General features: G+C 45.1%; 1 protein-coding gene and 1 pseudogene across 1 annotated transcript; both read left to right on the forward strand.

Moving 5' to 3' along the window:
- Window positions 1-9619: 9619 nt before the first annotated feature.
- Window positions 9620-74008, forward strand: LOC115324992 (annotated as a pseudogene).
- A 56250-nt stretch (window positions 74009-130258) lies between these two features.
- On the forward strand, window positions 130259-131196 carry LOC120840673 (piggyBac transposable element-derived protein 3-like). Its single transcript, XM_040211282.1, has 2 exons — window positions 130259-130980; window positions 131121-131196. Exons 1-2 carry the CDS (start codon window positions 130259-130261, stop codon window positions 131194-131196), a joined length of 798 nt encoding a protein of 265 aa, XP_040067216.1.
- The last annotated feature ends 12983 nt before the right edge of the window (window positions 131197-144179 follow it).

Genomic DNA, 144179 nt, shown 5'->3' on the forward strand with positions numbered 1-144179 from the left:
TTTTGCCTTGTTTTCTCGTCCATCGAGCTTTGGCTCTGCTTTTTTTAAATTCTATCAAGTTAAGAGGCGTCGGATATCGGCGGAAGATTCCCAAAGCCCTATTTTGTTTCTTTCGAGTGGCTGTACACTCATCGTTCCACCAGGGTTTGCATTTCCTGGGGAGCTTACCAGAGGTTTTTGGGATAGACGATGCAGCAGCATTAATTAAACATTCAGTGACATAAGTTGTCGCCTCCTCTGCAGACATACTAGTAAATAAAGAGGGGTCATACACAGCTTCTGAACCAAACAGAGCCCAGTCGGCCTTCTCCAACTTCCACCTCGGAAGGCGGGTCCAAAGCGAAGGAAGAGGTATAACTGTTTCTAAAATTATGGGGAAGTGATCGCTTCCAAAAGGATTATTTAAAACCTTCCACGAAAAACATGGAAGTAAAGATGGTGATGATATGAAAAGATCTATTGATGTGAATGTGTTATGAACAGAGCTAAAAAAGGTTGGTTCTCTCTTATTCAAACGCCAGAGTCCAGATAGCGATAGGGGCCGTTCAATAACTCCACCGCGGGAATCTTGACGAGAGCTTCCCCACAAAGGATGGTGGGAATTAAAATCACCTAAGATTAAAAAAGGTTTGGGCAGTTGATCTACCAGGCCTTGGAGTTCATGAAGATGCAATGGACTGTTAGGTGGAAGGTAGAGCAACAAAATGGTGATGAGGCGATCAACACGAACTGCCACTGCCTCAAGTGGTGTTTGAAGAGGTACTTGAGCACACACCACTTCATTCTGCACTACTACTGCAACACCACCGGAAGGAGTGGGGCAAAGGCGATCCTTCCTAAAAACTTGGTGACGACGTAAGATCTGTGTATGATTGTCATTGAGATGAGTTTCTTGTAAACAGAGCGCCACGGGACGGAGCTCATCAAGAAACATGTTCACGTCATCAATATTACGAAGAAGGCCGCGACAGTTCCATTGCATGACGCCCATATGTTTACTCATAGCAATAAAAAGGTAAAAATAAAAAATAGACTGAAAAACAGGACGAAACATAAGATGACATCACTATGGTTTAAAATCAATTTTTACACGTGGAGCGTTTTTCTTTTTCGACGTATCTGCCTGCCACCCAGTGGGGCCACTGGGGGCAGAGAAAGAAAACACCGATCCTGAGGAGGGAACCTCCTCGTCGGATCTGGGCCCACTCTCGTCCATGGGCTCCTCATGCGTCGCCGACAGCCGCCCCTGGGGGGTCGACTGCCGTGACGGCTCACCAGGTCTATTCAGACCAGAGGTGCGGGGTGGCCGGCCCCGACCAGGGGTGTTCTTCCCCTGCTCCGAAGTGGATGCTAGTGAGCCAGCATCCACCCTGGGCTTGGGACCCGGTGCCACTGGCACCGCCCCTGTGGGTTTAGGACGGGACTTCAACGAGAGCCGCAGATCATCCGGAGACGTCTGGGTTCCCGTCGATGCCGTTACTGGTCGTGCCGGTCCCCTGCGCACGACCTCGGCATATTCACCCTTTGATAAGAAAGAAAATCGTTTCTTTGCTTCTACGTATGATATGTTTTCTTTGGCTTTCAGCGTCAGTATTTCTTTTTCTTGTTTCCAAAGAGGGCAGGAAGGCGAGTATGAAGGGTGGTTACCTTCGCAGTTCGCACATTTTGGCTCATTGTCACAGTTGTCAGCAACATGTTCTTTGCTTGAGCACTTAGCACATGTGTCGGCCCCCCGACAGCTACGTGACCCACGGCCGAACCGCTGGCACTTGAAGCACCGTTGGGGGTTTGGCACGTAGGGTCGGACTCTGCACTGTAGGTAGCCTGCCTTTACAGTCGCAGGGAGAGTGGTGCTGTCAAAGGTTAGGATGATGCGCTTTGTTTTCCGTTCGCTGCCATCACGACGAATATTGATTCGTCGCGCAGCAACAACTCCTTGGCTAGTGAGCCCCTCCACTAACTCTGCGTCTGATGTGTCTAGCAGGTCGTCCTCGGAAATAACTCCTTGGACAGCGTTCAGTTTGCGGTGCGGAGAAACAGTGACTTTGTAGTCCGAAACCGAGTTGAGAGCTAGGAGGGCATGCTCGTTGGGCCAGCGACACCATTGCCACCTGATCTCGCTACCTCGCGCATACCCATTCGCAGAGAATGAGATCAGGTGAGGAAAGGGATGCGGCTGATTGGTCCCGCAAGCGCATAGCTGCCACCACACTGTCGTCTTAGGGAGAAGGGAATAAGTGAGGTCCGGTGTCGTGTGACGCGCGTCTGGGCCGGGCGACGCGCTTTGGGTACCGCGGATGTATCACAGCAAAAAGGAAGAGAGCTGTGGAAGAGAAGGAGGCACAAAATAGTCCACTGTGTTTTCAACTTTTCGTGCCAAAAATCAGGCTTTTGACTTTCTAGCTTCTGTCTTTTGACCCACTAAACGATATGCTATTAGAAAAATCCCAATCTAGATTCATTAATTCCAGCCCAAAATTCGTTTCGTGGACCCTTTAATTCAGCCGTTAGACTGAACTGGTGTTTAGATTACGTGACATCAATTGATGTCCCATGACCGGATGTCACCTGATATATTGATCAATTAAGTTTCCCCGTCAAACTCGGCGGGCAAATCGGTGTCCCCGGATATCTGGCATCAAGTGTCCTACATGCGAATTTTGTTTTCCACCTATATTTGGCGGGAAAATTTACTTCACGTAGCCTTACGTCATATGACCTATGCGCCAATTCCCTTTCCCCTCTAAACTTGAAGGGGAAACGGATGTAACGTGACCTGACGTCACAAGATCTATAGACCAATATAGTTTCGCTGCTAAATTTAGCGGAAAAAAAAGGCGCCATATGACTTGGAACTCAGGTCAACACTGTCGCACTAAGCGGGACCGGGAGTCCGGGAGATTGCCGTCTGCTGGGATTGGTCAACGCGGCGCCGCCGACCGATGACCTGTTAATTACCTCTTTTCTTGTGTTTCTTGCCACATTCATTTGTCTGCAAATGACTGTTTAGTATTCCGGAAACTTTTATGTGATAACGATATAACCACTCTTCATTATGCTCTTATGCACAATATTTGGAATCTGCATGATGCCAAATATTGTGCATAAGACTAAACATTAGGAAATTTATTTATTTATTTATTCATATATTTATTTATTTATTGATACTGCAATCCCAGAAATGAATTTTTGCAGGTGGGCATATTTGGTGGATAAGACAGGCAAGCATACAAAATAGCAAACAAGTCGGAGAAACAAAAACACAATTATTTTATAAAGGGACAAAACTAGTTTAGGAGAAAATCAAGTTAAGACAATGATGGTTGGATAACAACACTTTCAGAAATGCCATTCCAATCAGTCACCGCGCGCGGAAAAAAAAAGAGTACATGAAGCAATTATTATGCGAGCGAAAAGGAATTATTATTGGGACATGCTTCTGTCGAATAGCGTAGACTAATGAGAAGTTTATTAGGTGAGACAGATCCATCCTATATAGCCCATTTATTAATTTATACAAAAATTTTAATCGAGAATGCCGATTTCTGTGAGATACTGACTTTAAGCTAGCTCTGGTTAAAAGTCCGGTTATAGAGGTACGTCCAAATCCATTATAAATGTAGATGGGTATGCACTTTGCCTAGTTGGTGATCCATACTTCCGAGAGTAGAAGCGCTAAAAACAACAGACATTAAAAGAAACGAATGACACCGAGCGCTACTTGCAACCGAAGTTTATTCTCGGAAAACATACATATATATACACCGTGAAATCCCGACATGAACGACAGAAATGCGACATCATCCAATCAGTGCTTGTCTATCTGCTATCTAAATACCGAACAGACCCAGCAGATAGAAAAGCACCAATTGGATGATGTCGCATTCCTGTCGTACACGTCGGGATTTCACGGTGTATATAGCTGTATTTTTTTCGAGGAGAAACTTCAGTTGCAAGTAGCGCTCTGTGCTGTTCGTTTTTTTTACTTGTACCGTTGTTATTAGCGCTCTTACTCTGCGGGCTCCTCACTCCGATTCCCTCAGACCCTGTCCCGGGATGAACATGACACAGCAATATTTCGACCTCGGCAAGCGGGTTTATTCACACACTTATTTCCTGGGGGGTTTCGGGATCGGGGAACGGTCATCAGCGAGGCCGGGGGAAATCCGCTGCCACTCCAGCTGCTCCAAGTCCCAGCGGTAGTCGTCCGCACCACGTCATGGGGACGTCGTCGTCCAGGGTCTCTGTTCGGTTCGTTAATGGAGTCCGTCGCTCGACCATGCATGCGCCTGCACTTCCTCACTCCAGCGTCGGTCTCCAGCCGAATCCCGCGCCAGCGTCCTCGTCCCCTGTCACCGCTGCACGCTCGTTGCTCTCCGCCGTTCGAGAGCGTCGCCGTCCAATAGAGTCCTCCGTTGTTTGGCTTCCCCTTTTAAGGTTTTCCTGGCTTTGTCCCTCGAACCGTCCAATCGGGCACCTTGCCGCAAGCCGGCCTTCCGGTTGGCTCCGAACATTCCCCAACTGGGCGGTGGCGGGAAGCAGTCACGGGAAAGGGGGGGACGCCCGGACAGGACGGTGGCAGAAAGCGGGAAGGTCACGGGGAACGGGGTACGGGGAGAGGGTCTCCACAATACTCGGAGTATAAATGTAACGAGCTCCTTGTTCCGTTAATGTTTATTTTGTGAAGGGTTCCCAAATGATAGCGGGATAATCTAATGTTGGCAACATTATAGCTTTATATTTTAGAAGACGCAAGGAAGCGGTAGAAAGTCTTAGCGTCCCTCTAAGAAGGAATATCGTTAGAAGAGCATTAAATGTCACGTAATCAATCTGTTTTATCCAAGTAAGATTATGAGTTATGCATAGTCTCAGGTATTTATATTTTGTTACTTCTGATAAAAGAATAATTTTGATTTCGTAAACAAGCTTCAAAGAAGTTTTTTGTGAGCAATTCTCATAAAAACCGTTTTTATGAAAGTTAATGATCATTTTCCTCTTCGTACACCATTCCGCGATATTTTTAAGAGCTCTATTTAACAAAACTTGATCAGAAGCACCAGCTATTTCTGAGTAAAGTATACAATCATCAGTGTATAACTTGATTTTTAGCGCAAATCTTGGACTGTATCATTTATAAACCATAATAAAACGAGAGGTCCGAGCTCCTTTACTCGGCGGGAAGTCCTGGGAACGCCAGAGTCAACAGAAAGTCTATCGGGGCGATGTTTACTATAAACTACGAATTGTCGACGATTTGATAGGTATGATGAAATCAATTTGACTAACTGTGTGTTCTTACATATTTTTTTTCCAAATTTGCATAGTAACTTTTTGCGAGAGACCTTATCAAACGCATTCGAAAAATCAATCAAATTAGCATCAATTAAAATAGAAAAATCCATTAAAATATAATAAAATAGCCCAGTTGACTTTGTGAACAAACTCCGTTAATTGAGTACATGTTGAGGAACCTTTTCTAAATCCATGCTGACCTTTATTCGAGATGTTGTGTTCGTCTCGGAATTTTAATAAACTATTATGTATTATATCTTCACGACGTTTACAGTCAGTTGAAGCACATAAAATTGGACGTTAATTTTGAATACACTGCTTGTTTTCATTCTTATGAAGAGGTTTGACTCTGGCCGTTCTCCAGTCGTCTGCAAGCTGACCTTCGGACAGCGATCTTGAAACCAGTACAAACAAATATCTTGACACCCATTCAGCATACCTAAATGAAAATGCATAGAGGATACAATCTGGCCCAGGGATTTTCGTTCATCCAGTTTGAAAAGCATTTTTCAATATACCACATTCACTAATTACGTTATCAGGAATAGGCGGATAGTCAACATCAAAATTTGGTGACACATCACTGTCTTGAGTAAACACCGATTTAAAATGTTTATTAAATGTATTGAAAATATTTTTTCTTTCTCAATGGGTTAGGTTACCACCAATTTCGAAAAGATCACAATCCCTGGAATGTGGAAATATTAATCGCCGAAATTTCTCCGGTGGAGTAAATATGAACTTTGCCAAAGATTCACCAAAATAATGACTTTTATCAACTGTAACTTGGGTTTTAAGTTGCAAAAAAATAGCAAGAAATTTTTCAGTCAGATCTAACGAGAATGCGCTTTTTTCATTTTGTTTTTAAACTTGTTCAGTTGTCTTTTTAACTTTAATGCATTTGTAGAAATTGAGGTGTTTTTTTTATTAATTTTTAATTCATTCACTTATAATATTTTTTAACAAGTTCCTAAGGCCATTTACATCAACAGTACTGTTTGCAAAATCGTATAAATTAAATGAAAGCATGTTAATCATAGAGACATCATCTTCGCGAAGAAAATTTGGACAACACTTTGACTTTTTTTTCTATTTACATCAATGTAAACTTATGCGCGTCTTTAGAAAATATAATAACTTACCCGTTCATATACTCTCGTAATAATGTGCCTTTAGACGCCGTATCTTCTTATAAATACCTTGGTGTTTATATTTTATCTAACCTTACTTGGAGCGTTTCACACTTCGTACGTTATTAATAACTATAACCGGATGTTGGCTTATCTTCGACGTAACTTTGCAAAAGCACCTTTATCTCTAATGCTTCTGATATACAAGGTTTTAATTCGCTGTAAACTCAAATATGCTGTTTCAGTTTGGGATTCCAGCCATGCAAACTTGATACGCTCACCTTAAATGGTTCAAAATGTTATGTTAATTTCGAATTGTCTGACTATAATGAAACAGCTGGCATCAGTACCATGAACCTTTATACCTTTATCTCCCATCCCTAGCACGCCGTCGCAAAACATCTTGTCTCTGCGTCTTTCACAAACAGTTTCTTCAGATCCTTAATTGCGCGCCAAGCATATTTTACCCCCTCCCCCCAATACATCTGATCTCGATTAGATCATGTTCATGAAGTCGGGATTCCATCGTATAGAACTAATGCTTTTAATGCGAAAGCATTAACTGTTCCCATGGAGCGAGCCGACGTCATCAGACGCGCCAAACGGCAGACAAATTCGGTGGAGCGAATTGAAGCCGCGATCTGAGACATCCCAACTTTGAAACCGCGCGAAAAGCCGAGCCAAACGAAAAAAATAAATTAACCTCTCTAAGTGAAGCCCAAATCTCATGGATAGAGCTCCCATTGCCTGGCGCGCGGCATAGTTTCAAGGAACGAGGCTCCCATTGGCTGAGGCGCGTCAGCTTCAAGGAGAGCCACCCCATGGCGCTACGTGCCCGCGCCAGATGAAGCCGCGCTAGAACGCGCCGGGAAAAAGAAGCGTTTGGCTGGCGGGGCCTTCCAGTGAGAGCCTGCTCGGGCATACTCCGGAGCGCGACGCGGCCACTTCACGAGAACGCGCGCAAGAATGACATTCGTGCTTTCGCATTCACAACTCATAAGAAGCGCTTAGGTGTACCTCGTGTTTTTTTTTCAGTCATTCTTTCCACGCACATCAGTGGAGTACACTGATCTCTAGTATAGGGAATTAGATGGCGGTTAGCTGCTCTCCGAGCCTGGCGCAAGTGAAACCACCGGAAGTTCGATGCTTGTCCCAGGAGTCGGGCGTGCGCTGGGCTTCCAAGCGCATTCAGTCAATATATTGGTCCATGCTTTGTTCTGTCTTTGATTGGGTTTTAATGCTCCCGTTCTGATCAAATCCCGATAATAAGGGATTTGAATGTGGTACATACCCAAACCTGATGAACTAGAATCTCGACATTTTCATATAGAACTGCTCCCCAAGAGGCTTCTCGGGTCCCCATGCACTGTTACTCCGCAACAAGCAGGCTCTCTTCGGATGACAAGAAAGAACCCAGCTCCCTGAACGCTGCTTGAACCAGACCTCGGAAGAGTCGAAAGGCTTGTCAAGCACTCACTTCCGGACAAGCCGCTTACTTCCGGAGGCTTAAAACCTGTCTGTTCAATGCGCCATCGAGCCCCCTATAGTAGAGATCAATGATGGAGTGCAATGGCCTTCCGGCCATAACAACAACAATCGAGGATCACCAGTAGTTCAAGAACGCCATAGCTATAATATTGTATAACTAGGAGTTAATTGACTGTAAGAATAATCACTGCATTTTTTTACCTACACTAAATACATTACACCGACTCCCCTCTCTAATGCCTCTGTACCTGAAGGTATTTGATATAAATAAATAAAAAATGTACCGTAAAACTTCCTTCTTACTTTAGCGGGGAAAGTTGTCTCATTTTATCTAAACACGTTCAGTTTTCCCGCTGAATATAGGGGGAATTAATGCCACATTACTTGACGAAACGCTCCACATAAATCCCTAGAACTTCCCCTCTAAATGTGGCAGGAAAAGTGACGTCATGTGACCGATACGTAAATTTAGTCTCACCAATAAATTTAGAGGAAAATTGACGCCATCATACCTATGCACCCAGCTTCTCCGCTCAATGTAGTGGAATAATTAATAAAAATAAAGCTTCTTCTTTACTCCCGCAACATATAAAATGTTGTAGCCCTTACACCCTTTGTGACATATACGACACCCCAGAACTTCAGCTCGCCGTAGAGCACACAGAAATCGAACGGACGACCCCAACTTTTACGAGGGGCTGGATGACGGTGCGATATAAGATAATATATTAAACAGCTAAAGTACGGATCAAACAGTACAGAAAAAAAAAACACAGTGAGGTTTCGCGGTAGGGCCCAGAAAACCACGTTTGCATTTTTACACTCAGTTACACTTACATAAGCTATTTTAATAAGCTGCACAACTCGGCTATCAAGTCGCTCGTAAAACTTTGTAGCGTCGGTTGACCGTCAGTGCGCTGTACGTCCACCTAAAGTTAAGGGGTGTCATATATGCGACAAGGGTGTAAGGGCTGCACCCTTTTTTAGTGTGCGAAAGGACAGTTGAATGCTGCTAAATGATTTCAAAGGAAGGCACCATAAATACTGCATCTCCTGAATTATAGGGTTTTAGAATGAAAGGTAGCCGTCTTTATTAGAGCAGATGTACACTCTTCTCTTACGAAGTGACAAAAGCTCTAACTAAGGGTGGGTTCCGGAAGGGTCGTTGCGCTTCTTCGCCTGCCTTGTCCGCGACTCAGAGAAGTCCTGGAGGAGGTAGGAAACTTAACGCAACTTCGGTTCCGGACTTCAAACGAAGTTCGGGCTTTCGCCGTTTGGTGCTGTCCATGTCTGAAAAAGGTCCATTATGCTATAAAACACGCTTCGAAGAGAACCGGTCTGAGAACCTGGCATTACAGTTTATAAAGATACCGTGTCCCCAAACTGCCAGCATGTGTGCCCCATTAGTGGTACACTGGTCGTCAGCTAAGGCAATGGCGCAAACAAAAGATAATCGTACTCAGGTACACAAAAGCAAATGAAAAAAACCCTAAACCTCAATAAAGAAAAAAGCATAATGTACATAAAAAACCAAAACCCCTAACGAAGGTAAGGAAAGGTGCGTACAATAGACCAGGAAAGGTTGATTGAGACCGATTTATCGAAGATGCACGAAGTATTGTACTACTGCATGCTCATAAAAGGATAAAGTTGAAGATTGTTATACTTCTTAAAACAATGGGTGTTAAATGCAGATTGACACACACACTATGCTGTACAGGTTAAGGGCATGTTATAAGTGTATCGATGGTATAGTCCCACAACTCCTGCTTGTTTTGCTGAGCGCCGGTCGGTAAATCATTAGATATTAAGTGCTGGATGAAAGTGGAGACCCGATCTCAAACTTTTTTTGTAATATGTATGTCATTGGTGCATTTTTCCCGCAGATCTACGCTGTATAATTATTTGTGCTGGACTCAAATTCGAACTTATGGTGATCTGGCATCCAAAAAGCTTGAGAAGCTCTTCTTTGAGTTTAAGAAGGAGGCATTTGGCGTAAAGAAAGACGTACCACTGTGGAAGAGGTGTACCACCAAAATAGCAGACTTCATGACACACGCAATAGGTCGTCTTTATGTGAAAAAAATGTTTAATACTAAAGCCAAGGAGACTGTAAGTGATCTTTTCAAGCTCCCATAGAAAGCATTTCGTTGACTGTAGCTTTTAAATAGTATCATTAGTTAATTTTTAAACAAAATTAATTCGCAATGAGAATTACCAAGTTTTTAAATCAACTTAACGACTTTGTCCGATTTGTTCTTGAGTGTATCACGGATTTTATCCAAAATATAATAAGTAGTTTCCATAATAACCAAAATCAATTTGAATATGTTTTAAGACGCAACTTCATATGTACTTATTGGTATTCGTAAAAATCGAAAATTGGCGAAACAAAATTCTCACATAAATGGAGTGGGCACTATCCAACATATTATATAAAAAGGTGGCAGCGCCACGCAAACAAATGCTAAAAACAAGCATCCTACTGGTGTATTTGGATGGCATATATGAAATAAAGTATAGTTCAGGATTGATTCAGCCTGTAGACTAACTTGCGTGTTCTGACCAGGCTCATAATTTATTCTCAACAAACCATTAGAACGCAGGCTCTAACAGGTATGGACTATTAAAAAAATATTCAAAATTATTGCGAACTGCCGGCGATGTAATCATGCAGTAGGCATGCTAGTCATTTCATTTCAGTTGACTTCTTAGCAATTCCTGCGACAAGTGTAATACAAACGTGTATGTAGTAGAGCTTGTTGGACGACCAATGGTCTGATCTTGAAAATTACGTGCGCACTGAATGAGGGTCGTCGCATGTTCACGCGCTCCCTTGCTATCGAAATCGAAGTAATATGGAGTTCTCGAATAACGGATACGGTTTGTGCTCCGAACCTTTCATCGGCCGGATGCAATTCCTGCGATGCTCTGGGCATTGTGGTTTTCGCTTTCACTGCAAGTGCATAAACGTCATAGGCGACGAATATGAATACTTCATGAAGGCATGGTTCCAGTACATACGACTGCAAATCTTTCACAAAACGCAATGGCGGGGACGAAGTGAGTGTTATCGGTGGAAACCGCCCCTCGACACGTGACGACGCAGCAACGGCGAGCGCCTCAAGTAGCTGCAGCGCGTGCGGCTGTGTGAACAATCTCCTTGGGGCACTGCACGGCAAGTCTGATTCACTAATCAAGGAACCCGAAGGAAAAATCCATCAATGTAACGCTGTTTGGCAGTCAATGTTTTCTAGTGGACCGCTGACTGTGCCTGACTGTACGTCAAGCATGTCTGATTGGACAACAAGTTACTCTGACCGACAATCAAATTCCAGTCAGACCCCGCTTGTCGGCTTTCTGATGGTTTCCTGGTGGCAGTCGGCCGCCGCGAAATGCCATCACGATGTCCTGGTGGTGACTCTGACTGTACATCGATTGTCTCTGACTGTACGTCAGAAAGCTTTGACGTGCAGACAGAAGTACGGTCAAAGGACGTAAAGTTCGTTCGGATACCACTATTTCGTCAAATCTATGAATACGAAAAGTAATCTATGCACGAGAAAACGATTTCGGGACGTGAGCCCATAAAACCGCTGACGTTAGAGATGTGACACGCAACCGACCGACAACCTTGATCAGAAGCCCGCCGAAGCCGCCGAAGCGTCGAACGCGACACTTCGCACTTCGCTTCGCCCATGGAGGCTTCGCCGAGCTTTCATGAACGATCGCTCTCGACTTGTTTTGTTTGCCCGCTTGCTCCAACCTGTCGATCCTGCCCGGGCTCTACAATGTCTTATGTTTTAGTAGAATTTCTACTCGACAAGACCCAGCCTGTTGTGAGTTCCGACGATGTAAGGGGCTTTAGCGGTGTAGTTAAAGACGACAAGGTGTACCAGGTCTACTGGGCCGATGACGCGCGAACAAAAGGATCATTCTACGACGCGAAAGTACTCTACATGGCAGGTGAGTAGAACTGAAGTACGGCGAGTGATGTACGAGTGCTTTCATAACATGCTGACGGCTTAACTGCAATTGCAGCCGAAGCATCTCGTATAAAACGAATAGTCAAATCGAGTTTCTGTAGCGGTGGCGTAGCTAGCGGTTAGTGTTTCCGATTTGTACGTAAGCGGTCGCGGGTTCGATCTGCGGTGGTCCTGCTTTTTTTTTTTTTTCTTTTTCTCGAACATTTTGTTTTATCGAGGCATTTGGCGATATTTATGAGTGCGTATAGCTTTACTCTTATATAAATGCTGCCCTTGATGACGAAATTCCCTTGGCAGTGTGGCAGTCAGACGTCATCTGATGGACCATCAGATGACGTCTGCTGGTCCACCACGTTCCACCAAGGCTGCTGACTGGCAGTCAGTGTCCCAAATTACGTAGCTTGATGGAATTTTCAATAGGGAAGTGACATCTGTCAGGGCTGATAACGCGTCCCTGCACTTGCATCTGGCTCCGAATGCGGAGCTACTACATCGCTTCACCGCCCAAGCCGTACTGCCGCCCCCGATTACAACATCGCTTGAAGTGCCCAGCCCTGAACCAGCCAGCTTCGCGTCGACCTTTCGCAGAGACTCTCGGACTGACGCCGGTAAGGCGACGCCTGGAAGGAGTCGTTCTACCATCCATAAGTCTTCGTCGAAACCTGCCGTGACTGTGGTTTCCTCCGCACTGCCAGTCCAGGTGACGGGCGAGGTAGCACCGAAGGACGTTGATGGATTTACGCTCGTCCAAAGGAAAGAACACGTGAAGCCTTCATCTGGAACCTGTGCAAGCAGTAAGCTGTCGTCAGTCCCTCGAGCACCAAGTCTTATGGCACTTTTTGTTTCCCGCCTAAGTCCGGACACCTCGTGCGATGATGTGGGAGCAGCTCTTACTGCCTTTCTGGAAGAGAAACCTTTTACCTGCATCAAGTTGAAAACAAAACACGATAGTTACTCTTTTTTCCACATAACTGCGAATGAGGAAGACTTCAACAAAATTAATGTGGCGGACGTCTCGCCAATGGGCTCTCTTTTCAGACCATTTTTTAAAGCGGTACGAGGTAATGATGATCGTGACACAATTACTACAAATTAGATCACAGCATGAATTGTTGAATATTTTAAGAAAATGTACGTGGGTTCGGCACAAAAGCTAATATATATTTTTTAACAACGTGGTTTTAAGTGATTTCGATAATAATTCACTAACCGAAACTTGGTTCAACGGCGCCTTCGCAACAAATGGTCACTTTTCCCCCGAATACACAGTCTTCCACGGGGACAGAGAATATGAGAATTTGACTGTAAAATCGGTGGCGGAGTCCTCATTGCAGTTAAAAATCACTTGTATGCGGTTCGCAGGTTTGATCTTGAGTCAGACTGCGAATCCATTTGGATTAAACAACGCTCCATGATAACACTACCCTTCTAATTGGCACGTATTATTGTCCTCCTAACTTTAATGCATCTCTGCTTTCTGATCAGTTAGATATAGTGGGAGATAAGTTAGATGTTGACCGACACTGTATACTCATACTTGGCGACTTCAACATTCCTGATATAAATTGGAGTCCAGAACACTCAGCTCTGCCCACTCGTAATGCCTCACCAAAGGCAAATATTCTTTTGTCTTTTGTTTACTTGCAGGGACTTAACCAATCGAATACTCTTCAAAACCACGCGGAAAATGTCCTAGATCTTGCTCTATCTAACTTTCTCACCGACAGCCTAGTGTGTGTTTTTAACTCATTGGTACGACCCGATGTTGGCAACGTCCCATTTCTTGTCTACTTTAAGCTTTTCGTGGGGAACGTGATCAAAAAACAAATCCTGACTCGTTCTCCTTCCCAAGAGGCGATTACTTTTGTCTATTTTAATATTTAGATAACGTAAACTGTACACACGTATACAGCATGACTGATGTAAACTGTGCGGTAGCAGCGTTTACTGAACATATCGTATCTGCACTTGAGCCCTTCGTTCCTTAGAAACGTCCCCAAACAACTCGGTATCCTCACTGGTATTCTCTCGAGCTGAGATCAGCTTTAAGATTCAAATTGCATTATCATAGGAAATATAAGGCTTCTGACTCAGCGTTCTGGTACGCCAAATTTTCCGAATCACTTGCGCAGGCAAAGTCGTTGTTGCAGCGCGATAAGAGAGTGCATCACGAGTCAGCAGATCGCAGTTTATATCGTGACCCATTGCAGTTCTGGAGGTACGTCAAGAACAGTACAGCTATAACTTCATCGACAACAAAACATCGCTGACTCGTCTGGAATTCCGATTAGTGAACCCGAAGATGTAGCGAACGTTTTTGCGAGCTATTTTGCCTCTGTGTATTCTTGCAGCCGGAAGAGTTTATCTGCACCTGACGCTGACGTTGTTGACAGTGGTAGCAATTGCCTATCAATTTCATTATTTGAAAACGCTGACATTACCCAGGCAGCACACCATTGTTGGACCCCCGTTGCCCAATGTTGGCAAAAAATGGTTCAAATATTGGTTTGACGTTGGCATTTCCAAAAACGACACCCCATCGAATGGTGGTCCAACATTAAAGTCAATGTAGGACCACTGGTTTGCCGACGTTCTAGGCTACGTTGAACCAACGTGGTTTGCGCTTTTTTATCCACTATCGCCATAGAGGTTTCACCGTTGGCTGAACCAACATTGGCATCCAACGTCTTACACACTGGCTCTTTCAGCATTGGCTTAAATATTGGCTATTCTAATATTGGCATGCAGTCTAATACACTGGCTATTCTTTGCATCCATTGTCTATGCCATTATTGGATGCCATTATTCAGCCAGTGTTCTAACCAGCGTCATAATAACAGTGCGGAGAACCAAGCAAGTCCCTTCCCCTTTTTCCTCACGCTCTGTTTTCTTTCTGATACTAAAATCTAATAAATGCAGCAATTTTATCATATTCGAGCACTTTAGAAATCATTAAAGCATGCAAATGAATTGTTCATAACGTGTGACAGTTCATAATTTATTTTAATCAAATAAAGGTTAAAAAAAATTTGCAACCAAGGGTGCCTAGGCAGACACGGCGGCAGGGTCGGCGGCAGGCTCGGTAGTGGACAGGGCAGAGGGTGGGCAAAGGGATTCCACGCAGGGTCCTCGCCACAGGATCCTGAAAGAGACAGAAGCGGGGGTTTGGATTCAGGTGCGGGGTTTCAGAGGCTGTCCGTTCTCTCTTAGGCTTGTCGATAATGAATATCAAAATAAAACATAGCTTCATTATTAATCACCGCGCTTTAATTAACTATTCGATTAATCGTTTCAGTTGCTCTTCAAGTATAAAATCTCAGAAAGACCCACTGAATTTTTTTATGTTTATTTTCCCATATTGTAATATTTTTTTCCAGTGATTTTTTTTTGTATGTAAAAAACTTAGTACTGCCTTTTGATATAAATAGATGCGCAGGTAGGACACCGGGGCCTGGCTTGCTAGAATCAGCGTCTCAGCTGAGACTGGGTGAACGAAAGCTCTGTAAAGGCTGGGACGTGCGAGCGTCTTGGGTAGAGGTTTCAGTCCCGTGCACCTTGTTCGTTGACTTTGAGAGTGCTTTCTTTCCCCTCGTCTCAGCTGAAAGTTGTTTCTAGCGAGACAGCCCAGTCGTTTACTATTCTTTTGTTCGTCCGACTTGTCCGTACTCAAAGCTCTATTGATCTAGATTAAAATATTTATAGTGATATAAAAAGCTATTCAAATAGTACGAAGGTTATATAATAAATTGCTTAGCTTTACCATTGCAACACCATGGCGTCCCTCAACCTTTCATCTAGCTTTAAGAAGTCTTAAAAATTAGTCTCGCCATTTATTCCTACGTTGATTTGAAAGAAAAAAGTTTTTTACGATTAACGGTATTTCCGGCACGAAATATGTAGTTATAAATGTACCCATATAGCCTCCATAATATTTACAATTTATAAATCCAACCGCTGGCCTCCCTCTTCAGCTCACCAGTGTCAAACGCACCACTAAATTAACAGTTCAATAAATACCCCGTTATACGTAAGAACATCACAGTTGAACAGAACGTGATGCTTGAAATAATCAAGAATATAAAACAAATCACGCACATACAATAGCTTGTCTCAAGACAATTACTGGCAATTACACTCGCAGAGCGCGGTGACATAACTGACACTTCACTCGCACCCAACAAGCCGAACCTTGGCAAATAAGGACTACTCAACGCTCTGTGGTGTTCGGCTTTGGACATACCGGGAGGGCTTTTTACTACAGTACACATCTACTGCCAAGAAGACAGGAATATTTTAACAAGAAAAAAATATTAAAAATGACTTCGGACACAGAAATAACCAATCAGAACGTCTCTCACGGCCTATTAGAATAAAAAGCACTTACAAATAGCGCTGTACGGGGCCTTTCGGGCCGATCGCTGTGGATTACACTTTGAACTCGTCGTAGATTCCTGGCACAAAGTTCGACACGGTTCAAGCTCATCGGATAATGACAAAATGGGCATTGCGTAGCAAGAATCCCTATCCCCAATGGTCAGAAGGACCTCTCCTTGACACTCACATAGAGAGAAGGCGGTCCATCGTCTCTTCTGTCCGTCGAAGCCAATGGTCACATGTATGCCCAAAAAAAAGGAAGATCACCGGTGTGTAGGCGCTGCCGAAAGAATATCCATGATCTTGGACATCCGCATGTTGAAGATCGCACTTGGCACTAAGACAAAGTGCGCTGCTGGTGATCGGAACTCTAGAACAACCGTTCTTGCCGGTTCCAGTATAGGGTAGCGTGGATGACGGAGATGCCGAGCCGCGTCGCCCGATAAAAACAGTCTGCTAAGCAATCGAATGCACTCAGACAACCTAGAAACGGACACAACGGCGTCCTGATATCCGCATGATTATCTTGCCATTCTTGTTCCTTCGACAAAAGAGCTATTTCTGCCACAAAAAAACAAACGAAAAACATGCATAAATTGCGAAGAGCGTCTGCTTCTTGCAGTTCGCGGATACGTGTGTTGGAAACTAGGGAGACCGTCCGCACCGTCTTCCACTCATTACCTTATCGTGTGGCCTTGGTGCACGCGATACCACTTTCAGTGTGCGTGTGTTCCGTGGGCTGGACTCCATCCCCCCTAAGCTGAGAGTGTAGAGGAAGCTAAGAAGCTCGGTGTCCCAATCCTAGGTCTATATTTAATCACGTCATCACGCTCTGTCATGTAACCACGCGCAGAGAGCGGTGCAGGTGATGACTGGTCCGGCCGGCGCGTAGCTCCCCCGGCACTGTCAGCTTAGGAATGCTCAGTGTCCTCCTCCCTCAAGGACGCCGATTCCTCTTCGCTCACAAAGGAGAGATTTGGAGAGATTAGTGACGGTGTGGGGAAAACAAGGGGGGGGGGGGGGGGGAACTGTTCTCTTAATGCCCCCTCTCGTCCTTTCCAACGCCATTCCGAGGCCTCCCCTGCACACTTCTCTCTCTCGAATTCTTTCGTTTTTCTCTGCTGGTATTTGCTATCCGGTTTCCAAAAAAACAATGTAGTACAGATTACTCAGATATGATAACTCTACAGCAAGAGGACAAAAAGGGACTTACAGACACAAAGCTCTGAAATCGGCTCGGAGCCTATTCTCAAAATTAAAATGAGACAAAGATAAATCAAATGCGGAAAAAAAGGGCTAGACTCTAAATCAGGACAAACATCCGGCTAGACTCTATATCAAGACTAACATTGTCGTCTGCTTTCAGTACCCTGGCGCCATGTAGGAGGCACTAGGGCTCTTATTGTGGTGCCATAAAGTCATAGAGCGGTCATGGTATAACCACACTTCGGAATAGTGCCTTGTTCGAGTCAATCGCAAAGAAGTTCTTCACCTGACACGAGGTCCAGTTCACAAGCCCGTAGTTAGGATACGAAGTTTTTCTGCCGAGACCGTAGAGTCAACATAATAATCTATTATGTTGAATCTATAACGCGGACATTGTTTTTATTTTCTTTTCCGTTGGCGGTCCTGATGAGCCCATATCGCTGGCGACTCCTTAATATGCACAGTGAAGGAGCAAAACATCGCCATTAAGTTCTGTACCTTGATATTGTCTTGTTTACTTTGCAGAAAAGCATCTGAATCGTGCGTTAACAAAATAACTTAAAATTGACAAGAGCTCGAGCAATTTCAGCTTTCTGAGCTAAACCAAAAACACTCCGAAACCAGCCTATTCCAACATGCTTCCACTAGTAAGCCAATGGCATTGTCAGACTAACACGCACTGACCATTGTATGCCACTGTGTTCTTGAAATGACGATGAGCCAATGGTATGAACAGGACAACATTAACCATTATAAGCGTGTGTTTATCCAGCATTGGCAATCCGATGCTACAGACAAGCCAACAGTGTCTATTTTATGCCAGTGCCAATTAAATATTGGAATTCCAACGGCACGGAGAGGCCAACGTTTACCATTTTATTCCAGTGTTCATCCAATGTTAGAGAGCCAAGTGTACTCAAAGGCCAACATTGTCCGGTTTACGCCAGTATTCATTCAATATCCACAAGCCATTGGAACTGACAGGCCAAGATTGCCCATTGTATACCTGTGTTCATCCAATATTCGCAAGGCAATGGAATTGACAGGCCAAGATTGCCCACTTTATACCAGTGTTTATTCAATATTCGCAAGTCAAAGGAGCTGACAGGCCAATGTTGCCCATATTATGTTGGTGTTCATTCAATATTCGCAAGTCAATGGAACTGCCAGGCCAACATTGCTCATGTTTTGCCAGTGTTCATCCAATATTCGCAAGCGAATGGAACTGACAGGCCAGGATTGCTCATTTTATGCCAATGTGCGTCCAATATTGGTTGGTCATTGGAGAAGCTGGCCCATCATTGAAAATTTTATATAATGGCATAGACAATATTGGGAGCAGATTGGCTAAAGTGGACCATAATTGGACCTTTTTGCCAATACTCTTCCAATATTGGCCCAACACCTTGTGCTGCCTGGGTAAACTTCCAATCCAAAAACTAAAAACCATATGTATTGGTCGCATTTGACGCTATCCCAAGTTTTATTGTCAAAAGATGCTCTTCCATTTTCACACCCATTCTAACGCATATTTTTAAGCTTTCATTGTCCACTTGCAGTTTTCCAGTGATTTTGAAAAAATGCGATAACCGTGCTGATACATAGGAAAGAAAGAGCAGATGATTAAAAAAACTATAGACCCATTTCATTATCATGTCTATTTGCAAAGGTTTACGATATGGTACTTTGAAACATATTTCGAGCTTTATTAAACATAACATCCTCCCCTCACGGTTTTGTGAGCGGAAGATGAGTGGAATCAAACTTGGTGTCTTTTCTTAATTTCGTTTCGGCTATTGTGTGTCAGTGGCGTCAGCTTTACACTGTATACTTTGATATGTCTAAGGCATTTGATTTGATTGACCACTCGCTACTTTTGCAAAAACTGAAATCAAACGATACAAAATGAGTACTACACTATGCACATTGCTTCAGAATTACTTGTCCGATAAACATACTTTGTACGCATCCTTGGTCATCTCTCCCGGCCTTTTGTCACCCTATCGGGTGTTCTTCTGGGGTCCATTGTTGGGCCGATTCTTTTTAATGTCTTCATAAACGACCTTCGCTCATCTTTTCTACATTCGGAAATTCTGCAATACGCCAACGACATCAAGTTATTTAGGCAGATAGTATATGTAGAGTACTCTGTGAAGCTAATAGATGATGTAAAATCAGTAAGTAATCGGTGTAATCTCAACAGACTGATACTTAATCCCCATTAAAACTGATGTTATTTCATTCGCTAAGAAGCTAAGGCTTTTTCATTTCTGTTACCAACTCGGCAATGCCCCATTGCAGAAGGTGGATTGCACTCATGATCTTGGAGTTTATATAGACTCTTCTCTGTCATTTAATACACATGTCGATAACATTGTCAACGCGTCTTTTCGTACGTTAGGTGTAATATCCAAAATTGTATATGATTTTTCCATTTCGGCCTGTATTATGCAGTTATACTTTTTATTAATTAGGTCTAGACTAGAGTTTTCCTCAGTTGTGTGGAATTCTATTGGGCGTACACACCAAGAGCCGATTGAAAATGTCCAGGACCATTTGTTTTCAATTTTTTACGACCGCTATGTTGGTCGCACTGTTTACTTTGAATATAGAAGACTTTTAGAGCGATACTATTGTTTTACTTTGAGTGCCAGACGGCGCGATAGTGATCTCATATTTTGTCCAAATGCCTTCACGGAGTCCTTGATTGCCCTGACCTAACTTCAGCGATAAATATTCATGTTCAGAAAAGACTTTTCGAATTTCTCTTCCTCTTTATGTTAATCAATTCTTCCAAACCTGCCCCATGACACGTATTCAGACCTTGTACAATAGTTTCAATGATTCCCGCATTGACATTTTTAACCCATGTTTTGCAGCGCTCAAGTTTTCTCTTAAAAATCTATAAATTTTAAACATTTTTGTAGCGTTCAAGTTTTCTATTGTCAATTTGTAGAATTCTTCTTCTTTTTGCTGTATGTTAGCTGTGCATCATTATCAAGGCGTCAAGTGTTCACGAGCACAAAAAATAAACAAATGAATGAATGAATCAATGAAGCTTGGTAACAAACGTTAAACCTAGTAAAAGCAAAAAGAACTCCTCAATTTTAGCCTCTGCGAAACGGTGACCCTACATTTGAAATGGGTACTTCGTTTAGCTAACAGCACAGCCCAAGAATACAAGCTGCACCCTATTTAAACAAAGACCGAAATTTTCCGGACTACTATTTTCCCCCCTAAAACCCGCTGTAGTTGTGCTTGAAACTTTTTCTGCTACTAAGTTTCGATCTTTTACCACAATCTCAGGCAATTTTCAACATAATCAGCATCCACCCGCTCGCCTGCAGAATCAATGATTTTTGTGTGTTTTTAGTTATGATCACAAATTTATATATGTATCTTAATCAATAAAATATTCTTAAGCGTTTTAATGCTGCTGTATATGTAACGATGACACGAAAATTCAATTTTCGAAACGAATAATTTGCATTTCAAGTTTGGTTTTCCCACTGGTTTATCTGTAGAGACGACTCTGGTATAATTTTTAAACTTAGTGCCACCGATTGTCAGTTGGCGCGGGCAGAAAGGTATCGTGTACTGTGATCTGTCGAAGTCTTTTGATTTGGATACTTATATAAATATTTTACATACATTGAAATCACATAGGGTGTATAACAAGTTTCGCTTAATATTTATTATATGTCAGAAAGAAACAGTTTGTTCAGATATTGGGATATCATTCTATACCTTATCTAGCATACTCGGGTGTTCCACGGGGGATCATACTGAGACCAATGGTATTCAATAATTCATAAAGTATTCGAGATTTTGTATCAGCCATACGAATATCTTGCCATATTGCAATGGCATCATTCTGTTTTGGCAGGTTTCATCTAGTCATCATTATGTACTACTTCGTTAATGATGCGAGCGCATTATGATAACACTAAATCCTGATAAAACGCTACTTATGTTTCCGTGCGTAGAATTGAGTGCAAGAGAGATTTAGGAGTGCATGTTGACTCAACTTTCTTTTTCAACGAAGATGTTTGTAACATTATAAATGCTGCATTTCAAATGTCAGGTATCACTTATAGTGTTTCGCGAGAATATTCATGGTTAGTTTGTACATTCTGTTTATATCGTTCTTTGATTCGTACGAAACTTTAGTCTAATTATGTCGTTTGGAATTGCATTGTTCTAGTAGCCAAGCAATGATGGAAAAAGCGTAGACGTTTTCTTTCTCATTATTTACGCCGCTACATTCGTCGCACTGTTTATTTTGATCGTGCGAGACTCGTGCGACGATACGGTTGTCTGGTACTAAAAACAAGTATATTAGAAAATGATCTTATTTTTTACCTAAATTCTTGCAACATTTATTTGGCTATTCGAGCCTGACGTCAGTTATTGACCTTGATTTACCCAGTGTAATGTTAAGCACTATTCCCACTTTCTATTTGGAAATATCATTATAACCAGTCGCATGAAGCTCATACAACATTTTTATAACAGTTCCTGTACAACCAACATCGGCATCTTCAGCTCGTACATGCAAACGTTCAAGCGTTCTTTGACAATTATTTTACTATTCGTGTGCGTCTGCGGGACAGCCGAGATGCGGGACACGCGAAATGCGGGACACGCGAGGCACGGGGAGGGGGCTGGGGCGATAAAGGAAATTTCTTAACACGCACACTGCGACCCGAGGCTCTGTTCACACATTTATTATCCTGTACTGTTTATACACCTGCTAATTTTATTGAAGCATTTAAGCTAAAAAAATTTCCATTCCCAATAATATATATTTGAATGCCAAACATGTTTTTAAATTTGTCAAAGTTGAAAACATAAAAATCGACAGTAGCAGAACTCAATGCATCAAATGGAAATAAGAAACAGGAAAACTCTTTTCGGGTTATTGTTTTCTTTCAACACTTCCTTTTATCAACATTGTCCTACACAAAATTTTAACATTTTGTTCTTTTTGCACCATTGCAAATAATGCTGTCTTCAATAAAAAAAAGTCCAACGAAACCTTTTCGCATTGACACACCAATTTGAAAATAATTACAATATTTTATATTTAAACTATTGGCGACCAATTTGTGTTAAAATATTTTGCGCACACACACGCACAAAACGGCGCATGCGCGTCTTCTCTCCTGCAAGAACGACGGTCGCTTCCAGCAATGCTTGGATAGAAAATGGCGTACCATTTCGATTCAAACGATTACCAGTGACCTCCGCGATTCCCCGTGCCCCGTACTTCGGCAGCACCACGAGTTGCGGAATGAGCATAACGACAGTGTGAAATGCAGGACATTTTGAAGATTTTAGAATTTTTCTCGGGACCCGGGAGACGAGACCTCAATGCGGGACAGTCCCGCGAGTCGCGGGACGGGTGGTCACCCTATTAGTGGTTGGTGTTGCGGACATCGGAAAAATTGACCCATGCTCGTCTTTCTCGAGCAGCAACACAGCGCGGTCTCGTCGGTCTAGGCCTAATGACTCCCCTTCGGATTTGGGGTAGGAGCCGGTCAAGCGACATGCGACGTCGAGAGTGAGGTCTTTCTTGGCACTCTAGTACCAGGCGCGCACAGAAGGGTGTCTAAAAAAGACCAACGATGAATACTGTCAAAAGCGTGCAACTTTGGGCATCAGCTTCACGTGCATACGTGCCGTCGGTGATGAGTCTTGAAAGCATTTTTATAAAGTACTTGACCGATTCGTTTTTTTATTTTTTTTTTATTTTTCATTCCTTATTTGTTTATCCGGATCCTTGTTTTTCAGAAGGGCCTAATTCAAAAGGCGCAAGTGCATGACAAGGCCTAGCTGCCCCTCCCCCCTTCCCCCCTTTGTATGCGGTGGGCTGCGTAAAGATGTTAAAAAAAGAAACAACAACAACATTGTATTAAACTTTTAGATGTGTTCAATAATCGAACGTGATCAAATTGAAAACAGCCAAATAATCAATAACAATAGCACATAATCACTAAAACAAGAATTATAAACATTTTCACGGCATAGTCCTCTACTCTCAACAGAGAAGTTACACACGAGTTTGCACCAGCGCCATAGGACAAAATATGTCGAATACATGTTGGCAGAGAAAAAAAAAATATCCTGAATGCAAATCAAAATTTCCCAAGTGAAAAACACATGCAGTACCTTTTAAGCTCATTTAAGATTATATAAGAAATTATAGGCAACAATACGAAGTTTCTTCTAGCATCTTATATAATCTTAAATTTTCTTATTTGTTCTAATAAGGTTCTTGAGTGCTCTTATATGGTTTTATGAATATATATGCGCTTATTGTACAAACACATTTTTTACACCTATAAGGTTCTTTATTGCGGTTTTCTACAATAACAGTGTAACAATATCAAAAAGGCACATTCAAGGTAGTTTAAGGTGAATTGAAAGGTCATAAATATCAAGGAAGGTGAACTGGTGCTGACAAAATAAGAAAGCTCTGAAAAGAAGATTTGTTTTTGTAACCAGAAGAAAACAGTTTCGCTTGTATAATGTCTTTAGACTTCTTAGGTGTGATGTGTTCTTCGAGTATCTTTACTAGCTCCTGAGACGGTGTCTCAGACAAGCATTGCGGTTGGCCTAGAGAGCACAGCAGCTTGAATTTCTCGAGACCAACTGAAGCGATCAATAATTTCTTCTTTTCCGCGTCCACCATTACTTTAGCGACATGAAGAGAATCGTGTAACCTCACCTGACACAGATTCCATTCCTTCTTGTCGAGGTTGAGTGTCTCGCAACCATGCAAGCTTTGGGTACAATTCTCCGCCGTCCTCGTTGTATAAGCCTGGAATGCGCCCGTTTAGTCCGCTGTTGTCTTGACCCTCGTCGGCGGTGTAGCAATTCGGTGAAGCGGTTAATATTTACCGTTTTTTGCAATACGTCTGGCCGAGTAGACATGGCCTGCTTCTAGCTAACCAGCTTGCAGAATGAATGTGCTCGAGCTTAGTTCATCACGTGGAAGTGCGCCTACGACGACGACGATCGTCTTAACTGTCACCACAACTTGTGCAATCTGATCAAATTTACAATGTCTGGTTTTGTCAACTGTTGACAAATGTTTCAGAATCTTGCGGCGATGTTCATGTTGCTACACGTTGAACTGTATTGGGGCAGGGGCCCCGGCAGGAAGAAGTTAGCTTTGTCCCTACCTCCTATCCGGCTATGCCAGAAAGAATACAAATTAAAAAAGAGCAAACAATACAGTAGTTGTATTTTGTACCTTTGAATATTACAAAAAAGTAGGTTGCAGATATAAAATATACTGTTTAAAATTCATGCGATAAAATAATAAGGTCGATTATTAAGATTATTACTTTTTTCTGATTTTACCAGATGGACAAATTAGTGGGCGTGCTTAACAGTACATTTGGAGAGACGCTTAATAATAATACATGGATGGATGAACCTACACGAAACGAGTCATTGGAAAAGGTACTGACTCTTTGCCATATAGTGGTCATCGAGTAAAAACGTCATTCATTTCAGCTTCAGAAAATGGCAGGAAAAATTGGTTACCCCTATTAGATATTTAACGACGCCTATCTTAATGGCCTTTACGAATACGTAAGTGATATTACGTCGATTAAAAAATTACTGTTCTTTTGTACTTTGGGTAACAATTCACTGCGTGTTCTTGGTGTGTTCAACCCATCTCGTCTTTGTATATACAGATGTTGCAGAAACATAGCAATACAACCAATATGTTTTAATTTTTCCTATATTGTATATACAGGACGTTTAATCTAAATTCCAACTGTTTTTAAAAGGGAAGAGAGTTGAATTATTGTCGCCTTCAGAATGTATTTATCAAGCTCGCGAGACATTAGAGGAGGGAATACTCTCCATGGTAAGTAGGATAATTAAACTAAAATGTGGTAATTCACATTTTAGTTATTGGTTTTTAAGGTCATTTTGCAGCTACAGTGTTGACGGCAATTACTATTAAAGGCAAGTCCAATAAAACAATTTCGCTATAGTAATAGTTCTAATTAAAAAAATGAATTGTTACATTTTTGCGATTGTAGCTCTACTTCAGTATTTGAGCGCCAATTGAGCGTCGCATTCCTTGACTACATTGACCCTTAGTCGAGTTACCTAGTCATTTCAGTCACGTCGACATTTGTGCAGTCGCCTCCCCCACCAACAACACACTTCCGAGATGGTGAAGTCATAATTGGAACGACTTCGTCACTCTTCCATGCAAGAGTGTGGGCAGGGCTTGCGGCAGTGTTTTTGCTCGCAATTTTTTAATTGGGCTAGAAACGTAAATATAGATAAATTAATATCTAAAAAAAATTACACCATTTTGAATAAAAAAACAATTGTTTTGGCCTTTAATACTTATTGCACTCAATACTGCAATTTAAACATAACACTAACACCAATTATTGAGCGTGAACAAATTTTAGTTGAGTAGCCAATTCATCATGACGATTATCCACTCATCTAATTTCTGTTCAGCTTGATAAATACATGGCGAAGACAACACTTCTCTAACACTAACACCTTTTTTAAACGAATATATGTTTGAGAAAAAGAGAAAGATATGGTCCCTGTATATACGGCTGGCCGAACATACAGGGTGTTCATCGACCACTGAGACTACCTAGAAATAGAATTTGAAATAAAAAAAAAATATTGGTTGGTGGGCGAAGTGAATTCCACGTAATTATATTTAGATACACTATATGTGTGCACCGTATATTTAGAACTATAGTCCGCTCTCTGTGTAAAGTCCGCTAGAGGCCAATTTTTGGTAAAAACACAAAAAAAAGTTTTTTCTTAGATTGTTCGCACCTGCTGCGTAGCTCACCCCGGTGGGTAGTCCGCACTTGATGTCTAGAAAACCGGTAAAAAAAATATCATACACAGTGGAGTTTCTCGATTGTCTCATTTATAAGCTCACGAATTTTCTTGCATTATACATAAATTATAAGAACCTATATTTCTATTCACAAAATCAGTCACGTATCGCCATAAATAACGATCTACGTTAAACAAATGCTTGCATAATCCGCCCCCTTAGATGGTCCGCACAATATCTACATATAGGTGGTCGAGTATAGTTAAAAAATAGGGCTTATGCATGCAATGAAAATAACCCGAAACATGTAAATTATAGAACTGTGATGGTTTTCTCACAGGCGCCTGCTGTTTTCTTGAACTATTCGTTTCTGAATGTTTTGCTCGGCCTGGAGCAAAATCGCAAGATTCAAGAACTTCTGACATTACGAAAAACATGTAAAAAAGAAGATGAGTGAGTACTGTCAAAGCTTGTTTTCGTTGGTTTATTTGTTTCACAAAAATGTCTCTTGTAAAGAGTTACAATTCTTTTATGAAACTGTCTGTCCAGGTGGTACAGAGGTGCTGCAGTGGTGAATGCGTTTTACAGTCCATGGGCTAACGATATTAGTAAGCATCCCTTTTTTATGTAGTTGTACATGCGTTCTCAGCGTTTACCACAGTGATAAATATGTTTACGAACATTGAACAATTTAGAACAGCACTTAGGTTGATCCCACTTTTAATTCTGCACATTGGCGTATAAATTGTGGGAACTGTTACCCTGCTACCACAAGTTGCACTGTAGTAGCATTGTGTTCTATCATATGCATTTTTATTCCTTCATAAGTGCTGAATTTTTCTCGGAGGTAATTTAAGTGTATTAATTTGTGGACTTTATATTGTATCGATTTTGAAAGCTAGTCTACAAAGTAGAGTCTTTTTTGTATTCACCCAATGGAACACAATAATTTTCTATTGTACTTCTAGGTATGTTACTCCATTCATCAGAAACATTAAGTTTGAAATTTTCTTCAAAATATATATTTTGAGGGGAAGCAATAAATTATGTCGGGTACAGCAGTCAACTTAGTAAAAAAATTATGTAGTTCTTTATGTTTACTTACCTAAAATCTTAGATCGAAAGCTTATCACTTGTGCAGCCCAACATCGGCATCCTATCAAAAGCTTAAGGAACATTTACGCTGATGACATCGACTTTTTTTTTATTTAGTGCAGGTGTAATTCAAGGAGTGGTTTTATCTTGTTGACGAATCGTAGCCAAGCTTGACTGGAACCTACGCTATCTATGGCAAAGCGACTTATTGGTTTCTAGGTGATTGACCTTCGGAGTTTTCGGGTGTATCTTGAGTTGATGCACTTCGCGGGACTAGCAGTAAATGTATCAAAGACCAACGCGTTCTCGATGCTCTAGTGGTCATAGAGTTACAATTAATTGGTTCTATAGAGCTTAATATTAAAATATTTGTAGTAATAAAAGGGGTCTGAAGTCATTGTTTATCCAATTCATCGATTGCTTTATATGATCACTTGTGATTGGGAAGAGATAGTGAGGGAAGCCCCGAGTGGCCGGTTTTTCACCGGAAATCTTTTGCAAAGAACGAGTAATGTTTCGTACATTTAAAACCTAATGACCAATTTCGTCGGCATATTTGGAGCGGTTTAATGCCACTCTATACTCGCGCGTTTAGAGCAGCGAAAGCTAGTTCGAGCGTGCACGTTCATAAAGATACCAAAAAAAGGGGGTTCTGCAACCACTCGAAATCTACCAGCGTAATTTGTCATTAGACATTTCAGTTCCATTAAACCCTATCCATTCATCAATGCCCTTAACATTGACTCTATAAGGAATGCAGTATATCTGTCCTTTTTCATTTAGCAGACTGAACAAAAAGTGTACTTCAGTTAAGAAAAGGTCTACTTTCTCTGTAAACTCCCAGCAGAGAGGACAACCGGTTCGTTTGCAAATATTGAATGCAATTTTTGTGCTGAACAATGATTTGTAAGTTGTTTACTTTTATCTTTATAATGTTCATTTCATTTCTGCGGCGACCCTTTTGAAATTAGAATTTTGCTACGAATGACGATATGACGAACAAGAAGTAACCAAAGAAACTGAAACGTTTAATGGGTGAACTTGTGCCCAAAATAAAGGGAAATAGAAGATAAAGCCGTTTACAACTCCCTGTAACGCCGAATTAGAGCGCAGCTCTTGACGAGGAGGAGGGGAAGGTGCGGAGTGGAGGCTATGCACAAATACTTTACTAGGGGGAATACATTCCACTCCTCTCAAATACAATAGCTTCGGCGCGGACAGGTTTTCTGGGCTTGGCGAGAGCCATCTATCGTCGTGGAGGTCTCGGCTACTGGGCGGTAAATATACTTCGTTTCACCTTATGTGCAAGCGAAGGCAAAGCTGGAAGCGCGAGCACGAAAGCTCCGCGCGTTCAGGCTTTGCTCGAGCGCGCGAGCTGGGCAGAAACGCAAAAAGCGCTGCTCTCGCGCTTTCAGCTTTGCCTTCGCTCAGAGATAAGGTGAACCGAAGTATAGCTCAGTGCTGCGCCAAATACTTTGCTGCGCTGTGCCGCCCTAATCTTCCCTAGGGTTGCACGTTGCACGTGCCTCGTGCATCGACGCACCTCGCGGAGACGACACCGCCACGGCCGCCGCGAACATCCACGTGCACATGCGCGTGGACTGACGCGGACCTCCACACCGTCAGCGGCGCTGTAGGTGTTCTGTCTAATGCAAATGAGCAGAGTGGAATGTATTCCCCCTAGTAAAGTATTTGCTATGCACCTGCTTCTCTCCAGCTCGCATCCCATTTAGGGGAAAATGTTCAGCTAATTTTAGCGGAGAAATTTTTCCACTTGATTTAGCGGGGAAACTTTTTCCGCTAGATTTAGTGGAAAAATATTTCCGATAAATTTAGCGCGGAAAATTACCCATAATGCACCACGCGGTTACGTCGACGCCAACGCCGACGGCGACGCCGACGCCGCTCAAGCCGGGAACGGGCGCTTAAGAGCTGCGATCTAAAAGGAAACAGAAGACAACAGAAGAGCCTCGCGAGCGACGAAGTCAACGTAACAGCAGAGTCAAACGCTGGGGCGAGACTGACCGCAGATCGCCACGCGGAGCCCCTCATGTACGCACGTTGGCTTCTGGAACAATCGGCCAAGAGCGTTCCGCGACTATACTCTGTTTCACCTTGTGTTGTACTGCAGGAAAGGCTACAAGCGCGAGCTCCATGCTCTATGGCACACCTCGGCGGCACAAGCTCTCGTGCACCAAGGGCAGCTGCCAACTCTATAAGCTCGCGCTTCTAGCCTCCGCAGCGGTACAACATAAGGTGTAACGGAATATAGAACATTCGGAACTCGGTCACTGAAGAATGTTCTCGAACTCACGAGAACGCAATATTGAAAGACCAAATAAATGAACACTCCACCGACTCGAATTGTACCTAGATTTTTCGCGCGATAGTCAAGCACGGTAACCATTCGACCACACACGCGGCTCGCTCGACGACGCGCGTGGCATTAGTCCCCCCTTTAAAAAGAGCATCGTCTGGATGCAACTTGTCGCGAACTGAATCAACAAAACAAACCAAAATAATGGCAAAATAAACAGGCTTGCAAAACACAGTACTATCGAGCGTAGTACAAAAACGAATTTCACAGTCCTATCGATTGTAGTACGGCTTGAGGCGCACGACGCGGACGAAATCAGGTCGTGGAGGGCGGCGTGATGAAGTCCGTGTTCCGACGGGCATCACCTCGTAGTTAAAATCCCCGAGTCGACGATGCACTTTGTAGGGTTCGAAGTAACGCTTCAGAATGTTCTCGCTTAGACAGCGTCGTCGTATCGGGGTCCAGGCCCACACACAGTCTCCGGGCTTGAAGCGAACGTCTAACCGGCGAAGGTAGTACAGGGCAACATCGATACGTTGTTGATCTTGAATTCGGAGTCGAGCGAGCTGCGAACTTCTTCGGCACGTTGAGCAACCACCTGGGCGTCGGGGATTATATTATCAACTGGTTCGTGGGGTAGCATCGCGTCGAGCATGGTCGTTACTCTTCTGCCATGCACCAGTTTAAACAGGGTTACTCGTTTAGTCTCATGCACCACCGTGTTGTAAGCAAACGTGACGTAGGGTAACACTTCGTCCTAAATCTTGTGCTCTACGTTGACATACATGGAGGTGACGCTAGCGATAGTTCTATTTAGACGTTCTGTTAATTCATTTGTCTGCGGATGGTACGCAGTGGCTCGACGGTGGGTGGTGCCACTGAGACGAAGGATATCTTGCGTCAGCTGTGCCATGAATGATGATCCACGGTCGGTAATGGGGAATTCGGGGGCGCCGTGCCGGAGGACAATGGACTGGAATAAAACTTGGCGACTTCAACAGCCACACCTGGTGGAAGGGCTTTTGTCTCGGCGTACTGTGTGAGATAATCTGTGGCGACGATTATCCAGTGGTTTCCCAACGTTGACGGTCGAAAAGGGCCAAGAAAATCCATCGCGATCTGCTGGAACGGTGTGGATCGGGCCGAAATCGGATGCAAAAGTCCTGAGGCTTGGTCGGCGGTTTCCTGCGTCGCTGACACTCGTGGAATGATCGAGTGTAGAGGTGAACGGTCCTCGGTAGCCTCGGCCAGTAGTACTTTTCTCGAATCCTGGCGAGCATCCTTCTGTAGCCAAGTTGTCCAGCCGTTGGGTCCTCGTGGCATACTTGGAAAATTTATTCTGGAAGACTGGAAGGAATAACCAACAATCATGCTGTGTTGTTGTTGACGAAGTTCTCTTTGTACAGCACCCTTGCCGCATGAAGAAGTTGGGCAGGATTCGTAAGAAAGCACGGGGAACCGCAGTCGCTTGACCCTCTAGGTGCTCGATGAGCGCTCGCTGTTCAGGGTCGTCTCGTTGGAGTGCTGCTATGTTGCTGACATCCAGAGCGCCGAGGAAATACTCATCATCGTCGTCTTCAATGCAGGCAGGACCGGCATCGACTGGGGCCCTTGACAGGCAGTCGGCGTCATTGTGCTTCCTGCCGGACTTGTACACCAAGGCCATGTCAAACTCCTGCAGTCGTAGGCTCCACCGCGCGAGGCGTCCGGAAGGGTCCTTCAGGTTAGCGAGCCAGCAGAGCGAGTGGTGGACCGTGACCACTCGAAAAGGACTTCCATACAAATATCAAGGGAAGTTTGTTATTGCCCAGACGACAGCAGGGTACTCCTTTTCAGTCGTTGTGTAGTTCCTCTGCGCCTTAGACAGCGTCCGACTTGTGTAGGCGATGATTCGCTCTGTCCCGCCTAGCATTTGGACTACCGCACAAAGTCCGGTGTTACTGGCGTCCATGTGGATTTCTGTTTCAGCGAACTGGTCGAAATGGCCAAGAATCGGGGGCGTCTGGAGTCTTCGTTTGAGCTCATCGAATGACCGCCGGCGTTCTTCTGTCCATTCAAACTTTACGGCGTCCTCCGTGAGGTGCGTCAGCTGTGCAGACAGGTTGGCGAAGTCCCGAACAAGCCGTCTGTAGTAGGCACAAAGCCCGAGGATTCTTCTCTTGGCCTTCTTGTCAGACGGCAGCGTAAATGCAGCTACGGCGCAGGTCTTCTAGGGGTCAGGGAGAACACGTTTGTTTTTCATGACGTGGCCAAGGAACTTTAGTTCACCATAGGCGAAACGACACTTGTTGGTTTGCGTCACAGGCCGGCGTTTTTGAGCCTTGAAGACCAGCTCGGAAGTCCTCTCAGGTGTTCGTCAAAATACTGTGAAAATACCACATCATCCAGGTAGACGAGGCAGCTCAGCCTTTTGAGATATACCAGCACAGTGTCCATGACATGCTGGAAGGCGGCTGTTGCTGTACAAAGTGCGAAAGGCATCACTTTGAATTCGTACAGTCCGTCGAGAGCGACGAAGGCAGTTTTCTCCCGGTCGCGTTCGTCAACTTCAATCTGCCAGTAACCACTGTTCAGATCCATCGACGAAAGATATAGGGAGTGGCGAATTCGCTATAACGAGTCGATGATGCGGTTGAGCGGATAGACGTCCTTCTTCGTCACAGCATTCAGTCAACGATACTCCAGGCTGAACCTCATGGTTCCGTCCTCCTTCTTTAGAAAGACGACTGGCGACGCCCACGGACTTCTTCATGGTTGAGTGATACGTCGTCGTCGAGCATTTCCTAGGCTTGATCTTGAATCACCTTCCTCTCGTTTAAGGAGACTCGATACGGCGACTGGTGGACAGGGAGCGTGTCGTCGTCGGTAATAATGCGATGTTTCACCTTTGGTGTTTAGCAAACTTTCGATGACGTGGCAAAACAGTCACTGTATTCGGCGAGGAGATTAACCAGTTGCGGGCGCTTGGGAGCTGAGACCTCGGGGTCCATGTCAAGCTGCGGCAGTGGCAACTTGCTGTTCCTGCTGTGACGACGAGTTTTCTTCGGAGATTTCGGCGACCACGGCTTGCGCCTGAAGCTCCTCGCGTGGCCCATGGTGGTACCCTTCGTTAGGTGCTGAGGCTCGTCTCGAAAGTTTGTCAAGAGGACAGTTGCACGTCCTTCTTGGAGAGCCGTTACACTTCGTGCGATGCCAATCCCTTTTTCAAGGAGCAGTTGGACGCTGCCTTCCAGAAGAGGTTCACTGTGCATGGCTACGTCGGTTATGACAGTGACGAGAACACTGGACGGTGGCCGGAGGTTAGCATGGTCGGCGATAACTCGGATCGCCTTGACGTCGTGTTAGTCTCTACTGGCGGCAGAACAGGCTTTCGCAATGTCAGCTGGTTTGCCCCAAGGTCGATGACTGCGCCATACTCGCAGAGAAAGTCCATTTCGAAGGTAACGTCCCTGGCACAGTCTTCCAGAACGACGAACTCCGCAGGGCACGTATCACCGTGGATCTCGACGCGAGCAGTGCACCTCCCGACTTGTGCGATGAGCTGCCCGCCGGCGTTTCGCATTTCAGGGCCTTCCCACGGAGTTGTCACTTTTTCAAGGCGGCGAGAGAGCCTCCCACTCAAGACTGAGTAGTCTGCTTCGGTGTTCACGAGTGCCGATGCGTCGAGGCCATCGATAACAACGTTTAGGTGGTTGAACACCGTTGCAGGGTTGTTGTTGAGGTGCGGGGCGTCGGGCGAGTAGATTTCCGGCGTTCGAGGAGGCTCTTTTCTTCAGTCGTTTTCGGCAACGCCGCCTCCAAGCGTTGCCGCACTTAGTTTTCCCGGCGACGCAGGAAAGAGAGGCTCTCTCGGCGAAGTCGGGGAGCTGAAGACGCTGAACGTCGTGGCGACGGTGAACTGGGTTCACGGCGGAGAGACGACGCGGGGGGGGGGGGGGGGGGGGGGGAAGGGGGCGAGCGTCCGAGGTACTCCTAGATGTCATGAGGGCGGTCGCCGTACCTCGGGCGTGAATCGTGCCGGTGGAACCCACAAGGCCCCATTTGCCGGTAGGGACAACGGCGGCATATATGGTCGGTCTCCCCGGAGTGGTAGCACAACGGGCATCGATCGGCCGTTCTCCACACGTCCGCTTTCCTCGGCGAGGGTCGTTCCGGGCGGACGTCCTGGACTTGTACTTCCTGGCGTAGAGAATACTGCGGCCTTGGAGGGTCGCGTCAGGGTGGCGTCGTGGCCTGACGGTTGGCTTGCGGTGGACGTCGGCCATTGCGGCGTAGTTAAAAGTTGGTTCCTCTGGCGTCGTCGTGTTAATCGGAACTTCAGGTTGGAAGGCTCGGTGAATCTCCTCTCGGACTACCTTCGGCGAATGAAATTGATGACGGGCGATCCGCAGCGGGGAGCATCTTAAGCATTTCTTCCCGGACAACTTCACGGATGATGCCACGGATGCCGGGGAAGTCGGTACCATGGTCGGATCCGCATTTCGCCAGAGTAGTTACGCCAGGATGTCTCTCGTAGTGTCTGGCGCGTCCTAGTAGGTCCCGTTCCATATTCGTCGCCTCCGTGACGGACCCGTCGACAGTTGTCGGGGGATTGCGAATGAGACTGCCGAATATCTCGCTTTTAACACCCCTCATCAGGCGTCACAGCTTCTTCTCCTCGGTAGCCTGAAGATCGGTGCGGGCGCTCAGGTGACGAACATCCTCGAAGAAGCTGGTGATGCTTTCATTCGGGCCTTGGGTCTTTGTTCGAAGGATGTCTTCGGCCCTCTTGCGTCGGTGTTGGCTGGTAAACGTCTCCTTTAGTTATTGCTTGCACACCTCCCACGAAGTTAAAGAAGCCTCGTGGTTCTTCAGCCAGTACCTCGCAGTCCCTTCCAACGAGAGGTAGATGTTCTGCAAGCACTGCTCAACTTTCGACCCGTTATTACGTGCCACAAGTTCATAGTGTTGCAGACAGTCCTCGATGCCCTCGTGGGCGTCCCCGTGCAAAGGTGTCGGAGTCCGGGGAGCGACGGGCAGGTAGATGACGGCAGAAGCGTCCGGGGTCTGCGACTGGTTGGCCACCGTCGTCCTCTTCGGCCTGGGCTTGTTCGGTAGCAGACCCAATTCAGGGGACTGACCTCTGGTACGACGGCTTATTCGGGCTTCAGCGTCTTGGGCGAAGGGTAGCCTTCCGGGGCTGAGCACGTCGCTTGGCCAGGATGTCTTCAGAGGGGTACGCTCAACGGGCATAGAATACACTACCGTGCACCTCCACCAAAATGTCGCGAATGCCGATGTGACGAACAAGAAATAACTGAAGAAACTGAAACGTTTAATGGGGCCAACTTGTGCCCAAAACAAAAGAAAAAGAAAAAAGGAAACAGATGGTAACAGCAGAGCGCCCCGGGCGACGAAGTCGGCGTAACTGCAGAGTCGAGCGCTGGGGCGACACTGACTGCAAAACGCTACGCGGAGCCCCTTATGTACGCATGTTGGCTTCTGGAACAATCGGCCTAGAACGTCCGGCGACTAGAACATTCGGAACTCGATCAGTCGAGAATGTTCTCGAAATCACGAGAACGCGGTGTTAAAAGAATAAATAAAAGAGCATTCCACCGACTGGAATCGAACCTAGACTTTCCGCGCGACAGTCAAGCGCATTAACCATTCGGCCACACACGCGCTCACTCGAGGACGCGCTTGGCAACATAAGGTAGGTATGTTCTGAATTTCAGAATTCTTTGTTCTATACTCTCAACAAATTGTCAAAACGAAAAAAAAAAACTTTTGCACGGAGCTAAAACGTAGTTAAAACGTTATTTTTTATTTTTGTTCTGAATTGAAACCGAAACATTTTCCTAGAGTTTTCTGATTGAAAAAACAAGTTCAGATAATTCAGTATTTGCTCCGCGGAGAGAGTTTGATGGCAGCCATCGGTCGGTGATAGCCGCCAAAAAAAAAAAAAAAGAATATTCTTTCGAAGCGTTTCTCAAGATAAAAGAAACTGAGGGAGGCGCTCAGCCTCATTTGACAAGTGAGGTAGTCCCACTGGGCATTGCGCGATTGCTGGAAGTGCTGGGTAAGGAGCCACGCCCTCGAAGAACTGCGAATGTGTTGTCATTTTGTGAACAACGAAAGGAACGCTAACCGGAACTGTAAACGTGAGTGCACTTAGTCCTAGAGTACCCGCCACACAAGTCAGGATGGAGCAGGCACTCTCGGCGCTCATGTTTATTTTATTGGAACAGAGGTCTCCCATTTCTCCGAGAACACTTGATGAGGTGCTGCTTTTGAGATTAAGCTCAGTTGTATATTGTTGCAATAAGTGCGCACTTGCTAGAACTTTCTACTTTTTATCCAAAATAAAAGTTTCCTTACTATAAATTTTAATTCTGATTCTTTTTTGCACGTGGGAACGAAGAGTTACGTTCTCTAAATGATCATTATGTTTTTGTTACAAAGCAGATTTCGAACGGCCTTTTTTTATGGAACGAAATTTAAACCAGAACATGGAACACTTCGTTCCGATAACGTTATTAATACCGCATTTGTTCCATCTTGTTTATTAAGAAAGAATTATACCTATCAATTTTATTTATAGCAGTGAGTTTTTGACAGCTCGTCAAAAATGTACTGATTGCGTCCCCCCCCCCCCCCCCTACTTTCTGAAGACCTTTATTCACTATCTCCTAATTTTAATACAGAGCAGATTTGCATTCATCCTCTTCGATAATGTTCTTACATTAGTATTTGTGCGAATTTTGACGGAAAGTACTTTTTGCATCATTGGTTGGTCTCCCTCTATTTTGAGGTCAAGCATACCCCCTATATTTCAGCCTTCCCTGCTGGAATACTTCAGCCGCCATTTTTTCAAGGCGGTGTGCCTTCGTAAGTGGCTTTACGAATTCTATTGAGTGTGTTCTCAAAATTGCTTCCTATAATACGAAAACGTATTAATCACTGCACCTTCGATGTTGTAAATCTAATTTATAACAAAAATGTCAGCTGTTCGGGATTGACCAAACAAATATCGAAGTTGCATGTTTGGGGGAGTCGGCTTTTTTTCTTCTTTGTTTTCTTCACGATTCGATTTCATCACGCGCATTACAGATGAATGAGCAACTAATACCCTAAAAACCGCGCACAATAACAAAAATTTAAAGTAACCAAAACTACACACATATAAGCAATACGAGGGTATACTGTAAAGTTTCTGGCATTAATATGAAGACGAAATTAATCTGATTTATTTTATATTTCATTTTCCATCATATTTTCCTCGAAACTCAACACCCTTGGTCCAATGTTTCTCGAGCTCCTGTATTCTTTCTCAAATGGGACTTCCTTCGAGGGCCCATAATTAACCACTGACAGCCATGATGAACTCTTCATTGGTCCGGAATTTCCTCTCAGCCAAGAACGTTATGAGTCCCGCAAAGAGGGGAAAACACGACGAAACCAAGTCGAACGGATATGGTGTATGAGGAAGAATTTCCCATTACAGTTTTCTCAATCCTTGCTGATCCTGAGAAATGATGAATCCAACTAATCTGCTTCGAATTCAGGAGATGTGACACACACATTACATAAAGCATATCTTTATCCAACTATGTAAAGTATGACCCACTTGTTATACATGTTCCCCCACGGCTTCCATACATTTACGCATTTCTATTCGGCGACTTTCTAAACCATGTTATGTATTTTATTTACAACTTGTGGCGTACTATCAGTTTTGGACGTCATAAACAAGTCAAACACATTTTTTTCTCATTGGGCCAAACTGGCTATTTTACACAGATTAATCAGCTAACTTTATAAACATTAATTTGCCCACAAACCTTTCATTACAAAAGCTGCAAAGGGTGCTGAGAGTCATATCATTTTATTGTTTCCATCAAGTTAAAGCCTTGCAAAATCTATGTATTCAACTTTAAGGAAAGTGCGCGAGATATAAAAGAAATGTCTGTGATTAAGGGCACCAACATCGCAGTTCTGTACTGGGTAGTCGCGTGAGATGATATTAAAACTTGCGCGAGATTTGTTGTTACCTTTTTTAAAGGCAACACATATTGGATACACAGAATACCTTTGTGGAAATAACACGCCATACAAAACTTCCTTTTGAAAGGGTTAAAATAAATACAATATTTAGAAATATAGCTAATTAATTAGCATTAAGTAGGAGGATTGGAAGGTAACAAAACATATATTGACTTGCTCAAGGGAACTGTGAAGAAGCCTACATTTGTTTAATATATGTCATAGCTTTGTTAAAGTATTCGGAAAAGTTATCTCAAACACAGTGTTGTACACCTGCAGAAGTAAAACAAAAATATTTTAAGAACAATTCACATAAATGATGTGTCCCGCATAGTCCCCTCATAAAAGGCAAATTTGTTTTATACATCATTTTTCATGACAGATTAACAATACAACGGCGACCTTACGGCGTCAATACCCATATAAATATACCTGATGCCTTTGCAGCGTACGGTATATTTTTATTTCGTGACAATAACGTTAAATTGGCAAAACCAAAATTACATGAAGCGGTACCTTCTCAAATGCCCCTTTGCGGCAACGGAAGCTGGGTCTTCGAAAGCACTCAAGTGAAAAGTCTTCCCCGCACGCTTCGTTACAGCATCAGCATACACATCTTACTATGAGAGACCTATGCCGGTCAAGGCTCTTTGGAAAGTTCTTAAAGCAATACGGTTTAAAGAAACGAAAACATTTACTTCACAAGTCACATCTTATAACTCTTCATAGATTCGACTTCAAAACAAAGCTTACGCGTGCCTCAAGATTTGGATCTAATGTTTTCTATTCTTCAGGTCACTCAACATGGGAGCTATTGGAGTGGTGATAGGACATGAAATTACTCACGGTTTTGACGACCGCGGTAAGTATTCAGTATACGTTTATATAACGTTTTACATGGTATAGTTCAGTTTATATTTTTTTTACCTAGCTCAGACTTTCCTGGTGCGAATTCTGAAGATCTTGATTTGAAAAGCGTGTCTTTAGGTACCTCAGACAGGCATCCACGTTGCTCAAGTAGCATTTACGTCAACCAAGAAGCCCCCCTCACGAGCCTCGCTAAAAAAAGAAAGCGAAGGAGACGAACACCAGATGTTACAACTATTCCTATTATTTTAAAATTTCGAACATAATTCTGGCCGGCATACCAGACATGATGAATATTGTCACGAATGACAACGGATGAGGCGATAATAACTGAAGAAACTAAACTTTTAATGGGACGAACTTGTGCCCAAAAATAAATACGAAACAGAGGATAACAGAACAGCGTTGCGGGTGTCGAAGTCGGCGTAACAGCAGGGTCGAGCGCTGGGGTGAGACTGACTGCAAAGCGCCACACGGAGCCCCTTATATACTCGCGTTGGCCTCTGGAACAGATCGGCCTAGAACGTTCGGCGGCTAGAACATTCGGAACTCGATCTGTCAAGAATGTTCTCGAACTCACGAGAACGCAATGTTTAACATTCCACGGACCGGAATCGAACCTAGACTTTCCGCGCGACAGTCAAGCGCGGTAACCGCTCAGCCACGCACGCGGTCGCTCGCCGATGCGCGTGGTATTACTCCCCCCTTTAAAAAGGCGTCGTCTCGATGCTACGTGAAAGGCAACTAAACACAGCAAGACAAACAAAAAAAATGGAAAAATACGGAGGCTGGCAAAACACAATCCTCTCAAGCCTTGCACAAGATCACAGTTCGCAGTCTTATCTCGCGTAGTACGGCCTGAGGCGCACGACGTGGACGACTTCCGATCATGGAGGGCGGCGTGATGAGGTCCGTGTTCCGTCGGGCATCACCTCGTAGTTTAGAGCTCCAGTCGACGAAGTACTTTGTAGGGTCCGAAGTAGCGCTTCAGGAGTTCCTCGATTAGACCGTCGTCGTCGTATCGGGGTCCAAACTCACACACAATCTCCGGGCTTGAAGCAAACGTCGATCCGGCGAAGGTTGTACCGGATAGCGTTGACACGTTGTTGATCTTGAACGCAGAGTCGGGCAAGCTAGTGAACTTCTTCGCCTCGTTGAGCAACCACCTGGGCGTCGGGGATCCCGTCGTCAGCTGGTTTGTGAGGTAGCATTGAGTCGAGCATGGTCGTTACGTTTCTGCCATACACCAGCTGAAACGGGGTTATTCCTGTGGTCTCTTGCACCGCCGTGTTGTAAGCAAACGTGACGTAGGGTAGCACCTCGTCCCAAGTCTTCTGCTCTGCGTCGACATACATGGAGACCATATCGGCGATAGTCTTTTTTAGTCCTACTTTTAGACCATTTGTCTGCGGATGGTACGCAGAGGTTTGACGTTTGCCGGTGCCATTGAAACGAAGGATCTCTTGCGTCAGCTGGGCCATGAACGATGATCCCCGGTCTGCAATAAGGACTTTGGCGGCACCGTGACGGAGGTGAATGAATTCGATGAAAAAAAATGAAAGCCGCTTACAACTCCCTGTAACGCCGAATTAGAGCGCAGCTCTTGAGGAGGAGGAGGGAAGGGCACTGGGGGGGGGGGGGTTAAACTAACCAGGGGGGGTCACGTTACCTGGGGGTCACGTGACCCCCAATGCCGATGATGTCATCACTGACGTCACTGATGACGTCATCAGTGACGATGACGATGCGCGTACCGATGACGTCATTAGTGACGTCACTGATGACTTCACCAGTGATGATGACGATGACGATGCGAATGTCGGTGACGTCATCAGTGACGTCGCTGATGACGTCATCAGTGATGATGACGATGACGATGCGGATGCCGGTGACGACATCAGTGACGTCACTGATGACGTCATCAGTGATGATGACGATGACAATGCGGATGTCGGTGACGTCATCAGTGATGATGACGATGACGATGTGGATGCCGGTGACGTCATCAGTGATGATGACGATGACGATGTGGATGCCGGTGACGTCATCAGTGATGATGACGATGACGATGTGGATGCCGGTGACGTCATCAGTGATGATGACGATGACGATGCGGATGCCGGTGACGTCATCAGTGATGATGACGATGACGATGTGGATGCCGGTGACGTCATCAGTGATGATGACGATGACGATGTGGATGCCGGTGACGTCATCAGTGATGATGACGATGACGCTGCGGATGCCGGTGACGTCATCAGTGATGACGATGACGATGTGGATGCCGGTGACGTCATCAGTGATGATGACGATGACGATGTGGATGCCGGTGACGCCATCAGTGACGATGACGTCATCGGGGGGTCACGCGACATCGGCGGGGGTCACGTGACCTCGAGGAGGGGGCCACGTGACTTCGGGGGGTCACGTGACCCCCACGAGGTCACGTGACCTTGGTGGGGGGCTCGCGCGGTGCATTATGGGACATTTCCCATGATGCACCGCGCGGTTACGCCGACGCCGACGGCGACGGCGACGGCGACGGCGACGGCGACGCCGACGCCGACGGCGACGCCGCTCAAGCCGGAAACGGGCCCCTAAGAGCTGCGCTCTAAAACTTGGCAACTTCTAGAGCCGTACCTGATGGGAGGCCTTTCGTCTCGGCGTACCGTGTTAGCTAATCTGTGGCGATGATTATCCAGTGGTTTCCCGACCTTGATAGTTGGCGGGAAAGGGCCAAGTAAATTCCCTTCCGTTCTGCTGGAACGGCCTGGACGGGGGGCAATCGGATGCAGAAGTCCTGATGGCTTTGTCGGCATTTTTTTTTTGCGTCGCTGACACTCGTGGCTCAATCGAATGTACAGGTGAACGGTCCTCGGTAGCCTCCGCCAGTAGTACTTTTCTCGAATCCTGGCGAGGGTCCTGCTGTAGCCAATGTGTCCAGCCGTTAGGTCGTCATGGCATCCTTGGAAGATTTCGTCTCGAAGGCTAGCTTGAATAACCAACGGCCATGCTCTGTTGTTGTTGACGAAGTTCTCGTTGTACAGCAGCCCTTACCGCATTTGAGAATGTATGCCCGATTCTTAAGCTCGGGGAACTGTACTCGCTTGTCCCCCTAAGTGCTCGCGGAGCGGTCGCAGTTTGAGGTCGTCTCGTTGGAGTGCCGCCATGTCGCTGACGTCCAAAGTGCCGAGGAAACACTCAACGTCGTCGTCTTCGATACAGGCAGGACCGGCCTCGACAGGAGCTCCTGACAGGCAGTCGGCGTCATTGTGCTTCCGGCCAAACCTGTACACAACGATCATGTCGAACTCCTGCAGCCGTAGGCTCCACCGGGAAAGGCGTCCATAGGGGTCTTTTGAGATTAGCCAGCCAGCAGAGCGAGTTGTGGTTGGCGACCACGCGGAAAAGACTTCCATACAAATATGGGCAAAACTTTGTTATTTCCCAGACGACAGCAAGGCACTCCTTTTCAGTTGTTGAGTAGTTCCTCTCCGACTTAGACAGCGTCCGACTCACGTATGCGATGACTCGCTCTGCCCCGCCCTCCCTTTGAACTAGTACCGCGCCAAGCCCGGTGTTACTGGCGTCTGTATGGAACTCTGTATCAGCAAACTGGTCGAAATGGCCAAGAATCGAGGGCGTCTGGAGCCTTAGTTTGAGCTCATCGAAAGATCGCTCGTGTTCTTCTGTCCATTCAAACTTTACGACGTCCTTTCTGAGGTGCGTCACCTGTGCGGACAGCTTGGCGACGTCCTGAACAAACCGTCTGTAGTAGGCACAGAGTGCGAGACATTTTCTCACGGCCTTCTCGTCACACGGTGGCGTAAATGCAGCTACGGCGCTGGTCTTCGCGGGGTCAGGGAGAACGCTTTTGTTGTTCACGACGTGGCCAAGGAACTTTAGTTCCCAATAGGCGAACCGACACTTTGTTGGCTTGAGTGAAAGGCCGGCGGTCTTGATGGCTTGAAGCACGGCTTCAAGTCTTTTCAGGTGTTCGTCGAAATCCGATGCAAATACAACGACATCGTCCAGGTAGACGAGGCAGCTGTGCCATTTCAGACCTGACAGCACGGTGTCCATGCCACGCTGGAAGGTGGCTGGTGCTGTACAGAGTCCAAACGGCATCACTTTGAATTCGTACAGTCCGTCGGGATTTACGAAGGCAGTTTTCTCCCGGCAGCGTTCGTCGTCTTCAATCTGCCAGTAACCACTCTTCAGGTCCATCGGCGAAAAATAACAGGATCGGCGCAGTCGGTCCAACGTGTCGATAAGGCGGGGGAGCGCATAGACGTCCTTCTTAGTCACAGCGTTGAGTCGACGATAATCCACGCAGAACCTCAGAGTTCCATCCTTCTTCTTTACAAGGACCACTGGGGACGCCCACGGACTTCTTGAGGGTTGAATGATGTCGTCGTCGAGCATTTCCTAGAATTGATCTTGAATTACATTCCTTTCCTTTAAGGAGACTCGATACGGCGACTGGTGGACAGGGAGCGCGTCGTCGTCGGTAAAAATGCGATGTTTCGCCATTGGGGTTTGGCGAACTTTCGACGATGTGGCAAAACAGTCACTGTATTCAGCGAAGAGACCAAGCAGTTGCCGGCGCTTAGGACCTGGGAGTTCGGGTTCAATGTAGAACAGCAGCGGCGACGTGCTCTCCTGCTGTTGCGACGATGTTTCCTATGAGATTGCGGTGACGTCGGCTGGCGTCTGAAGCTCCTCGACGTTGCCTACAGTGGTAACCTTCGTTAGTTATTGCGGCTCCTCTCGAAAGTTTGTCACGAGAACAGTTGTACGACCCTCTTGGAGATACGTTACGCCTCGTGAGACGCCAATTCCTTTTTCAAGAAGCAGTTGAATGCTGCCTTCCAGAAGAACTTCACCGTGCATGGCTGCGTCGGTTAAGACGGTGAGAAAAACACTCGACTGCGGCGGCTAGTTCATCTGGTCGGCGATAACTCGGATCGCGGTTGACGTCGTGTTCTTCTCCTCCGGCGGCAAAACAGGCTTTCGCAGCGTCAACTGATTTGCCCCGAGGTCGATGACGGCATTATACTCGCAGAGAAAGTCTATTCCAGGTATAACGTCCCTCGAGCAGTTTTGCAGAACGACGAATTTCACAGGGCACGTCTCACCGTGGATCTCTACGCGAGCACTGCATCTTCCGACTGGTGTAATGAGGTGTCCTCCTGCGGTTCGTATTTGAGGTCCTTCCCACGGCGTCATCACTTTTAGAAGGCGGCAGAAGAGCCTCCCACTTATGACTGAGTACTCTGCTCCGGTGTCCACGAGTGCCGATCCGTCGTAGCCGTCGATGACGACGCTTAGGTTGTTGGACACCGTTGCAGAGGCGTCATTTCGGTCTCTGGTAGCGTTTGAGTGGGGGCCCTCCGACGTTCGTGGGGGATCTTGGCGTCGGTCGTCTTCGGCAACCCCAACTCCGGGGGTTGCCGCGCTTAGTTTCCCCTGCGAGGAGCGAGGGGTGAGGGGCTTTCACGTCGGCGTCGGTGCATTGGCGAAGCTGGACGTCGTGGCGATAGCGACCGGAACTCTCGGCGGGACGCAGGCTCGGGGTCTTGAGGTCGTCGCAGGTACTCGTCGATCTCCCGATGGCGTTCACCATAACGGGGGCGTGGATCATTCGGGTGGAATCCCCGTAGCACGAGTCGTCGTTATGGGCATTGGCGGTAGGTGTGGTTTCATTCCCCGCAGTGGGAACACAGAGGGCGTCGGTCGAGCGTTCGCCACACGTCGGTCTTCCGTGGTGTGCAGGCTTCTTGGGTGGCGTACTGGACCTGGTTGTCGCTGCGCCGAGGAGGAAGCGGTGGCCGTCGGGCCACTGAGGCGTAGGTTAGGGTGGGCTCCTCGGGTGCTGCTACACTTGCAGGAGGCTCCGGCTGAATTGCCCGCTGAACGTCTTCGCGCACCACTTCGGCTATCGACAGCGTAGTCGACTGTTCGGCAGCAGGCAGCAGCTTCCGGAGCTCCTCCCGGACAACGTCTCGAATAATCTCACGAACGCCCGAGATACTGGAGCCAGGGTCGCAGCTAGACGGCGCGAAGGCAGGGAGGCTGGGTAGTCGATGGTAGTGGCTCGGTCGGACTTGCAGGGCACGCTCGATGTTCGTCGCCTCACCGACAAAATCTTCGACTGCTGTCGGGTCGGAGGGCCACGAACAAGGCCGCCGAAGATGTCTCTCACGCCCCGCATGAGGATTCTAACCTTCTTTTCTTCTGTTTCCTGAGGGTCGGCGCGGGCACTCAGGCGCAGAACGTCCTCCACGAAGCCGGTGACGCTCTCGTTGGGGCCCTGGGTTTGGGTTTGAAGTAGGTCTTCGTCACTCTCTCTCGGCGGTGTTGGTTGAGAAATGTTGCCTTCAGCTGGCTCTTGAAAACATCCCGCGATGTCAAAAAAGACTCGTGATTTTCGTACCAGCACCTGGCAGTCCCTTCGAGCGAGAAATACGCATTCTGCAGACGTTTCCCGTCGGTCCAGCCAGTGTGGCGGGCGACACGTTCGTACTGGTCAATCCAATCCTTGATGTCTTTGTAGAGTTTACTTCGGAAGGGGGCGGCCGTCCGCGGTGCGACGCGCAGGTAGGTGACGGGAGAAGCGGCGGGGTATTGCGACTGGTTGCGTCATCGTCGTCTCCTTCGGCTTGGGCTTCTCCAGCAGCAAACCGTACTCAGGATCCTCTCCCTTCGTGCGGCGGCTGGTTTGTGTTTCAGGTTCCGCGTTGAGTGGTCTTCTCACTGGGCTTGGAATCGGACTTGCACTGCGGGCTCTTGGAGGGGAACGCTGCACGGACGTGCGCTACCCCGCACCTCCCCCAAATGTCACGAGTGACAACGGATAAGGCGATAACGAAAAGTAAAAAGGAAACAGAAGATAACAGAAGAAATTGTCGCGGGCGTCGAAGTCGGCGTAACTGCAGAGTCGAACGCTGGGGCGACACTAACTGCAAAACGTCACGCGGAGCCCCTTATGTACGCGCGTTGGCTTCTGGAACAATCGGCCTACAACGTTCGAGGAGTAGAACATTCGGAACTCGATCAGTCGAGAATGTTCTCGAGCTCACGAGAACGCAATTTTGAAAGAATAAATAAAAGAACATTCCACCGACTGGAATCGAACCTCGACTTTCCGCGCGACAGTCAAGCGAGCTAAACACTCGACCACGCACGCGGTTGCTCGCCGACGCGCGTGGCAATATGGCATTCAGGAGAAAAGAAATATTGCATTTTTTCGGGAAAGCGGCTTGATATCCATACCACACGTTTTTTTGCTGCAAAACGCTTTCTCGTTTTAATCGAAAAATACCAATAAGCATCCACCGGTGTCATAAACAAAATATTTAAAAAAACAGCAATTTCTGGAATTGTTTGTTCCAATTAAGGACTATTTCTGTCAAAAATTTTCCTTTCACGTTTCTTAGTGAGTTATCTCACTCACGATGAAACACCCCGCCAGTCGCGAATATTTCGAATAATTGACGTTGTAGGACAACGACATGAGAGGTGTTTCTCTCAGGTTGTCACCACCCAATGTCATATTTTTGTTCCATTCACACCAAAGCTGGATGAGTTTTTGAAAATACACTGGCGGTAGTTATCACGTAAGTCTTGTAAAAGATGCCTGAGCCACTTGCCCACCTGGTGCAGAAAACGTTCGCTTGGTATCACTTAAATTTTTGTGATCGCAGGAAACATAATTGTAGCACAGGAAAAAGGAAAACAAAAACTTTTGAATGATTCCCCCCCCCCCCCCCTCCAAAAAAGAATGAAAGGAAGAAACAATAAAGATATCTATATTTCATAGAGAGGCCATACGAAGGCATGTCTGTGGGGTTTGGAGGCGGTGCACTCTAATTCCTGTTTAAAAGCATCCGCTCACTGCCCACCAATTTGACCTCCAATTTTGCGTTATTTATTTCTGACGAGTCGAAATACAGTGTAGTGATAATTAGAGCGTGCTAATTGAAATCTATTACTACCTTCCTAGTCTCGATATTACGTGCATTTTTGAACAAATGAACTTGGTTTGTTATAAACATGTAGATGAGTAATTTCATCCCAAAACGTGCAAAAAAAAAAGATTGGGTTTCAAAACATTTTAATATATATATATATATATATATATATATATATATATGTGTTGAAGGAAAATGTGTGATTAGAACAAAACTGCAAATTAGGATTATGGAAAAGTGTTTGTTTCTGAGTTTTTTGCTTCCAAAGTGCAGAATAGCCATCTTGCCATTTTCGCGGTTTTCACGAGTGGAGTCTCAAAACTTTTAGATTATTTTTTTCACAACAGTTATAACTTTCTTTACTGCTTTAAGACCTTGTGTATGTAAAACTGCTTGAAGACCTTGTAAAATTATCTAGGAGTGTGCGCCTATTTTATTTTATTTTATAAAAAAAACTTCTTGGATTTGCAACTTTAACATTACTAGGCTAAGTTTGAATCGAGCTAGCTTTCGATGTGCAATTGTTTAAGGCATAAGAAACATATAAAACAAAAGCTTTTATCCAAGCCAATCTAAAACTGATATTATTGTTAATTTAGGCGGAGTTAATTCGGCAGAAACAGTTCAAAACTGAAGAAGTAATGCTGAAAATACAAAATTCAGCGTCTTTTTAAAAATATTACGTTTTTTCTTTGTACGTTTTTGTCAAAAGCTTTCTATTCGTTCTTATATATGCAATACAATTTTTTGACATATATGAATTCGTCATACTAATCAATGCGTTTCAAGAGAAGACAGTTTTACCCGCTTTCAAATTTGAAAACATATGGGCCGTTGGCAAAACGTTTATGGAATTAGCTTTGAATAGAAAGAGGTTGGTCAAATTTTGAAGGTTCATCTTTTCAAAGCGCGAAAAGTGTAAAACAAAATCCCCACGATGTTGGGTTCAAACTCCGCGTCTAATTATTTCAGTAGTAAAGAGTGAGGAGCATCAATCAGAATTAGGAAGGCGAGTCAAATTATAGATTCGCACTAAAAAGTGATAGTGATTCATATCGGCTCAGGAGAGCAGCAGCGCTGCAGAAAAGCCAGTCGCCCATACCCTGAAGTCCCGCTGCGTCGCGTCTAACGATGATTAGATGGTTTTGCAATCCCAGCTTGCGGTCGAGCTTGTAACACAGCAGCCTGACCACCCTATCGATCGAAGACCTGGGGGGCTATGTTCCGCTTTTTGCACTCCCAGGAGACTAGGGAGAGGGAAGTGACGTCAACGACACAGCAAACGCAGATTGGGTGTTGATTTCGTTTTCTTCTGTCAACATTCAATCTGCATTTGCTGTGTCGTTGACGTCACTTCCCTCTTCCAAGTCTGCTGGGAGTGCAAAAAGCGCAACATAGCACCCCTGGTGAGTGCCACTTGTCCGGCTGGCTCACTCACAATGGAAAAAAACCACTACCTACTCGTGGTTAAACACCGTCTTACGCTCAGCTCGCTTCCTCTTCTTCCGATCCTGCCCTCTGAACTATCAACCTGTGAAACAGCGCAAAGACCGGAGCAGCGAATACAAATTAGAATCTACAAAGATCGACTTACATTTTTCTATCCTAATTATGAGAACAAATAATATGCAAGCGTCAAGCCGAGTACTCACATTTGACAGCGTGCTTTGGGGTAATTCTGTTCCCGCTTCAGGTTTCGTTCTAAGCGCCGAATGCGGAGATCTAAAGAACTGACCCGGCGCGCTTTTTCCCGTTTGGCAGCCGAGCGTTTGGATATGCCAGAGCAGAGCGCGCGAAAAACCTCGGTGACCATGGGTGTGCTAGCCCACCTCGATGTGCTGCCGACGGATGGCACAACGCGAGAAACGCGAGAATGTGGCGTCAGCGCCGTGGTGCCTTGACCGACCATTTTCCAACAACAGCGAGCCCCTTCTGCCTGAACAAATATTTTGCACGGTGCTCTGGGGAAGCAATATTTAATACCACAGCAAGCAGGTCAAAACACTAAAAATTGTGCATTACAGAGAACCGCCTCGTGCTAAAGGACGCGTAAAAAAAAACAAAGACACTCAAGACTGCTAACGTGTCGGAATACGAAAGCATACGCACACGTAGCGTATTCCTACAAGCTACGCCGCGCGGAGCACGGCCGTGCGGCCTCCCCGGAGTGTGCCCGGGCGGGCTCTGCTGGCTCTGCTGCCGGCGGCTCCCTCTTGACGGCGGCCGGGCCGTGCGCAATAGGGAGTATTCACTGGCGGCCATATCGGTGTGCGGCAATTCTGAGCGCGCGCTGATGGCGAGTTTCCACAGTTCTTTTGCAACGTGCATTCCGCACCATCGAGAGTGCCGGTCTTAGCAGCATATTGATGTGAGCTCGTTCTGAGCATGCGCTCTAGACAGCACCCACAAATATGGCGTCCAGTGAATACTTCCTGTAGGGAGGGCTTCTCTGTGGGGTTGAGTTCTTTAGAAAAATGCCACTTGCCAGACAATGGGGTGGCTACAACGCACTACAGGTTTCGCTCCATGGGACAGCTGAATTTGCGTGCCATTTGGCGCGGCTTCAAAAGCTGATAATACCGGATCGCTCCATAAGACAGTAAATGCTTTCGTATTAAAACTTTCGGAAGCTTGCCTGCTAAAACAAAGACCCGGCTCGGAAATCCCTGCGGGGAGATCAACGCGTATCCTCGGCGCCTAGGGAGGTAGGTGCCCATTGTCGACGCCTTGCCGCTCACGCAGCAGTATATAGCGTTTAGGGATGTGTAGGTTTTATAAAACCTACAAATTTCCAAACGCTATTGTTGTCAACGACAGGAGCCATCGGCACGTGTGCGCGAAAATCGCGAACGCATGCCGCAACCGGTCCACGCGATGTGGTATCATCGGCGTGTGACGTCACCTAGATAGGCTGTGTGTGGAACCGTAGAAGAAGAGGAGGTAGACTCGAGATGAATGAGATTTGGAAGGTAGGTACCCGTCTCGGCGACGAGCGGGTATCGTCGAAATAAACCGCTTGTTTTTTTAAGAAAACGGAGAACGAAACATCTGCGTGACTACAGAAAAGTTCAGAAGTGGGATCGAGAGGTCTCGACTTTAGAAGCCGTTCGGATTGAATGCTACAACCTAAGTAGCGCTCTGCGAATTCTTGCTTTACCAGAGATCCTCGACAAGAGCTTCGTCCACGTAAAGCCCGATGTCAACAAGACATAAGCTAATGACAGGAGGAAAAGGGCAGGGGACCCCACGAGAGGATGATCCGACGACCACAGATATGCTTCGCAGTGCGGAGGTACGCGACGGACACTTCGACCACGACGAGCGCCAACACCAGGATTTGACGACGGAAGCCGGGGACACCGCGACGTCGAACGACCTCGGCCTTGCTCCTGACGGTGCAACGTCCGTAGTACTTGACTTTCAAGTGCTCATGCAGGCCGCGATACGAAGTGCGGTACGCGAGTTATTGGAAGGAGCGGCCCAGCTTTTTCAAACGACGCAGTCGCCACAACGCCACCCACCAACAGAGGCTTCGAGCGCCATGGACGGACGGCTGGCTACGACAAGCGCCCAGTTGGTGCCAGTATATGATCCATCATCGAACACCCAACTTACGGTGGAAGCGTGGATCAACAAGGTTGACAATCTAGCTGCGGCCTATGAATGGAGTGATCAACAAATAACCTGCTTTGCTCTCACTAAGCCTCGCGGCGTCACAAAAACATGGAATGACGGTTTGACCTCTGTTCAACAAACCTGGCACGAATGGAAAGCGGAAATGAAAAAGGCCTTTCCGTCGGCATCGAGTTTTCAACACGTCTTCAGGGACATGGAGAAAAGAAAGAAAGGGCGCCACGAGACCATCGAAGGGTACCTTTATGACAAGCTGGCGAAAGCACGACGCTGCAACCTGGATGACGGGACGTGCATCGAGTACCTGATCACTGGACTAGAAGACGAAGATTTAGTGCAGTCTCTGAGCGTGCGAGATTACGCCACCCCAGACGAGCTACTTCGGTGCATGAAGCGACTGCATGAACGAGTGGATATGATCAAGCAGACTCGGGCCAAAATCCTGCATCAACCGCCGACTGGTCAAAGTGAAAATCACGGTTTAGACAACGAGCCGACGACCAGGACTCCACGAGAAAGATTCAACGAAACAGGCGAGCCACTTTGTTTTAATTGCTCGACATACGGACACTTTTCGGCTGCATGCCCGAAACCTCAGCGAAAACCAAGATGCACCAATTGTAGGAAATCTAGTCACGAGACGAAAGACTGCTCTCAAAAAAGAAACTCAACGAACACGAGTGACAAGAAAGCAACCGTTCTAACCCAACAAAGTAACAAGACGTGGGGCTGCATGGCGCCAAACGAGAAGTATTTCATGCAGGCAATTCTAAACCACAAGCCAATCAAAGCTTTCGTCGACATGGGAAGCCAGTGCGTAACGTTACGAGAAAGCGAAGCACAGCTGATGAACGTGACCTACGAACCATTAGATCGTCCATTCACAATTAACGGGTTTGGCTCTGGAAAAACGACGCCTTTAGGCAGTTTCCAAGCAACATTGACGGTCGACGAAGCCAAGGCCAATGTCAAGGTGTACGTGGTGCGCGACGCAGTGCAGGTTGTTCCGCTGCTTGTCGGACAGCCTTTTACTGAACAACCCAATGTTACGCTGGTACGTCGCAAGAACACCCTACGCATTTTCGAAGAGTGTGACACGTCTGATGATGAGGACGGGACTTTGTCCAATCTTAAGATACCGGTCCGGCCTCCACGACGCGTAAGCCTCTGGGTCAAAGAAGCGGTCGTACTCCCTCCAAGCTACGTCTGGATTATCGCGCTCCGCTCCGGAGAAGGGACACAGAAAACCCACGAAGACATCTTTATTGATAGCAGTATCCACGAATCGCCTGGGCATTACGTCCCGAATTGTGTTCTGAGATAAGACGAACTGGGAGAACTATATATCCCCGTAACTAACATATCGGCTACGCCGCTGATCGTCGCTGAAAACGAACAGATCGCTAGAAGAAAATGGTGCACGGAAGAAGACGCTAACACCAACCTCGACGCGTACGTAAACTACAGCGAAAGAAAGCCGACATCCTTGATTGCAGCAAAGGGCGTAGATGTCAGTCCATCTATTTGTGACTCGCAAAAGAAAGCCCTCGTCACCCCGATTAATGACTACCGCGACTGCTTCGCTACATCCCTATCGGTATTGGGGTGCGCGAAGGCAACAAAGATGAAGCACATCGACGCGCTCAGTAAGGCTCCTGCATCGAGACCTGAAGAAATGGATATCGCCACAGGCGTCAGCGTTTTCGCTACAGAGCTCTATGATGGTGACTGGTTGGAGTTGGCCGAAAAGACCAACCCAACGTTACAAGAAATCAAAGTCTACTTACAGGGGTCTTCAAAAAATAAAGAGTCGCGGCGTATCAAGAACGAGTACGTGCTAGCAGAGGGCAAGATTCTCAAGAGGGTCCATGACAACGGAGAAGAGCGTCTGATGTGGGTTGTGCCACGAGGAGCACGTTGACAAGTAGTACGACGATGCCGCGATGGTGTCGGTCACTTTGCTGTTGAGAAGACCATGGCGCTATTCACCAAGAAGTATTGGTTCACGAGAATGCGTCGTTACGTCAAGCGACACATTGCGTGCTGTTTGGAGTGTTTATATCGCAAGGTTCCATCCGGAAGAAAACCAGGGGCAATGGGCGAGTTGCGGAAGCTGCGTCCTAAATACCGAGGCCCGTATATCGTTGTAGAAAATCTACCTCCCGATAGGTATAAAGTGAAAGATCTACCGGAGACCCAACGGTCGCAACGTTTCTACGAAGGTGTTGCCGCTGTTGACCAGATGAAGCGCTTCACAACCAGCGCTGATAGTAGCACCGAGAGCAGCGACGACGGCCTGTCAACGGAAGCGGAGAGCGACACAGATATAGCAGAGGTAGAAGCTCAGCAAGAGCTAGTGTGAGTCGGATGATCACTTCGCCGAAACATTCCAAGTTTCAGCGACGAGAAGAACCAGCCGGGGCGACTGGGATGGAGGATGGCCGTGTTCTCAACAACAGGAGCCGTCGGCACGTGTGCGCGAGAACCGCGAACGCATGCCGCAACCGGTCCACGCGATGTGGTATCATCGGCGTGTGACGCCACCTAGATAGGCTGTGTGTGGACACGTAGAAGAAGAGGAGGTAGACTCGAGATGAACGAGATTTAGAAGGCAGGCACCCGTCTCGGTGACGACCGGGTATCGTCGAAACAAACCGCTTGTTCTTTTAAGAAAACGGAGAAGGAAACGTCTGCGTGACTACACTATGTACTACTCGCTTAGTTCATATACCTGAATACGACGGATACGTCGTTTTCAGGTATATGGACCAGGCAATTAGAATAGGTAGTCCTGAACATGCGCCCACAATAGCTACGGGAGATTTGTAATTTCTTTCAGGAACAAGTGCTCTTTTTTTAACCCAAGGTATCAGAAAGGGATGTCATCCTCGCATGAGTACATTTCGGGAGTTACCGCAGTTAGTCCTCGGGCGGTGAGATTTTTAAGGTATGCGCTACTCACTGAGAGTCTTCAAAAACAAGCAAAAACAAAAGCCAAACGAAAGCAACATTCACCCTCCCCCCCCCCCCCCCCCCAAAAGAAAAAAAACAAGTTCGGCGATTATATATTTTTGTTTATCTCCGCACATTCTTTATAAAAACGATGCAACTCCTGAATAGATACAGACGCGTACGCAGTCTGAAGCTAGCAACAGCCGACGCCATTTTCTGAATGAAATCTGCTATAATTCGTAGAAGCACCGCCCTCAGCGCGAGCTCGCTTGCTTCCGCAGCTGTTTGGTTCCTCGTGCCTGCGCGTTCAAACTTTTGTTAGCAAGGGAAGAAAGGTCGCGCGAAGGCGGAGCTTCTAGTCCCAGCATTAGGGTGAACGCAGTATAATGCCAACGCAGCTGCGCTAGGTTGGGGCTTTGTTTTAGTCTTTCAAACATTCCACGTGTACTTCAAATAGAAAACTAGGTATGCCCCCTTAACGTCATGACTAGTGGATCCAAGCAGTGACGCCTAGTGTGAGCCAGCATTGCCGCCATTGCGTCTTGCAACGTCTCACAGAGAACGCGATGATAGCACGCGGTGGTGCCATGACAGACGCGTCTGCCTCTTTGCAGCTACTCTCGTCGATTTTCGGATTGGTTTCCGCTTGAGGCGAGTAGGAGAGCCACTAGCGATGACGTCATACGAAGGCCTTGTTTTCTAAAAGGTGTAGGCGAACCGCGCTTCACTCCGCTCCGTTCGACGAAAGTAATTCTAATCTCAGTCCCGAGCTTGCCCCAAGACTCGACGGAACCGCAAAGGATTCAGTAGGCCCGGCCTCCCACCCTCAGGTTCCACACAAGCACCGGCGCGTCCGGTTTCGGCTAGCATTACCGCGGCTCTTCCTTGCTTCAGAAGTTGCGTTCGTGTATTCGTTTATTCAGGAGACTCTTCGTCGCCCTTGTGACGGTTATCATATCAGACGGACTTTATTGTGCGCAAAAAATTAAACTGCGGTGTACCGGCATCAGGCACATGTTTGCGCTCTTCTGCCACAGATTTTTAATGGGGGAAACGCTAAAAAGGAAATTTCAATATTATTACGATTCAGATGTCTACATTTTTCCGGCCCCAATATCTTAACAAGCTGTACAAGAGCAACATGTTCTTAGATCGCCATTCAATCTAAGCTTTTTGTTTTATGGCAACGAAAGGCTAAGCTATATATGAGATAAAATTTTAATGCTCACTTTTATGCCCTATCCACTTCTGCCACAAGGAAGTCAATATGATGCTGATGGATATCTGTGGAACTGGTGGACCGAGAGCGCAAGGAAAATTTCTTAGAAAGAGCTCAATGCTTTATTGAACAGTACGGCAACGTTACCGTAAAGGAAGTGAACTTGACGGTAAGTGACGTTCCTAACATAGTGATCGTTGGATAAAATAATCGTGGATCTTCCTTCAACAACCGAAGTAGCACATAGCACCTGGTTGAAGTCGGGGCGGTCCCGGTTTGCCGCATGGTCTCACCAGACCGGGGCCGGCAACTCCTCGCGAGACAAAAATGGCCTGTCCTAGTCAGGACCCGCGCCGAGTGATACTTGCGCAACGGCCCCCGGCCGTACGGCACAGCAACCGTCTGTTGCTATGTGTTACAACACAGCGTCCTCCTCGAAGAGCAGCCGATCCGGTGCGAGCGGCGATGCCATGTCGCGTATCGCCTACCATTTTCCAATACATGGGGGGGGGGGGGGGGGGGGGGGGGGGGGGGGGAGAGAGAGAGTTGAAGCCTCGACAAAAATTATGCTTGCAGCGAAGTAGGCACGCGTAGCAATGAGAGAGTTGAAATATAATTCCAGGGCACTGTATCACGCAGAATTAAAATTATCAAAAAACTTTTTGTCGAACAATATTCTCAATTCTTTAGTTGCCAGGACCCCGAAGGTGTCACGTCTGAAGACGATTTTTTATCACTGCTGCCGAATGTAGATAAGGAAGGAAAAGGCAGTAAGAAGGGTTCATAACCCTGTCTGATGTAATGCAAGCGATAGACGACTTGAAGCCTGCCAAGTCGCTGCGACCAGATGGGTTTACCAGATGGGCAGTGTTGTACACGTTACTAAAAAAAGTAAGGGTTTACAATCACTATTACTTTATTTAAAAATATAACTGATTAGGGTAATTAATTACTGCATCACAACAGTAAATAAAAAATGACCAAAAAGTAAATGATTCCTTTTCACGTTACTTTCTTTAATCTTTTTGTTACGAAATAAAAACGCATACATGTGTTCATAGTGGTTGCATTTTGCTTCTTTTTTGTCATTTACGCCTAGTTAAGTTTCAACAGCAGTTGTCGTCCGAAGTTCTCGTCAGTCATCTTCTCACGTTTTCTGGTGAAGATATCTCCCGTGACCTTTAGGACCCTCTCGACGAATTCGCTTGAGGGAAGAGCGGTGTTGTGGAGCAGAAACACTTTGCGTATCAGTTAGTGGTTGCGCAATGCTTCGACTGACGCTTCCTAGTCTAGATGAGGTCAGTGGAGCACAAAGTCGTCTATGTCTCGGCCAACCCGGATAGTAACAGCCCGTTCACACAAAACGTGGCACTCTCGACAGCTCGACAGTCAAAACGTCGCGGAGCACGTTGACATTCTGATCCTTTTGGAATCTTTTTTTTTATTTTTTTAGTTTTTTAGGGGTCAGAGAGTGTCCAACGTTGGTGCATCATGGACGACTGTCACACGAGGAAAGAGACAGAGAGCTTTAACGTAAAATAATTCAACTCAATAATTTGAGCTATTTTGGAAATATATACTTGATTATTTGTAATTTATTACAAAATATAGTCATCGAATTCAAGCAAAAGTTACCGCATAAAAGACAGGAAGTGAAGCGTTAAAATATTACAATAAAATGTAACTGGTTACAAGTAATCAGTTATTTGTAACTCGTTTGTACAAGTCTGGTTGACGGCTCTTTTTTATAAAACTTTTAGCGTGACTTTTCACTTATCGTGCCAGATGCATTTGAAAAGGCATATGAACGGAAATTTTTACCGTTGCCGTGCTTGCATGCGCTGTCCGTCCTGATTCTAAATCCGCCGACCGCGTCAAACTGCGAAGCGTAAGTTCTTACCGCCCAACTAGCCTTAGAAATATTGACTATAAAGTAACAATAAAAATCCTTGCTAGAAGGCTGCGACGTGTTATAACAAGTGTTGAGAGCCCGCCCCAGACGTTTGACATTCAAAGACGAACTAGATTAACCAACGTCCACATCGCGTGCATTTTTATAGTGTGTCACGATGCTGTTGAAGTACGGAAAGTTGTTACGATACAAATAGATAAAAAAAAAATTCGACCGGATGTTTTACGCAGTTCTCTTTACTATTCAGGAACATACAGATAGATCTGTTATCCTAGATGGCGTACAATGGCATACTGTGACCGTAAGACATGTATTCTAGTTAATAAACTCGTAAGTGAACGCATCCACGTGTGATCTTTGATCAAGTAGGGATGCCGTTTTATCGCCGCTACTGTTCGCACTCTACATCGAACCGTTTTGTTTACGTTTTCTTAATGAGTCATGCAGGGCTTTATTGAACGTGCATTACATAGAGGGTGATCTAGATCAAACTTCTCAAATCCTTTTGTTAAAGCTAGGAGCAACAGACACACAAATTATTTCTAGACAGCTAATCGCATTTACACAAAATGATCCCACGAGATTTGCTACAGCAATTAACACACCTACACCACTCCTATCCCGCCTGTCGTTCCTGTAGGTATTATACTTTCTCAGTTCATCAAATAATTCACAGCCACGCATTTTCGCAGAAAGGCAAGTTTCTGTCAAAACAATAAAGTCACCTTCAATATATTCAACATTTGAAAGACAAAAAGAAATTAACATCGTTTTGTAACAATACTTTTGATATCAGTGAAAGCACTGATATATTTGAGATGGGAAAAACGCAAGCACTACCCCTCGTGGCCTCTTATTTCGATCCCGAAGCCTGAGATGGGTTACTAAAAGGAGGGTAAATCTGCGCGTCTGCAACTACTGCTGCTGCGGGAGGACCATTATCACGAACCTTATCGATCACTGGATCGTAAATGAAGCATTAGTTGTTACCATACATTATATTGTATCGAAGCTTGAAAACAGCATTTCAACCTTTCGCAAATTCGATCAACTTCTTAAACGCGCGACGGCTCCTAAGCGAAAATTCTTGACTTGTTCATGCTGACACGAGTAGATTTTAGCGATGATCTGGAAAGCAAAATTTTTCCTTTCGGTTGGAATGATGCAAACTTTACGATAACAGGTCGACATTTACTCTGACGATAAGTACAGATTCTGTGCTCCCGTCTATTCGCTTCATCCGCTACTTAGACGTATAGCGACCGCCTAAATAAGTTTAATAGAGTTTCATCTGTTCGTGCCCGGGTTTCAGATAATGTATCAGCAATTCTGCAGAAAACTAACTGATCATGAGGAGAACGACATTATTTTCTTCCAGACGTGTACGTAGATCCCAGTTAACTTTTTGAAAAACTTTAATCAAACTTCGTGTCACGCAAACGTCGTCATTAAGCAGCGTCACGGCACAAGTTTTATTTTGGACCCTCAGCCAATCTCTCTTTATTCTCAGTTACGGCGGTGTTTATTGACTATTGGCTTTGTTGGACTTAATGAAGTGATGTAACTATTCCCCACTGATTTTTGGCGTTTACAAGGGAGCGTTCACACATTACTTCCAGCATATCTTGCATTTCATTAAAATGTTCAAATTTATCTTCACTCATCGGATCTGTGTTGGACACAACGTAACCCAAAAAACATATGAAGGAGGCCCACCACATCAGCCGATTCACAGGTAGCTTTACAAAACACTTATGAGCACGTAAAGACCAGTGAACTCAAATTGCTTGTTTTTCCACGTTTAACAAGGGATTAAAACCAACCTGAGCGAACAAGAAGACGCAATGAGTGGTCTGGATGGTTTCGCAGATCCCGTGCTCACTCAAGGCTGCAGAGCGATGACAGCCGTGTATAAGGGCGTCCGCAGAGGGCGCCGTCGAAGCCGCTGATGCTGACGTTGATGGCGGTCCAGTTGCTTCGAGGGAATTTTTTAATACTAGATTACTCGGGTAGATAAGTCGAGTCACCTCGGTGACGCAACTTATCTGACTTGGTGACAGTAGAGGCTTGTGGACACACATTTATGAAACCAGATTAAGAAAATAGCTTACGCAAAATAAATCCACGAGATAGTACACATAGTGTATTTTTATTTTATGATACATCACATGTTTTTAGTGCACGACAAGATTTTCTTGCCTGAAGTCCAAACGTTGCAAAAAGCCTATTTTAGTGGTACGTGAATTACGAGCAAAATTGATTTATTTCTCTCTCTCTCTCCTCTGATTACATTTGAACGCGCATGGTGACATCGCCGCTCAGCTTGTCCGTTTCATTACAAAACGCTTCAAATGGTTCAGCTCTTTAAAGAAATATGCCCATATCCTTGAAATTAACTTGGATAATTACCGTTATTATAATGAATGTTCTGAAAAAAAATGCTCGATACGTTTTGGGTGGTTTGTATGCCAATATTATTGTCAGGTAAAATCAGGTAAAATTTGGCAAGATTGTGGTGCTCCACCCCTTACCCGTGACTCCACAATGTAGTGAAGATCATGTTTGATTCAGTCTAGTTTATTAGCGATGCGAACATACATCACCATGCTCAATGCTTGAGAGTCTTGAGATACATATAGAGACAAGAAGTGACTTTATCAAAATAGAAGATACGGAAAGTTTGAAAGTGTAATAAGCGGCAGAATAATAAATGGCTGAATCTATGTTCCATTGCTTATTGACTCCCCCTGTCGCTCAGGCATTTTTTTTTTCGATTTACTTAACATTTAATCTACCATGACAAAGTGAGCCGGTCAAGTTTCGGGTGAATTGTTGCGGTACTGATATGAAATGAATGTTCAGTAGTCGCACTTTCTATTTAAATCGATTGGATGGAAGTTATGGGGATATGTGCATTCTGCTTCAGAAGCTATGAGCGATTATTTATATTATTTTACGCTCTCTCCAATGATGTAAGGCATATTTTTTTTCTTTTCAGGTGAACGGGAGACATACTCAAAATGAAAATATTGCCGACAATTCTGGCCTAAAAGCGGCGTATCTGGTAAGAAAGTTAGAGGAGTTAAATAAAGCATTGGTGTGCAGTTAATATATCTAGCTTAAGATTAATATATTTATATTTTTTGTCTATTTATTTTCAGGCATTTAAAAAGTTTAATGACACTGACCAGGTGCTTCCTGGGTTAAACTTAACAGGAGACCAGCTGTTCTTCGTTTCAAATGCCATGGTAGGTTTTGTTTTGACGTTCTTTATTATGAATTCAGTAAATAATATTTAACTGTCGATAATGTTGGTCTCGGCGGCAAGATTTTGGTGCAAGATCTAGTTTCACATTTCGAAAACTGGAACCTAGTGCTTGGAGGAACGTGTCCTTTAGCACGACCCCACGCCATTCCAGTTAAGCCGAAAAAAAAAATGCACCGACTCTAACGCAAAAAAAACCTCTCATACTTTTATATAAAGGCCAGAGATTCTTACAGTGTTACTTTTCATAATAAAGGCGGCATATTTGTAATTTTTTTACTTCACTTTTGAGTGTTGTTACAAACTGAATGGGGGCCTGGGTCCTTTCTCAGTTTGCACTTGAACAGCTTTTGCCCCAGTTCCCTTTTGTCATGTGCCTTTTGTCCGTGTGAAAACAAATAAAAATAAACGTTTTTTTTTGTTTCTTGACAAATTGCAATACGCAGATAGAAAATCTAAAGTATATAACATGTAGATTGCGCAATACTCTTAACAACTTAAAAACACGTTGAACATATATTAAGCGTACTTTTCGTCTAACGGTCCGTTAAACTCTGCCGAGGTTATTTGCCCAGTTTGGCCAATATCGCGTACAAAGTATAGTTCAATACAGCATTAGTTAACTCGAAATGTAAATCAAGTATAAACTTTTTATTATACCTTTTTTCTGCAAGTGCAAACTTAGATTTGTTTTAGTATACTATTTTCTGAAGATATATTAAAACACGTTTTAACATTGTGGTCGGTTTGCCTTGCTGCATAACCAACCCGGAGGAATAACACGGAGCCAACGGTTTCAACAACAAGAAACTACATTTAATGGGCCAAGGACGAGTACAAAACTAACGTAGTTATCATTTCTCGGTGGTAATCGGCCGACTGCCCCACGCGCCGCCTCTGCCTCGCCTTATCAAGGCGAGCGGCACGAGGCGTACGTGGCCGGCCGCTTGCAGCCACCTCGTGGCTGATTGATGGCCGCGGTATTCGGGGACCGGGCAACCGTGTCGATCGGGTCCCCACACTCTCCTCCTCCTCCTCCTCCTCCTCCTCCTCCCCCCCCCCCCCTTAACAGTCGGGCATGACAATGACAATGTCGTCGACTTCGAGGGGTCGGGCGCGCTGGCGCAGGAGGTCCGGCCGGCGGCGCTGGGTCAGCGCGATGGCCCGCTCCAGGTCGCGCTCCCCCAGCCTGTTGACTCGGGTGATCCGATCGGCGTCTGCCCTTTCTTCATGTAGCTGGCCGCGGATGTTGGCCGCTTTGGATATCTCCGGTACCCTACAGAGTGGGCAGTGGAGGCGCAGATCCTCGGCCGTGTATTGCGCAGCCGGCTCTATGGGGTGGCGGTCCTCGAGGATCCGACCGCGGAACGGCTCCGGGATGTTGGCTGGAGAACAGCTGTTCCCGGGGCAGCGTTGCTCTCTCCAGCGCAGATCTGATTCCCAGCCAAGAGAAGTGTCCCCCGCCAGGACCGTCCATGTGGCCACGGTGCGCTGTGGGCGTCGTCGGCAATGGTCGCACAAGCCGGGTCTGCCGAACTGCCCTGCTGTAGGTTGGCGTGGCCCGCCACGTCTCTGATGCGTGAGCATGGCCCGTTGTTGTCCTCGACGACGCGAACCTCCGCGAGCCCAAGCTCCCTGCCATTTCGACGGTGAAGTGGTCGGTTACCATGAACAAGTACTGCTTGCCGCGGGGACTAAGTGGGAAGGGGCCCATGACGTCACAGCAACAAATCTGCCTAGGGCTCTGGCTCACGATTGGTTCCTTGAGACCGGGGGGCTGGCCACAACGTGGTTTTGCCTCCTGGCACACCGAACAGCTACAAGCGTATCGGAGCACATCCTGCCTCATGCCTGGCCAGGTAGCAATTTGAAATAACTTTTCGTAAGTTTTGTTCCCATTGCTGTGCCCTGCCTAGGCAGAGTCAAGCATGTATCGGATAAAAAGCTTACGCAACTTGCGGGGTATCACGGTCCGGAACGCCGAGCCATAGGGATCGACGTCGGCCTGGGGGATGTAGCGCAGCAGGAGATCGTCGTCCCTTCATCAAGTAGGAGTCGAACTTATCACTCGGGATGTCGACTGGACCTCTTGCTGCCAGCCAAGCGGACACGCATGGGCAGAGTCCGTCATCCAGCTGCGCCTTGAGAAGCTCCTCGCGGCTCACCAATGTACCCCCCCGTGAACCTTGGGACCCTCGTGCCGTGGCCGCGATGGTCACCAAGCCATGGGTAACCTGCGAGTGTTCCTCGGGGAGTGGAGCAGGAGACAGCGCATCAGCAACTTTGTTGGTTTACCCCGAGTGGTACATGATGGAGTAGTCGTAATGTTGGAGCGTGAGCGCCCAACGAGTAAGACGTCCAGCTGGATTCTTAAGTCCCCTTAGCCATGAGAGCGCTAAGTGATCAGATTGACTCTGAAACACTGCACCATCTAGGTACATATCAAAGCGCTTCAAAGCATGAATAACGGCAAGACATTCACGTTCTGCGACCCTGTAGTTGCGGTCGGCTGGATTGAGCGTGTGGCTCATGAAAGCAACTGGCCAAAGGACACCACCATACTCCTGCAGCAAGACAGGACGCAGCCCAAAGTCGCTTGGATCTGTCCGCAAAACGAACTTTTTGTTCCAGTCTGCGAGCTGTAAACAAGCGTTGTCAATCACGGCTTTTGAAAGGGCTGCGAATCCGCATTGTTGTTGTTCGGCCCAACACCACTCGACGCCTTTTTTTAGAAGGTTATTGAGCGGTTGCGATATCTCGGAACAGTGTAAAGTGAAATCCCGGTAGTACGCAATTATTCCGCGGTATCTTTGTAGGCTTTTTACGTCATTTGGGCTTGGGTATTCCGTTAGCGCGCGCAACTTATCTTCGTTGGGGCGGAGCGTGCCGTTGTTCACAACGAACCCACGGCGGTTAATCTTGGGCGCGGCCAACTGAATTTTTCCAGGGTGAATTGTGAGCCCAGCATTTCGTACTCGCTCAAGTACAATGCGAAGACGTTCGGCATACCCCTCAATAATTTTAGAGAAAACAACCACGTCATTCATGTATGCCACGGCAAATTCGAACTTCGAGTTCCCAAATACAACATCCCTCAGGTGTTAAAAACTGGCTGGAGAGTTAGACAAGCCAAACGGCAGTCGGGTGAACTCAAACAACCCTCTGTGGCAGATTAAAGCAGCTTTTGGAACGTCTGATAGGTGAATCTCGATCTGAAGAAGCCAGCGACTGCAATCCAGCGTTGTAAACACGGTTGTGTTACCGAGCACGTACATCACGGAGAAAATGCCGGGGAAAGGGTAGCCGTCTTGTACAGATACATCGTTAAGCCGCCTGTAATTGACACAGAGTCTGGTTGTTCAGTCTTTTTTCGGAGCCAGGACAACAGGGAACGGCCAGGGGCTCTTCGACTAACGTACAGAACCATTGTCGATCATTTCCTCGACCTCCGCATCCAGGAGTGCCCTTTTGTGGACGCTGATGGTGTCGAGGGTTACACCTCCGAGATGGCGCGTCACCGGTTTCGATACGGTGCAGCAGGAAGTCAGCCTTTCCAGGTGTTTCCGTGAACATTGGTGAGAAAGATTGCAGGACGGCTTGCCGCTCCTGCTTCTGCTGGCCGCTTGCGGGGCACTTTCGCAATGATACTCGAACGCCGGCAGGGAAGACGACCGGCACCATGGTGAAGTGGGCTGCAGTGGGCGGGTTACGGAAGCAGTCCTCCCGTCTGGTAAACGGAATCAGCTCCGGTTGTTGTCTCAGCCGGTATCCGTCACCAGAAAATTCGAGTGTCATGCTTTCGCCTGTAATGAAATCTCGGCCCAAGGTCACGTGTACCACGAGTCCTGGCATATACAGAAATCGCTGACGCCGCTTCTTTCCATTAACCCGAGTCTGTAGCCTCACGGCGCCTCCAGCTGTTAACGCTGTACCAGAAGGAGCTGCAAACGGGTTTCGCACTTTCGGAGGCTTATCGTTTTTCTTTGGAAAAGGTTGAAAACAAAATCTCTTATAAGCAAGATAGCGGCCCAGAAACCAAAAGTGCGGCAATAGGAAAATCGAGCCGTGAAATCATCATGCGCGGTTCAATTATGTTAGGCTCGGGCTGGATTCGACATACCGATGGAATCTGCCGCTGCCTCACTGCTCCCAGGGACTGCGACGGCCGTCGTCGTGTGCCTGTCTGGTTTCAGCGTCGCCGGCCGTAGTAGTTTCCCTGGTTGTTCTGGTTCCGGTCCTTTGCCGCCGTCTCGTGCCACCTCTTGTTTCTAGTGTCAAGAAGTCTTGGGCACTGGTTTTGGTGATGGCCGGGCTACTCACACTCGTAGTAGCAGTCCGACGACAGTTGCCTGCTTAGGACACCCGCACCAAGATGTCCGTCAGACCGCCTCCACTGATCGGGTAAATAACCACTATGGAAGGGCCTCCACCTGGCTTCCGACAAGCTGTTGTGGGGAAGGCTTATTCCGTTGCGGCGAGTGTCAATGCTGCTTGGCTGAGGGATTGCGACCGCACCATGCCAGTTTCACCAGCACTTCCAGGAGCAGTCTGATGAAGATGGTTCGCTTGGGTGGTGATCTTCGTTGGGCCTAAGCTTACGATATGGAACGGCCAACGACCTCTCACCTGTCGTGGCAACACACGCCCGAGACCCTCACGGGCCCTGCTGTGACCTCCGGGGACCTCTCGACAAGAGTTGGGCGAACATCCGCTTATCCCGCACGGGAGATCGCCATGCATGCCACGCCGACTCTCCTGGTGGACGTGGTGGGGAAGGGAGGTTTCGTTCGGACAGTCCATTTGTGTGGAGGCCTCGGGCCCCGCATGCACATGCCCGTTGAGCGCGTGCTTGGCTGGTGGCGGCGGCACGTAGTTCCGCCCGGCAAGAACAGCTTCCTCGATGAGGCAGGCGCCCCGGGCTGGCCCTTCAAGGGTCTCAAAGGTGCGGGTGATGAGTTAGACGTGGTACCTTGGGTGACACTGTCTTCTGGCGGCAGCTACTCTGTCCGACTCCGGTGACTTCGCGTCCACCCTCTTGAAGAGCTCTTGCATGACCCGAGCGTACCGGACCAGACTTTCGTCCTGGTGTTGCGTCCTTGCCTCGAGCTCTCGAAGAATCTGCGTTGCGTAGCCGGCAGGCAAGAACTCTTCTCGAAGCCTTGTCTGGAAGTCCGCCAGGCTAGTGAAGGGAGCCTGCGAACCCAACCAGCACTTCGCGCTGGCTTGCAAAGCCAGCGGGATAATCCGGTCCACGGTGAAGGCTTCCGAGGCACTGGAGGCAAGGTGGTACGTCTGCAGCTCCACCCAGGAAGTCTGCCACGTACTTGACGCCGTCGTATCCCGTGTAAACTGGAACTGTCAAGTGTGGTCGGGGCTCTCGCGATGGGGTTTCCTGCTGGCCAGGCGCTGCATCACGAAGTCGCACATCTCCGTGACCTTCGTAAGCAGGTTTATTTGTGCCGCTGCGGCCATCGCGGCTTCCTGCTCCCGTGTGAGCATTCCTGCAAGCACAAAAACGAAACGACCCCCAAAACCCAACAAAAGTGTAACGCAAGCGTAAAAAAGGCAACGCCCCCCAGAAACCAACATAAGCGCGCAAAACGATTGCCGCGGTCGCAAAAACCCAGTCAGAGACAGGCCAATACAACAAACACGGACATGACGGAAGCATCAAACGACGGTAGGAAACACGGGGACTGGAAAGAAGGCTACCAAAAGAAGAAACCAAGCACCGTGAATTTCCTGCGAGTGGGTAGCATACCACGCTTGGGCGACATTGTGGTCGGTTTGCCTTGCTGCATACCCGACCCGGACGAATAACACTAAGCCAACGGTTTCAACAACAAGAAACTACATTTAATGCGACAAAGGCGATCACAATACTGTTTAGAAAACGTTTATTGACGTCAATTCAATGCAACTGGACACATGCATTATACACATACTGGTCTTCAAGCGGTACACTTTACACAAGCACTGGACACAGTATCTTATCCCCCACGCAAAAACAGCGTACCAAAGACACTGATTCAGGAAGAAAGAGAAAAAAATACGCGAGGACAGATGAAAACGTCAAACTCTGATGTCATTTCAGTAAAGGTCCTATCACACCAAGGGAAGTGGCGTGAAAGAAAGAAGGATTCGCCCGTTTGCCAACCGGACGTAGAGGCAGGACCATCGTCTCAGGAACTCCTGCTCTCCCAGTCAAAAGAGTTCGCGGTCTAGATAACGGTACAAAGAACCACGAAGACGGGACAGCAGAGGCCACATGGCTCGCGTACGACGCTGCTGGCCCACTGCAGCACAACGATTTTGCCAGACCACATGCTGGCCGACTGCTAATAGGAGGAGGGCAAAGCCTCCTCGAGATTAGCAGCGGCAGAGACGTAGTGCGCGATGCCCAGAGTGCGAAAACCATGGTGCACGAGACGCCAAAATGATCGTGCAACGCTGCAGGTCGCAAAAACGTGGGAGTTTCTCTCCACTTCTCCGCAGTTAGGGCACTGGGAATTGGGCACCATGCCTCAACGTTGGAGACGATCCCTGGTCGGAAGAACCTCCCATTCTCGACGCCACCCGAGGTCCTCCACGGTCCAAGAAGACGGCGGAAACCAAGGAGTCACACGGAAAAGCGTTTGCCCGCACTCGCTCATCAGCTGTGATCCGCGTAAAGCAGACCTCCTCGACTATACGAGCCGGTGGCTCGTCTCGCGCCATGAGGTCTGGCACTATTCTGCGTAAATCTTCTTGGAAACTCACCACCGTTTTGTAGAGAGGGGGTGTAATCTTAGCGCTCGGGTAGAGGTTGCCCAGGGCCCGAGGTACGAGCCTTCGACGCGAGGGACCCAAGACATACATGGTCAAACAGCGCTCCGGGTGTTCTGTGACGTCAAGCACCCCCAAGATGGTGCGAAGCGCGAAAACTCGCGACATGGTATCGATACAAGGCATTCCCCTTCCTCCGAGTGACGTCGAGAGGCGGAGGACAGCTCTGGTCACGAGCTCCGTGCCCTGGTTCCAGTAAAACCTAAAAAGACAGGTCGTTACACGCCGGGAAAACCGAGGTGGAGGGAGGCCGACATGGGCCGCATTGAAAAGTTGGCCGCAAAAAACTGCTCTCACAAGATACGCTCTGTCACGAAGCGACAACGCAAACGTTTCCGCCACGGAAACCTGGCGCTCGAGCGCGGAGTTTATGGTCTCCCACGTGCGTGGCGACACTCCACAACAGTAAAAAAACACTCCTAGGACACGAACCACGGCTACAGTTTGGATGTCTGCATGTAAGGAAGGAGGGGAGCTTCCGAAACGAAAAGCTTGGCTTTTGGACTTGTTTAAACGCGCTCCCGAAAGGAAACCGTACTCTGAAAAAAGCTGCGCAACGGACTCAAAGCTCTGCGAGTCACGCAAAAACAAACTGACATCGTCGGCGTACGCACTCACTGCGACATCACCGCGGCCAGGTTACGGAAAGCCTCGTATACGGGAGCAAGACGCAAGGCGTCGTAGGAGAGGATCCAGGCTTAAGACATAAAGCAGAGGAGACAGGGGTCAACCCTGCCGTACTACCCTTGTCACGGAAAAGGGAACAAGGATCCGCCCATTTACTTGGAGATGGTTTGTCAGCCCACTGCACAGAGATCACAGTAAGGCTATAAAGGTGTCCGGAAATTCAAAAACTTTCAAAACTTCAAACAAAAAACAGTGATCGACTCGACCGAAGGCCTTGGCCTGATCGAGAGAGACGAAGCTCCCTGACAGGTGTGTAAAATTGGCGTACAAAAAAAGATTCCGCGTGAGGGACAGGGACGAAAAGATGTTCCTGCCGAGTACGGAACACGTCTGTGTTGGGCTTACAACATTGGGCAAAATGTGGCGCAGACGGGAAACAAGCAGCGACGTAACCAACTAGTAATCTGTGTTGAAAAGTGTTATGTGCCGCCACGCCGAAGGGTCCGACGGTAAACCACGTTCCTTAGGGATGAGCACCACGCGACCACGTTTGAATGACGGCGGAACGGCGCCGGTTTCCAGAATCCGGTTGACCAGCTGGACAAGAGGGGCCCCGAATATTTCCCCACAAAAAACGTAAAATTCGGCTGGCAAGCCGTCCGCCCCTGGGGCAGACCCAGTCTTCATAGCACGAAGGATCTCGAAAAGTTCATCGCGGTCGGTGTGACGCACGAGAGACGAGGCCAAGAACTCGAGGCAAGCAGGAACGTCGCCACAAAACTGGCGAACTTTCTAAGCAAAATTTTCGGGTGCAAGATGATCCGAACGAAAAATTTGCGAAAAAAAATCTGAAAACCGCATCTATGTCGTGTGGATCCTCGGAAAAGCTCCCGTACGCGAGTTGGACTTTGTGAATGAAAGGCGGTCCGCCTCCACCAGTTCGGACGGCGCGGAGGCACCGAAGAACCCCTGGGTCATCCACAGGCCGGTCCTGCAGTCGCTGCTCGACAACCGTTCGGGAGGACAAGCGTAAAAGGCGCTGGTGTCAATCACGGAGGACCGCCAGGTATTCCGACATCAAGTGTGTGCGCGCGCCTCCACGCTGCACTGCGCGGATGCGGTTGACAACCTCGTTGAGGGCGTCGGTCGTCCTGCGTCGAAGCATCTTCCCCGCTGCTGTTGCAAGGAAACAGCAGTCAGCCTTGATCCTATCCCACCGGGTGTGAGACAGGGGAACGACCGTTAGTGACACCCCTATAGATCGTCGCAGGCTCGAAAGGGCTAGGTCATCTCGCAGAAGGGAGACGTCCACTCGCCATGTGTCGCCTCGCGGTTGCAAAAGCGGGAGACGTCGAAAACAATGGACACTGGGCAATTGTCTGAAATGTCGCCAGCGACTGTCGGAAAAGAAAGCACCGTGCAGGTTTCAATATGAGTAGCTAGGCCGGAAGGAACATATACCCGATCTAGACGGCTCGACGAGGAGCCTCGCGGCCACGTGGACATGTACACCGTTCCATTCAACTCGAGCCAGCCATCTCGCAAATTGTGGAGCGTAAGCATTCGTACAAGCTCACGGGCATTCGAAGTGGGACGTCTGCGTCCAGGGCCGCGAACATCTCGAACAGAATCTTTTACACAATTGAAGTCTCCGCAAACCAAAAAGGAACCGTCGTCGGGAACATAATGAAAAAGACTACTAAAAAACCTGTTAGACGCCGAAGCACGCGCAGGCGCATAAACACTCACTACCTGAAAAGGGGTATACAAGGACACGGCCGTCAGGATCACAAAGAGAAAAAGCGCCTCTAAGGAAACAAGTACGAACAATTAAAACGCCTACGCCGCATGAGCGTGAAAGCACAAAAGAAAAGTAACATGAGATAGAAAACCTACTTTTAAACTCGGATAGATCTCGTGCAGTAAAAAAAATATATTTCCTGAAGAAAAAGCAGATCGCAATGTTGCACCTGAATGAAATGTACAACCTCACGTTGTTTGTTCGGGGAGCGAAAACCTTGAACATTCAGGGTAATCACGTGCAGGCCCATAAAAAGAAAGAAATTAGAACAAAACAGCATGGTCACAGGATAGGCTAAAACTAAAGGCTGTAGTCCTCCTCCGAGTCAGGAGGCTCGGAACGCTTTTTTTTGACGGTGAACGCCATGGGCCCGTTCGAGCCGCTGCTAGTGCTCGGAAAGGTTCGTTTCGCGTCACCGCGGTCAGCCGCCCCGCACTCGCCTTCGTCAGAAGAAGAAAACTTCGACGACTCACGTTGTGTTGACGGCGACAACTCAGAACGGGTGCGTTGGCCTGGGGTTAGGTTCCTGTCGTCAGAGATGACCAGACGACCGGGGCTATGGCTCGAGTCGGCCACATTACTCCCCTGGGAATCGAGGGCGCCGGGAGACGCAGCAGCGTCATCTTGCGTCGAAGCGACGGGCAGCGCCGCGACGGCAACTTGCGCTGGGGCGATGGTGGGCGTCGCCGGTCGCGGCGGTGACTTGCTCTGGGACGACGGGGGGCGTCGCTGCGGCGACTTGCTCTGGGACGACGGAGGGCGTCGCTGCGGCGCCTTGCGTTTTGACAATGGCTTGCACAGGGGTTTTCATAGAAAACGCACCGGGTGATTTGACAGCGGTGGAGGTGACAGAAGAAAACTCACTTGAAGAATCACCTGAGGGCGTGTCACCTGGGTCAAATGGACGAGCCCACGGACGGATGAAGGGGTCCAAATCGTCATTGAGCTCCTCTGGAACAGGGGGGCTGTTGCCTACGGCACCCTGCGAGGGCTGGGGGAGTCGAGGGGCTCCCGCTGGATGGGCCACAGCGACGTAGGACCTACGCTGTGTACAGTCTGTTGTAGCGTGGGCGTGACCGCACCGCAAACAAGGGGCCCTGCAGCCCACTGTTGGATGGCCGAAAACTGCACAGCGCTCACAGCGTGCGGTCTTGCAGGCTGGCCCGATGTGCCCTTCCTGTCCGCACCGGCTGCACACACGTCGCAGGCTACGGTAGTCCACCATTACTCGGTGCCCTTGGATGGTGATGAAGTTTGGTATCGGCTTCGTCACTTCGACTTTGACCACCCTCGTTCCTCTCAGAATGTCCGGACGGTCTCGGTACGACACGTACGTGATAGACTTTACTTTTCCAAATGGGGCGATGGCTTGCACGACGGCTTCCTCCGTGACATACGGCGGGAGACGATAAATTGATACATGAAGGACGTGGACGCCGACTGCTCCGAGTGGCGCCGCAACGTCACAGAGCACCAAGTTTTCTTGGGCTACAAGGCGGTTCGCTGCACTGATGCTGGTCACCGACGACATAAAACTTCTTCCACCTTGGTGTTGCAAGAACTTCAAACCTCCGGAACCGGCGGTTACTTGAAAAGCGTTCATAATCTTGTCGACGGCGGTGTCGGCAGGGACACTGAACGAAAAAGACATACCCTTGGCTGGTATGTGTCGGGTCCCCACGGCATATACCGATGACAGAAGATGTGTGGCATTAACCTTTCAGCTTATCTGTTTATGTGAATTATACGTTCTGAACAAACTTATACCAGATGCAATGCAAAAATTCTCGCGTATAGAATGCGAGAGTGAAAAGTAAACTACCAAGGAAACAAAAACTGAAATTAATTGCCATATATTGAACAAGAATCCATATAATTAGCAGCGTTTTGTTTTTTTACGTTTTTTCCAACTTTGTAGCTCTGGTGCCAGAACATTAGGAAAGAGAGGCTGCGAATTGCTGTACAATACGAGCACCACAGCCCTGCCAAGTATCGGTGAGTGAATGTTTGTTTGAGTGAAACGAGGTCCTTAAAGGTAATTGTATGTGTCCTTATAACGAGCACTGTAATTGCACCTTATTCTGCGCTGAATTTTGAAAGTTTATTTAATTTTCATTATGGTAAGTCAGAAGTGTTTCATAAACGCGCAAATAAAAAACTAGAAATATTGGAAGTTAGAACCTACTGAAAAAACCCGGAGAAGAGGGACGAAAAAAGAACAACATCTCTTGATTGTTCTCCCTTTTTTGGCGCCTCCCCGTCTTCGTGCTTTTCCAGTGTGTTCGCTCATGGACTTCACCGTTCAATCATCCTAATCTCTAAATATTTGGAGGCAGTTTTGCCTGAACGTCAGTGCAGAAGCGTTATGCTTCAGACATTGAGGAACGACAGCCATAATTGCAGCATTTTGTAGTGTACAGTTATATTTGTATACGTGTACTAGAAAAGACACTCCTTGGAATGGGAAAACCGACGTTTGAGAAAATCACATGGCTTACTGTTTTGGAAAATGTACACGCTTCAGCCGCTTCCCAAGCGGTATTCATCTCGTTATGTTTCTCCGAGTTTTGAACCATATGTGCTCTGAACGTGTAATTAATCTGCATTACGTACTCAAACAAAACGCTTTTTTAAGTTAAATTGAGATCGGTTTGATCTATATATAGCTTAATTTAGAAGGGGTAACTGCCACAGCTTAACAAGGAACTGAGTAAATTCTCATTGCTGTGACGAAATGAAATCAGTATCCCAAGGCTTGCTTTTACTTTCCTTTTGTATGGGTCATATACACTACACACGCACCTCACTAGCAGATGTAGGGTGTTTCTTCATAGTTGAAACATTGTGAAGGACATTGAACACAATAATTTTGCAAATTATTCATAGAGTGAGCCGGCATGCACACAGTATCTGACCCCTTTAGTGGCGCTTCAGTGGCACGAATTGATTCTCAACTTTACAAGGGCAATCATTTGAGTTTGTGCGGGAACTATATGTTTGGATTTATTAAAGAAGCTGAATTAATTATGCGCACTAAATGATTATAGTGCTATATAAATATTCTTTTTTTATGAAAGGGACTACATTTGCGCGGGCGAAATTATAAACAGCCTCGCTATTGAAAACACATATCTAACATTTCTTTTGTCGTTGCTGTCACTACAAACACTGTTCACGTAGTCATAATTAGCGCAGAAAGTTTTCCCATAGTATTTTTATTCCTGTTCACTGCCCTCCTAGTTAAGAATCATATTCCTATAATGACGGCACCAACTGATCGATTTGGCCCCGACCGTCAACCGAATCACTGATTAAACGCGAGCTACGGCCGACCGCCGACGCAGCACTATATCAACTCTGTGTCAGTGCTTGATCATTGTGCAATGACCTTAAAATTTGAGTGAACGGGTCTTACCATCACCCCTGTACCTCTAACCCGGCAGGACGTTGGAATCGAAGTTCTTGTTAGACCAATGAACGGGAGTTCGAAGTTCTTGCACCACGTGATCACGGACTACGAGGATAGTTATGGACAGAGCTCGTGAGCGGAGAACGATAAAAGACTGGAAACTGACTGGTCCCGCAACCATGTGACTTCAGAAACCCTGTCAGCTTAGCTAAAGAATGAAAAAAGCTTCGGCGGCTTTGGCCGAACAGGGTGCGCAACGCGAAGTTATGATTAACAAGAAACGTGAGAATTTGAAGTACAAACGTTAGAGTCCACGAAATAATGCTCTCCCAGAATAATAGATCATAAAAATGTGCACACTGAAGTCGTCTTAATTCTCGTGTCTTCAATAATCTTGCCGGATTATTTTATCGTATATGAAATCTCATAAAATATTTAGTTATCTATACCATGGTGTTCGCAACCGCGGTGGCACGCGTGTTAAAACTATGTTGCCGGAAGAGTGTTTCATTGTATCGTTAATTAAAAACGTCCAAATAATTTTAACAAAATCATTGATAAGTAAATTCGAATAACACGTACGAAGTGCTTATGGGTAGTAAAAATGACATCCGAGGCAGTACGCAGACACTGGGCCAGCGTCGGGGGAATCTTGCTCACAATATTGGACCAGTTTCATATATTGCACCACTTCCAAGTATTTGGCCAATTTCGGTAAACGATCGTTCTAAAAATAGGCCAGAATCGGCGATATCATTCGAGTTCTCTACAGAGATGGGCGAACGTCGGTTAACATGGCCGCAGACAGTGCGGTGTCAGCGTACTTGGACCAAGCCAACGTTACTATATATAATTAACCGATCAGTTGGGAAACAGCCATAGAGCCTCCTCTGAAAAACTGGCACCTAACCGTATTGGAGAACCGAGCTAATTGCGATCACTACGCCGCCATTTCACCGCACCGGCCACTCGAGGTGCTGCACGTGACTTTTATTTTGGCTTTAATCAGCCATTTTAGCTCCGAAAGAGATACGGTGGACGGGGCTTCAAGGGTGTCACCCGCTACACCCAAGCGGACGCGCCGCGAATTATTGCCGAAGTTAGGATGCGCTTTGGTCGGGACGAGTTACCTGAAATCAGCGCTGATGGTTGTATAAAAACAATATTAATTGTGCCGCAAACTTTGTAAAGTCAAAATTTAGAAAACACCACGCGCCCCCCGTTTTGTACCAATATCCAATAAAAGTTACTACAAAAAGAGTTTTTCTTTTGTTTGTTTGTACGGAAAAACCCAGTTCCAGCCGCTGATTTCCCGGCGCGCCCTCGGCGCGGCCCGTGGCAACAGCGGCGGCCGCCGCGATTGGCCGGTGCGATTGACCGCGATTCAGTACCGTGTAAGAAACGGTCAAGAATTCCCAATACTGGCCGATATAGCCGGTTCAGACCCAACAAATTAGGCGCTGGACACTGTATATCAGCGTGGCGTTGGCCGACTCGGCCCAAGTGATGTTCCGCCGACATCGGCCACATCACGGTAATACTGGCCCGATTTTAGCTTGATCGTTTTAATAACTATAGTTGCATCTTTCATATGAATCACAGTTCTAATAAATTAGCCATCCAGATATTACAAAACGTTTACAAATTTGATTGTCTGTTTTATTCTCCAGGGTGAACGTTCCAATGGGAAATTCTCCAGAATTCAATGCTGTGTTCGCCTGCAGGGAAGACTCGCCCATGAACATTAAAAAGAAGTGCTCAATGTGGTAACCGAACGCAGGCCACAATTCAAAACATAAATCTAATTGAATAAAATTGAACGATTTAAACCCTGGATCTTTGGCGCGCGCATGTTCACTGGTGTTGCAGAGAGCTTTACGGATGTAAAACAAAAATCTAAAGAAACACGGAGAGCACTAATTTTGCTGATTGTTATTTTAAATGCCAGTATTTACCTAAATAAATTCCACGGATCATTTTGTTTTAAACGCCTTGGTTTTTTATTCTATCGTTTAATATTTATTTTGCTGCCTGACGTAGTTTTGAGACTATAGTCCGTATAGTTCGCACGAAAAATGCTCACTAACAGAGCATCTTGAAAAGATAATGTTTTATTGGTACACAAACAAAAGAAGATTTATCATAGAGAACTCGTCATTAGCATAACTTTACATGAACAAAATATCCGATGTCTCGCAATATTGAGCAAATCTTGAAAACAAATCCTTCGATAGTCCGCACTCGTAGAGAGTCAGCACCGCTTAAACTTTCAACTTTCAAACGTGTATAGTCCTCTAACTATAGTCCTGAATATAAGGTGGTTTAAAACTTTTATGAGCACTGACTACTTAACACCAACTCTTAATTTAATGTACGAGGTAAAACACGGGCATTAATCTGTGTATCTCAAGCCTATAAGCTTATAAAATAACCATCTGCGATTCAGTTATCCGGATCACAACACTTGCCACATTAATAATAATAATATTATTAATATAATCATGTAAACAGTAATTATAATAACTATGCTTATTGCATGAACACATAAAACCAGGTGCATAAACAGTCTCATCAAAGCCATCTAGGGCTTGTTGTGTTGAGCACAACCTTGATGACCATGCTGCTCGTGAAGTCAAACAGAAAATCACAAATGCTAACAAAATTTGTTTTCGAATACACGTATGTCAAAAACGTTAATTCGACATGATTACTTAAGTAAGTGACACCACAATACCATCAAATCTAAAGTAGGGGTAGACAAAGAATTACATAAAAAAGCAAGATAAAATTTCGTCTCTCTCTGTCTTGAGATGGGCTTAGCAAACTCACGTGAGACCTTTTTTTTTAATTTTTGCACTGCCTCTAGGTTATGTAACCCTTCGTGAAGCTCATTAAATATGTTTGGTGCATAAAAATATATTGCGCTTTCTCCATAACCTGTTCCTCTTCCGGGCATCTCAAACTGTTGATTGCTCCTGAAAGACCTACACACACACTTTCGATTCTTAAAAGAGCTGTCCCAGTAGTTCCTGGTGATAACGGTGTGCATAATTAGAGGTTAATATGAAGAAACTGAAGCGATATAAAAACGTTGTCTTCTGCAAGAAGCTCCGAGTTTTAAGCTATGCTTCTCAGCATACTTTTCAAGACACGATCAATCCTTTTATGCCATCGCATGGGAGCGGTTCCAAGTAAAGTAATGCCATACCTTATATTACTGTATCCGTATGACTGCATGATAAGCATGCTTATCCGCATCGGGCCAAACACCTTAACAGAATACAATAGCCAGGATACTCGTGTCATTCTTTTCAAATAGTTGCCATCTGCGTTTTCCAGGATAAATCAGAAACGAACACAATTCCCATATACTTAAAATCACAAACATATTCAACAGGAACTCATGCACAATCTGCACAACACGACGCATGCAAAACCAAGGGCCTATCTAGGCAAACACTGCTTAGCGGGTTGGGAAAATAAACAAGTTTTGTTTTTGAGGAATTTTTAGAGCGCAGCTCTTAGGGGCCCGTTCCCGGCTTGAGCGGCGTCGGCGTCGCCGTCGGCGTCGGCGTCGGCGTCGGCGTAACCAAGGTCATCCCAAGGTCACTTGACCCCTCCAGGTCACGTGACCCCTCCCAAGGTCATCTCAAGGTCACGTGACCCCACGTGACCCCCCTGAAGGTCACGTGACCCCAAGTCACGTGACCCCTCTGAGGTCACGTGACCCCTCTGAGGTCACGTGACCCCCGAGGTCACGTGGTCTCTGTTCGATGTGGGAAAAGGGCAAGCTTTCAACATGGAGTCAGGCACGCAAAAAGCCCTTTATTCACTTCTTCCTCTTCCCTCGTGTCGGCCAAACCGATACGAGAGGTGAATTACCTCACACATCTCCCCTACTAAGTCTCGCACCAACAACCAATCACACATCTCCCCTCCTAAGTCTCACAACAAACACTCACACCTTTCTCCCTCTAAGTCACACCTGCATCGTTCATTGTTCTTGATACCTCTTTGGTGCTCGAACATATCTTCCACTTTTTGTGTGAGCGTGGCCGCCATCGGCGCAATGAGGCCCAGCCTCTGGTGAATCAGCATCGTCTTCTTGCACATTCTCGGGTACCTGTAGTTCTGATCCAGAAGCCTGACTGGGTAAGGGAATCAGGTGTGTTCTGTTTCTGCGGATAGAGTCTCCGGCGTCAGTGTCGATCCAGTATGATCTGGGTTCATTTGCACTGCTTTGGACGACTCCTTGTCGTTGCAGGTCGACTACCCTATTGAAAAAGGCCAATATGAACTCGGCTTATTGGAAATATTGTATTCCAATGAAGTTGCTCGAAACCAATAAAAACTTATTGTTATCCGATTAACCCAATACGCACGATGGGAATTCATATCGGAGCACAATATCCCGATATAGTATGTGGTTATTGGTATACAACAGGATATTGGAGCACAATATCCCGGTATAACTTGCGGTTATTGGTATACAACACGATATCGAAGCACAATATCCCGACAGAACTTACGGTTATTGGAATAGAATACGACACCGCGTGCATATTAGTGACCGACATGAACATACTGTGCAACCACACGATATATAAATATCGGTCGTCGATCACGGGCCCAAAGGAGAATACAATATCGCGTGGATAAATCTCAGAACGAATTCCAAGTTACCAACATGAATTACGTCGGCATATACCGCGGACTAAGAGGATACGTAACACAGTATTGATCGCCCGTGAAGCAACATGTGGATATCGGTACGCCCACATATGCGACATCGCGTGAATGATATCGTAGAACAGCAGGAGTTACCATATGGCAATACGAGAGAGAACGATATTGGAGGTGGATACACACAGAACACAAACGTTCCGCGTTGCAAAAACATTCACATTGATCGAACGCGCAAGTGTACGTACGGCACACAGTACACAGAGCCTCGAGCGCTTGAAATGCTAGACAACCACCAAACCATTCAGAATAACTAGCTGGGACACCCGCGACCTACCTTTCAATGAGAAAGCCCAATAACGACGTGCTCATTGGAGTGATCGTTTTCAAACAAATGTTTATTGCAGTTTTAATGCAACAAAAGTTAGGTTACCGATGTTGAAACCCAAATCGAACGCGATACGTGACAATGTCAGTTCGCACGATAAAATAATGAGGATTAATGGGCTTGACAGGTCACGTGCTTCTTACCCGCACATTTATCGATATTGACCCACCTTTCTGGGTAATCCTACGTCGTACACAAAATCCACAACCACACACGAGCACATTTCACCCACCACTCTCCGTCGCCTGTTTCGCAAGATTCACTCACTGTAAAAAACGACGGGAAAAATACGTGCATTTGCGCCATCAAACGATACGTTACAGACTCGTTTTATGAGAAAAGTTTCCATCGTCAACCCGCGCGCGCGGAAGCTCGAGCCGCTCGAGCGCTCGAGCTTCGGAGGCAGTTCGAATTCCGAAGGGAAGCGAGCGGGCGAGCCGGGCGAGCCGCCGAGTGGCCGAATCCGCCGATCCAGCCAAGCCTAACCAAGCCCCCGAGATTACGCCATTGCGCAGCCGCGTAGCGACCGCGACCGCGCACCGCGCCAACCCGGCGAGACAGCGAGACAGCGGCGATGGCGGGACCGACGGATAACGGCTCGTCAAGTTCGTCGCGCACTTTGCTTGTGGATTCCAAGTGAAACCAACGCACTTTCAATCGCTTCGAAAGGTACGTATAGACGACTTTATTACTTGCAGCATTGAGTGCTTTGGTATACACAGATCAAAGTGAACACTGAAGGACAGAAGGGATCATGATGTTTTGAAATCGCAGCTTATTTGAACGCATGCGTCCCCTGCTGAAAGCGTCTGGCTGTGCTCTGTTGCAGACGTCATTTCGACTGCGTGTGCTCTGATGTAACTTCAGTCAGTGTGTACACTCGGCTAGCTATCACTCGGCTTGTTATCTCATGTGCGAAACAGACGTAGAAACCAGCGCCTCGTCTCTTTCGGATATTGAACCTCCAGCCCCCTGGCTCCCAGCGTGCTTACCGGCGCAAACCGTTCGACGTGTTGGATTCGTGGGCTCGTTCGAAGAGGCGTTTTTAACGCTCACGAGTCGCCGAAGTGTTACCGGAGCTTCTCATTACGAGAGTCGCGATCGATGCTGGGCTCTGAGCTCGTACTTTTTTCTTCCCTGGTAGACTAAGAGTGCCGACCATTCATCTGTGGTGCCGACTGGCGCCGTACGAAGTTGAGAAAAGCTAGCGAGTCTGTCAGATTTTCGTGACGCCGCCCAACTGCTCTGCTACCGGCTGCGCTCAACAAATAAAGTAAAAAAAAAAAGAAACGCGTTTTTTTATTTTCAAATTTTTTTTTGCCATGTTTCATTTTAGTCGCTGCAAAGTAAATCGCGGCCGTACGTCGGTTGACTCCCGATTACTGTCTCTACATCGTAATTTGTCTCACCACAATGGTGCCTCGTTGGTGTGATCTTATTCTGATATCGTTACATCTTGCTTTTTCATCTTGGCACACTTCTAGACGACCTTCTACACGTTGCACTCCTTGTCGACATGTCGCTGGTGTTAGAGACAAATCTGAAGTCGCTGTTTGCTCACTCTTTGGTGCACATATTTCATGTTCAACATCAGGTATCTGAAGGAGGCGCCATGAAACCCTGGAGTTTGTTTAGAGGCACCTCAACATACTGTATACAAGTGTCGTTTTGTGTGTTATAGTTTCCTACAAAACCAAATTGCACTTTGTTCGTAATATACCCTATAACTGTTCACAACAATTAAAGTTGCTACGAAACATTGGCCACGAGAGCTGACTCGGCCAACGCAGCCTGAAAATTCCTCGCATAATTTTCTTCATGGGTCATTTTGGACATTGACAAATTTTCTTGTGAATAATGAGTGTTATGCACATGTGTTCTACTTTTCGTACATGTACGTCAGTTAGATAAACCCCAGCAAAGGCAGCAAGACCGTCTCATGGTGTCACACCAAGGATGACTGCATTCCTGCTCGAGTCCCGAGTCTTGTCACCAAACTTCACTGAACATAGTGGTACATTCCGTTTCCTTAACTTTTTCTTCTGAAATGTGTTATTTTTTTATTGTTGCTTTTTTCTATTGAAAAAAAGGGTAGTACAACGTTTAAACACCCAATTTTTTTTTTCTTTTTGTAAAATGTGTAGTACATTGTTTAAACACCCAAGCGTTCATAACTGGTCTCTGTACCAGACAATAGGGTGTCTTATACTCTGTTTCATACTTAGCGTGCAACGCTGTCAAAGGTACTAAAGTGGTGCGCATGAAAAAAATAGAAAAAGTGTTACTCCGCGCGTTTCGTGGACGAGTGGTAGAAGGCGCTGCTCTGGCGATATTGACGTCTCGGTGGCCGTGATTCAAACCCATTTTACGCGCAAAGTTTTTTTTTTTTTTTTTCTTTTTTAGACATTCTTTTTCTGCAAGATTGTGCGCATTGACGAAGTGCATATTTCAGTTCCTCCTTCTTGATTTTTATTTATAAGTCGCCGAGAGGCCAGATTTCTACCATCTGGTCAGCCGCTTTGCAAGTGTTATTTGCCTCCTGCACCGAGTTATATTTTTCTTTCGTGCAGCGTGGAATGAGGAATCGCCCTGATATAGGCCTTGTCCCAAAATTTATAATAAAACATTAACGACAATAGTTGTGGCCTGTACAGTTTATTTTGAAATAGCTGTCAAGGGTAGGAATCTTCCTCTCGGAGCACTTGCAATGCACCTTCAGGCGAATGGCGTTCTGTGTGAACTCGTCATGCTTGACGGTCCCCGTGCTCGAAACTTTCTTGTTGCGAGGTCTTTGCTTCGGGGACGCCACCTTGCCAGACAGGCACTGTGCCTTGCACTTCGCGACAGTACAGGGCACACTCCAGTGTCGTTACTGGTCGTCTCCAGGACTTCACGACCGAATTCTCCGGGGAATGTGTTCTTATACTCCCGTACACATTGGCGATCATCTGCTTGCACTCTTTCAAGATTTTCGCACAACGAATCTTCGAAAACATCCGAGCAGGGAAGGTACTTGAGCTTGCTGCGTAAGACGCCATCTTCTCAAAACCAGCGGCTGCCACATGGATGAACACGAAAACAATTTAAGGTGGTATACATTATCTTTTCCTTTTTCTTGAAAAACATTTGTGCTCCGTTGAAATCATAACGCCAATATCAGTTACTAGCCCCGAGGAGGCACATTTTCCGACTTTTTAAAATTTTTCTGCAGGGGACGCACTATCTTATGGGGCAAACGTAGGCACGGTCAGCAATGCAAACCGGTGCGCTAGCTTTGACTGCGTTGCACTCTATGTATGAAACAGAGCATAGGATCGCTTCAGACGGGGCAACCTTTCCAGCAATTTTGGGGCTGCTGGCGGGTTGTTCCCTAGTTTTCCCTAGATCGACACGAATTGTTGAGATTGGGTCCGGCTCGAAGCGGACGAGCAACTCTGACTACTCGGAGATGTTTGAAGCGGCAGCAGCCAATCAGGAATGCAATATTTTCACGTGACACCCCTGTGGTCGTGATGATGAGAACTGAGGACTTAGTTCTGGTTTGAAATGGATCATTTTTGAAAATAAACTGTTTCAAAAAGACGAGTTAGTATTCTCAGCCCAATTTAAAGATATAAAAACATGTTTTTAGGATATAACTGTGTGTCTAAATACTGTAAGAAAAATAAAATTTCATGATGATGATGGCAAGTCGTAGCAATTCGGTTGCTGCATGTGAACGCGGGCGGCCCGTGTTGCTAGTGTTGCGACATGAAGTTGCTGGGCGAAATTGTTCCGTCTGAAGCGGGCTCTAGGGAATTGAATTCAAGGGCCGTGGAGCTCTGGGGGCAAGCCCACCTGGAAACATTTTTTTTCTTTTTTGCCTTTTTTAGTATTTAAATAGATATATATATATATACATATATATTTTTTTTTAAGTTTTAACATATAGATGCATAATTTACTCACTAATTCATTTTCAGAAGCGCTTTTATTCACACTCTGTGGCTTTCTAGTGCTTGCAATAGCTTCTCTGTGAGCTAATGCCAGGTCTGCAAAGTGAGAGGGATCTTCCCACGCTTTGCAGGCTGTAAAGCTGTGGCTTGCACAGCTCTAATGTGTCACACCTCGCTCACTGGCTCCATCGCGAAGCGTAGGTGCTTCATGAGTCGCGCCACACCGTAAGCCCAAAAAATGGTTGGGTGACAAACCTGGGACCATTTGTCACTGCACTCAGCTATGGTATGGTGGCATGGTCGGGGCATGAAGCAGGGGTACAGCTTGGAAATGCTGATCTTCATGACATTTTAAACACATTTTTCATTACTTTTGTGTCGAGTTGTCAGCATTCTAAAGGTGAGAAAGCAAGCAGCAGCGACAGCAAGAAAAGAAAAAATTTAAGACCGCTTTCACCAAGAATCAATTGCGAGCACTAGAAAGACATGGAGTGTAATTAAAACGCTTCTAAAGGTGAATTAGCGTATAAATTAAGTACTTGTGCCTCAAAAATACAAAAAAAAAACAATGTAAATATAGTTATAAGGATAAAAATATGCATCAGGAGGACTTAAACCAAATCTAGTCTGTAAGTTTGAAATTCGACACCTTAAACCACTTGGCCACCACCCAATTTTATTTCCAGGTCGTTCATTGAGGTATATGAATTTTGTTTGCAGCTGTCGGCTGCAAGAGAGATTGCCTTATTTTCATTTACTTTACTATTCCCACCAAATGTGACAAGTGATAAAGAATAGAACCTCATTTGGTTGGCCGAGGCACTGTGCTTGCATGAAGGCAAACTAGCCTGTCTTGCTGTGTTCATATTTTGTTTCATCATCTGTTTAGGATTCTGTCGTCGCTCATCAAAAGAAGAAAAAAAAAACTGACTAATTCTGACTTATTCTGGTGTGCAGGTACCCTTGGCAGTAAACTCGGCTAAATGGGGCAAAATATAGATACTTTTTTTTAGCAAATATGCATCGTTTTAGCAAAATGAGGTACACTATTTGACTAACGTGAAACAGAACGAGCCTCTCCACTTGGGTCTTTTTTCATCTCTCGCAGACACTATTTCCTGCTTTTTGTGGTTTGTATCAGACTTTTGTATTCTGTCCGGCCAAAACATCTGTGTTACACTAAGACTGGGTTCTTTAGGATATCTACAGGTATTCTTCGCAGCAAATGGCTTCCAATCAGGAACACGAGTTCGTTCTCGGCCACCGAGAGCAAGTATTTTCAAGGTGAGCGATTGCCCGCCCATGAGTTTTGTATTTCATTCCTCTTGAATGCCATAACTGATGTGTAGTGGTCTTGCATTAGTATTTTGTTGTCTCTCTTCTGCAAAAACACCCAAGTTTGACTAAGACCAGGTTCTTTCTTATACATGCAGGTCTTGGTGGCAAGCACCAGTCAATCAAGGCCAGAAGTTTGCTCTTTGCCGCGCATGGCAAGTGTTTTCAAGGTGAGTGATTCACGCCTATCTGAGTTGTGCGTTTCATTCCTCACAGACACTCTATTTCCTGTCTGTATAAAGGCCTTGTTTCAGGCTTTTGTGTGTCTGTCCGGCCAAAGCATCTGTGTTAGACTAATCTTTAGGATATGTGCAGCAATTCTTGGCAGCAAGTGGGTGCCAATCAGGAACACAAGTTTGTTCTCGGCCACCAAAAGCAAGTATTTTCAAGGCGAGCTATTGCCCGCATATATGAGTTTCAGCATTCATCAAGGAGCGCAAAATCAAAGCCCGGGGGTTGGCCATTGCAAAAATGTTGACTCGGAAGTGCATAGGGAGGAAGCTTTATAAAAGTATCCACCTGCTTCTACAAGACAAACCAAAACTTAGAATGTGGGTTCCATTTGAAAAAAAAAACAAAAAAACAACATTGTCAGCCCGAATTAACTCGGGGGCGGCACTTAGCAAACAAGCCACGGTACGAGTATGCTTGGTTCAGGCGTTTGTAGGGTGGTAGATGATTCGGTGTTTTCTAAAAAAAATATATTTTTTTTCTAAAAGTGTGGTGGTTGAATATTCAGGAATGGGCATTGAGTCGGGATGTTAAGGTAAAAATTTCATCCACATGCCGGGATTCATGTGCCTTGTCCTCCTAGCGAGGGGGACAAGGCCTTCAAAATTTTGGGTTCGCAAAAGGGGTGCATCAATATTGACGTCTCATTTTACATCATTCGTCTCAATTTAAAACGCACTATAAATGACATGCCTGAGATTCGTTTGGGTGCATTTCCTGTCAGCAAGTATATGGTTCTGTCTCAAAAAGGTCTAATCTGATGTTGACCGCTCCTCAGGTCTCCACCGACGATTCATCAGGACAAGACCCGACCGGGACACTAGGGAGGAACGGCTTAAGCAAGGGAGGCTACATATACGACAGCTTCTTGCGGACAAGAAACGAAAATAGATAGATGGTGTGTGTTTCATTTGCTATGCCTTTTGGCGTACACATTATGTTTGTTATGTTTCAAGATTTCTGCAGAGTTCGGTTTCAACTATTGTAAAATACCGAGCATGCGCCCAGGTCGCAGAAGCGCCTACCCTCTGATTCGGAACGATCCGCAAATAAGCAAAGGGCATACCAGACACCCATCCACCTGTTTTGAGCCATGCTCAAAATATTGAAAGAGCACATGAAGCGTCAGGTGCTGTGGCGCCTTTGCCACAATAGCGCCAGTCGCAGGGCTGACAGATCCGTGACTGGCGCAAGCCATGGCATGGCCTTTGTGAACCAGGGAATTGAGATTAAAGAAGTAGCGCAGAAATTGGAGGCGAGTGGTGAAGGTGAGCAGAGTTAACAGAAAACAAGGATCAAGGGAGTTCCGTCGCATGAGGCATCTGTGTCCCGTGCATGTAATTTTGAGTCTGCTGTAGGTGGCTACCCAAAAAAATTGTTACTTGGACGTAACTAATCGCAAACCTCTCTTGCAGTTTCCATGGCCCACAAGCCAGCCGGCGCCAGTTCGTTCTCGTTCAAAGGTGAGGATTCTAGATTTTCTAGATTGCTCTGAAGCAGCAATACTGAAGCCAGAGAAGCGGTACGGCATATTTAATTGACAGAACGACTGGGGACGCTTTCAAAGAAGCTTGTTTTGCTGCAATACACGTGTGTATTGCAGCAAAACAAGCTTCAGTGAAAGCGTCCCTACTCGTTCTGAGCTCCGTCAATTAAAGGTGCCGTACCTGTTTTCTGTCTGGCTTCAGTGTTGCTGTAGGCGACAAAACGTGAGCCCAGTTTTGTCACAAGAGGCGTATTATGTCACGCACATGTAATTTTGAATTTATCGGGCTTAGTGTGCTGTAGGTGGCTGGTCAAAGAAATTGATACTTGGACGCAGCTAATCGCAAATCTTTCTGGCAGTTTCCACAGCCTAAGAGCCAGCAGGTCCCAGTTTGCTTTTCTTCAAAGGTGAGAATTCCAGATTCCCGAAGGAGGAATACTGAAGCCATATGACCGGTACAGCATTTTTAATTGACGGAGCTTAGAACGACTGGGAGCTCCTGCATTGAAGCTTATTTTTCTGTAATACAATCGGGCGACATTCACACGTGCCCAGTTACGTCGCAAGAGGATATCTAATTCCCGCGCATGTAATTTTGAATCTTTCAGACTTAGTGTACTTTACGTGGCTACTCAAAGTAACTGCTACTTGGACGCAACTAACCGCAAATCTCTCTTCCAGTTTCCACGGCCTACAAGCAAGCGAGCACCAGTTCGTTTTTCCTCAAAGGTGAGCATTCCAGATACTCTAGTTAGGTGCGAAGCAGGAATAGTGAAGCTAGAAGAGAGGATACGTATATTTAATTGACTGAGCTCAGAATGACCTGTGGCAGTGGCATTGAAGCTTATTTTTCCACAATCAAACGCAGACATAATTTTGAATCTACCCGCTTGGTGAAGGATTGCTACTTGTCGCGAACTAATCACAAATTTTTATTTTGCAGTTTCTATATAACTACAGCTAGCAGGTGATGTTTTCATTAAGGTGAGGATTTCACATTCTGTTTTCAAACATCAAGTTTTTGAATGAGAGTCCTAAACAATTAACTTTCTTTTGCAGTAAATGCCAGATCCTCCAGTTCAGGACAGTGTTAAATATATTTGGTATGGATAAGTCCAGTGTTTTGCTTCTTTATTCACAATTTCACAACAGCAACATTTTTTTAATTTATCACTCAGAAATACACACAAGAAGAGACTGCGTTGCAGAGAAATGTTGCGCTAAACGTGATATTCCAACTCGTATATAGTTTTATTGGTAGCCGATATAATATATTGGATTCCAATATCCATAATACGCTGAGTATATTGGAATCGTAAACCCTTATTAGATCTCCATACGACACATGGGGATCCAATAAGGGTTTATACGGTATTGGATTCCAATATTTTCAGCGTATTATGGATATTGGAATCCCATAACAAATCCTTATTGTAATACACTACAATAAATGTAATGTTTTCCAATACACTGTCTATATTGTATTGCAATACAATAAAAAGATATTGTTTACCAATATCCATAATACGCTGTTTATATTGGGGTTTTTCAATAGGGAACACTAGCCTGGAGGAAGTTAAACGATAGCTTATTCACGTAGCAGTTCCGGATGGCTTGGGGAGTGCCACGTCACGAAACATTTGCTCGGCTACCACGATATTAGCTCTGCAACATGGAAAAAAAAATAACGTTTTTTTTTTTCTTTCACATAAACTTGGTTCTGCACGAGCCATGTGTGATAATTTCCAAAAGGGTGGCCCGAAGTGAGCCACTTCCAGGAATATGCAAGCCCAAGGTTTTTCAAGTCAAGGTATCACAAAAACACAGAAAATACAGCATTTCAGATGAGCTGGGGTGTTCCTAAAGCTTCTGTTGCCAGTTGCACATTTATAATGGGCAATGACCGTCGTGCTAGTGATGAAAAAATATGGTTCAGTGAGAATTTGCAGACACTGTACTGTTGGGCTTTGATAGAAGACGGCGACGGGGAGGAAATAAGTATGGCGTTAAGTCAGGAAGCTCGCAGAGATGCTCTGTGTCATGAACAACTATCAACACAGACACCTTGAAAATGGACTAAATCCTGTCTGTAACATCAAGCGGTAGCCTCTTCGAAAAATACAGGGCCAGGCTTTGCGACACATACATATTGATCTCGTCGTCTCCCGAAAGAAAGTGGTCGGAACAGAAGTGACCCATGCGTGCGCCGGTGTCGCCCGGACCATCGCGGCCAAGGGCTCGAATCCACAGGACCATACGATGTGACTCGGGTGGCAGGTTACGAAACGTATGTCGTCTGCCATACTGTACGTATTGCAGCAGTGTCTCACAACGGAAACAATTGGCGTGGCGGGTGATGACCAGTGTTGTAGGCGTTACCGAAAAAAAAAGTAACGAAATACGTTTCCCGTTACTTGTAAATAAAAGGAACACTTTACCGCTACATTACGTAAAAAGAAAACGAGTGCGCTACCTTTACGGTTACTGATTGAAAAGCAAACATTTCGGCAAAAATATTCCTGGTTAGGTGATGGTTAATGTAAGAAGCTGGAGGTACTATAACCAACTGTTTTAAAATGGCCCCTACGATTCGCGGCCTGCTCGGTCACTAGTTCACGGGCATGGTGTTCACGGATGACTTATTTGGCTTGATATTCGTCTTTCTCTTAATCTCCTTGTCGCTGCCGTTAAAATCGACTTCCTCTTTTGGGGACTCTTCCAATCCAATGAATATAACTGCTTCGGAGGGTACCGACGGACCGGTTCAGGTTGTTCTTCGTATGCTGAATATGCAGTGACTTTAAATAGAGTCGTTTTTTTCCAGTTCCTTTCGGTGTCCAGTACGAAACTTCTGTTCAAGTCGATGACACGGCTGTTATCTTCTGCCCGTTCCGCTACTGTTCAAAGGTAACACCCCCACTTTTGCGTTACATTTTAATTATAAATTAACATATTTCACTTTTTTAACATTACAAAAATGCACGAGCGCCATATTTCAAGCAACATTGTGTGCATCCACAAACTAAAAATTATTACCGTATCTTTTTTTTACGGTTCCACATAAATACTGACAAAGCAAAAACGCAAAAGGAACCCCGCAAAAATGTATATAACCTCGCGACTAGAAACGCGAAAAGTGATGAAGTATAATATTCTTAAGTCTTAAAAAGAATGTGTGACGAGTAACGTAACTATTTTACACATTACCCTACATCATTTCATTTAATTTGTCATTTAACGTTTGTACATTGCCTTATTTTAATTTTCGCGGTTCTTACTTTTGTGTTCAAACAAGTGACTTTTAACTTACCCTCCTTTCTGTAGTACCCGGACACGGGTCTCAATGTAAATGAAAGGAATAAATTAAATGAAATAGGTAGTGTAAGTAGGTTACCCGTTACAGTTTTGTAAATGAAACCAGTAGGTTACATTGTTACCGGAAAAAGTAACGCGTTACCGGTAGCGCCTTGCTTGTAATGCGTTACCCCCAACACTGGCACTTAAACGCGCACACAACACACTCGAACGACGATAAACACGAACCACAGCCCAAAGCTCCCGCCTAAACCTCACAAAACACCTCGTATGCCACCTGCCTTGCCGACGCCTGGACAGTCCCTCGCTCGAGAACAAACTACGGAAATCACATGGTGAGATACCAGCTACCCAAAACGTTAAACTATTTTTTATCGCGGAATATTACAATTGAAAACTGTTCCAACAAACGCATACTATCTTTACTTGTTTCGTGAGAAATCTGATTGTGTACTCTTGAGACCCTTTTTTTTGTTTTGAGTGCCTTTTCTGCTGTTGCTGTTGGGGCAGGAGAGGGCACTGTCAAGCAGTTTTCTACTGCTTTTTTCCTTCCTCCCCCTCTTCTTGTATGAACAGGAAGAAAGAAACTTGAAACTTGAAATTTGAAAGGTCAGGGTCGGCAACTGCTACGCAAAACGACAGGCAACCGAGCAACCGACAGAGTCACCGTTGCTATGATTAAAAATCGGCAGAATATCAGGAAGTATCCGATACCGAAGCTCAGTCGTAATGACGTGATGCACTCCCATGAAAATAGTAAAAGAACGTCAGTACATTATTATTTGTTTTTATCATTTTCAATCGCTTTTTTGAACATCAAATGAAGTTGAATATCTGTCCTTCCTTACATATCACTTATGATGACGTTTTCCTACCTCTTGTTTCCACACCGTGTTGAATGGTCCTGTAAGAATCTCCAAAAGATAGGAATTTTAAACGCGGTTTGTGAAATCCAGACGCAATATTTGGCCGCAAAACTTAGAAAACAGCACCTCTGGGCTTTGATGACTATCAGGAAAGTAAGAGGAGGTCGATACGATTCCTTTTCATTCCTTTTCAATTAATATTATATTGTGAAATGGTATTCAAAACACTACACGTTTATTACAGGAACGATTTTCAGATCTGGCAGAGGAGATTCAAGCATTGCGCTCACGCTAGGAGAAACGGTGTCGCGGATCAAAAGTTCGGAGCAGATCCGAGTCTACGTGAAATTCTGACGGCTTTTATTGCCTGCTTCGGGCGAATGAGACTGGAATGTTAAATGGAGACTGGCGATCGTCGGCAGAAATTGGACTGGGAAACAGGAGCTGGGATTGGTTCAGAACACCAATCGTTGTCAGGTTCTAGATATGTACCTTCTAGATAATGAAATTATTTAGGAAGACACTGAGTGGAGCCGTGGAAAGGAAGAAGAAAAAGTCCGCGTTGCAGGCGTCATTTCCGCAGTTCATTTTTTTTTTCAGTTGTCACGTTCATCTAGGGTCTGCAAGAAATATCAGGACAATATCCCCTCCATTTCGAAGACCGCCTTGGGCTAGAAAGAAAGAACAAATATTGGGGTGGTAAAAATACAAGTCAAAGGGAAAAAAAAACACTTACGGACAAGGACAGACAGCACAGTTCTTCCTTTCTTTGAATCTTGTTGGGCAAGAACCTTATTTATTTATTTATTTATTTATTTACAATTACCCTCAAGGCCCCAAGGGGCATTATAGAGGGGAGTGGTTGGTTAGTACAGTTCTAAATTTCGCGTTATCGGTGATGGTGACGATGTCATCGGGAAGGCCATTCCAGTCCACAATAGCTTCTGGTATGAGCGAATGTTGATGGGCTGCTGAAGTGGTCTTGGGACGGGCGATCTTGCATGAATGATCCACTCTTGCAGAAATATAGCTGGGCGGGCTGAGGAGAGACTGTCGTTATGGTTCAGAGTAGTAAATTTTATGAAGAAGGCAAAGACGGGAAATTCTGCGACGAACGGAAAGGTCAGGAAGAGTTAATTGAGATTTCATTGCAGTGACACTAGAAAAGCGAGAGTAATCAGAAAGAATAAATCGAGCAGCACGATTTTGAACAGATTCGATTGCGTTGGTTAGGAAAGCCTGATGGGGATGCCAGATAGGGGAAGGATACTCTAGTTTAGGGCGAACAAGCGTGACGTAAAGAAGACGTTTGAGGTTAAAAGGAGCAGACTTGAAATTGCGACGGCTATAGCCAAGTGAACGGTTTGCAGAAGATATTGTCTTGTCTACATGAACATTCCAGGACATATTAGTGGTTAGATGGACGCCAAGATACATTTACTGTGCAGCAGTCTGAAGGGTAATGCCGTTGAGTGTTAAAGAGATTAAGGGCTGGGAGGAGGAACGTGTCAAGCAGAGGTGCATGCATTTGTTAATATTAAGAGACATTTGCCATGTGCGGCAAAATTCAGCAATTTTGTTAATGTCGTTCTGGAGTGCAATATGGTCGTTTGGGTCTTTTATTAGTCTATAAACAACGCAGTCATCAGCGAAAAGACGAACAGAGGACGATAGGTGAAGAGGGAGATCATTAATGTAGATTAAGAAGAGTAAGGGGCCAAGCACAGTTCCCTGTGGAACACCGGCAGAAACGGGAGAGAAAGAGGAGGACGTGCTGTTAGCGAAAACGAATTGAGAGCAATGAGTAAGGAATGATTCAATCCATTGAAGAACAGGAGGGACCAGTTTTAGCGAACTAAGTTTAAAGAGAAGGCGGTTGTGTGGAACTTTATCAAAAGCTTTGGCGAAATCAAGAAAAACAGCGTTAGTTTGATAGCCAGTGTCAAGATTTTTAAACAGGTCGTTAGTGAGAAAAAGTAGCTGGGTCTCACAAGACAGGTGTTTCCGGAAGCAATGCTGCGCGTTGGTGAAGAATGATGAAAATAATCCCTGGAGAAGGGGAACAAGAGGGAGAGGACATTAAATTGCATTCTAATTAAAGCGTTGGTGAAGAAGTTGCAGGAATCCAGGAAGTTAATCAGGTGCTTGTAGATGACGTGCTCGAGGATCTTGCAGGAGATGGAGGTTAGTGATATTGGCCGATAATTTAGTGGAGATGTTTTACTGCCGGACTTGTGGACCGGAATGACCTTACCAATTTTCCAGTCGGAAGGTAACACACCTGTATCAAGGGACTGCTGAAATATTTTTGTGAGGTAAAGGCCGGATGCAAATTTAGTGTTACTCAGAACCTTCGCATTAATACCGTCTATGCCACATGATGAAGACATTTTGAGGGATTCTATAATGCTGATTACACCTTGAAACTCTATAATAACAGGATCCATTGGAAAATAATTTTTTGTAACAGGAGGAATTCCAGTAATGGGTGTAGAAACGGTAAAAGCATCAGAAAATACCCTGTTTAGAATATTTGCACATTCACTATCCAATATGTTATCACCAGAGCTATTGACTAGATTGATTTCTGAGTGTGGTTTTTCATTAACAAAGCTCCAAATTTTTTTAGGGTTGTTTATTAACACATTAGGTAGAGTGTGTGGAAAGAATGTGCGTTTACACTCTCTCAACATACTTTTATATTCAGAAGAGCAAGTGGCATGCTTAGACCAAGCTTCTGGTGTATTTGTTTTTTTAGCGTTCCTGAAAAATCTTTAGTTTTTGTTAGATAGACGACGAAGGGAATTATTGTACCATGGTTTAGACGCGGTAGTTCGAATTGTTGCGCACGGTGTGTATTTTTCAATAAGTTCAAACAATTTGCTCTTAAAAGCTTGCCGATTTTCATCAGCGTTATGGCAGTCGAAGTTTTCATTAAAAGAAACAAAACAGTCGGAGAGCTCGGAGTTTATCATGTCATAGTTCCCCTTGTGGTACAAACGTATCTTTTTAGAAATGCACGTTGACTTTGACGGTTTGATATCAAGAAAACAATGAAGAGCCTTGTGGTCACTAATGCCATCTAGTGGAGATAAATCCTTAACTAGAAAAAAATCAGTGACAAGTGCCAAATCCAGAATATTGGAACTATTTTCAGTGATCCTTGTAGGGAAGGAAACCAACTGGGTGAGGTTAAAAGAAAAACACAAGTCTATAAAATCGCGGTCCACACTAGATCCCCCGAAACAACTCGTAGTCTGAGCATTCCAGTCTATACAAGGAAAATTAAAATCACCAAAAAGAAAAATAGGTTTCTTGGTGTGACTCAGTGACAACATAGACAGTTCATCACGAAGCAAGTTACTAAATTCGGGGGAAGCGTCGGGAGGACGGTAACATGCGCCAATCAAAAAGGACCCAAAACAACAAGTTAAAGAAACCCAAACAATCTTGAGAGCACTGTGAGACAAAACCTTTTGACTTGTGATTCTTCTGTCTACAGCGATAAGGACTCCGCTACTTTGACGGTTTGCTCTGTCATGTCGATAAATATTGAAATGGGGATGGTCTGGCATTATTTCACCATCGTGGACGTCAGAGTGAAGCCACGTTTCTGATAGCAAAACAGCGTTAGCATCACATGAGGTAATAACAGACGACAGATCATCACGTTTGGGTATGACGCTACGTGCGTTAGCATACAAAACACTGATTAAACTTTCGGAACCCGCGATATCGGTAGCACTCCCCGCGTCCCCTTATCTCAACATTTCTATTATGGTTTCTGTCTGGGCATCATATATGAATGTCTTAGTGCCAATGTGAAGCTTATCTAGTCGAAGCTTGAAAGGTAAAGACTGACGTTTGGCAAAAATAACAAGGTTTTGGCGCGCGATCCGTGTATTTTCACAAAATTCTTCTGAAATAGAAAATAAGCTGCCCTTGAGGCGAGAGCCATTCTGTAGTCACTGACTTTTAGTTTCGAAAGACGAAAAACACGTTATTATGGGTCGGTTTCTCCCTTCTTGAAATGTGCCAATCCTATGCGCACGCTCAATGTCAGAAGTTTGTAAAGTAATACCAAGGTTCTTTTCGGCGAATTTAACTACTTTTTGTTCAGATATCGCCCATGACTTTCCTCGGACGTCGGTTATGCCGCGAAAAAGCAAATTGCAGCGGCGGGATCGGTTTTCCAAGTCGTTACTCCGAGATAGCAATGACGCTGTAGCCGTGGCTTGATCAGCGAGTGTACTCCGAATGCTAGTTACCTCGGCTATAGTCTCGGAAAGGGTTTCAAGCTCAGCCTCAATTGCTGTAATTTTCGTTGTAATGGCAAACAGTGAGCCCTCCAACTGGGCCTGCTTCTCAAGAAGAGTTTTGACATCGCACCTAATTGAGTTTTGACCTTCTTCAAGTTTAGAAGAATTGGCCTCAATTTTTTTTTTACGATGGCAAGAATTTCGTCCAGTTGGGGTTGTTTCTTAGTATCTGGGCCTGGATTGGATTCAACATCGCCAGAGAGCTGTAACAGTGCACGAATCAAGCTCAAGGAGTCACATATTATACAGCAAAGCACACTTGGGAACGGGAGCACTAGGAGGCACAGGTTGCTAGATTTCTTAGAATACGAGGAATAGCGTTTACACACCTGCAACAAGCGGAACATAGTGGGGTCAGGCGTGGCCTTCGCAAGAAAGCTCCCATGCCCACTGACGCGACGACGGCCGGCGCTCAGTATTTGTAGGCAGGCCACTGCGCAGCCCGATGACGACACATCCGCTTCAGGGGTAGTGACGGTGCGGAAATGCAGATGGCTTGTGCGCAGCAGCGGCGGTGGAAACAGCTCCCGTGGATAACTTGGTCGCGTAACGATGACAGGGCCAAGATCCGTGGTGTTGCTGACGGCAGTCGAAGGAACGATGCAGCCGAAGATGACGCATGCGAGCGGGAGCTGCAACAAGTGGAACATAGTGGGGTCAGGCGTGGCATTCGCAAAAAAGCTCCCGTGCCCAATAAGAATTTATCGCAAAAAAATGAACTTGTGTTCATTTTCTCGCGCTAAAATCTTTATCTTCTTTATACGTCCCAGTTTAGTTTGGTGGTGATTTGAGCAGTCTTTCTTTAAGCTCAAGTTATTCCCGAATTTTCTCTCATTCCTAGATACTACGCAAGATTGTGATCTAGAAGCGAGCTTGTCATGTTGTCGGTGGTTTACCCTCCGCCAAATGGAATGCTTCCGAATTTTTTTGATTGACAAAAATGCTGCGTATTTTTTTTTTCTTTTTAAATAAATTCGGGTAATATTTTGTTCTCGGTGGAGACATGAACAAATAAGTGTTGAAGCATCACGCATATAGTAAATAGCTTGTGCAGCTGTTTCCAACCAACGTCATATAAAATACAATGACGTGCCCCATTCGAGTAAATTGTTAATGTTCTACTTTAAAGGGATACTGAACCAAACATTTTATTGTCCACAATAAGCGGCGCACGATGCTTCCAGGAGCTAGCAGCCGCCGTTGTGCGCGAGCTCACGAAGTGAAATTTCTGTCATTGTCCCCCATTTACGCTAAAGATGACAGGAAAATGTACGAGCCCCGGGCCCACAGAGAACAAAGACAGGCTTCTCTTCGACACAAGGGAAAGCTACGTCCTTGTTAAACCAATTAATCGCCTGCCTTCTACACCAGAATACACCGTGGAGAAGAAAAGCTCGTCTTTATTGTCTTTTTTCCCGAAGACCACACATTTCACTGTCATGTGTGAATGGGGGGAATATGACATCAATTTTGTTGCGTGTACTCGCGCACAGCGGCGGCTGTTGGCTGATGGAAAGATCGTGTGCCACTTATTCTGGAAACTGAAATATTTGGTTCAGCATCCCTTGTTGTATTCAGTCTGTCGCCTTGAACTGTATGACATTAATCACGACTGGTGCTCTCTTCTGTGACATGAGTAACTACATGAGCATATTTATTAAGATTTATGTATAACTGTATGACCTTAGTTTCTTACACTCAAAAAGATGCCATCTCTCTGACCTGCACCACATGAGCTAGAGTCATTTGTTTAGCACCGCACGTTGAGTATTTTCGTTTGGTTTTGTGCAGATGTTCCGTGAGGCAATCGCTGCGGCGGTGCAGTACCGGAAGCATCCGACGGATTTCATTTCTGTCTCTTCGAGACAAAGGCGGCGTGTGCGTTTATTTGCCGGCAAAAAAGAGACTCCCAGACTCCTTCCTGGAAGTCCTCCGGTGTGATCGAGGTGCGTTCAACTTGGTACTGCATCCCGAAGGGCGAGGCGGCTTATGCAGTAGCGGCGGAGTCGATTATATGATCGCCCCACGTATGCCGAGGCGTTGGGCTTAGCTTCACAACCCTCCCCCCCCCCCCCCCCCCCCCATGCGTGGGGGCTAAAGCGCCGAAAAAATCATGCTCCTTTCGACAAACCAGGTCCGGCATAGCGTGAAAGTGGTCCGCTTACCGTTGGCCGTCGGGTGGCAATCCAGAAAATCTGCAGAACTGGTGAATAGTGGTCGAAAATGTCTCGAAAAAAGGAGCCGAGCGGAGCACGTCCGCACTGCCTGCCGCCCTCTTCTTACCCAGGTGTAGAGGACAAAAAAAAGAAGAAATCTATAAATGCGAAACACCTATCTAAATGTGTCTATGTGCTACCGTAATGAAAAAAAGTTGTATGAAAAGTAACCTGAAAAGTGATCGATTACTTCACAGTAATTTTTCGATTGTTTTTTTTAAGGCAGTAAGTGTAATTTTAGTCGGTTACTTTTTAGAGTGAAGTAATTGTAATTGTAATCGGTTACTTTTTTTTCAGTAACGTGTACAAGTCTGGGTCGAAGGTAGAGAAGCTCGCGCTGATGTTTGCAGGCAGCTAAAGCACCTACCCTGCCGTTCTCACCTAGTCAGTAACTATATAGTAATGTACAAGTTCTTACTTCTCATTGACGTTGCATAAGGTATGTGATCAATTTGTACGTTTCATTACAACTTGGACAAGTGTGGACCGCACAAAAAGAATATATATATTAATGCATTTTGCACATATGCGCATTAGGTATTTTTTTCCTCAGTGCAAACTTCAATATCTGTAAGCTGATGATGTAAGAGGAGCCATAAATGTCTTTTGTTTTCAGCCAGTCTACCTTGAACGTTACACAGGGTCCGCGCTGTCTCAAAAAATGTCACATAGGTAATAAAAGATAACGTGCAAAAAGCTATTTGAACCTAAAACAAATAAACATAATATTTAGCTCTTTTACACAAGGCTATATAAAAAATGCAAAAAAATGAAACAAACACTGGTGTGTTTTTTAACTATATTGCAGAATGTACTGAAATGTCTTCGCTCCTGCGATATTAAATATGGTGCGAAGATATTCCATGTATTACGCGTCTTTTTTAGATTCCATCCGAGAGGGTATAAGTGCTTTAGAGTTTGTTAAATATTTATACTACGATTAATTTGATACCTTTTTTCTTCTTCAGCAAATCACGAGTGATGATGAGAGGGTGGACGGCTCGTCGACTCCCGGTGGGAATTTTTCGGACAAACACGTGTGATGTTATAAAGCATCGTTTTTTTTATGTTTTTATTTGCTAATAAAGAATGCGGCAAAATTTTAAGTGAACCGCTCTGCCTAGCTGACGTTAATTGCATCGCGCCGTCGGCATATTCAGGCGTAATTATTCATATATTTTACTACACCGACTTTGGGTAATAATTAATGCCTCACAATGTGTCCTGAAAGAGGCTCTAGACAAAGTGTTCGTGCGCTAAAAGCTCTCTGTTCAAGTATCACAAATTGCTCCTGGAGGTTCGCGATTTTTTTTTTTTTTTTTTAAGTTCAGGGTAATTATTTTTTTAGGATAATCTGAACGCTTTCGATTATTGGCAATATTAACTTTAAACATATCGACTCTTTTTTTGCTTTCGTGAGACAATTGTCAGGTACACTATCGGCTACGACGTGACGGCTAGTATTATAGCACAGTGCCAGAAAGGCATTTTCTACTGATGCGCGTTTAGAGTCCTATTCCGGCCACCCATCGAACGCGCTCCCGAAGTGACTACAAACGACATAACAAACGCCGTACTGTGTCGAACGTCGCGATTTTGGTGGTTGACCGTAGTAGTTCCGTCAGAAAGCACGAGCCAGCGCGAGTGTCGCCGTCGTCAGGGGGCGTTCCAACTGCCGGCTACCGATGATTCCGCAGACTGTCGAGCTCGAAAGCGATTGTGGTGGAATAAGACGTCTGCCACAACCAATACCGCGGCTTCGACAGCGCCAGGATCTCAGCCTGTTACAGCGTGACACTCGTACGACGTCATCAAGTGATAATCAAGAAACCACAATTTTGTTTTGTCGTAGTAAGCGCACGAGTCGGAAACGCGTTCCAGGCCCCATACCGAGAGTTTGATTAAGAGAGGCAGTGCGGTGGTGAGTCCCTGGAATCTTAGAAATTGCTCCGCAGCAAATGGGATTGCAAAATTAGCCGATAAGAAAGCTTAGGAACGAATACCGAAGTAAGAAACGTGGATGTAAAAAGCCACGTCCGGCGTTCTTTGAAGGGACACTGACAGCTAGGGTATTTTTCTGCCCGAGGTTTTTGCAGCGAAGCTGTATACCTCCACCTCGCCATAGTTTTTTCGTGTCATTGTCAAAAAACAAACAAAAAAATCTCCGAGGCCAGACAGCATAAAGCGCTGTATTAGTTTTAATAAAGAAAGAAGAAAATCACAAAACAAGCATGAAAATTGCATGATGGATGATAAGACACCTGTGAGCAATGCGAAGAATGAGCACAAGTTTCCCTTTACAGATCACGGTTGCAGCTGCTCGGCAAAGGTGTTGGCGTCATTCGAAGCCCTCGGCTCACAAGTTATGCGAAGTGGCAGGATACACCGAAATAGTCTGTGCGAAGCGAGAGGACAACCGTGCGGCAGGCGTCACAGTCTACGCAAGGGATGAAGCTTGTTTCCAGCCGTATAAACTTCATTATGACCAAGTCGAATGCGGGGATGTGTGTTCCGCGAAAACTAGCGATGGAATCGTAATTTTCACAATCTACATCTCACCAAATACACCCAAATCTCCCACCGAGGGCTCCATGCGAACGCACCTCTCCTCACTGTCAATGGATCAAGTCACACGGTAATCATTGTCGGGGACTCTAATGTGGACATTTCGAAACCGCAAAACCAGCGGTTCATCCAATTTGTCGAGGATGAGTTGGTACTCATGTGCTTCCCCGATGTTACTCAACCAAGTGCCATTCATGGATCATGCACTGCCCTAACTTTAGCTAAGAATCTCTCTACAGCCAGAACAGAAAATCTTAGCCTGTATCGCTCTGAACATAAAGCAGTTGTGAATTTCATTACAAAGTAAATAAAGAGTATGCGCCACGTCGCATTGGGTAAATCCTTGTAGGTGTCGTGAGAGCTTCGCTGGCAAAGCACATTCAAAGAGTGGAATGGCTCTACAATTTTTATCCGAACATATATCCGATAAGAGCCCAACTACACGGAACACAATTTGCGAGTCGAAATTTCATTTCTATCCGCCCAAATGCAGCCGGTCAAGATTCGGTCCGCTTTAATCGCACTCACTCTCGCTTCCATGGTCACGTGGCTTTTAAACTATGTCAGCCAAATATATTTGAGGTTGTGGGTCATTTAAATTGCACATTCAATATTAAAAATAGAGAAGAATATGAAGCCCATTTTTCTGGCCTCCAGGGCCCGTTTGCTCGAAGCGCGGTTAGGCGCTAACCGCGGCTAAAGTTAGCCGCAGTACCTAGGAGAGGGATTTCGATATCACGTGACTGGCTCGGAAGGGTTGCGGGGAACCACGCATGGCCCCGTCGCTTCGTTTGACAAAATGGCTGCGGCGTGCGCAGTTTCCACGTTAGCGATCACATTGGTGTTTGTCTTCAGGACTTGTTTGCTGGACGCCGGGTAACTTTAACGATGGTTAAAAGCTAATCACCCTTCCCTACTAGGTACCTACAAGTGCGTCACAGGAAGGCGGTAGGCCTCCCGAGTGGCGATGTGAAAGAAGGGGAACGCTGACCGAGCGATAGGGCCACGCACTCGTGGAGAGTCTTACCAATGAAGAGAGACAGAGTGTGTGACGGATACATAAATGAAGTTTAATTTGACATTGGTATATTAGTTAATTAGGCGCTATATAATACGCAAAAAATCACGTAGACACCAAACGGCGGAGAGCACAGGTACTCACAGTAGAACGGTTTACAATTTCATGCACGGGGTTGCCTAGACAGTACTAAAGAAATACTAAGTTTAAGAGAGTCCAAATGGTAAACTGAAATAGTAGGATAGGTGAACGCAAAAAAAAAAAAAAAGTCTCATCTGGCGTAGAGGTGCTGGCGTCTCCCTGCGCGGTCCGTCCGAGGTGAAAAAGTTCCGGCGGGTGGCTTGGCACACCGTGGGCGCGGCTCACTGGCCCCGCACGCCCACTTTTTTGCGATCGCACACTCAATGGAAGCTTCGTCCGGTGCCTGGAGTGGGGCCGTCGACAGGGTCTCGCCACATCCCTTGACGTCGCGATGAGTCCGTCCGCCTTAGAGTTCTCTCTCGCACTCTCTTTGTTCCCGCGGTAGGTCGTTGCCCCCTTGGTCTGACCCCTGACCCTAAAGGACGGTTCTTCTAAACACTAAAAGCCGCCAGGCAATTCGAGCGCTGACAAAAAACTCATTCCAACAGCGAGCCGCCAGCTCGCCTCGTCAATCTGGGGCTAACTCCCAAAACCACTCTAGGTTGTGTATACCAAGAAAACACCGAACATGCGGTCGCTTTTAGCGCTCCCTGCGTAATCTGACACGCGCCTGGCCGCGAGCTCATCCGCTGAAGGCGGTCGTTTACTTCCCTGGACATTATTCTTTCACAGACGTCAGCACGACTCTTGTCGGTTTCTGGAGCAGCCGGTGTCTGTGACAAAGTGCCTAGCCAAGTTTGACTAGGGCTGGATGGTAACCCACTGGTTGTAGCGAATATAGAAAAAGTTCTCAAAAAGGGGAGACCCAACAACGCGCGCTACCGGGTTCTTGCGACGCAGCGCTGCATACATTTGAGCAAAGAAATTGTTTGTTGCTCCTGGTACAGATATTGGGTACGGTGAAACTACATTAACCTTCGTTTGGAAAATTTCCAAATACTCGGCTGTCTGAATTGAAGACAAGCCTCGTTGAAATTTCCATCATAGTTCGAAAGGGGACGACGAAGGCCAGTCCTAGGAACGATAAGGAAGAAGTGAGCAGAGAAAGGTGGGCGGTACACCGGCAGCATGGTTGGCAAGCATGTAAGAACTGTATATAACACCATCACAAAAAAAAACTGTAATTTGGCTCCGAGGAAAATAGACCTATTAGTAAATTACCGAAGCATTGGGGGGGAACGCTGGAAGTGTAATCCTACGGTCCGCGCGCGCTGGCCCTCCTCTAATGAAATATTCGAAGTAAATATTCATCGCTGTGGCTAGCGTTACGTCCGGACGGAGCACTGAAACGCGTATACCTAACCCTCCCCCCGCCCTCCTCTCTCTCCCCCGTGAACCGAGGAAGGCGGAAATTCGGAGGTAACTTGGGTTACGTCGGACGTAACGCTAGACACTTCGAATAACCATAATAAGGCTTTGACGAACGTGCGTGCGAGGAAAAATTTGGTTCAGATATTTTGCTTCAGAACAATTACTACTGCAGACGCCAGCACGCGCAACCCGTGTAGCTACACTCGTAGCATATGCACCACGGTGCTTGGGAAATTTTGAAAAAGGTATATTGGGACGTTGTCTGCTTTTGTGTGCTATCAATACCCGGCCAATTGAGTGAAGGCAATCCACTTTTCAAAGACGTTGCCATACCCAACGTGGCCAAACCGACAATTATCGGGTTCATGTAGGCTTAGGAAGGGCCAGAATCATAATACTATCTAAAAAATTGCGGCGAGGTCATTGCTCGTGGTTTGCGATTTAAGTGAGGTAAGGAAAGCGAAAGCCTCCTGCACCATTCATTGCTGACTAACGCACTCGATATAACGACACTACTACTACATATTAGCTCAAAAGCCAGCGGTGTTCACTTACCGGGGTACCGCCATATTTCACCACATCTCTATCGATCCCCAGTGACGTGATTTCAAAATCCCTCTCCTAGGTACTGCGGCAAACTCTAGCCGCGGTTAGCACATTACCGCGCTTCGAATAAACGGGCACAGGAAACTGTCAAATTTGTTGATCGAAAAAAAAAAAATGAAAGACGTTTACAATTCTCTGTAATTCCGAATTAGAGAGCAGCTCTTGATGAGGAGGAGGGGAGGATACGGAGGGGAGGATATGCCCCTGCTCCCCTCACCTCCTCCTCTCCTGCACCCGTCCAATTCAGGCACCATACCGAGGCACCATAGCCATTCAGCCACCATACCAAGAATTTAGACTAAAATATTCCTCCTAAATTTTTCGGGGAAATTTTTCCGCTGAATTTACTGGGAAATTTTTTCTGCTATATTTAGTGGGGAAATTTACCTATAATGCAATGCGTAGTTACCACGACGCCGACAGCGATGCCGCTCGAGCCGAAAACAGGCGCCTATAAAAACAGCGCTCTAAAAAAAAAAAAAAAATGTTCGCAGATTACAGGAAGTACGTTATGTAGTTCCGGGGTTCCGTTCCGTTATGTAGCAATCTGTCCCGGGGTTCCAGGACAGATTGCATATTCCTTGACTTCTCCAAAGCCTCCGATAAAGTACCCCATGTACTCCTTCTCCATAAACTTTGTAGCTTAAACATAGATAACAACATAGTCAATTGGATAGAATCGTTTTTAACAAATCGTTTTCAATTTGTTTGCGCCAACGGAACGAACTCATCATTATCAAGTGTTAACTCTGGTGTTCCTCAAGGTTCTGTGCTCGGTCCACTACTATTTTTATTTACATTAACGATCTTCCTATGCATGTTTCCTCTTCCATCAGCTTGTACGCTGTCGACTGTGTCATTTATAAAGAAATTATTAACAATTCTGACATTTCTGTTCTTCAAACTGATATAAACAACGTCACACATTGGTGCTCAGAATGGCATATGGAACTCAACACATCTAAATGTAGATCTACGAGAGTGTCCAGGCATAATAACACTTGTCCATCCTACAACATCATTAACTCCCCCCTACTTTCTGTTACTTCCTATAAATATCTTGGTGTGCATCTAACCAATGACCGTTCCTGGAATTTACATGTCGAATATGTCACTAATAGCGCTAATCGCTTACTAGGTTACCTCAAAAGAAACCTTTCGCTTACTCCTGTTTCATTAAAGCTTCTAATCTATAAGCTTTAGTCCGTACTAAATTGGAATATGCAGCCTCTATCTGGGACCCCGGTATCACCCTTTCATCCGCTGTTGAGTCCATACAAAATCGTTCCGCTCGTTTCATCCTCTCGAACTATCATCACACATCCAGCGTCACATCTATGAAAGCATCCCTTTCCTTGCCTAACCTCTCTCTTCGCAGGAAAATATCCCGGCTTTGTCTTTTTCAGAAGATTTTTCACTCTAATCCAACACTTGGTCAAACATTATTCTTAGAACCATCTTACATTTCGCTACGAACTAATCACCAACTAAAAGTGGGCGTCCCCCAGTGTAACACCTCATCTTTCAATGCCTCCTTTCTCCCTCAGACCTCAATAGATTGGAATCGCCTTCCTGCACCCATAGTCTCGATAACTGATGCTACTGATATTAAAATTGCCATTACTAAGTTTTTTGATGTTCAGTAACTTTTGTTTTATGTCTTGCCTGATGTATCGTTATACTCATATGTTTCTGTTAAAAAAAAAAAAAAAAACCACTCCTCTCTGTAATGCCTTCGGGCCCTGAGAGAACAACAAATGAAATGAAAGTACGTTATGTACACGTCATTCTCATTCTGGCGAAGTACTGCGGGCTGGACGTCGCGATGACGGCTCACGACGGACCAACAATTCGACGGACGTGGGGCCCCTACCACGAAGTTGTCGTTTGTGGTTCCGGTCAATCGATCGCCAAGCGCAGAACATTGAGTGGTAGGGATATAGGAGCTAAGCAATCGAATGACAAATGGTGCACGCAACTTTGTCGTCTGCTTCCACGCCGTAAAAGCAAAAAAAAAAAAAAAAAAAAAAAAAACGCGGTCGTTTGTAGCGATGTAACTTCCGGCTATGAGCTTCTGTGCTCGTGTTTAGGTTTCGGTTTTGAGTACTTAAGTTTTAGAGCCTCTGAGAATAGAAAAGGTTGACATTCGAAGTCGTGTTATTTACCCTTTGTATAGAATAAATGGAATAGATAGAAGAGGTTGACATTCGAAGTAGAGTTATTTACTCTTTGCTCCGGTGTGCGTGAACGCGAAAATTTCACGTAAAAGTCGAGTTGATCACAGCTACGATAAAACAGACTTCTCTGTTTTCCGGGGTCGTTTGGGAGATCCCTAATCGCAGTCTAGGATGGACTCAACCGAAACGCAGCGCATGAGAATGGCTCCTTATGCGCTTCGCGTTAGTCTTTACAGAAAATGTCTGAAGTTTGTGTCGCTCCACATGAAGTAATTAAAAAAAAATCATGCAATCCTCCATAAAAAGATGGTATGAGATTGTTTTAAGCGGTGCTACAGACTTGCTATTGGTAACTTCCACTAAACTTCGCTCACTATAGTCCCCTATTCAATATTAGTCTATCAGTCAGCTAATTATACTCGGGGACAACTTTGGCCGTGGAGTCAAAGCTACAGAGCCAAAGCACGCAGTTTTACTGCGCAGCTGAATATAGTTCAACCAAAATATTTTTCTGGGTGTAACTTACCGAATCAGAAATATGAAAATCTTATTTTTACCTTCGATTTCACAATGTTGCTATAATATTATCCAGGATGTGCCAAATGGAGACCTGTCTAAATATCTTATTCATAGGAATTTTCTATCCCTGATATGAATCCTATACTAATTACTCAATCCGGTGTACTGAAGGCAATCGACCACTGAAGGTGTCTTCTAGTTCCGGGAGGGACAAAATTAACTCGAAAGCACTAATAAACACTAAAATAATCTCCATTTTACTCTCCGGTATATTATCAGAGTCACATAGGCTGTCTGAAATTTCATATGGTTGGAAAATTTCCAACGTAATCCCCTTCACAAGAAAGGTGAACGCCAGCAAATCCGCAATTACACACCCATTTCTCTCACAAGAGTCCCGTCTAAGCTTTTGGAGCATATATTTCACTCAAACATAATGTGCTTTCTTGACTCACACAGTTTTTATTTTGACAAAAAGCGTGGATTTCGTAAGTCGTGCTCGTGCGAAAACCAGTTAACAGCATTCCTCACAAACATTTACCCAAGCTTCGATGCTATTCTAAAATTATTTTTCTAAGGTTTCCGACAAGGTTCCTTACCAAAGTCTTTTTTCTAAAACTTAGAAATCTTAATGTTCACCTTCTGTTGTCAACTGTATATCATATTTCTCGATTAATCGCACCCAATACTTTTCTATTAAGAACATGATATCACCGAGCTCTAGGGTGCGACACGATACTAATTTATTTTTCACCACAGCTATATGAGATAAATGGGAGACCAGAGAAAAAAGCAGCAGAAATGCAGCTTGACTAAGCTTTGGACCACTCCCCCCTATTCAGCAGCTACGAAAGAGCAGAGAAAAATCTCTCTACGAAGTGTGTAAGTTTGACATAAAATGGACAGCTTAAAATGCTGAACGAACAGTTTGAAGATAATGCGGTTGGACAGATGCACAGCATCGATATTTCTTTCAAAATAGCTATTCAATAAAACAGGCAAAATGCAACTTATTCTCGGTTTATCATAATTGGTCGTACACTTGAGAATCTGCCAAGGCTGGTTATGCCTTTATGAATGAACGTCAGATTTTTCTATTAAGTAAGAAAGCTTAAGAACTATATTTGAGCGCCCAAATGCGGCATACTTATACGCGATGGTTAATCGATAATCACAGACCTTTTCTATATTAAGAACTTTGTATGGTTTACACAATGTCTTTGTTGAATGTGTGTAGAAAACATGTGTAATTATTCTAATCACTTTTTGTAGTAAATTTAGTGTGTTTAAATTCAAGAAAAATGTATTTACACAGAAAAGATTACAATAATACAGATGAGAAAAAATAACAAATTATATATAACCCTTCTTTATATTTGTTGGAAGAATATATCTGTGTTTAATGATAATTCCCACGACTTTCCCCAGTTTAGCGCGGAGATATTTAACATTAGTCCAGTTCATTTTTCCGAGAAAACAATTTCAAGCGTTTTAACACTGCGTAGTAATTCAATATTTAATGATCCAAAATCGAGAGGATCGTAAAGTTCATTACTCGGACCTCGTGGGCTGAACATCGCGGCTTTTGTTTTGAATACATTAATTGGCAAACAGTATACTTCTTCCGAAGTTTTTAACATTAAACAAAACGCATTAGCGTCATCCCTTAGTCCCGTTCCGCACATGTCTGTATATCATTATGCTTGTATCATCAGCATAGATTATATATTTACATACTGAGTGAATGTTCACTATGTCGTTCATATACAATAGGAAAAAGAAGTGGTCCCAGAATACAGCCGTGCGGTACTCCTGATGAAATGCTTAAAAGAGTTGAGCGTTGGTCATTGATCTCAACAAACAGAGAGCGACATTGTAGATTACATTTAATTAAGGCAAGTGCAAGATCACGAATACAATTTTTTTAGTAAAATTGTGTGGTTCATACAGTCAAAATCTTTACTAAAGTATAAATATTTTCCAAGCTTTAATTCTTTTTCTTTGAGGTTTATAATATCTCTTCTTTTTGAACTAATAATGCTGTTTCTGTTGATTTTTTTTTCCGGAAGCCAAATTGGCATTTTGTTATGAGGGAGTGTTTCCCGCAAAAATGTACATTTCGAGAGTAAATTATTTTTCCTAAACCCTTCGAAATCATTGGTAGAATCTGTATAGGACAGTAATTTCCTAATTCATTTTTGTTTCCGGTTTTTTTAACAAAGCTAGAACTTGGGGAATTCGCATCTCTTTTGTGAATGTACCGGATTACAAGGAAAAACTGTAAATAAACGTTAGGAATGGAGCAATAATATCGACCACATATTTCACAGGTAGATTTTGTAAATCAACCGCATCATGACTGCGACTGTTGCTAAGACACATGAGAGAGGAGTTCTCCTGAACTTCAACCGTAGGGGAGACAAATAGTGATTGTGGTATTGATAAAACACTTTTCGACGCTTGAGAATTGAAAGAGCTACTACCCATATTCACGAAGAAGTTGTTGAATTCGGTCGCCAGGTGCAAGCCATTTAAGACTTTTCTTTTCCGTTCTAGGCTTTCTCTCTTATTAAAGCTTTATGACGTATTAAAAAAAAACACTCTTTATACGTTTCCACAACAGTTCAGCCTTTCTCAGGCACTCAGCGCGGAATATACTAAAGTAATACATATTCTTTTCTCTTCTAATTTCTGAAGTTAATTGATTGCTGTACTTTCTAAACTCTTCTAAAAGAATTTTGTCTTGTAAGATAAAATTTCTATAGTTGTAAGAAATAATTTATAAAGCTTGTATTTCTTGAGTGTTTCTTTTTTTAAGAGTGGTTATCTCAGTGAGTAGAGCGCTCCACCTGTAATGGGGAGGTCCCGGGTTCGATAGCCGGACCAGGCGGATTTTTTTCGGTCGTTTACCAGTCACCTAGCTGTGTTTGCAGATTTGTGTTTGTCCTTTGCCCCTCTCGTTCCCCTTCTCCAGGGATTATTTTCGTCACTCTTGTCCAGCTCGCTTGCACCCTTGCATTTAATTGCATTAGAATTATCTAGTGTGGCTGGTGTAATGTCCCAGAAGGTTATTTTAGATGTTTCAGGTTCCGGTGGTTCTCGTATTGTGTTTATTAGCATAAATATGGCAAAATGGTCACTAATTTACGAACTTATTACGCCAGCCTTCACATTTTCATTATAATAGTTTGTACAAAATAAATAAAATAACGTTGATGAGGTCAACATAGTGCGAGTGGGATACGTAATACGATTGAAAAATGGATTTGCCGTTAATAATAACAACGGGTCAGTAGCGCTTGTGGTATCTTTTAACCAATTTATATTAAAGTATTAGCCAAGGAAACGAGAATATTTGCATTCGTTTACATAACACAACAGTGTATCTAGAAATATAAAGGATTGAGCTACTTTGCCGCTTGGTTGGCGATATACAACAAAAAACGTGTAAACGTCTTGCATTACGCATATTTCATAATCATCTGTAACCCATGTATAGTCTCAACAGTTTCAAAGTCATTACTGGCTACTAGCATGGCGACATCAACATCCCACGCCCAGATTACCGATTTTGATAAAAATGTTAATATTGAGGTAAAATAAAAAAAGTATTGTTGTGGAAGACGAAGACTCACACCGTAAAGAGTGTTGTGCAAGACGAAGAATATCACACCGTAAAGAGTGTTGTGCAAGACGAAGACTTGCAAATAAAGGAAGGAAGAAGAAGATTAGTGTGTGCCAGTGAGAGAATGGACGCCATTAAAGGCTGACGGCGAACCTGACAGAACAAAGCCTTCGAATTGCCTTCTGCCATAACAGTATTTTTCGTCTTGGTACCAAGCTCCGGTAAGCATTATCAGATGGAATCAGCCCTTTAATTATTGAAAAAGAAGCATAGGATCGTCTGACTTAGATCTAGCTGATCTAACATTCATGGGAAACAATTTCAAAAGCTTACTCATATTTATACCTGCGTCCTTACAGATATGTTGTTGTAGAAACAAATCGGTTACTACCATATTTGGGTACTGATATATTAGTGAAATAAATTCACCACCGTGATGTCCCTCGCTACAGATTTTGAGAATATCGTCGCTGTGTTTAATCGGTATGGTGTGCGCATTTTGTGCTCTACGGGCTAAAATCGTGCCACTTCGTACCAACACAAACTTTTTCAGCCGACATCGCATTTCGTGGAGATAGTCTTACCAAGCAATTTCTTTAGGGTCGGGCAAAGATGCTTGTTGATACAGACAGCCGCGTTATCGGAAAGGCCCCAATCTTTATTCGTTAATCGTTTTGCTCGCGTTCTTGCCAGTACCCAGTCGCGCTTCTTTCTACGAGTGAACTGCACGATAATGCTTTGTTTGCCACGTTCTCGAGTGTGGACTCGGTGGCAGATTTTAACGTCCAATTTATCGATCGGTCCGCCGAGTGCCTCCCCTAGCTTACACAACGTTTCAATAAGATTCTCTTTTTCGGTCCCCAGAATTCCTTTGATCTGATGATTGTTGGCGAGAGAATGTTTCTCACACTGTACGATGCTCGCTTATCTAGCTCTCATTTTTGCTTCAAGCGTAAGGCACTTTGCTCGCGGGTCTTCATGTACTTTCTTTAGTTCCTTGTTGACCGTGATTTCGCCTCCAAGCTTTGCCTTAATATCCTCGTATTGATGAAGTCCACGCTGGACTTCATTTCTTGTATATTAGTACGAAGCTCACGTATTTCATTACGGAAGTCTCTCTCTAGCTCCTCTCTCATCAACTTCCATTCAGTCTTCATTTCATCCTGTAGTTCAGTGATAAATCACACCGTATCACACAGAAGATGCAGGTGCGATTGCAATTGGCAGTAGCTGCGGCAATTTAGCTGAAAGGCGCAAATAATTTATATAAGAATAACAAACCAACCTGCAAAGGAGCACAGCCTTAGAAAGACGAGACGAATCCCGTCGCGACTGCTAAGCGATGGCTGCTGCTACGATTCCTCTTCTTATAGTGCAGAAGCCAGGAGCGGTACCGTGAAACAGCCAATCGTTGTCGCGCAAACGTCCGAGCCAAGATCAGCAGCGGTGGAGCAGCGAAGTTAGTCTTGGACAGAGGCCAGTGGACGCTGATGATTTGCAAATGGCCTCTCACTAAGCAGTCAAAAATCGGAGAAGTAGGGCCTTTAGCTCGCAACTGGACATCGAAGTGCAAAGGAGTACAGTCTTAGAGAGACGAGTCGAATTCCGTCGCGGTTGCCAAGTGATGTCTGGCGTCCCTCAAGACAAGGTACTTGGCCCCCTTTTATATAAAGTATACAATATTAACCTGCTTAATAACATCTATTTTCCAATGCGGGTATTTGCCAATGAATGTGTAATTTACAAGCTTAATCATTCATATAATGATGAACTAACTTTACAAGACGATCTAAAATAATAACTCAGTGGAGTCAAAATGGCGAATGACTTTAAGTTTCTGGGTGATTTCAGAGAAGATCGACCAAAGGGTGGATGGTCGACATTTTAAATCACTTGATGGTTTTATATGTTATTGCCTAGTGTATGAAATAAACGAATCCACACTTAGGTTTGACCAGAAAAAAATATTTGGGGACAGGAAAAGTCGTAAGGCATAAAGAGGTGGACAGTTGCACTAACGCGCACTGATGGAGGGGGCACGTTTGAGAGTGAATAACTAAAACGACAACATTAAGAAAATGCTAATACTTTTTAGACTGAAACTAAATTTACAGCGTGCTTTTAAGGGAAAATAATAATATTTCTATAAGTTTTATTTATTTTTATAAAAATTGCCAAACATGCCTGCTCGAACGACGAATGTCAAAACTTGGAGGCCTCTATTTCATGAAATAATTTGATCATTATTATAAACCTTTTAGTTAGTATTTACTGATATATGTCTATTATTTTCTAAAAAAAAAAGGTACCTGAGGTATACGATAGTCGCGGTATATTTAGGCAAACATGGGAAACAATCTAACAAAAAATTCATATGCGAATATAAAAAAGAACCCCTTCGATTTCTTTTTTATGTCTGGGTACCCTGTTATGCTTTATTTTGGCATTCATTTCAACTAAACCATGTTGCATTATTTAATAGAGAAAGAAGAAACAACTCCCCAAAGAAGGATCCTTTTCAAAAACCCTACAATTAGCAGTGCCCTATACCAGAAGTGACTCTGCGCTCCAGTTTCATGAAACTAACACACATATTTTATATATTTTTATTCAGAAGAGGCCATTGATAACTATAGAAATCGTTCAGGCATTAAAATTGAGGATAAACTATTGTGTACAAAGAGCTCTAATATTACGAACTAGTGATCCGAGAAAAGATCCTGCAGCCATCGGCCACTGGGAACCTTGTTTAATTTATTTTACTACGGCACTATATGCTCCCTCTCTCTTACCCTCTCTCTTATATATATCCTATCTAGAAAAAAAAACACATTCAAGCATTCCCTTTCTGCGTGATAGTGTTCTGTGGCTAGCAACAATCCTCGCGAAAACCACGATTTTGCAGCAATAGTTGACGGAAGTAGCAGGCGCACTTGTCGCTAGTCTTGGCAAAACGGCTTATACAATCTTTTTTTTTCGCATTTCTCCGCTCGCTCTCAAAGATGAGGGGGTTCGCTTCAAGCAGCAAACTATAGCCACCGATGTTTGTTCACTGAGCAGTAGTGCCTGTCGTCATCCCACTGGCTGGCTTCGAGGGCGATAATATCAGGCACGAAGAGGCACACCGACAGGGAGCAGAACCACAAAATACTCAAGCCCCGCCTAAATACAAGAGGGTGTAAACACTCTCGCCATGTTAACCTAAGAAATGTTAACATGGCGACAGTGTTACGTTTCAAGTAAGGAAAAGCATGGCGTGTGGTATGAGGTGGATCCTTACACGAGGTGCAGTGTGAGCCCTCAGAACCTGTGTGCTGCTTTAGAGTACTTCACAAAGACGAGCTACAATGTTCGCGCCAAGGTCCCAGCCAGAAGGACGTTATCTCTGTAATGCTCGACGGGGAGAAAACGTTCGTGCCAAAACGCTTTTTGATACGCTCAATCATGGTGGCCTTTCGTGTATACAAAGACAAGCCTCCTGGTTCCGGCGTTGGGCTAACGAAATTTTATTCCTTGCTCCTTATAGATGGGTAAAATGTATTCCACTCCGGGAAGTGTGCGCTTGTGTGCGCTGCGCCAATTATTACCTTATATTTCCGCTTTAGAGAACGTTACATGCTCAACATTCAACACTGCAACAAAATGTTTAGCTGGGCTTGTTGGTTCATGGCTGGAAATGAGCGCCAAAGGAACGGGGACAGTTGAAGAAGTGGACGAAGCGCCCCGTGTTGTCGTCCACTTTTTCACCTGTCCCCGTTCCTTCGGCGCTCATTTCAAGTCATTCAAAACTGGCGGAATGAACTCAGCATCTCTGTCCGACAAACTAACAACTCTGTGTATTTAAGGACACTGCCCAAAAGGCTAGTATCTTACACTCGAGGAACTTCATATCCCAGAAGATGAAGCGATCGTGCTTACAACATGGGAGTCCGACGTCTTTCAAGTAACGGTTGAAACTTCGATATTTCGCAACCATGTTTGATAAACTCAGGATAAAGCGATCTACGATGAAATTCAGGTACATGCAACGCGGGAGCATTGTCTTTCATTTTGACTTTCCTGAAAACTGAACCATCGTGCTTCCTGACAAGAAAATCATACCACTGAAGAAAAAAAGTTACGATATTTACATCTGTATTGGCGACCAGAAATTCTACAAACAGCGTTGCTATCATCACTGAGGACATGTGTGACGACGTCGCTCTGACGTGCTTGGCTCTAGAAAAAGTGAAAGAGTGGGTTGAAGACAACGTTTCGGTATACTCGTACGTGACGTACGTAAGTGACGGGGCCGCCAGTCATTTTAAGAATCGCTACCAGCTTCACCAGTTTCCGCAGAACGATTTCTCCCAAGCCCAGTGGTTATTTTCCGCATCTGGACATGGGAAAAATGCATGTGAAGGAGTTGGCGCACTCGCGAAGCACCAGGCCATGCTAAACAACCTGAGAGGTAGTTCAATAAACAACATTCAGACAGCGAGGACAATGGTGAGCGTTCTATCTGAGAAACTGAAAGGCGTGCACCTTGAGTATCCGGACAAAAATAACGTCCGGTATCGTGAAAAAAAAAAGTTGCTGACGGTGCGCACATTTCCTGGCATGCAGTCTTGGCTCGGGTGGTGGCTGTGCAAGTCATCAACAGAAAGAAGCTGTGACATATATGTAGCATGGACAGTCGGATCTGTTTAGAATAAACTTTAATAAATGAGTACATCAAGGAAAGCCTTAGTGTAAAGTGCCGAATTTGATGCCCCAAGGACTGCTAATTTTGAACGCAGGGACATCTTATTTATCACAGTTTTCTTCGCGGTTTATTTAACCTATTTTACTTGGTGATAGCTTATAATCTTTATCTGAATACCATATGAGAATCACGAAACGTTACCCTCGAGCAGAATAAAATATCTCGCCTTGCCACGATCCATTCGTACACCGAGAGTATCGAAGCTCTTACCCAGGTAGCACGCCAGAGGAATGCCCAACTTTGGCAACGGTCTGGCAAACATAAGGGCCCAACTTTCGCGCAGTTAGGTGTTTGAACCGTGGCACTCATCAGTGCATAAGTACGGTGCCTAACTATAGCCTTAGTTGGGCGATCCCTGGGCATGCCAAAGATTGGCTCTTTTCTGGTACGCCAGAGGAGTGCCAAAGTTGGTGCCATACTTGAGCCGTAACGGCCATAGTTAGTCTTAATCTGGGAATTCGGATCATGCCAAGGTTTGGCGTTTCTCTGGTCCGCCAGAGGAGCGCCAAAGTTGGTGCCATACTTCACCCACAACTGCCAAAAAAACGCCTAACTTGAGTATTTCGGACACGCCGAAGTTTGGCGTTTCTCTGGTACGCCACAGGAGTGCCGAAGGGTGCCATACTTGAGCCATAATTACCAAAGCAACGCCTAATTTCGGTATTTCGGCCACGCCCAGTTTGGCTTTTCTCTGGTCCGCCACAGGAGTGCCAAAGTAGTGCCATATTTGAGCCATAACTGCCAGAGCAACGCCCAATTTGGGTATTTCGGACATGCCAAAGTTTCGCCTTGCTCTGGTCCGCCAGAGGAGTGCCAAAGTTAGCCATAACTACCATAGTAAATTCTGATCTGGGAATTCGGGGCACGCCAACGTTTGGCGTTTTTCTGGTCCGCCAGAGGAGCGCCAAGGTTGGTGCCATAATTCAGCCATAACAGCCACAGCAACGCCTAATTTGGGTACTTCGGACACGCAAAAGTTTGGCATTCTCTAGAACGCCACAGGACTCAGGAGTGCCGAAGTGTGGGATACATGACCCATAACTATCAAAGCAACGCCTAATTTCGGTATTTCGGCCACGCAAAGTTTGGCTTTTCTCTGTTGCGCCACAGTTCTGTCGAAGTAAGTGCCAGACTTGAGCCATAACTGCCGACCTTAATCTTAATTTGGCGATTCGGGGCATGCCGAAGTTTGGCACTTCTCTGGCTACACACTGAAGTGCCAAATAAGTGCCAAAAGTGGCAAAGAAAGCCGAGATGCCTGCCGAAGTTTCGGACATGTCTGGTGTGTCACAGAACTGCTTTTTCAGGTGTCCCAGAAGAGAATTAAATAAGTGTTGGAAACTCGATGGTAAGATGTCATCACCTCCGTTCCCAAGGCTCACGGCAACACTTTGCAGTATCGTGCCAGTGCCGGCCGAAAGTCGGTTCTAATATCGCTCAAATGTCAACTTTTGCACCACCGTTTGATATCCGGCCGGTATTGCCGTACAGCTGTTTTGCCCCGGCCTAGCGTTCGCGCAATATTGTGCGAATACTCTACGATGCGTCTGCTCCGAATCGGCCGAACGTCGTGCACGTATGTGTTCGTTGCATATCATTTGTTGCATATCCAATCCCATATACGGACAAACAACTTTTTTTCGATCGCTCCCAGAAGTTTATTAAAACACTATCATTACACGCACTGTATTCTCGACATATCTACAAAGGTCACACTTCTCCCACTCTCTAAAAGAAGAAGCAACCTATAAAATAGAATTAACACTGTCCTCATGCCAAGCAAAACTGATCACACAAAAAACCGCGGAGATTGAGAGGAAAGCAGGGCTACTATCAGAAGCATGCTTTCAGTGTACTTACTAATAAAAGAGCAATATCATGTAATCCTTGATAGATGCATCAGGCACCCCACAAACACATTCGAGAAAGAAGGTTGCACACAGTCAACTGACGTCTCGTCGTCGGCGAAGAGCAGTTTTTGTTGAAGCGTGTCCAACAAATCGATCATAAGAATTCCACGAACTCCGGTGAAAAAAGTGGCTGTTACCAAAAAATTGGCATGGGCGTATTCCGACTGTTTACGACGAAAAAACACGGCGGCGTCTGCAACGCACGAAAGCAACAGAACACTGAAGAGCGCAGTTCGAAAACCGGAGCTACGTGGCCCGCCTATTTCTATAACTCGACAAACGGCGAAAACAACAGCCCCAGAGATCCCATCAGCGTGACTGAGAAAGTCACGTGACAAATTTTCGTCCAATCGTTTTTGTCCTACGCGTCCTACGTAGAGAGGCCACACCGGGTCACGTGTTTCGCTCTACCCTTTTGATTTGCTGAAAGCGGGTGTCGCGCTCGCTGACACCCACACGAAGAAACAAAAGCAGGTGGGGAGGATTGGCAAAAGGCGAGGCCACTTCGGCCGGACCTTGTAGCTTTGCCTAATCTGTCAGCGTTCGGCTTTCATTCTGGGCCTCAGAAAGATAATCTCCTATCTTGGTGCTTATGTTTCGCGGGCTTGTCGCCATCCAATAGGCCTCAAATGTTTCTGTCCCCACTCGCTCGCAGTGGCCTCCCATGCCTGTCTTGCCGGCGAAATTAGGAGCGCAGCCAGGACATTTTCTCCCGTGAATGACGATCGGGTGCTTAGAATACGAAGCAGCTCTTTCGGCGTCCATTTGATGTTTTCGGAGTCGGTTGTTGAGACTTCGCCCCGCTTGCCCGATGTACCTGGCCCCGCAGGACAGGGGGATCGCGTACACTTCCTTCGCTTCCTCTCCTTCCCCCAAGATTTCCCTTTCCGGATCTCCCACGGAGCGGGCGGGCTTTGAGCTTGAAGCCGAAAATAAATGTTGTTGAAGTTGAAAGATTGTCCTGTCTGTATCGTCCCTCTTGTGTCTCCACTTTCTAAATGTTTAAAAAGTACAAACACGCTAAAATAGCACAAGTTCCGGGATTTCATTTTCATTCCCCAAGTGTGAAGTGGGAACCACGCCACGGAGCCCCGGTCGTTTCCGCCTTTGTTATCACTAGGATTTGACAGTGCTCAATCACAATGCAAGACACGCACAGAGCCACGCTCGCTTTTGCAATGCGCCGCCTAATAATGATATCTCTTGTGGAGACGTGCGCAAATCAGTCTCGCGCAGTGCTAGCTCAATGGGAGAGCTTTCTGTAAAAGCGGATTCATACCGGGGATGTAAGCAGTCGCGCGATCCGATTAAATCGAATTGCAAAAAAAAAAGTAATTTGATGGTCCATCTGGCGTGCGCGATCAGCGAGTCCAACGCCTTCGTTGGCGAGTCGCTTCTCAAAAGCTCTCGCTCCGAACGCCGTTGATTGGCTCGGCCTCCGCGTCTAGAGCGCATCGCAAAAAGTCAGGTCTGCAAGCGACTGCTCAAATCCCGTCGCTTTTTGCCCGCGATGGTCGCTTTTGCGATGAAAGTTATCGCGCGACTATATCGCATCGCCGGTGTGAACGCGCCTTAATGTCGAACCAGTCTCACGGCGTGTCCTGATATTGGCGTGTGTACCTACGCGCGAGTACAACATCCGGCACAATTTGCGTTTGCAAAGCCTGGTCCAGCCGCGTCAAAACATTTAGCCAACCTTTGGACTGGAGAAATCAAGAGACACACAAAATAAGATAAAGCCGCCAGCCGAATAAAACTTGATTTCTATTTAATTAAGATTACGACCACCTGCGAACATCAAATAACTCATCAGCCGAACTCCAAGGCTGTAAGCCTAGTTCTGGCACTTGTTTCGCGACTTTGGCCCGTAGCTGCCAGATGACAGCGAACTATCGGAAAGCGAAGCCTAAGTTTGGCACTTGTTCCGCGACTTTGGCCCGTAGCTGCCAGATGACAGCCGAACTATTGGGAAGCGAAACCCAACTTTAGCACTTGTTTGGCGACTTTGGCCCGTAGCTGCCAGATGACAGCGAACTATCGGAAAGCGAAACCTAAGTTTGGCACTTGTTTCGCGACTTTGGCCCGTAGCTGCCAGATGACAGCGAACTATCGGAAAGCGAAGCCTAAGTTTGGCACTTGTTTCGCGACTTTGGCCCGTAGCTGCCAGATGACAGCCGAACTATTGGGAAGCGAAACCTAACTTTAGCACTTGTTTGGCGACTTTGGCCCGTAGCTGCCAGATGACAGCGAACTATCGGAAAGCGAAGCCTAAGTTTGGCACTTGTTTCGCGACTTTGGCCCGTAGCTGCCAGATGACACCGAACTATCGGAAAGCGAAGCCTAAGTTTGGCACTTGTTTCGCGACTTTGGCCCGTAGCTGCCAGATGACAGCCGAACTATCGGGAAGCGAAACCTAACTTCAGGACTTGTTTGGCGACTTTGGCCCGTTGCTGCCAGATGACAGCAAACTATCGGAAAGCGAAGCCTAAGTTTGGCACTTGTTTCGCGACTTTGGCCCGTAGCTGCCAGATGACAGCCGAACTATTGGGAAGCGAAACCTAGCTTTAGCACTTGTTTGGCGACTTTGGCCCGTAGCTGCCAGATGACACCGAACTATCGGAAAGCGAAGCCTAAGTTTGGCACTTGTTTCGCGACTTTGGCCCGTAGCTGCCAGATGACAGCCGAACTATTGGGAAGCGAAACCTAACTTTAGCACTTGTTTGGCGACTTTGGCCCGTAGCTGCCAGATGACAGCGAACTATCGGAAAGCGAAGCCTAAGTTTGGCACTTGTTTCGCGACTTTGGCCCGTAACTGCCAGATGACAGCCGAACTATCGGAAAGCGAAGCCTAAGTTTGGCACTTGTTTCGCTACTTTGGCCCGTAGCTGCCAGATGACAGCGAACTATCGGAAAGCGAAACCTAACTTTGGCACTTGTTTGGCGACTTTGGCCCGTAGCTGCCAGATGACAGCGAACTATCGGAAAGCGAAGCCCAAGTTTGGCACTTGTTTCGCGACTTTGGCTTGTAGCTGCCAGATGACAGCCGAACTATCGGGAAGCGAAGCCTAACTTGGGCACTCGTTTGGCGACTTGGGCCCGAAGATGCCAGATGTCAACCGAACTACAAGGTAGGAAGCCTACCTCTGCCACATCTGTGGTGATTTTGGCCCGAATGTGCCAGATGACGGCCGAACTATCAAAAAGTGAAGCCTAACTTTGGCATTGGTTTGGCGATTTTGGCCCAAAAATGCCAGAGATCTGGCGAACTACCGGGCAGTAAGGCTAAATCTGGCATTTGTTAGGCGATTTAGGCCCAAAGATGCCAGATGACAGCCGAACTACCAGGCAGTGAAGCCTAAGTTTGGCACTTGTTTGGCGAATTAGGGCCAAAATACCCAGACTGTTGCCTAGGAAGGTCAGCTTTGGCTCTACTTTGGCTTCTTCGGGCTTTTTAAAATCCTAAGCGCCCAGACGCAAGCCAAGTTTTGGCCCAGAACTCGGTGCTGCCTGGATAGTGTCCGGCGTGGTGGCACTGATCACCTGAAATGGTTTTTTCCCGGAAGTACATAACTAACCTAAACAATTGTAGTAATCTATCTCTATTTCTGTGGAATTTCAAGTAAAGTTGTTTCCTTTTACTTTAAATATAAATTATACCGGAAAATAAAACTTCTCTCGGTACCATCCTTTCTCGAATCACTAGTCTCTAATATGATACCTCTTTCTACGCTGTGTGTAAAATGCTGTGTATAGTTTCTCCTCACTTTTACTGTGTGAAAGATTGCTCTAGTTGTCAATGACCTCATCTGAATAAAAACATATGAAAGATGTGTGTTAGTTTCCTGAAACTGAAACTCAAAGTCACTTCTCGTTTTGGGCACTGCTAAGTGTAGGCTTTGAAAAAGGACCCTACTTTGGGGAATGGTTTCTTCTTTCTCAATAAAATAATGCGACATGTTTTTAACAGAAATTATTGCCGAAATAGAGCATGACAGGTTACCCAAATTTAACAAAAAATCGAAGGTGGTGTTTTTTTTATTCGCATCAGAATTTTTTGTTGTTTGATTTTTTCCCCGTGTTCTCCTAAACGTATCCCGACTATCGCCTTCCTCACACACATTGTTTCTTTTGTTTTAAATAATAGCAATATATAATTAAAATACCACCTCCAAATTATTTGATAATGAATAAATTAATTCATGAGATAGTCCTCCAAATTTTGCCTTTGTCGTTGAAGCAGGCATGTTTGGCAATTTTTAGAAATACAATAATAATATAAATAAGCATTATTACCTCATACTACAAGCAAGCTATACCCATTGTTTGCGTCTAAAAGGTATTAATATTCTTCTAAGGTTATCGTTTTAGTTATTCACTCTCAAGCGTGCCCCTCCATCAGTGTGCGTTAATGCAACTGTCCACCTTTTATGTCTTACGATTTTTTCTTTCCCGAAATATTTTTTTCTGGTCAAAACTAAGTGTGAATTCGTTTATGCCAGACACTAGACAATAGCATATCAAAATATCAGATGATTTAACAATGTCAGCCAGCCACCCCTTGGACTATCTTATCAGAAGTCACCCTTCACTAAATGTAAATCGCTCTCATGTTACGCCATTCACTTCTTGCATAATGTTCGCTTCACTTTGCTATAACTACAGCGCCGCCTTGTTCAATATAAAAATAGCTGGCAATCCATCTCACCTCCTAACTACCATGGACTGCCCGCATAACCTCTGTCGTTGCTAATGCTAATTGTACTCTCCATTTATGCCTTACCTTTAGAGCGGCGAAACTCTCAGTAAAACAACTAGCCTACACTACATTGGTAAGATCCAGACTAGAATACGCTTCCTCATTATGGTCTTTATGGCAATCATACTTAAGTAACACGCTAGAAGCCGTTCAGAATATATCACTTCGCTTTATTTATTACTCTCAATATACTAGCACAGTGGTACTGAAGACTTGATGTTTCACGGACCTCTTTTAGACCCGCAGAGGTGATGGAGGACCTTGTTTGTGTTGAGGGGAAAGGGAAGGTACAGGTTAGTTACGATAATGTTTTAATGAATTGATATAAGCTAGAGCTACTAGGAAGTAGACTTCTTTCGTTGAGGTACATACGAGAAAACTCACCCAAAAATTGGAAATTTCTTCTCAATACGAAAATATAAAACTTTTATTCCCGGCTTGTTTGATGAGGCATTTGCTTCGCGGACCCCTAGAACGCCTTCGCTGACCAAAAGTCCCAGCGGACCCCTATTTAAGAAACACTGTACTAACATATCAGGGTTACGCCGGTCTGCTAACCTGGATACACGTTCTCACTGCCGGAGTGCGCCCCAGTTCTCTATTCTTGAACGAATCTTGTATCATAACAAGCATCTCAAAGATTATTTCATATTAATAATATTAGTATCTTTATTTTCTCTAACAAAAACAATGTGAAAAAGGTGACACGGAAAAGAAACTGTAAAAACAGCTTGACGAGCCCATCGCCACCTAAACCAGCAGTCGCGATACAGGCACCAAAGAAATCTGCTATAAACTGCTCACCGAATTTTTCTTAGTCTCAACCACCCAGGCACACAAGGTGTTGGGCCAATATTGGAAGAGTATTGGCAAAAAAAGGTCCAACGATGGTCCACTTTCGCCAATCTGCTCCCAATATTGTCTATGCCATCATATAGAACATCCAGTGATGGCCCAGTTTCTTTAATGACCAACCGATATTGGAAGCACATTGGCATAAAATGGGCAAGCTTGGTCTGTCAGCTCCATTCGCTTGCGAATATTGGATGAACGCTGGCAAAACATGGGCAACGTTGACCTGACAGTTCCATTGGCTTGCGAATATTGGATGAACACCGGCATAAATTGGCAACGCTGGCCTGTCAGTTCCGTTGGTTTGCGAATATTGGATGAACACTGGTATAAGATGGTCAATCTTGGCCTGTCAGTTCCATTGGCTTCCGAATATTGGACGAATACTGACGTAAGTCATACAATGTTGGCCTGTCAGTTCCATCGGCTTGCGAATATTGAAAGAACACAGGTATAAAATTGGCAATCTTGGCTTGTCAGTTCCATTGGCATGCGGATATTGGATTAATACTGACGTAAACCAGACAATGCTGGCTGACAGTTCCATTGGCTTGCGAATATTGATGAACACTGGTATAAAATGCGCAATCTTGGCCTGTCATTTCCATTGGCTTTTGGATATTGGATGAATACTGGCTTAAATCGGACAATGTTGGCCCTGGAGTACCCTTGGCTTGCTAACATTGGATGAGCACCGGAATAAAATGGTCAACGTTGGCCTGTCCGTGCCGTTGGAATCCCAATTTTTTTATCGGGACTGCCATAACATGGACAGTGATGGCTTGTCTGTAGCATTGGCTCACCCATGTTGGATATACACGAGCTTATAATGGTTACTGTAGTCCTGTTAGTACCATTGGCTCATCATCATTTCCACAACACAGCGGCATATACCCAGGCAGAACACCATTGTTGGACCCCGTTGGCCGAATATTGGCAAAAAATGGTCCCAATATTGGTCTGACGTTGGCATTTTCGAAAACGTCACCAGATCCAATGGTGGTCCAATATTGGTGCTAATGTTGGACCTCTGGCTTGCCAACGTTCTAGTTCACGTTGGACCAACGTGGCTTGTGCTTTTTTATCCAATATTGGCATAGAGGTTTCACCGTTGGCTGAACCAACTTTGGCATAAAGCGCCTTACACACTGACTCTTCCCACATTGCCTTAAATATTGGCTATTCCAATATTGGCATTCAGTCTAATACACTGACTATTTTTTGCATCCATTGTCTATGCCATTATTGGATTCCATTTTTCAGCCAGTGTTCTAACCAGCGTCACAAAAACAGTGCAGAGAACCGAGCAAGTATCTTGCGCTTTTTCCTCAAGCACTGTTTTCTTTCTGACACTAAAATCTAATAAATGCAGCAATTTTACCATATTTGGACACTTTAGAAATCATTAAAGCATGCAAATGAGTTGTTCATAATGTATGACAGTTCATAATATATTTTTTTTTTTAAATCGAATAAAAATATTTAAGACATTGTGCAACCAGGGGGGCCTAGGCAGACTTGGCGGCAGGCTCGTTAGTGGACAGGCAGAGGGCTGGGCGAAGGGATTCCAGGCAGGGGCCTTGCCACAGGATTCTGAAAGAGACAGAAGCGGGGGTTTGGATTCAGGTGAAGGGTTTTCATTAACTCTCAGTTCTCTCTTACACTTGTCAGTAATGAATATAAAATAAAACTTAGTTTTATTATTAATCGCCGTCCTTTAATTAACATTTCGATTAACCGGTTCAGTTGCTCTTCAAGTATAAAATCTCGGAAAGGAGTACCGACTTTGTTTTGTTTCCATTTCCTTATTATATACTTTCTTTTCCAGTGAAATATTTTTCGTTATTTTGTATGTAAAAAAACTTACTACTGCCTTCTAAAACAAGTACGTACGCATGTAAGACACCGGGGCCGGCTTGCTGGAATGAGTGTCTCAGCTGAGACTGGGTGAAAGAAAGCACTGTAAAGGTTGGGAGGCGCAAGCGTCATGAGTTGAGGTTCGAGTCCTGTTCAGTTCGTACGCTGGCTTTGACAGTGCTTTCTTTCCCCCCGTCTCAGCTGAGACGCTGTTTCTAGCAAGACGGCCCAGGCGTTTACTATTGATTTGTTCGTCCAACTTGTCCTTACTCAGAGTTCGATTGATCTAGATTAAAATAATTATAGTCATTTAAAAAAAATAGTCAAATAGTATGAAGGCTATTTGATAAATTGCTTAGCTCTATTCTTGCACCGTCATGGCGTCCCTTAACCCTTCATCTAACTTTAGGTAATCTTAAGAATTACAATCTCCCCATTTAAGTTCACACCAACATTTCTAGGTTGATTTTAAAAAAAAAAGTTTTTAATATATATGGTTTTTGCGGCACGGAAATATGTAGTTTTGAATGTACTCATATTGCCTGTATATAATTTACAATTGAGTAATGCTATATGCACTCCGGAGTGCAGCTCGGCCGGAAATTGCTGTATGCACTACGTTTGTCTCGTATAAAATGAATGATCACAACGAGTTTTCCTACCAGTGGCATAGCGTAGATGTTAGGTGTCCGCTTCGTATGCAAGTGGACGCAGGTTCGAATCGCGGTGATCCTACTTTTTTTTTTTTCTTTTTTTCTTGAACATTGTTTTGACGAGGCATTTGGCGATATTTATATTATTTTTTTGCGATGAAAAATAAAAAAAACCTTCGCAGATCGGGGACAGCGCGGCTTGGGTTGCCGGCTGGACGCCGCAAAGCGGCGTGTACTGGTTAACTTTTCTAATTAGCAGTCGCATACTGTCGCCGCGAAGCGGCGTGAACGCAGGCGGGGGCTGGGTTAACGAGCTCCCCAGTGATACACGCGCAGTTCGAAAAAGGGTGGCCCGGGCGGCATGAGCTCTCAGCGTAGTGCATATAGCGATTTCGGTCCAAAGTGCACTACGTACTGCATATAGCATCGCTCTTTACAATTTATAAATTCAACCGCTGGCCTTCCTCTTCAGCTCACCAGTGTCAAACACACTACTAAATTAACAGTTTAATAAATACCGCGTTATACATAAGAACAAGTGTCAAACACACTACTAAATTAACAGTTTAATAAATACCGCGTTATACATAAGAACATGACAGTTGAACAAAACTTGATGCTTGAATCAATCAAGAATTTAAAATAAATCACGCACATAAAATAGCTTGTCCTGTAAAGACAAATACTGGCAATTCCACTCGCAGAGCGCGGTGAAATAACTGACACGCCACTCGCACCCAACAAGCCGAACCTTGCAAATAAGGACTACTCTACGCTTTGTGTTATTCTGCTTTGGGCATACCGGGAGGACTGTTTACTACAGCATACATCTACCCCAAAGAGGAGAGCCATACTTTAACAAGAAAAATTAAATAAAAATTACTTCGAACACAGAAATAACCAATCAGAACGTTTCTCACGGTCTATCAGAAAAAAAAAGCACTTACAAATAGTGCTGTACAGGTCCTTTCGGGTCGATCGCTGTGGATTTCACGTTGAACTCGACGGAGATTCCTGGCACAGAGGTTGACACGGTTCATACTTATCGGATAGGGACAAAACGTACATTGTGTAGCAAGAATACCTACCCCCATGGTCAGGAGGACCTCTCCTTGTCACTCACATGGAAGAGATGGCGGTCCGTCGTGTCTTCCGTCCGTCGAGGCTAGTGGTCACATGTACGCCCACAACAAAGGAAGGTCACCGGTGTGTAGGCGCTGCCGAAAGAATATCCGTGGTCCTGGCATTCTGCATGATGGAGATCGCACTTGGCACTAAGACGGAATGCGCAGTTGTTGATGTGAACTCTAGAACCACCGTTCTCGCCCGTTCCAGTATAGGGTAGCGTGGATGGCGGAGATGCCGAGCCGCTTCGCCCGATAAAAACAGGCTACTAAGCAATCAAATGACTCAGACAACTTAGAAACGGACACCAGGGTATCCTGATATCCGCATGATTATCTTGCCGTTCTTGTTCCTTGGAAAAAAAAGCTATTTCTGCCACAAAAAAAAAAAAAAAAAAAAAAAAACTTGCATAAATTGCGAAGCGCATCTGCCCACTTGCAGTTCGCGAATGCCCGTGTTGTAAATTGTGGAGACCGTCCCCACCGTCTTCCAGCCAGTACCTTACCGTGTGGCTTTGGTGCACGCGATCCCACTTTCTGAGTGCGTGTGTGCGTGTGTTTCGCGGGCTGGACTCCATCACCCCTAAGCTGAGAGTGTGGAGGAAGCTAAGAAGCTCGGTGAACCAATCGCTGGTCTATTTTTAATGACGTGATTACGCTCTCTCCCGTAAGCACGTGCAGAGAGCAGTGCAGGTTATGACTGGTCCGGCCGGCGCGTAGCTCCAACGGCACTGTCAGCGTAGGAATGCGTGGTGTCCTCCTGTCTCACAGACGCCGAGTCCTCTTCGGTCACAAAGAAGAGATTTAGAGATGATGAGTGACGGCGTGGGGAAACAGTAGGGGAACTGGTCTCTTATCACCCTCTCTCGCCCTTTCCGAAGCCGTTCCGAGGCCGTCGGCGCCCGACCCTCCCTTGCACACTTCTCTCTCCCTAATCCTTTTGTTTGTTTCAGCTGGTATTTTCAATCCGGGCTTCCAAAAACCAAGGTAGTAGAGATTGCTTAGACATGATAACTCTACAGCAAGGGGACGAAAAGGGGCTGACAGATACGAAGCTCCGAAATCAGATCGAAGCCTAATATCAAAATTAAATAGAGACAATGATAAATAAAATGCGGACAAACGGGGCTTGACTCTAAATCAAGACCATCATCCGACTAGACTCTGAATCAAGACCAACATTGTCGTCTGCTATCAGTGCCTTGCGCCATGTAGGAGGCATTGGGGCTCTCATTGTGGCACCAGTAGTGCCGTGAGGTCATAAAGCCGTCATTATATAACCATATTTCGCAATAGTGTTTTGTTCGAGTCAATCGCAAAGAAGTTATTCACTTGGCACGAGGTGCAGTCCATAAGCCCGTAGTTAGGGTCCGAAGCTTTTCTGTCGAAATCACGAGCAGGCAGCGCGCCCGTGGCCTAACGGTTATCACGCGTGCCTTCCACGCTGAAAGCCAGGGTTCGATTCCTGACCTCGGGGACGCATTTTTGTTGACTCTGACGTAATGGTCTGTTACATGTGAGAACCGTGTGCCTGTTCGAGGTTGGAATGTTCTACACGTAGATCTTTCTACGCCGATTCTTCCAGAACCCCACGCGTGTACATGAGGGGCTCCGCGTGGCTAGCCGTAGTCAGTTTCGCCTCAGCGTTCGATCCTGCTGCTTCACCACCTTCGACCTTTTTCCTCTTCCGTTTTCCTTTTATTTTCGGCACAAGTTCGCCCCATTAAATGTTCAATTTACTCAGTCATCCACCGCCTCATCATTTGTCATTCGTGACGCTATATTTTGACACAATCTTTCATGATGCTTGCGCTTTCAATCCCTATACAGTATTATTTTAACTGGTATGCATTGCTCCAGGGGTAATCGGAGTTGAATCAGTTTTTTTACACAAATTACAGCAAATATTGTATAAAGTCAAGTCGTCACAGAGTAGTTGTTCTACTCTCGCTGACGAGGTATGTGACACAATCAAATTATAAGGCACTTATTTGTGTCGGCCTTATAGCCGCCATTACTTCACTCAGCGAAATGGCCAAATGACATCTCGAAAAAGCGCGTTTTCACACAACAATACGCCTTTTTTTTTTTGTTCTCTTTTTTGAGGAATGCACTTTGAAATCGGGAGTTCGACTTTCCTCGGAAAGTACAAGTACATGCTCAGAAAATGTACTTCAAGAAACGAACAAGTTTACTAAACAGTTGTTTTATAGGTACCATGTACTTAGAGTGCTTCCCAGCGGTGCTTGTTTGTTATTTTTTATGAAAAAAGAAAAAGCAACGTTGGGGGAATTACTAAGGTTTCTCCATCGATCTTCGAATCTTTGAAGATCTATCTGTATATTCTGAGTTTTGAGAGAAGGCCACGCAAAAAGGTACCCTTTGCGTTGCCCTTTAGCACGCGATTCTTCGAGTGCAGCACAAACTACGGGAGCGCCCGATGAGCTTCAGAGGATGAGCTGCATTTTTTTGCCCCCTCTCAGTGAGGATGCAGTGTGTGCACCTCCTGTTGTGGGCGACAGTTTCTACGTTGGGGAGGAGCGGGGACCAGCCCTTTCTTCAAATGGGTCAAGTGTCCTGGAGCATCGGAAAACAAAGAAACGCTAGTCTTCGGCGCAAATCCCGCAGTTACTCAGCCTCTCTTACGTCGTGTCTGTTCGCTCCCCGCGCCTCGTAGCAGTGTTGTTGCAGTGGAGACGGGAGGGGGGGGGGGGGGGGGGGGGGGTCGTTAAACTTTTGACGGTTTTGGGCTCTACAAACCATTTACTCTCCCCCCCCCCCCCCCGTTTTTTCTAAGCCATATGCTTCCAACTCTTCGCAAATATCAGCTGATTTTCCAACAACTTATCCCTTTTGTGGAGGAATGTTTGTTGATAAGCAAAACAACCACTGAAATTCGAAAGTAATATGCAATTTGTGCAGAAGTTACTCAGAAGAAGTAAATAAGGTAAACTACTTGTTACCGAAATAAAAATGTAATTCAAAGTTTCCAAACTACTCAGAAAAGTAGTTAAACTACAGTAACTTGAGTAGAGGAGTTGAGCTACGTACAAGTCTGCAAATACGTAACAAAAAAAAACAAAAAAGAGCGACGAGGCGCTTAAATGGGTCGAGGGGGAGACGAACTTAAATTGGCTCAGACTGTTTTTTTTTTTTTTCAATGATGTTGCTTGTTTTGTTTTATTTTTGCTTCATCAATCCCATTTTAAGCGTTCGACACGGTAAAAAAATATCGATCTTGGTGTTGTTAGTAGCCCTTTAATCATGCCCTATCATCTGCCAAAGGTCCCGAGAAATGTTGAGCCACCGCACTAATGGGGCTTTACATAATAGGGAGCCGGTCGCTCTATAGCCCGAACGTCACCGGAAACCGGCCAGGTAAGATGATACCATGATACCCCCCCCCCCCCCCCCCCCGGCAATAGAATCGGCGAAGTAATTTCACGCGAACTTTACGAAATTTGGTTTAAAAAAAATATTCAATTTTAGACGGCATGCACATCATTAAACTCTAAACCACCGGGAGATATAATTGATACTGAGATCGTTAAGCCCCAGCGGATATTTGACTGCCGCTGGTGTGCATAAAAATTTGTTCGACATATCATTTTCACCTCCTAACTAGTAACCCAAACTAAAAGTCAGGGTAATTATTTTGGCGAGATTGTTGAATTAAAAAAAAATTATATATCCTGATATTTTTTTCTCAAATAAGAGGCATTATACACCATTCCATAAGAGCGTATGAGGGCACGTTCATTGCTGTGTGTGTTTTATGCACGCGCACTTTCTGGCTGTCCGCTAGCGAACGAGCGCTGGCTGGACTGATTTAGCATGTTTGGACTATGGTTTTTGTTAACTGTGAAAACTTGTGTACTGCAGACTCTGAAACCGTCAAACAAATTAAATTTGAGTAGTACAAATTGTGGCAAACGGCTCGTAAGATTTCGTACTCGTTAGGTATAGGCCAAATAAAAGGCGTTGCCGCCAGTACACCTAATACATAAAAAAAACAAAAAACATAACGGACCTACACGTATACTGATTTTTGTTTAACTGCCTGATCGATCTGCAAGTTTTAGAACGCGTGATGACACCCGATTAGAAAGCGTAGCAACTTTAGAATGTTGGTTCGTACATAAGGGGGGCTTGTCGCTTCTATATGGCTATTTTGAATTCAGAAATAATAAATATCATGCTGGGAAAAGCAAAGCCTGGGTATTCCGAAAACGTGTTTGATTCAAGCTGCTCAAAAACTACCGCAAAACCACTCCAAGAAAACTAACGTACATAAATGAAACAAAAACTTAGTTACGATTTTTTTTTTCGTCCCCTGATTTTAAATTGTTCACAGAAGCGCGCATAAATTATTGCAGATAAATTGTCGCACGTCGCACATCGAACATATATCATCGCACGTGAAATTCCCAGCACTGGGTCGTCCACATATCTCGAGAGGCTAACAGATAGGCTCGAGTGCAAAAATACAACAAGCATGTGTCAAGACAAACTTGACGAACGTTTCGGGCTTGATCTGACGCTTTGAAGTTTGGCCTTTTAGGTTTGTTTAGAGACCAAAAATGGTGCGCTCGGCAAGAGGAAGGATAATATAAGGGATGTTCATTTTCACCACTCTGTATAAGATCCCTAGTCGAAGGGTTGTTCGAAAATGAAATCATGCTACTCCCTCCCTGGCCAACTTGTTCCCAGAATGCAACTCGCGTAGTGTTGGACGCAGGGATTTATGGAAGTATATGTTGTGGTGGTTTCCTCCCTTACACTCGCCTCCCTGCCAGCGCTAGCGACGCTAGAGAGAAAGACTCCAGGCGTTTTCATTCTTGCCAGAAACCATTCATCTCACCACATGTTTTTAATGTTATAACTTTAAGGAAATAATGTGGCGGAAAAGTCGGCGTCGGCATTGTGACGGAAAGATTCTGATTGGTTCATAGGGTAATGACGTCGCAGAGAAATGACCTCGCGCGGGAATATCAATCAACCCACATTGCCCACGCAAAACGTGACGTCAAGCGCGGATTGAAAGTCATTAAAAGGCGATATGTAATGCGACTTAAAGGTCGACGGTTGTCTAGAGTGATTTCACTTTATAAAGTTATTCGATTGCCTTAAAGAAAAATATTGGAAGAATTTGAGGCGGAGGCGGGATTCGAGCCCACGACCCTTGGGTTGCGAGCTAGAGGCGCTGTCAACTATAAACCACGCACACACTTTTTTCGTTTTTTCCATGTTACGCAGACACGTTTGCGCAGCTTGGGAACGAGCGGGGGTTTATACCCGTTTAGCTATCGCCTTCCACTCTTAAAGGTGAAGCTTAATAGTCCTCCCGTATTTTACTTTTTTATATACTTTTGGTTTTCCATGGGGTCTTTGGCGGTCTACATCAGGGTGGGTTTGAATTTATCGTAAAATCCGGGAAATTAATTTTTGCTACGCAAGTGACGTTATACAAGGCATTGTAGAGTATCGCAATGCAATCGACGCATGGCAAAAGTATTTCACAAGTGAGATATAAATACATATATCAAATGTATTTCCATACAATGCTACAAATACCGTAAAGTATCTCTAAGATACTAAGGCGATATATTTGTATCGCAATTGTACTGAGCTTTGCATAAAACAAAAAAAAAAAAAAAAAAGAAGTAGGTGAAGGCACAGACGCGTGGTGCACTTTAAAAGTCCCTGGTGGTTGTACTGCACGGGCTAAATTGGTCATCTACAGGGAGTAATTTGAACTCGTCGCAACTTTGAGAATGGCTGACCAACTACACACAGTAGAAGTATCCGCACAACCCCAATTATTATTATTCGGACATTATATCTAGAAAGCCCTAGCAGAAAAAAAATGCATGTGTGTGTGTATGTTTATACAGCCTGAACTTAGTCTGCCTCAACGGGCTACTTGTCTCTCAACTGTAGATGAACGATATAACCAGGGTAGTACAACCGCTAGCCTGAGGTGTGTAACGTGCACCACGCATTAGTGACACCCGATCGCACGCTGGCACGATGCTCACCAGATCAAAACGGGCAGGGCTGGGGCCAGCCCTAGTAGAACGTCTATGCGTACAGCGGATCAGAACCTACTTGTTTCCTGTGCTCAGCATACGGGAAACAAGTTGTCGAGCAAAGGCGTGAAGAACAGGCCAGTTTTCTGCCGGAAGAAACAAAGGATTTTAAAACCGTTTTTGTTAAATGCTCGCCAATCTTTCAACGAGGAGGTGGTTTATTTATGCGTTTGTCACTTCTGAACTCTCACCGAGAAAGAAAAGGAATGGTGCCACTTCTTTATCCCTTTGATGCCCACAGTAGCTCATGAGCAACACTCCAAAGAATATTTATTTTTTCTACATACCAAAGACGCCAGGAACCGCGAATGCCCATTGTAGCTCTCATGCAACATCTTGTGTTTCGTCACCTACAACATAGATGGCAGCACGCGCCTTGATTTTGTTCTATACCCCAACTTGCTTGCGTCGGCAGCCACGTTTTTTTGAGTGCTCCTCCAATGTAAGTACTATTCTAAATATAATATTACCCAATAGTCTTTCGAGACGAATAAGCGTCTGAATGCAATTTCAACTCATAACAAAAAACGTTCATTAACAAATATATTAGTTTTTGTCTGGTTTGTCTAACCCTAAGCGGAACACAAACTTTTGTAGCTCTGAAGCTACATTGTGCGTTCGTGTTACTAATGGTTCAGATCTTCGTGGTTCAGTCGTACTTCGATGTATGTTGTTATATCGCCATATGCAGTATAGATATTCAGTGTAATATTTAATTACTCTAATAGTTACATTCTCATTGATAAAAATATTCGAATAAAATATATTGGTGTAATATTTTTTTACTGTCCAGATGAGTGGTACCAGAAGAAATGGACACCTTACTGAAGAAGAAATTCAAGAGCTAATATTTTTGCCTGATGGGGATATTTCTGATATGGAAATTGATAGTGATACCGATGACCCTGACTATGACCCTGCGGCTGACTTTCAGTTTATTAATCTCTGCCCTTTGGAAGTCGTGAGGGACAGTGATACCTCTGTGAACGCTCAAGAGGAAGCGTGCTTACCACACAGGCCATCAGAGACACTATCAACCAAGCCGTCAGTTCCTCCTCAAGCCCGGATGGAATCAAAAAGAAAGGATTCTAGAAAATGGTTACGAGATGACATTGTGTTCACTGATCATGAGTGGAAAGGATCATTGCCATCCCCCCCCCCCTGAAGAACTTCCCACTCCATACGTGTACTTTGCGAAGTTCTTTGATGAAATGATGTGCGAAAGACTCACATTTGAAACAAACCTCTACAGTGTGCAACAGTCTGGCAAGAGTTTGGTTGGGTGTTACTGGCGAAGAGATGAGGAAGTACTTGTCTATCCTTGTGCTCTGTGGTGTCATAAAAATGCCGCAGTTCAGAATGTTCTGGCAGGGTGGGACAAGATATGCCCCTGTTGCAGACCTGATGAGCCGGAACAGGTTTGAGGAGATACATCGCTTTTTACACATGAACAACAACATGGAGCAGAAACCAAAAGGAAGCGAGGGACATGACAAGCTCTTCAAAGTCCGTCCCATTATAGACGCGCTCCGACAGAACCTAAGACTGGTGCCACCAGAAGAAAAACAAAGCATCGATGAGCAAATCATACCATTCAAGGGCCGCAGCCAGATGAAGCAGTACATCAAAGCGAAGCCACACAAATGGGGCTTCAAGGTGTTCACGAGGGCCAGCTCGTCGGGCATAATGCACGATTTTGTCATATATGAAGGTAAAGGCACTGCAACGGACCATAGATTAGGGATATCTGGAGATGTCATTCTTGATCTTGTCAAGGACCTGCCACAAGGGATAAACCACAAAGTCTTCTTCGACAACTGGTTTTCCAGTTTGCGTCTGTTTGAACATCTTAAAAAAGAGGGCTACCTGTCAGTGGGAACTGTCAGGTCAGACCGAACTGAAAAATGCCCCTTGGCTCTAGACTCCGAGCTAAAAAGTCAAGGTAGGGGTGCCGTAGGCTACAAACTAGATGCTGAAAGTGGGGTTCAAGTCATCAAGTGGCTCGACAATGCAACTGTACAGTTGGTGTCAAGTTACGCTGGCGTTCAGCCTACTGACACGTGCACCCGCTGGAGCAACAAAGAAAAAAAACAGATAGAAGTGACTCGACCAATTGCAGTAAAAGAGTACAATGACTCAATGGGAGGTGTCGACCTCGCAGATATGCTCATCGAGTTATACCGTACCGACCACAAGTCACGAAAGTGGTACGTGAGGATCTTCTACTGCACCATTGATGTGTCCATCGTGAATGCCTGGTTGCCCTACAAGCGTCATTGCAAGGCGACAGACACCCGAAAGCCACTTTCGCTGCTAAGTTTCAGGATGCATGTGGCTGAGGCGCTTGGCTTGAGAAATGCCAATAAACAAAAACGGCAGTCTCGTTCAGAGGACGAAGCGTCGCCAAATCAAAGCGCTAAGGATCCAAGAATACAGAAGCCGGTGGACGATGTTCGGCACGACGGTGTTCAGCACTGGCCAGTCATTGGGAAAAAAAGGCAACGCTGCAGGTCCTGCTCAAAAGGATTCAGTTTCCTCTACTGCAGCAAGTGCAACGTGCATCTCTTCCTGGTTCCCAGCAGAAACTGCTTCATGGCATTTCACACTAAGTAGTGGTCCCGAATGCCCAATGTAGCTCAGAAGCAACGTTCCGCAAAAGCATAACCATTAAAGTCAATTTTTTTTATTTTTGTTGCAAATCGTTTTTTTACTTGTTTTGATATAACCCTGAAAGTTTCATCTCATTCTTTCATCGGGAAAGTAGTTTGGGCATCACAGGGATATTATACAAACTATCTACATCCATTCGATGGCGAAACGCATTACCGCGCTACCTTGCGGCGCGACGCCTGTGGCCGAGACGCGCAGTGCCCACATGTGCTTCTTCTGGCATACTCGCAGGCGTGTCAACTGTCCCGCTTCTGACCGACGCCTTCTTGTTCTCAGGAATACGGCGCCAGGCGCCGCTTCAATAGCCGCCGTTGACCGCCGTGCCGCAGCTGTATCTCGCTGGCGCAATGACTGGCAGAAGCCGGGATATCAACTCTATCTCCCGGCGCCCGGCAGGGTATCGCTTTCACAGCTCAGCAGCCAGAAAAACAGCCATTCTGCTTCTTTTTTTTTTTTTTTAAGAACCTATTAATTTTGTTTACATGTGCTGCCCTGGCAATCAGTGAATCACAGTTGATTCAGAAAGCGAAATTTGTTATACATTGCACACGTTATTAAATCAAATACTAAAATATCTTAAAGTGCATTAACACAAAACGAAAAAAAAAAGAAAGACATTTACAATCCCCTGTAACGCTGAATTTGAGCACAGTTCTTGAGGAGGAGGAGGAGAAGGTACAGAGAGGAGGGTATGCCCCTCCTTCTCATCCGTGCTTTCCCCTTTCGCTAAATTTCCCGCTAAATTTAGATGAAAAATTCCCCGCTAAACTCAGCTGGCTGGAAATGTGTTCCGCTAAATTCAGGGGGAAATTTATTCCGCTGAATTTAGTGGCAAACATTTTCCGCAGAATTAAGCGAGGAATTTTTTCCGCTAAATTTAGCGGCGAAATGTTCTTGCTACATTTAGCGACGAAATTTTCCCGCTACATTTAGCGGGGAAAATTTTCAGCTATATTTAGCAGACAAACGAGTTGTTTTCCAACGTCAATCCGGTTACACACAGCCCTAAATATGCTCGAATATTTTATGCGACGAATAAAATAACGCTTTTTTTGGACGCCATTCTTGTTTCTATTGGATGGTTTTCAAACGCAAAAAAATGGCATAATCCGCCATCTCTAATGCCGCCATTAAATTGCAAACGCTCTCCATGGTTTTAGTTAAACACACTCTTATATGAGGCTCCCTACAGCCCCTCTACAAAGATTTCCAAATATTGAACCGGAGCAGGAGGCATGGCTGGAGGAGATTCCTGCAGCACTGCTCGGTGCTGGCAACGCTATCTTACAAGTTTGTGTTGTCGATGCGCCACAAATACGAAGCAGGCGAATGTACCGTAGACTCGGCGACGTCCTCATCGGGATTTTCCTGCTCGTCTCGTACTCTACAAGACCCAACCGCGCTAACATTCAACTAATTCTCTCTCCATGGTCGTAAGATCGTCTGGTGCTGAAAATGACACCTGGGCGTTTTCAGACAGGATCGAACAACCATGTCCAGTGACAATTTTTAAATTTGATAAAAAAAATATATTTTGCTAATAAAAGCCCGAAAGAATAAAACCAGTCCTTGTGTTAAAAAAAAAAAGTGTTTGCGAATAAAATTTGCAAGCACTCTGTTGGTGACCTGCGTGTTTTGCCTATCACGTGATGATGGCGTTTTGGACAACTCCTCCCCCCCTCCCCTAAATAAAAAGAAAAAAAAAAAGAAGACAAAATTTGTTTTTGCTATACGTCTAGAAATTTTTACTAACAAATTAGCCATACGAATTCTGGACAAAAAGTATTAATCACCGACTATGAGGGTCGTTATCTTGAGAAACAAAATCACAAAGACGCCACGTTGTGCAATAATGCTCTAGATTAAAGATTTGTTTTTTATCCGTACTTGTGAAAGCTAAGGTCTTCAAACTTTTCCAGTGTGTTGGTCTGTATATAGTTCATCTCTGCATAAAATATTGTTGTCCTCGTTAGCGGTAGAAATGTACAAGACTCGCTCAAACAGGGGAAATTAAATAAATAAGCATTTTTGACAAGCATCTAAATAAAAAAGGCAACCTTTAGTATTTTCTTAAACTCTCCGAAATTAACGTTTATAACATGTGCTGACAGACTCTACAAAAGCACAATGCAATATTTGCGTGGAATTGAAGTTATCAAGCGAGAAATCTAGCCAAATTGACGCTCATGGGGTTGCCATAAATGGGGCGTGCACATACCAATTCTTCACAATTTAATTATTATCATAAAGCCTAAACATGCAACGGGGTGGTCAGGAAAATACAAACTGACAGCACAGAGGTGGACGGTAGTTTTTAAGGGAATATTCCTAATACATTTTTGTGCAACCGACCCACAAATGCTCATTGGCAGGAGTGACCGAGATGCGCTACCCTGCAACATGCTTCGCGGTGCCTGTTTCAACAGCCGGCGTATAGCGTCTCCGTCTACGCGACGTAAATGAAGCAACCGGAGCGACTTCGAAAACAGATCAGCCAACAACCTTGGCGGTAACATGATATAGGAGGTAGGGCGCAGAGATCCTGAACCTCCGCAACCTGTGAGCGCCAATGGGCACGCCGCCGTGAAAAGCCGCAGAACTCAAAAACAACAACAACAAAGATCCTGAAAAAAAAGCATTGTGATTCAATGAGATTGTTTGTAACTTAATTTATATGACAACAGTTTTTAGAATCGTGAAATGCAATTTGGGTATGCTCAGTTGTCCTACGTCAGTAAATGTGCAGCAAGCCACTTTAAGAACAAATACCAACTACACGAGGTGCAGAGCCACAAGCAGACATCAGCGAAGTTGATTTTTTTTGCAACTTAACATAGATAGAATCGATAGAATCGGGGTTCGTGTCAAGCAACAAGGCAACGTTGCACAACCTCCGACGGCCCACCACGTCGGTGATGAATTTGGCGCTAAAGATGGTTGCCCAATGAACTCTAAACTGTTGAACGTGAAACTACTCCACCTCCCGAAAGCTGACGTCAAAGCGACCAGGGATATGAAAGCAAAGGAGTTGGACTCTCTTTCTGTTGTGCGTAGAATTCAGTCCTGGCACTTGTGTCAGTGCACGCAGTCCGACACTTCGCAACCGCAGCTGTTCTGGCACGAACAACAGACGCAAAAAATATATATTTTTAAAAGTAAAGTCTCCTATGGCTGCGTAAAGAAGATTGAGGTCGCGCGATTGCGTTGCCACTGAGAAGAAACGAACAGTAATCGCTTCAGGCAAAGCGAGACAAAAAAGTTTCTCCTTGGAGTGCCAGGAGTGCGCCGTGACCGACTCAGGTCACCGACCGGCAGAAAGAATGCACGTGAGAAGCGCCGAATGTGCGCACACTGCAGAATCTTGAATCATTAAACTTGATTTTAATTGTACCACTTCAAACACGTGTTATTCCTTACCACTATTTAAACCTGGTCGTCAGTCGCCCAGTTTCCCAACAAAGGGTAGGCTCCGAAGTTGACTGATCCGTGAGATATCCATTTAAATTGTTGGCTAGTGCTTCAAACTCACCTGTAATTTTTTGCATGAATTCTTATTTCTCACAAACTCCTGACACCGCAGGAAACGACGGTGAAAATAGTCTGGGTGCGGAGGAAGTAAGCGTATCAATGACGAAAGGAACTCTATCTCGAGATGTTTTTTTTTGTCTTTCATGGGGATGATTGCCTCAAGTTGATCGCGCTCGAATTGTGTAAGATCAGGAAAGATTTTATTTCTCTCTTCTTTTTTTGGAGAGCTTTGACGTTACCTTTGTTATGACTAATGATTATTTTAACTAATTTTAAGGATGCGGAGTTTAGAGTTACCTCTCATGATCGTTCTTCCATTTCGTTAAGATTAGTGGCCAGATTGGGCGATAGCTTAAGACCCTTCGGTGCTGTCTTGGTTTTGAGGTAATGGGTTAGGGTACGGACATGCAGCTCGTGACGAACGCGTTTTTCTACTAATTTTCTAAATTACAGAAAATGTTATAGAGGCAGGCAGCGATACCGAGTTCTTATCTGATTGGCGGGGTGATAGTAAGCTGTGCTGTACAGCACGAGCCACAGTGGCGAATGTCCGTCGCATTTTGGACCTGTGGGTTGGCGCTCCGGGCGGTACTCTTCGATGCTGAGGGGCAGAAGCGTGGGTTAAAGCTTTAAAGGAGCCCTGCAAAGACTTTTTCACTGATTTTAACCGTCGCGTGTTGGTTGGCCTTGATATTAGGTACAGCCGGAACGGCCTCTCGCTGGTCACGATTCGGGACACCGTGTACCACTCTCCGGGAAGCGTTCGAAGCTTTTTGACGCGCTAATTTGGAAGGAGAGGAACCCGGCCGGTTCTGGCCAGTAGTGGCCTGCGCCGGGAGCGGCGGGAACGCCGCCTCGCCGAGCTGTTCGAAGTGGGATCTCCAAGCTTTGAACTGGAGCTCACGGATGTTACGAATGACGTTTTGCAAGTGCCCCGTCAGGAGTGCCACATTGTCTACAACATGAACGGTACCTTCAATTGTGACTCACGGAATATAGCATACGTATACTGCATGGCCCACTCTGTAGCCTGCAAGATATTGGACAAACAGAACCCCCCCCCCCCCCCCCAAGCTTGGTTCCGCTTTAACAACCATAAGACTCATATAATATCTACTCCCCATCTAATCTTCTCAAGGTATATGCTACGCCCTGAACATACATTTCAGAACGGAACTGCTACCATCCTTCTGCCAGGCTTCCATTCGCACTACGACCGCGAGGCGCGCGAATCATATTTAATCTATAAATTCAACACGCTGTACGCCGGAATAAATAAAAGCAGAGGCAAGCTTTCTGTTAAAGTACTCATCACATCTTGAGATTTCGAGGCGGGCAGGGTGTTCATGTGGTCGATACTTACGTTTGCTAACATCCTCGGTGTTTCTAGGCTTCCTCTACATTGTTGGCGCCAACGGCTAGGCATTCTGTGTCGATTGCCCATTGTTTTACGCTTCACTCTGTGGCACCCCCTTTTGCCACACCGACCACCCACCGGCCCTCCCGAGCGCCGAAAGGGGACGGGACTAACGCAAAACGTGTTTTGGGTTTATTTGCACATACCTCTTCAAAGTTAGCGGACAACCAATTTCCTTCAGTTTTTTTTTTTCTTCTTCTTTTTTTTCCTTTAGTTCTTGCTTTCATGCGCTGCTTTTTGTCGCGCCGGCTATCCCCGGGCCTCTGTTTCTGCCACGGCCAGCTGTTTCTTGTTTGCTGCTTGCCTATTTTTGGATATGTTTCATTATGTCTTTCCCCATGTGGCGTTGTCTCCTTCGTTCCCTTACCTGCCTTTTGTGCCTCCACTGATGTCTTCGCGTGGCAAATTTTGCTGTATACCGAACGCCTGAAGGCCAGTCCAAACAGGACGCTACAAAAACCTTCAGGCGACGCGACTCATACGAAAATCGTCAAAATGGAGGCAGACGCTTCAATTTTCACTATTTTTGCGGGCGTCGTGTCGCTTGACGATTTTTTGTGGACAAGCTAGCTTCACGACTTTTCTCCTCGCCTCCTCCACTTTTCTTTGACGCCGGTGCTTCTCAGGTTTGACATGACACGCCACCTGCCACTGGTTTTCTCCCGCGCCTCATTGACCTCTCTACCGCCGTCGCTCGGCTGGAAGGCCAAAGAGGTCCGGCTTCGGTGGATTTGGAACATTCCTGCTTCAAAGCGTGCGTTTCGCTTCCCGTGGGCAAAGAGAATGACACCTTAGTGTCATTCTTTTTCCCGTTTTCGAGACTTCAAAAACGACGGCAGCCTTCAGCGATTGACCGACAGCCAACAGAGCCTGTGAGTGGTTCTGCGGACCTATTTGATGAGCAGATCAACGCCACTGTGAAGAACACGGGCGAGATTTCACTAAAACAATTCCCCCAACAAAAGCAAAAGAAGAAAAAAAAAAAAAAAAAAAAAAAACAACGCACGGGAGCCTAGCGCCGAACGATTTCTCGGATTCGGATCACCTGACGATTTTTTTAGTGTCCATTTTGGACAGGCCTAGACGAAGCCTAGTACTCCCCGCGAAGTTTCCAAGTTGTTTTCTGACGATGCTTTCATTTATATATATGGGTGTAGGAACAAATGGTCCCGGAATGAATGGTCCCGAAACAAATTGCCCGGAAATAATTATCTCAAGTTCAAGGTAGGAAAAAAATGGTTCCGTAATAAGATCACTTTGAAAATATAACACACTCAATGCACTTTACTTCTTTATGCTCTCTACGTACTTGTTTGCTGATGGAATGAGCAACTTGGTCCCATAATTTGAGACCGGTTACCTATGAGCAAGTTGAGAAGGCTTCTATAGCTCTTTTATTTAGGATTGCCGGAATAATGTTTAACAATAGAAGAGTCCGTGCCATTTTATTGTAATATTTTGTGATCGTATACTGAAGAGGTCACAGTCTGCAATTACTATACAACGAGCATTTTGCTAGCCATGATTTCAATGCCTTTTTTTGATAGGGAATATGAGCACTTCTACTAATGTCATTGGTGCTGTGCGACTTCAATTACATTCATCTCCGCGTGTCTTTTGGTTACAGCCCATATTAGGAGCGGAGCTCACTGCCATTTGAGGTGCAGTGGGTGCGTGTGCACGAGTGGTGCTCCTTCCTGCCTCTCTCAACAAATCAGTAACTACACCACCTAGGTTGAAATATATTTAACGGGAAGTTGTTCAGAACTTAAACATTTTGTTGATGCCACATAGATAAACATCCAAAAATCTTACTCCTGAAGAAGTCAGAACCGAATGTTAAGGCTCACACCTGGAAGGAAGTCCTCCATGGTTTTCACTCTCTGGCTGTACTGGCGGAGAAATTCTACAACTAAAATTATAAAACTAATAATTAATGACGATCCCCTTCAAGTGGAACGCTTATTAACATTTGTATATAATGACATGGTCTGAAAGAGCACAGTAAATTACTTACCGTACGAAAATGGGCCACCGTACAAAAATGTGGCGCTTTCACGCGTCAATCGTTAACTGAAGATGAATCTCGCGTTCAATCATGAGTGCCTGTGTTGCCGCCTGCGTTTTCGGATTTAAGGAGGTCCAAGTGCAACAATTAGCACGCGCTCTGTTCTGAGGATTTTACAGGGGCGATATTTTTGAGGGACCATTTTTACCTACATTGAAGTTGCTATCATTAGTTCCGGGACCATTCGTTCCGGGACCATTTGTTCCCTTTTCCCGCGCGCCTCGGTGGCAAACGACTGATACTCCGAAGAGACCTAGGCCACAAAACGCCTTCGCTGTTGTACCACCGTTAGTATATTGTCCGGTTCATACTTGGGTAGTAATTCAATTACAGTAAATAAATTACTGTAATTTAATTACTTTTTCTGGTGATTTGTAATTCAATAATTAATTTCGGCTAAAAGGAATTGCAATTGTTATTTAAATACCTTCTAGCGTCACTAATTTCAAAATTTCAGTCACAATTACAATTACTTTTGCAAAACATTGCGGCGCCATTGGAACCTTTGTAAAAGCCTCTGCGCTCGAACAAGCAGCCTAGCTCTAAGTGAAACACTGGCGTAAAGACACGCAGTCACACACACGCACAACATAAATAGCGTCGGATTGTTTGTTGTTTTGTTGCTTACACTGCGGGCTGAGAGAAAATCCTCTTTGTAGCCTACGCGCCTACCTCAACGGCTCTGCTCAAAAACGCCGTGTAGCGCCGTGTGCTGTACGAGCCGAAAACAATAGCGCAGACATGCCAAAATATTGAAAGACAAAAAAAAAAATTGAGGTTCAGCTTTCAGCCGAAGTTGGGAATTTTATTTGTCTGTGAAGGGTGTTTTTCTTTATTTTTTACTAGTTTTTTAGGTTGCCCTTCCAGTACTGCCACATAATTGTGTCTTTGTATTATTTTCTTTGTATTATTTTCTGTTTGTTTTACTTTGGATATTATTTGCATAAGCATTTTGGAGACTGACCTCGCACCTGTGAATATTGTCACCAATGATTCGGGAGCCCCGTATTGGCTCTTATATATTGCTGAGCCATTCTAACTTTAACTCAATGTAAATCATTTAAAGTACCATGATGTTTGTATAGGATTCCGGTCGTATTAGAGCGTGTGGACTTTAGTTTTGATATTAGCACTTGCAAAATATTCATATATGACTAATTGTCGCACTTTTATTTGCCTGGCTAACAGACGTCTGTCAGCCCAATTTTTTCGTTAGCGATCTGGCGTCTTCCAGCACATAAACTAATTTAATATTATTTAGTAAAATATAAAAACCTAGAACTTAATTGCCCCTAACTGTCAAGTCCTTTACGAATTGAGCACAATTCATAAAATAAAGTTCAACATGTGGCATTTATGCAGCGATTCTTAATACAAGGCGTTTAAAGTAATATGGCCCAACTCGGGTCGCTCTCAGAAATAAGTAATTGTAAAGTAATTGCATTACTTTTTAAAAGTACTTTGTGATTGTAATAAATTGCTTTTCACGTAGTAGTAATTGTAATTGTCGTTAAACTACTTGTTACAGCAAACTAATTGTAATTGTAATTAAATTACATTTTGAAAGTAATTTACCCATGTATGGTCCACTCGTACGACGTTTTGAGGCGGAAATCGAGGAACCACTTCTTGGGACGTGGTAGACGCACCAGTCGGAGTCGCGCCCCAAGCACCTGACTTATAGCCAATGACAATTACTTGTATTCATTCTCATTAATAAACACTCCTATAGCAGCGAATTGTCAATTATACTCACTCGTAGCCATCTGAACCCAATCTGGTCAGAAATAGATGCCAATAGCCAACAATAATCACATGATCACATTCATCCATGAACAGAGAAGTAGCTAAAAGTTATCAATACTAGTTATTAGTAGCCATTTGTAGGCGTATCAAGCACGTATAGATAAAACTGATCGCTTATCTCAAATCAAAGCTGAGAATAATAAATGTAGCACAGAATTGTCGATTATTTCATCTATAGCAATTGGTACCCATTTGAAGTCAATCTGGTCAAAAATAGACTCTTACAACCAAAAAAGCTACTTGAACCATCCATATGTGTAAACAGAAAAAAGAACAACATAATAATTAATAAAAATTGCTTCTGGTCGTTTAGAGCCATTTCAAGTCGATTTCATTGCCAATTGACGCTTACTGACAATTAGGCCCCCTTGGAACCAATCACGTCGATAAAGACGTGTCTCGGTAGAAAAATAAAAAAATAGGTAAACAAGATCGAAAAAGGTTAATAAGTATTGCTTGGATTGTACCAAATCGATATTCAAATCCCGACACGTGTTTACAGCGCATGCTGCATTTCATCATGAAGACCAAGACCTCCAATATAAGAGCTCGTGCTCCATGAAATGAAGAAATATTTTATAGATGATCAATTTCTCTATTGTGTCAGACCAACTTGCTACATTTCCGGAAAAAATATATAGTTGTTCACTCCCTGGCGCCAGTATCGCTCTTTGTTTCATCTCCCGTTTCACTCCGAAGTTTCCTGCATTTGCGTTCAAGATAGGTATTTAATAACGATGTCCTGTAAAACGGCGTCCGATGAAATGTCCGAATACAGTCACAGACCGATCGGTATTAACATGATTTTACCTTCTGAATGATGTATGTTTACGACCGTTGTTCACTAAGTACTTTCTGCGAACCCGGTGACTATCTGACTTGTAATGAAGTAGTTATTTCGAAACTGCTGTTCCTGGAACTCCTTAGATTTTATAAAGCGGTACCCTAAAAAAAGAAAAAAAAAGATTATGCCTTAGCACAAAAAAAAGATCCTATGGGCTGGTGAACATTGCGACAAGCGAAGCCGGCCTGCCCGCCACACAAAAAAAAGATCCTATGGGCTGGTGAACATTGCGACAAGCGAAGCCGGCCTGCCCGCCACACAAAAAAGCGGCGTGGTTTGCCGGAAGTGAAAAGAGGGAGGGAGGAGTCTTACCCCTACAGAGAGAAAGAACTGACGTGCGGTGAGGAGGTCTGCGTCACTTTCACGAATACAGCAGCTTCATTCCGGCATTTGCCACCATCCCTCCCGGGAGAATATCTCAGGCCACGACACTTGCTGGCATTGACACCAATTCTGACCACTATAAGGGTGTGAACTCTAGTGAGTCAAATGGCAATTAAGCTATGTTTCCCATAGGAAGCATAGCTTAAATGCCTCGATTGAGATAACAGGGAGCTGCGTCTTCTAATGAAGCCCACTAAATTTAACGAGGAAACGCTTGCCTTTATGAAAAGTACGGATTCCTATTTATTAAGAAGAGCCTCCAAACTCGAGGAATTGCAAGTTTAAAAGATTAAACCGTTCTTTACCTTTATTTAAAATCCTGGGAGATTTGTTTTTTTTCAATTCCGTTCATAATTGGCAAAATATTTTTTTAGGGATATCCCCTTGATGGAAATCATGTACGTAAATATACACTTACGTGCCACGTTAAACAAATAAGACCCCCTAGTAGGAAATGTAGAAAGCCCTTGTACCACTTACGTTTTGGCGCCCAAACTTGTAATATATATTTTTATTAAACATTTGTAAAGAAAAGCAACAAAAAAACACGCTTTTTTTTCTACAACAAACAATATAGACTTGACCAAACAGTCATCGATTTCACTAAAAACATGCAGAAAGCGCAGAAAGTCCTTCATTCCTATGGCATGAATATACTACAATAAACATGTAAATTTTGTAAACAACAAACTAAAAAGCACCAACAAAAATTAAAAATTTTGCTAAAACAAATTTGAGAAAAAAACTTCCTCCGATTTGGCTAAAAATGAACCCCGGAGATGAAAACTTTACCCACAGCGCGGCAGTGAAACCGAACCTACGTTTAAATTGCGCTCCTTTTTCCTAGCTCTATCACTTAGTTGCGGAAACGACGCGAAAGATGGCGCCGCATGCAGCGTTTCGCCCCTTTCTCTTCCCCTAGCCAGATTTAGGGAAGGAGAGAAAACTGGAGAAATAAGAAGAGAGGAATGAGGAAACGCTTCCCTCAACATTCCGGGGCTCCTTCTTGCAAAACGTGTGACCCGTTCGTCGTCCCATCGGGGAAAGACGCGCCTCACCTGACCACCGGATTCGCTCTCACTCCGAACAACGCTCTCCTTGTTTCGTCTGTCTGGATAACTCCTAGATCATTGAGATCACCGCTTCCTCGGCCTCACGTCTAAGTTTAAAGCACGCTAGTCTGACCTCGATTGACTATTTTGTGCGGGTTCCTCGTGCGGTGGGGGTGCGGTGTCGGAGTGGTGACTGTTTGTTGCTTGTTATCGCCCAACGAGGAGACGCGCGCCAAAAACGGGGTATATATTCCGCTGGACGTGATCGGCTCATGCCCTCGGATTTGATCTATTCGTTGAACGAGTGAGTACTAACTTTGCCTCCCTTTTGCAGCATAGAACGTGTTGTACAGTTGACAGATGTGCCCTTCATTTCACTTCCTGTTCTTTTGTTTACCGTAATGATAGTGTTAAGAATGCTGTGATAAACAAACATGAAGATGTACGCGTCTAAATTAATAGCCTAACATGTCGAGTGTGATAATTGGGTAGCAGATTGTTCAGGGGTAAAATACAGTATTACCCGGAACATTTTCCGCGCCCTTTGCATGTTTCAAAATAGAACATTTGCGCCACACTCGTGAAGCCGGAAGCGGGAAGGTAGATAAATGGACAAAAAACAAATAATTACAAACACAGCTCAAATGCATTGGTTCAAGCGTACCGTTTATTAGACTATTCAACGCAGGAGAAAAGGAAAGAGGGACCAAAATACATAAGCAGGAAGCCAGTCGACCCCTAGCGGATAGACTAAGCCACTGCCAAGAATGAATGCTCGGACAGAAAATACTCACTCTATTAACGAACAAAACCGCCTCCCGTAAGAGTCAAACTATTTATGGCGAACTACAAAACCCTCCAACTTTTAAATGACCAATTTTCTTGGACCAATCCGCTTACAACCCAATTAAAAGGACTACACATCATAAAAACTGAAGCTCCTTTATCCGACAGTTTTTAATAACAGATTGTTGGCTCCCATAGTTACTATGCTCGCCTGTACATACAGTCGTCTTAATTAGTCTCTCAAAACTTCTTTTACATTAACTGTCCCATGAAGCGAACCGACGTCATCAGCTTTGAAACCACACAAAACGTTGGCCAAACGGCACCTAAAATCTGCTTTCCCAACGGAGTGAAGTGAAGCCGATTTCTGATGGATTATGTTCCCATTGGCTGCCGCGCGTCATCAAGGAAGGAGACACCCATTGGCTCTTGTGCGGCGTAGTGCAAAAAAAAAAAAAAAAAATCCACCAGAGAAGCCTTCTCCAAGGCGGCGCAGCTCACGCAGCGGCCCGTCAGCCGGTAAAAGCGGTGCGGCGTTGCGGGCCTGGCGGCAGAGCCCGCTCGGGCAGGCTCTGGGGAGGGTGCACGACCGAGCTCAGCGCGGCGCGGCCACTTCACGAGAGAGCGCGCTCGGCCGTCGGCCGGGAAAACGTGGCCGTTCACCC

This window comes from Ixodes scapularis, unplaced genomic scaffold (genome assembly GCF_016920785.2).
Source record: "Ixodes scapularis isolate PalLabHiFi unplaced genomic scaffold, ASM1692078v2 PGA_scaffold4__175_contigs__length_147842914, whole genome shotgun sequence".
NCBI lineage: Eukaryota > Metazoa > Arthropoda > Arachnida > Ixodida > Ixodidae > Ixodes > Ixodes scapularis.

What these genes read in the sequence shown, in the direction of transcription:
- LOC120840673 (XM_040211282.1), top strand. Translation starts at nt 130,259, where the DNA reads ATGAGGAAGTACTTGTCTATCCTTGTGCTCTGTGGTGTCATAAAAATG. An exon ending in CTCGACAATGCAACTGTACA is followed by an intron (nt 130,981 to 131,120) that starts GTTGGTGTCAAG and finishes TCGACCTCGCAG; the next exon opens with ATATGCTCATCGAGTTATAC.